The sequence below is a fragment of the Homo sapiens genome, chromosome 2 (genome assembly GCF_000001405.40).
Source record: "Homo sapiens chromosome 2, GRCh38.p14 Primary Assembly".
In the NCBI taxonomy this organism is placed as follows: domain Eukaryota; kingdom Metazoa; phylum Chordata; class Mammalia; order Primates; family Hominidae; genus Homo; species Homo sapiens.
Genome location: NC_000002.12, coordinates 145,574,953 through 145,719,131, shown reverse-complemented (window position 1 = coordinate 145,719,131; position 144,179 = coordinate 145,574,953). Strand labels below are relative to the sequence as shown.

The window sequence follows — 144,179 nt, the reverse complement described above, 5'->3', positions numbered from 1 at the left end:
TCAATTGATTGTCAGCACCTGACGGGCCTTCCAGTAAACTGCTATGAAAGTACTAAAGGACTTAGCTTTTTGAGATTTTAGATTTACAACACTTGCTTCAGCAATAATATCTCTTTAGCTCTGGTCACTGAAATAACTTTTATCCAGAATTTCAGTAACTTACCTGAAATATTTACCTCAAATATAGTGTAGAAAGTAGAAAGCAGTGTATCACATAAAATCAATAATACAGGAACTTAGGTTTAATAATTAGTTCTGACGGCCAGGCACAGTGGCTCACGCCTGTAATCCCAGCACTTTGGGAGGCTGAGGTGGGCGGATCACGAGGTCAGGAGATCGAGACCATCCTGGCTAACACGGTGAAACCCTATCTCTACTAAAAATACAGAAACAAATATTAGTTGGGTGTGGTGGCGGGTGCCTGTAATCCCAGCTACTCAGGAGGCTGAGGCAGAGATCTTCAAGAACTTCTTAATACCAAGGGCAAAATCTGTTAACTGGGATGTTTGAGATGCTATGTAACATAGTGGGACCAGAACATGCATATTTGCTTCCTCCTGACTAGATAGATGTGTGATCTTGGGAAATGCCTTTCTAACTCTGATCCGCAGTTTCCTCAACTGTAAAATGAAAGTAATCCCTCTCTCAACAAAACTGCTGTCAGCATTAAATAATGGAGTGCTTAGCATAAAATCAGGTAATGCCAAACTATTTCATAAATGGTGATAATCATTATCAAAATGAATGATGTGCTCTCAGTACAAATTGATCCCTAGTTATAGCAGTATCGTAAATCAGGCTTTTTTTAAATATTATTTCACAAATACTATCTCATTTTATACATACAGTAACTTCAAGAATTTGCATGAAGGAAATCTTTTTTTTTTTTTTTTTTTTTTTTTTTGGAGACGGAGTCTAGCTGTATTGCCAGGCTGGAGTGCAGTGGCTCCATCTAGGCTCACTGCAACTTCTGCCTCCTGGGTTCATGTGATTCTCCTGCCTCAGCCTCCTTAGCAGCTGGGACTACAGGCGCCCACCACCACGCCTGGCTAATTTTTTTTTTTTTTTTTTTGTATTTTAGTAGAGACGGGGTTTCACCATGTTGCCCAGGCTGGTCTCGAACTCTTGAGCTCAGGCAATCCGCCCGCCTCTGCCTCCCAAAGTGCTACGACTACAGGCATGAGCCACCGCGCCTGGCCAATAAATCATTCTTTAGTTTGTAGATGAGAAATCTAAGGTTATGAGAGACTTATATTTCCTCAAATCATTCCACACAGTCACTGCAGCAAAAGATCCCAAAATCAGATGTTCTAACTCTCCATTCTTGGATACTTGTTATGACATCATATTGCATTCCAGTTTTAGAATTACTAAGTTACGTATTTTGGTTCATTGAAGGACTTTAATGCTACAATTCTCCTGAATTAAAACAGAAAGAAAAACCATGAATCTTTTAGCTATTTTCCCTCAAAACTTCATTTCATATTTTGATTTAAATGATTCTTAAGTCTTGTTAATAAATTTCAGAAAGATTGATCTAGAAAATTATTAAACCTGATTTTGTTCTTCAATGAATAAAATGGCCTTCAAGAGAGCTATAGTATGATTTGCAAACTGTACTTTATGTTTTGACAAAAGAAACTTTAATATTCCTGTATTTTTCCACTGCAGGTGAATTTGATATTCAAAAGATGAGAAGACTAATGGTTCTGATTAGAGTGAAGCAGAAAGTGAGGAGGATGTGAGAACTTTCCCACACAGACATTTAGCCAGATAATTTAAGCTTGGGTGTCTGTTACTTTATTTTATTTAAAACAAAATTGGCTCTATTTCTGGAAATTCCTGACTTAACCATGTATTTCAATCTTTACCTGAACGAATACAATCCTTATATACCTAAAATCAAAGTAGTCAGGTAGGAAACTCACAAAGCATGCATATTCAACAACATTGTGCTTTTAAATCTCTCACATTTTCTGATCTTTGAGTATGTCTCCATATTAATGACTTTGTATTTGCACAAATAGACATTTCATGGCATTGTTTGCTTGTATTTCATTTATCATTTTCCAAAATATGGTCTATTTAACAAGTTTTATGTGGAAAAGAAATATTTGTCAATCAAAGATATTTGTATGATGCCAGGCTTAATTATCTAAGTCTCTAGGGAGAAATAATGTGACTAAAGTTTCTTCAGTTTATTTGACCAGAAATCAATCATTTTATAAAGTGTATCTTTTTTGTAGTTTTCCATGAAGTATATACTTTGTTAGGACTTATGCGTACTTTAACTGTGAGGACTTTAATACTTCTCTACCTCACGTTCCCATTTTTAGTGTTATCAGAATAATTGTAGCATAGCCAACTCTCTGGAGTTTATCTAAGACTTTCCCAGTTTTAGTACTGAAATTCTAACATCCTAGGAAGCCCCTCCGTCCCAGGAAAACTGTTCTGGTTGGCCAACCTCTTGTTAAGCTTGATGACCATTACATAATTTTATACTGAAAATGTGCTTATCATTGTGGTGCTTGTACAACAGGTCTACAAATGATTTTACACATCTCCTATCAAGATGCAAAATCTAAGTTCCCTGCCCTAGAATATGGGCTGGTTTTAGCAACTTTCTGCATGATTTCAGAGGATAGAAAATATTTTTCTAGTTGCTTCATTCTCTTCATTTGGATTTTAAAACATTCATTCCTTCAAACGAAATGAATATTAGTTTTTTATCAGAAAAATTAATTGTTACCATGTCCTGCTAAGTTTCATCCTGTTGTAGTATCCATAAGAATTTTCCTGAAGTATGTCCGTTATTCCACGTACATAATTCCATTTGATGTTCTCTTTTTCTTCAAACGTGCGCCAATACAAAAGAAATTGGTAGTAAATTATTTTTCTCACATATCTTTTCACAAATATAAATGCTAATCCAGAGAGCATATTTAAATATAAAATATGGCAAGACATTTCTTAAGCACGAGATTTTCTGTCATATATGGCTTCTTTTCTAATGTTTCTTATCATATTTTTCAGACATGTTTTACCCTTTTTAGCTTCTTTGGTATCTGATACTTTTTGAATTTTGTCTTGTAATTTATTTTTCTATTGATTAGCTGATCTTTTTATATTTTAATTTTTTCCACACCCTTCTTGTTCATAGTTTTATTTTACTCTTAAGTGCTCTGTCTGTAAGTTTCTTCTTGCCAGTTTTAGTGGTCCATAATTTCCAATGGAAAGTCTGCTGCCAGAACCTTTCTCCTCCAGTGTTAATGGCTGCTCTTGAGAACCTGCCCCGCCCTCCATCATCTAATTTGAGTCAATGAGGGGGCAGACAAAACAGATGGTTGGCAAGGGGTGGGATGATTCACTGTTTGAAATCATGGTGAAACATTTTTGAAATTGGTGAGGGAGAGGGAAGCCTGACATTTGACAGAGCCATGTAAAAATTGCAGTATCCAGACGAAGTTCAGTTTAATTTTCACTGTTATTTTCCAGATGTACTGATCATATTATTACAATTTTAAGATTATATCGAGAATATACCTTTTCCAAAATGCACTGTAATCATTTCAACAAAATGAGTTTATTATTGAGTGTCAATGTCGGGACAATTCCCAAAGTTACATTGTTGCCCTAACTTATTTGTTTTTCCTGAGTTATTGAATACCTCCTCTATTTCTACTTACGTTAAAACTTTCTTTTTTGCGTAATCTGTTTCCATGCTGTCTAATTAATTTCTTCACAAATTAGGACTGTAATGAAATCTCAAACTACTGTGTAAGGGAATAAGTAACTATATATATATATATATATATATATATATGTATATACATACATTTGTACACATTTGTGTATATATGTGTATATATACACATTTGTGTATATATACACATACGTGTATATATACACATTTGTGTATATATACACATACGTGTATATATGTGTGTATATACACATACATGTATATATGTGTGTATATACACATACGTGTATATATGTGTGTATATACACACTAACATATAATTGTATGTATATATAATCTAGTGTCACAGATTTATGGCACAAGATTATATAACTAAAAAAGTACTTATTATAGAACTAAATTATTATGACTATATAATGAGAATGATATAATAAAAAATTCAGACAAACTAAAATCTGAAGTAGTTTATTTTAAAAATTCATTTAATTTGTAACCAAAGCTTTCTTAATTGTTATAAATTTGATTTTCTGAATGAAATAGAACAAAAAATGTAGTACCATGGTCAACCATGATGAGTTGACCTTATAAGCCATGATTTCTCTATATGGGAATTATAACCCTCAAGGGGCCAAAAATGAACTCTTGGGCTATAAAAAAAAGTATGGATATTTCAAAGCTTTGTGGCCCTCCAAAGGGCCACACTACACAAAAAGATATGTAGTATTTTCTGATATTAAATTTGTATGAGATGGGGATTGGGAAAAAATATTTTAAAGAGTTTCTTTGGGGGATATAATAAAAAATAAGTTTAAGAAACACTTTTATAGACAGGTCAAGTCCTTATTTTTCCCAATACAAAGACAAATGTTAGTTTTATAATCAAATTTCCAAGTTATATCATGTAACTACAATTATACATGTATATTATATAGCATGTCAACCTAAGGCATGGAACTTTAAATAATAACCTACAAAGTATTAACCTTTTTGTACAATCTTCTTGGTAAAGAAAATATTTTTAAGGAAATTATACTAAAACTTCATAGATAGATAAAAGGATGTAATAGTTTTAAGGATGCATCTAATGGGCAGTATTTAAGCATATATGTACATACAATGTTATATATATATAAGATTTATAAAAGTCATAATATAGTCATAAGATTATAGCTCTATACATCTCCCTGAAGTCATTTCTTAGTACTGAAGGCAGTTGTAAAAGAGAGCTATGCTTCCTGCTTTTTCTGCATTGCTAATAGTTAATAGCAAAATTAATTAATGTAATGGCAAAAATAAACAGAATGAGAAAAAAAGGAATAATAGAAATAAAGGGCTGAGTTCAGCAATTGTGTAAGTAAAAAGCATATATGTGTGCACAAACATGAGTAAACACTTTTGTATATTGATTAAATATTTGTATCATGCATGCTACGTGTATTTTAATCATAAACTAATGAATTATTTGAAGGCTTCAGGAACAGTTCAATAATAAAAAGATGATGAAAACAATTAAATACTGTGAGTGCCATAACAAAATCAAGGTAAAATGTTTAAACACATTGGTTTACTTAGAGGGCGATTGTTGATGATCTACTGAAAAACACCTTTACCAAAGTTGTGAGCCAAGCCCAGATTAGAGTGGTGGAGGTATACATACTTAGCTACATCTATTATGGCTCCTATCAGCAATACGCTAAATTTTGCTGGGTTTCTTTTTTGTTGTTGTTTATTTCTGGACCATAACAACATGATGATAAGACCTTCTTCTGTTTTGCTCATCAATATAGAACCTACAAGCATATCTAGAAAATATGCATTTGTGTGTGTGTATGCATGTGTGCTAAACAGATAGCTTTAAAAATTAAAAAAATGCATTGAAATGAAGAACTAAATATAGCCTACTCTTTTAATAAATTGATAATATGGGAAGAAACACAATGGATGTTTCAGGAAATAGTAGGATGTGAGAAACTTAATTTTGGAATTGTCCATGCCTAGAATCTCTCCACAGAGTAGTAGACAGATTGAATATGAACTATAACCTGTCTAATTTACCTCACATGGCTATGAAGTTTATTGTACACTTCAAAACAATAGAAAGCTATAAGGAATTAGTGAATTAGTCACGGTGAAGGTGTTAAATTTACTGCTGAACCAGCTAAGATAGAGTCCAACTAAATGTTCATCTTTTCTTTCTTTGGACATCATTTCTATTGTAAGACATATTCTTCATATTCGTTATGTCTTTCTATTGATTGTGCTACATTGGGGCACATTATTGTTTCTTAAACTATATTTTAAAACACTAGAAACAACTTTGCTTATTCAGCTTTACACATTTAATTTTTAATTGCATGCCATGTTTATGAAAGATCACCTAGTTGTCTTTTCAAATTATGTTAACCATAAGATATGGCCAAGGTAATTTAAAATAACTATGATTACTATATTAAACACTCTAAAAGTTAAATAAAAGGCAAAATTTGAAGGGTAATCTCAATAGAAACATGAAGACTCTGGTAGATAATTACATGGAAATGCTCTAAATAAAAATACAGAAAAAGAGATATAAAATTTACCCAATCAGCTAATAAATAGAATTAAAATATCTAAGTAAAGAATAAGTGAACTTGAACATAGTTCAATAGAAATTACTCAAACAAAAATAAAAAGAGAAGAATGAGAAAAAGGTGAAAATAAAATTGAAACACAATATCCAAGATCAGTGGGATGTTATCATATACTTTAATATGTAAGCAATTGATTCCAGAAAGATAAAAAAGAAGGAGAAAGAGGTAAGAAATATTTTAAATGGGCTGGGATATTCAAAATTTAATTACAGAAACAAAACCACACATCAAAGAAGCTCGGGGAATACCTATGATGATGATTCCCAAAACATAACCACTCCTCAACTTGTCATATCGAAATTACTGAATACACCAAACAAACAAAAATATTAAAGTCAGCTATTATGGGAGAGGGTTATTACACATAGAAGAAAAAAATAATAATTACAACAGTTTTATCTTTAGAAACACACAAGCCAGAAGACAATATATTGACATAATTAAAGTGCTGAACATTATCAAGTCAAAGGAATACAAGTTTTCTGTTCTTATCCTCCCACAGAGGAAATAATTTTGACAACCACTCTCAGAGGAGAACACCTTTGTAGAAGACTGGGAATCTAATGAAGAAGCCCCACCACCTGTTGGAGTAAAAACAAATGCAGGAATAGATGTATTGAAAAGGATAAGAAGAAAAGTTTTACTTTACCCACATCCCCTCTTTACCAGTATGGCACAGCTCAGTGAGACCCCTTTGGCTCTTGACTTCCTCCATGGGAGAAGTGAGAACACAGTGAACACCCAACTTCCCCAGAAATGTGGTATGGCTAGGAGCAGGGAAGAGGGTTGGGGAATCACAGCACTGGGGTGCAGAACTCAGTAAAGGGCCATAGTTTCTATAAACCTCCTCACGAACTACACCAAGAAGTGTGCCCATAGATCTTGCAGAATATAACAGCTTTATACCCTCTACCCACCAACTAGCCCATTCATGCTGTTAGCACTAGCACTCCATGTACCTTTCCCTGGCCCCTGTAGCTGGTGCCCAGTGTGCCACCCTGCATATAGTGTATGTGACCGCCTGAAGATTGTGCACAAGCACATGCAGATAGCTGATTTATCTCTGCAAGATTGAGAGATGGTGTTTATCCTTCAACATTTCAGGGCACAGTGGCCCTAGGAAACATATAGTGTTCTCACACACTGCCTGGCTTTGCAGAATTGAGAGAATACATACAGCCCTAAGACTGTTTCTTCCCCCAAAAAGGGAAATAAGAGAAGTGAAGCAGATGCATCCATAGAACAGGTCTAGGAGTCCTAATAATACCTAGCCTGGATGAATGGTGAAGGTCTTTTTTTCCTGAAGCTAATCAGTAAGACTGAAAAAAGGTGTCTGATCCTTTAAATGTGAAGACAGCAATAGAAGACTTCAAAGAACATGAAAAATTAAGGAAACACAACACCACTGAAAAAAAAACTATAAATTTTGTAACCAATCTCAAAGAAATGGAGATTTACAAATTGCCCAACAAAGAATTCAAAACAATTGTTTTAAGAGAGCTCAGTGAACTACACTAGACAAAAATAGTGACTTCAACAATATTAGTATTACAATTCACAAACAATACAAAAAGTTTTAAAAAGAGACAGGAATCATAAAACAGAACCAGCAGAAATTGTGGTGCTGAAATAAATAAAAAGTGCAATAGAGTATAAAACACACTCAAACAAACTGAAAAAAGAACCTATGATCTTAAAGATGGAAATTATCTAATCATAATAGTAAGAAGGAAAAATAAATTAAAAGGAGTAGAGAAAGCCCAAGAGATTTACAGGACATCACCAAGTATACCACTACAGGTTGAACATCCCAAATCTGAAAATCGAAATTTGAAATGCTCCAAATTCTGAAACTTTTCGAACACCATCATGACACTGAAAGAAAATGCTCTTTAAAGCATTTCAGATCTTGAATTTTCAGATTTGGCATGCTCGATCAGTTAATATAATGAAAATATTTCAAAATATGAAAAGAAAAAGTAATTTCAAACATTCTGGTCCCAATCATTTCAGATAAGAGACATCAAACCTCTATGTACATTGTAAATTCCCAGAAGGAGAAAGTCGGTTAAGAGAATGGAAAGCATTTTTCAAAAAAATGTCTGAAGACATCCCAAATCTTGGAAAGGATGTGGACATATAAGTTCATGAAGTACAAAATATCTCTCATGGGATCAAGATTATAAAGATTACACTGAGATATATTATAACCAAATTATAAAATGTCAAAGACAAAGAGAATTTTTAAAACAGCAGGAGAAAAACGTGTAACATACAAGAGCATCTCCATAAGGCTATATGCATTTTTCTCCGCCAAAACCTTGTATGCCAGGAAAGCATAGTCAAAGAACTAAAAGAATAGGGGGAAAAAATTTTCCAGCTAAGAATATTTTGCTTAACAAGGCTGTTCTTCAGAATTTAAGGAGAGAGAAAGATTTTCCCAGACAAATAAAAGCTAAAAAAGTTCACCACCAGACCTTTCATAAGAAATGCTAAAGGGAGTTCTTCAAGTTTAAATAAACAAATGTTAAGTACAATATGAAAACATGTCAATGAAATAAACTCACCATAAAGGTAAGAATGTTGTCAAATGCAAAATAATATTATAATGGTGATGTGTAAAATACTTTTGAACTTGATGTAAGAGTTTAAAAACAAAACATTAACAGTAAGTACAGCTACAATAATTTGTTAAAGGATATACAGTATAAAAATTTGTAAAATGTGACATCAACAACATGAAATGTAAGGGTAAGACAAGTTAAAGTGCTGAGTTTTGTGTGTGAAACTATAAGATGTTCTATGTGTAAGCCCCATATTACTACGGGGCTTACACAAAGAAAATCCTGACGTAGATACACAAAGATAAAGTAAAATGAATCAAAGCATATTATTACAAAAAAATTATCAAGCCACAAAGGAAGACAGAAAGGAGAAAAAGTAACAGAAAACTATAAAACATTCAAAAAGAATTAAAGAACCAGAGTAAGTCCTTACATTCAATAATTACTGTAAATGGAAATAGTTTGAATTTTTTGACCAAAAAACATACAGCGGCTAAATAGATTAAACAAAAGAAAACATTCAACAATATGCTGCCTATAAAAGACTTACATTAGTTTTAAGGACACACAAAGGCTAAAAGGAAAAGGAAAGAAAAAAAAATGGGAAAAGGTATTCCAGACAAATTGTAACCAAAAGAGAGGGAAGATATGGGGGGCTATACCTAGACAAAAATAGATGTCAGGTCAAAAACCAAAAAGAAATGAAGAAAGTCATTAAATAATGATAAAGGCATCAGTTCACCAAGCAGATATAGCCATTGTAAATATATATGCACCTCACATCAAATCACTTAAATATGTAAAGATAATATTAATAGAACTGAAGGAAAAAATAGACAATAATGCAATACAGTAGGGGACTTCAATAACCCACTTAGACAATATATAGATCATCTGACACAAAAGCAATAAGGAAACAATAATTAACAATTCCACAGGCCAAATGGGCTTGTCAGACATATACTGAATATTTTATCCAACAGCCGCAGAATGCACATTTTTTTTCAAATGCACACAGAACATTCTCCAAGGTAGATCATATGTTGAGACACGAAACAATTATCAACATATTTAAGAATATTTAAATAATATCAATTATCTTTTATGACAATTTGTAAGCTAGAAATCAAAAACAAAAACAATATTGGAAAATTCACAAATTTGTAGAAATTAAACAGCACATTTTTGAATAACCAATGAATTAAAGGAGAACTCAAAGCAAAACAAAACAAAACAAAAAATCCTGAGAGAAATGAAAATAGAAAAACAACAAACAAAATTTATGAGGCCAGGCATGGTGGCTCCCGCCTGTAATCCCAGCACTTTGAGAGGCTGAGGTGAGCAGATCACTTGAGGTCAGGAATTCAAGACCAGACTGCCCAACATGGTGAAACCTCACCTCTCCTAAAAATACAAAAATTAGGGGGGGCTTGGTGGTATGTGCCTCTAATTCTAGCTACTCGGAGGCTGAGGCATGAGAGTTGCTTGAACCCAGCAGGTGGAGGTTGCAGTGAGCCAAGATTGCGCCACTGCACTCCAGCCTGGGTGACAAAGTAAGTTTCTATCTCAGAAAAAGAAAAAGGAAAAAAAAAAACTTATGGAATGCAGCAAAAACAGTTTTGAGAGTTGAGTTCATAATAATAAACACCTTTTTTTTAAAGACCTTAAATAAGCAACCTAACATTACATCTCAAGGAAGCTGAGAAAGAACAAATTGAGCCCCAAGTTAGCTGAAAGAAGAAAATCATAAATATTAGAACAGAAATAAATGGAATAGATGTGAGCAAAACAATAGAAAAGATCAACAAACTAACAGTTGGTATTTTGGAATATAAAATTGAGAAGACTTTAGTTACACTAATTTTTTAAAAGGAGGGAAGACACATGTAAACAAAATCAAAACTGAAAGAGATGACATTACAAGTGATACCACAGAATTACAAAGATCGCAAGAGACTACTATGAATGCTTAGATGTCAATAAATTGGAAATCTTAGAAAAAATTGATAAATTTCCAGAAGCATACAACCTACCAAAACTGAATCAGTAAAAAAAAAACTAGAAAATCTGAAGAGACAAATGACAAATAAGAAGATTGAATCAGTAATCAAAAAACCTCCTAATAAAGAAAAGCCAGGACCAGATGGCTTCACTGGTGTATTCTACCAAACATTTAAAGAAGAATTAATTCCAATCTTTCTCAAAGTTGCCCTAAAAATTGAATAGGAAGAAACACTTCAATTTTCTTACAAGGCCATCATTATCCTGATACCAAAGCCAAACACTGCAAGTAAAGAAAATTACATGCCAATATTTTTGAAGAAAATAGTTGCAAAAGTTCTCATCAAAATAATAGTAAGCTGAATTAAACAGCACATCAAAAGAGTCACACACCAGATCAAGTGGGATTTTTCCTTGAATTTCAAGGATGAGTCAACAAAAGAAAATCAACAAATATGATATATCACTTTAGTAAAATTAAGGCTAAAAATCATATGATTATCTTTATAAATGCAGAATTGTTTGACAAAATCCAGCATTTTTTTCAAGATAAAGACTCTTAAAATGTTATATGTAAAAGGAATGTACTTCAACATGATAAAGGCCATATATGACAGGCTCACAGCTGACATCACACTCAATAGTGTAAAGCTGAGAGCTCTTTCTCTAAGATCAGCAATAATGCAAGAATGTTCACTGTCACAATTTCTATTTAACATTGTACTGGAAGTCCTAGTGGAGCAAATAGGCAAGAAACAAAATGAAAAGTATGAAAAGGAAAAAACAGTAAAATTTTCTCTGTTTGCAGGTGATGAGATCTTACATATAGAAAACCTTAAATGTTTCACTACAAAAATATTAGAATTAATAAACAAATTCAATAAATTTGCAGGATACAATATTAACATGCATAGACCAGTTGTGCTTCTACACACTAACAATATGATGTCCAAAAATTAAATCCAGAAAACGTTCTTACAATAACATCAAAATGGAAAAATACTTACAAATAAATTTAACTAAGGAAGTAAAATACCTATACACGAAAAACTATAAACCACTGATGAAAGAAATTTAAGAAGACCAAAATAAATGTAAAGATATCCCACGTTGATAGATTAGAAGAATTAATATTGTTTAAATGCCCATACTGCTCAAACCAATCTACATATTCAATGCCAACTCTGTCAAAATCCCAATGGCATTTTTCACAAGAATAGAAAAAAAAACTATTTTAAACTTCATATGTAACTCCTAAAGAGAAAGCAAAGCAATCTTAAACAAAAGAAAAAAAGATAGAAGCATCATATTTCCTGGTTTCAAAATATATTAGAAAGCTATAGTAATCAAAATTACGTGGTACTGCTATAAAAAAAAAAACACATAAAAAATTGGAACAGAATGGAGAGCACAGAAATCCATTACAGCCTAATGATCTTTGCTAAGGGTGCCAGGAACACAAAATGGGGAAGGTTAATGGTGTTCAGTAAATGGTGTTGGTAAAACTGAATATCCACCTGCGGAAAAGTGAAATTGTACTATTTTTTCACACCATATAAAATATCAACTCAAAATAGATTAAAGGCTTAAATATAAAATTTCAAACTGTAAAACAACTAGAAGAAAACATACAGAAAAAGCTTCTGACATTTATCTGAGCAATGAAATTTTGGATAAAATCCAAAAATACAGGCAACAAAAGCAAAAATAAACAAATAGAGTTGCATCAAATTAAAAATCTCCTGAACATCAATGGAAACAATCAACAGAGTGAAGAGAAAATATATGCAGTAGGAGATAATATATGCAAACATACTACTGGTAAAAGGTTGATATACAAAATATACAAGAAATTCAAACAATTTTATAACAAATATATCTTAAATAATTAAATTTAAAATTATACAAAACACCTGAATAGACATTTCTTCAAAGAAGATGCTCAAATATCAAATACCTATATGAAAACGTCCTCAACATCACTGATCATCAGAAGAAAACACAAATTAAAACCATATTGTCACTCTTGTTAGAATGGCTGTTATCACTCTTATAAAAAAAATGAAAGATAACTAATGGCAAGGAAGTGGAGTAAAGGTGACCCTTGTACACTGTTGGTGGAAGTATAAATTGGTAAAACCAATTTATGAACCACTATGAAAAAAGGAAGTTCCACAGAAAGTTAAAAGTAGAACTGCCATATGATCCAGCAATCCTACTTCTGGGTATATATTCAAAGGAAATGGAATCATTATGCCAAAGAGATATCTGCACTCCCTTGTTCATTATAGCATTATTCACAATAGCCAACATATGTAAACAACCTAAGCTGATGAATGAATGGATAAAGAAAAATCGAATTATATAAAAATAATATTTTATCATTATATCTATCTATCTGTCTATCAATCTATCTATCTAAAATGAAATGATATTCAGCCTTGGAAAGCAAATAAAATAAAATAAAATAAAAAACTTCCACTTGTGACAACACGGATAAACCTGGAGGACATTATGCTGAGTGAAATAAGTAATAAGCCAGACACAGAAGAACAAATACTGCAAAATCTCATTGATATGTGGAATCTTAAATTTGCATTCATAAGAGCATAAAGTAGAATAGTGGTTTTCAGAGGCCTGGGGTGTGAGGTAAATGGGAAGATGCTGGTCAAGGGTTCTAAGTTTTAATTATGCAGGATAAATTAGTTCTGAAGATGTAATTTACAGCATGGTAAACATAGTTAATAATAACCATATTAGATAATTGAAATTTACTAAAAGAGTAAATCTTAAGTGTTCTCAAAAACAAAGTAATTATGTGAGGTGCACTTTTTAATTAGCTTGATTGTAGTAATAATTTCACATTGTATACATATATAAAAACATGTTGTACATCTTAAATATATGCAATATAAACTATACCTCAATAAAGCAGGGGGAAAAAGGAGAGAAATTCAACCCAGAATTCTATACCCAGCAAAACTATGTTTTAAAACTGAAGAATTAATACTCTCAGACCAATGAAAGTTAAAGTAGTTAATTGCCAGAAATCTTGTATAAGATTTTTTAAAGGAAGCTAGTTGGAGAGAAAAACTATGAGATTGAAAACATGGATCTAGATAAGGAAATAAAAAGTAGGTAACATAAGATGAATGAAGGCAATATTAAATTAAATTTTTCTAAATTTTACTTGCCTTGAAATACATCTGACCATGCAAAATAAAGCAGTAGCAATTTATTGAGCTTTTATAGCATAATTAAAATAGAAGATGTAATAAAAATAGCACAAAGATGGGAGAGAGACTTTGATTAATTTAAAACATATATCATAAGCACAAGGGAAACAACTGGAAAAATGCAAAAAAGTGAATAAACAATATGTTAATAAAAGAGGCAAAAAGAAATCTTTGAAAATGTAAAATTGTCTCAAAAGAATTCAGAAACACATGAAAAGACACAAAAATAAAATGAAGAAAATGTAAACAATTAACAATATGGCAAATTTTATGCCAACCAGATCAATAATCTCATTAAATATGAATGATTTAAACACACAAGCTAATATATCAAGATAGTCAGTTTGGAGAAAAAGCAAGACGCATCTATATGCTGTCTACAATACACCACTTAAAATGGAAATATATAGACAAGTTAAAGCTAAAAGGATGTAAATAGATATACTATGAACACAGTAACCAAAATACACCTGAAGTAACCATATTACTTTCAGAGAAAGATAACTTCGCAACAAGGAAGGTTATCAGGATAGGAGGAGACATTCTTTAATTAAAAAGATAAAATCTTCAAGAAGTCATAAAAATTGTAAATATTAATATTTCTAACAAGAGAGCTTGAAAATATATAAAGGAAAAACTGGGTAAGCCGAAGTTATAACTAGACAAATTAATAATGATGATTAGAGACTTCAATATTTCTTATCAGTAATTGATATAACACATAGTAATTGCTTATAGAAAAATCAGCAAATGCATAGCAAAACTGAAAATATCATAAAACAGTTAGTCTAAATTGATATGTATTGAAAACATCATCCAACAACAAAAAAGCACACACACATTTTTTTTTTTAAATACAGAAGGAGAATTTACCAAGGGAGGCAATAATCTGGACCATAAATAATCTGAACACATTTATAAGAATAGAAGACATATGGACCATGGTGCAATTAACCTAGGATTCAGTAACAGAAATTTATCTGGAATATCTTCAAAATTTTGAAATTAAACGTATTTCTGAATAACCCACAAATCAAAGAGAAAGCCTCAAAGGAAATTTAACTTTGAATTGAATGAAAAAATAGACCACATTAAAATTTGATAGCTGCAGCTTTGCTTATAGGATATATATAGCGTTAAATAATTTTATTAGAAACAAAGAAAGATGAATATTAATAATCTAAGCTTCCACTTTTAAATTAAAAGTCAAACAAGCAGAAGGAAGGAAATAAAGCATTAGAGTAGAAATCATGATATTTAAAATATAAATATAATAATAAATTTAAAATCTTATTACTTGAAAATATCAATGGGCTTGATAGATATCTAAGAACATCAATCAAAAAGGAAAATATGGGCGGGGTGCAGTGGCTCATGCCTGTAATCTCAACACTTTGAGAGTCTGAGGCAGGAGGATTGCTTGAGCTCAGGGGTTAGAGGACAGCCTGGGCAACATAGTGAGACCCTATCTCTACCAAAAACAAAGAATTAGCCAGGCATGGTGGTGTGTGCCTATAGTCCCAGCTACTCTGTAGGCTGAAGCTGGAGGACAGATTGAGCCAACGCAGTTGAGGCTGCAGTGAACCATGACTGTGCCGCTGCACTCCAGCCTGGATGACTGAGCAAGACCCTTTCTAAAAATAAAATAAAATGCCAGGTGCTATGGCTCATACCTGTAATCCCAAAACTTTGGGAGGTCAAGGTGTGAGAATTGCTTGAGCCCAGGATTTCAAGAGCAGCCTAGACAACATGGCAAAACCCTGATTATACAAAAAAAAAAAAAAAAAAAAAAAAAAGGAAGTAGCCCGGTGTGGTGGCACATGCCACCATTAGTCAGGTATGGTGGTCCCAGCTACTCTAGAGGCTGAGGTGGAAAGATCACTTAAGCCCAGGAGGTTATGGATGCAGTGATGCAAGATGGTGCCATTTCATGCCAGCCTAGGCAACGGAGTAGGGAAAAAAAAGAAAGAAAATATGGGAGATTCAAGTTATCCATATGAGGAGTAGAAAAGGAGGCCTCAACAGTGAGACAAAATATTAAAAGGACAATAAAGAAATACTATGAATAAGTTCATGCCCATGAATTCAACAACTTAGATAAAACTGACAAATTCCCTGAGAGCCAGAAACTACAGAAACTCACACAAGAAGATATAGATAAAATGAATAGCTCTATGTCTATTTTATAAATAGAATTACAGTTTAAAATCTTACAAAAAATAAAGCTCTTGGCCCAGAATGTAAATTCTATCACACAGTTAATCAGGTAATAATACCAATTCTGTATAAAAGTTTGCAGAAAATAGAAAAAGGATGAAACTTTTTCCAGCTCATTTTATGCATCCTGAATTACTCTGATGCCAAAACCACTAGAGTGTGAACATGAAAAATAGTAACTTTATAATGGAGGAATCTGGTAAATATCACCTTAACCAAGTGATCAAGTGTGACGTCACCATTGATAAATCATGTTGTTCTTATGTACCACTTGATATGATGCAATTATTTCCCAGTATTTCTAATCTCAGTTTGATCATGAGAAAACATCAGAAAAGTTCAAATGGAGGGATATTCTACAAAACACCTGACAACTACTCTAAATTAGCAACAAGGTCTGAGATAAAAACTAACAAACTTGGACAGGCTTGAGAAGATTACAGAGACATGACAACTAAGTGCAGTGTTTGATCCTCGTTGGATATGGGAAAATTACACCATGGAAAAATTGTGGAGATCTGAATAGAGTCAATAGTTTTGCTAACAGTATTGTTTCAATGTCCATATCAAAGTTTTGATGAATGTACTCTGTTTATGTAAGATCATAACACTAAGAAGCTGAGGGAAAGGTATATGAGAACTCTCTACCGTTTCCAGAACTCATCTTTAAATCTAAAATCATTTCAAAACAAAGAAATTTTTAAAAATTCATTAAAAAATTAAAAGTCAGAATTCAAGATGCAACTATTAAGTAATTTTGATCACTTATTTTGTTAAGTAAACATTCAAAATGTATTTGTCCAAAGAAGTGCTAGCTTTCAAAAAATAAGTTTGTAGGCATATAATGTCATTGCTCAAAGTTTGGAACCTTTTTCTTTTTGTGTGTGTGTAACCTTAGAATATAGAAACATAATAAGAATACTAAATTGTAAAGTTTATCTAATTCAACACCATATTTTGTATCAAAACCTGTGTTATATGTGACAGTCACTCATCACAAATTAGTTTCTAAAAAATAAATAAATTAAATAAAATAGTAAATTGCTCTCTACCAAGCAAGAACCAATGATCTGTTATCCAAAAGAAACACACTTCACTTATAAAGATACACGTAGACTGAAAATAATGGAACGGAAGAGCTTTTCCATGCCAATGGAAACCACACAAGAGCAAGAGTTGTTATACTTCTGTTAGACAAAATAGATTACAAGACAAAAGTATAAGAAGAGATAAAGAAGGTCATTATATAATGATAAAGGGTTCAATGCAGCATGTTCATGGATTTGAAGAATCAATATTGCTAAAATGTCCATACTACCCAAAGCAATCTACAGATTCAGTGCAATCCCTATCAAAGTACCAATGATATTCTTCATGGAAATAAAAAATTCCAAAATTTATATGGACTCACAAAAGACCCCGAATAGCCAATGCTATCCTGAGCAAAAAGAGCAAACTGGAGGAATCACTTTACCTGACTTCACATTTTACTACAGAAGTATGATAACCAAAATAACATGATACTGGCATAAAAACAGTACAGAATAGAGAACCCAGAAACAAATCCACATACCTATGGTGAACTCATTTTTGACCAAAGTGTCAAGAGCATACACTGGGGAAAAGACAGTCTCTTCAATAAATGGTACTGGGAAAACTGGATATCCATATGCAGAAGAATAAAACTTGATCCCTATCTCTCATCTTCTACAGGCAACCAAAGCATAAATGGATAAATGGGATCACATCAAGCTATAAAGTTTCTGCCCAGCAAAGGAAACAATCAGTGAAGTGAAGAGACAACCCACAGAATGGGAGAAAATATTTGCCAACTACTCATCTGACAAGGAAATAATAATCAGAATTTATGTGGAGCTCAAACAACTCTATAAGAAAAAAATCTAATAATCCTAATTAAAAAAGGGGAAAAGATTTAAAGAGACACTTCTCAAGAGAAGGCATACATATGGCAAACAATAGTATGAAAAAGTGGTCAGCATCATTGATCATCAGAGAAATGCAAACCAATACTACAATAAGATATTATCTCCTTCCAATTAAAATGACTTTTATTCAAAAGTCAGGCAATAACACAGGCTGGTGAGGATGTGGAGAAAAGATAACCCTCATATGCTGTTGTTGGGAATGTAAATTAGTACAACCATTATAGAGAACAGTTTGGAGGTTCCTCAAAAACTAAAAACAGAACTAGCGTATGATCCAGCAATCCCGCTGCTGAGTGTATACCCAAAAGAAAGGAAATAAGTGTAAAGAAGAAGCATCTGCACTCCCATGTTTGCTGCAGCACTGTTCACAATAGTCAATATTTGGAAGCAAACTACGTGACCATTAACAGATAAATGGATTTTAAAAAGTGGTACTTACATACAATGTTGTACTATTCTGAAATAAAAAGGAGATACTATCATTTGCAACGACATGGATGGAACTGCAGGTTATTACATTAAGTAAAATAAGTCAGGCACAGAAAGACAAACATTACATATTCTTACTTATTTGTGAGATCTAAAAATAAAAACAATTGAACTTATGGAGAAAGAGAAAAGAAGGATGGTTACCAAAGTCTGGGAAATGTAGTCGGGGGTAGACGGGAGCGGCAAGATGGGGATGGTTAAGGGGGAAAAAAAATAGTTAGAAAGAATGAATAAGACATAGTATGTGATAGCACAACGGGGGGACTATAGTCAATAACAATTTCATTGTGCACTTTAAAATAATTAATAGAGTATAATTGAATTGTTTGTAACACAAAGGACAAATGATTGAGTGGATGGATACCCAATTTTCCATGATGTGTTTGTTACGCATCTCATGCCTATAAAAAGAATCTCATATATCTCATAAATATATACACATACTATATACCCCAAAAAATTTAAAATAAATAAAAACTAGGTACTCCAGAAAAAACATTTTATTTATGACTTACTATGAAATGTCAATAAAAAGTGAATCAATCATAACCTACCAAAAGAAAGCAAAACAAGCAAGCAGAGAAATCCAGAAGTTGGAACATTCTGTGAGAAAATTAGCCAAACCTCATGAAAAACTGGGTTTTATTAGATTAAATGTGATTTAAGAGAACAACAATCAGAGGTATGACATATATTCTGTTTGTATAGAGATTTCAGAAAACGTTAATATCATCTATGTATTGGTAAGTTTCTGAAATGAAATAATGGAGATCAATTATTGAAAAATCAAGATTATAAAAAGATATCATTTCAGCTTTTTTTGTAAATCAACTATTACAAAATAGTTTATTAAAAGGTTAACTAATACATTTATTTTTAAAAGTCAGTAAAAATAATGGCACATGTTTGTTTTGTATCTGTGTAGTTTGCATATAAATGGTACAGAAATATAATCTAAAATATTAACAACAATAATTTATGGATAGTGACAATGTGACATTTTATCTTATTTTCTTTTTGCCAGTGTAAATGTCATTAATTTATACAATAAATATTTATGATTTCAGTAATAATAAAAGATTATGTTTAAAAAACCAAATGCCGGGCATATGTTGAAGTCCTAACACACAGTATCTCAGATTGTGACTTTATTTGGAAATTGGGTCCTTACAGATGTAACTATTTAAGTTAAGATAAAGTCATAGTGAAGTAGGATGAGCCATTAATCCAATATGACTGGTGCCTTTGTAAAAAGAGGAAAAGAGACAAAGAGACACAAGAGATAATATCATGTGACAATGGAGGTAGAGGTTGAAGTGTGGTAGCTACACGGCAAGGTATGCAAAGAATCGCCAATAAAACACCAGAAACTCAAAAGAAGCAGGAAAGGATTCTCTACTGCAGGTTTTAGAAGGAGCGTGGTCCTGCTGACACCTTGATTTCAAACTTTTAGATATCAAAATTGTGAAAGAAATAAATTTTGTTGTTTTAGGCAACTCAGTTTGTGGTACTGAGAGTGGCAGAAGGCAGCTAAATGCCTAGGTAGAGAGGGGTGGGCTCCCGGGGAAACCCCTCCAAGCCAAAGACAGTTTAAAGCCTGAAAGCCAAGCAACAATTGAGAACTTGTCTTCCCATTTGGCGCGTTTTCCTCTGATTGACCTCCACCCCTCACCTATTTTACATAAACCTACCCTTTCCTAATTGATTGTCCACACTGTCAAGCCATGCCCACCTATAAGTACTTTTTGGGAGACAATTTAATTCTTAACACTGGGCATAGCATTCTGATGGTCTGTTGTTTCTTCACCATACCTTGAAGATAAAGTCAACTGCTTCCTTTCACTATTGCTGTTAAAAAGTCAGCTCTTTGTTCTGCTTGCCATTAATTTTTAAATTATCTGTATTTTTTTCCTCTGGCTGCTTTTAAGATTTTTTTTTCCTTCATTACTGTTCTGCAGCTCAGTGATTTGTACTTGTATAGAGCCTTCATTTCTTTTCAACTCAGTATTTAATGACTTCCTAAACCCAAGAATGGCTAGATTTCATTGTCAGGATAATTCTTACCCGGCATTGTTTTAAATTCTTCCTCCCTCCAATTTCTCCTTAACATGTCTGGAAATCTGGTTAGATGTGTTTTGAAATTTCTCCCTCTTTTTTCCATTCTTATTTAACCTTGTGAACCAATATCCTCACACTCCAAGTCACCAGAGATTGTGATATGTTCCTATGGGCAAACTGTGACATCAATATTTACCTTTCCTAAAGATTGGTACTTTCTTAATTATTTTTGACCTATTACAAATAGCCTTAATTTTCTTTTTTTTTTTTATTATACTTTAAGTTCTAGGGTACATGTGCACAACATGCAGGTTTGTTACATATGTATACATGTGCCATGTTGGTTTGCTGCACCCATTAACTCGTCATTTACATTAGGTATTCCTCCTAATGCTATCCCTCCCCCATTCCCCCACCCCACGACAGGCCCCAGTGTGTGATGTTCCCCTTCCTGTGTCCCTGTGTTCTCATTGTTCAGTTCCCACCTATGAGTGAGAACATGCGGTGTTTGGTTTTCTGTCCTTGTGATAGTTTGCTCAGAATGATGGTTTCCAGCTTCATCCATGTCGCTCCAAAGGATATGAACTCAACTTTTTTTATGGCTGCATAATCTTCCATGGTGTTTATGTGCCACATTTTCTTAATCCAGTCATTGATGGACATTTGGGTTGGTTCCAAGTCTTCGCTATTGTGAACAGTGCAGCAATAAACATACATGTGCATGTGTCTTTGTAGTAGCATTATGAGCCTTAATTTTCTACCTGCAAAGGTTACATTAATAGCTATGTTAGTATCAGATTAAATTCACCAGAAAATTAAGACAATTCCAAATACATATACAGCCAAAACACAACTTGAAAATTGAAATGACTGCAAAAAATTGACAATTTTGCAAACATATTAGAAAATGTGAACATTTTGCTCTCATAAACATCACCCTGTTACATCCAGCAAGTTATAAAAGGCAGTAAAATTTTTAACATAACTATTATTTTGACTTATTGGTCATATGCCAAACATTGCCTAAAATACATTCTTTTCTGACCCACAGGAAAAATTTTAAAAATTAAAAATATTTTAAAAATTGAAGATGCATTAAAGATAATCAATTCTTTAAAGCAAAAACAACACCACTATATTATGGGGTGTATAAATATGTAAAAGTAAAATATACAAAAACAGGAAAATAACAAAGCAGCAGAGATGGTCATATATGCTTAAAGAATTCTTTTGTTCTACTTCAAGTGTTATCATATTGTTCTTAGGTGGATTGGGATAAGTTTAAGATGTGAATTGTTACTCTAGATCAATTAAAAGAGAACAGATACAAGGAAATCAAGCTAATAAGCCAAGAATGGAGATGAAACAGAGTAATAAAAAATACTCAAGTAATCCAAAATAAGGGAGAAAAAAGAGAAATGAAGTATAGGTAGGTCAATTAGAAACATATTTTCTAATATATATTTTCATGTTTCAAATTAGAAAGTAACAAAATGTAAATGGTCTCAGCATTGCAATTAAACACACAAATTAGAAAAATGTATTAAGAAAGAACAAATGACATGTTTTTTATTATACACACATTTCAATTATGCAAACACAGACATGTTAAATAAGAAACTATGAAAAGATATGTACTGTTAAAACTACTTTTATAAAAGCTGAAGTGACTATATTAATATCATGTAGGATAGGGTTCAGGACAAGGACGAGTACCAGAAATAAAAAGATATGTCATAATAATAAATGTCTGTACCCACCTATTAATAGACCTTCAAAATAAATGGTGCAAATGATGTAAATGAAAGAGGAAACAAAAGCTGTCATACTTAGAAATTTCAATACTCATGTCTCAGTAATTAGCAGTTTAAGTAGACCAAAAAAATTAGTATAAAGAAGACATGAATAATATTAAAAATCAATTTGACTTAATTGACACTTATGAAGCACCATTAATTTTACCATCAACAGCAGAATGAATATTCTTTTTAGGTGCACATGGAACATTCACCAAAATAGTGTATGTGATAGGCCAAAAAACAAATTTCAATAAATTTGACTGGATTTATGTTACACAAAGTGAGTATAAAGAATATATATTATTCTCTAATACTGTAAAAACTAAGAATGCCTTCTCTTACTGCTTTTGACTGTTGTACTAGCAGTCTTAGCCTCAGCATTAAGACAAGCAAAATAAATAAAAGGCATATACACTGGAGTTAGAAAAGTAAAGCTCTATTTATTATAAAAAGACATAATCTTGTGCATGTAAAATCTTAGAAATCTACAAAAATGCCACTAAAATTAATTACTTACAGAGTTCACAAGCTACAAGGTCAATGTGAAAAAAATCAGTTGTATTTCTGCAGCGTAGCAATAAATAATTTTTTTAAATATATTTTAAAAATTAAAATAATATCAAAAATATAAAAATAGAAATAAATATAACAAAATGTGTCAAAAACTTTACTCCTGAAGTTATTTAAATACATAAATAATCATGCACTGGAAGAATAAAGACTGTTAAGGTATCAACTCTCTCCAATCAATGCACTGAAAGAATAACTGTTGTTAAGATGCCAGCTGTCTCCAAGTTAGTCTACTGATTCAATGCAATCTCAATAAAAGTCCCCACAGAAATTTTGTGTCTTTGTCTGTTCTAAAGGCAAAGAACATAGAACAGCCCAAACAATTTCAAAAAGAAGAATGAATTTGGAGAACTTGTACATTCTGGTGTATAAACTTAACTGAAAAGCTAAGGTAATCAAGATAGCATAATATTGGCAATAGATATTAATCAGTTACAGAGTATCTGTAGGGTCTATTGATTTCTGACAATGATGCCAAGGTAGCTCAATGGAGGGAACATGGTCTTCTAAAAAACATGATGCTGGAACCTGGCTATTTATCCACATGGAATAAAGTATCTCTCAACAGACCCCGACCCAACCACACACACACACATACACACACACACACACACACACACACATACAAACCAAAATAGATCAAATAATAACGTAAAAGCTAAAATTATAAAACTTTGGTAGAAATGTGAAAAAATATTTTAACAACATTAGGATAAGCAAATATTTACTTAATAAATATTTATTTAATAGTAAAATCACTAACCATTAATGAAGAAATGATAATTTGTCGTAAACATACAGTGGAATACAATGGAATTCCTTGGAACTCGGGGAAAAGAAAGACAACAGTACAGATCATAACATGGATGAAACTTAAAACCTCTATGCTGAGTGAAATTAGCCAGACACTAAAAATTATATGTCGTATATGCTCAAGTCTAAATGAAACAAGAATCATATGGTGACAGAAAGCAAATTAGTGGTTTTCTGGGTCAGTTGGGAGAAAGGGGTTGTCTAGTTTAGGACACAAAGAAACTTTGGGGGATGTTGGAAAGATTCTATATGGATTGTGGTGTGGTTCTACGTGCACACGTTTTCAATAGTTTAAAATAGGTACATTTTGTTGAAGGCATATTATACTTCAATAGGGTTGATTTTAAAAATTAAGCACATACTGGGTTATAAAGAAAGTCTTTACTAAATTTGTGACTTAGTATCTTTCTGTCTGCCCTCAACAATTAAACAATTTCTCTGATCCTAAGTTTCCCAAGTCCTTATCAGTTTCATTAAGATGAAAAGCAATAATGTGTAATGCATGTGAAAAGGGCACAATAAATGTTTATTTGTTTTACTCATCCTATTTCCCACTTATAGAAATATTCTAGTAACTTATAGAAATATTATAATTGAAAAATTGTGGCTTCTTTACTTTTGTTATGCTTTTCTAATAAATTTTACCATTCATTTTGTTACAACTCTGCCCCTAGGTCATTAGACCACAGTGTGTGCTATCATTGTTAAAATATAGAGTTGCCGTCTTTCATTCAGAGAGTACCTACGTAATCTGCCAGTTCTATCAGCTAAACAATATTTTATATAAGAAGCAGACATTTGCTGAATTGATTTAAATTTTGGTACTCGTATTCTAAATTGTCTAGTCATTTTTTATTTTAAAACTTTTTATTAAATATATGCTATACATCATCGTAAATTTTCTGTAGTGATAGAAAAATGGAAAAGACAGATCACAGCATCATGTAACTAACATCTCAAAAAAAGTATTGAAGATATAACTAAGAAAACTGAGCAGGAGAATTTTCATGGGAGCATAGTTGTTTAAATATTTTCTGGATGGTAATTAACTTATCATCTGGTTGCTTCAGATATTTTTTATACCTTTGACTTAGTAAAAGCAGTGATCAATTTATTAGAGGAAAAAAATCTGTTGAATTTAGTAGTATTTTCCAAGTATATATATAAGAAGTAAAAATAAAATCTTGGAGATCATTGCATGCATTATCAGTTTTCTGACTTATTACAAATCCAAGTTAGTCTTGTTTGGTTCTACTTAAATCAGATATTGTTTCTAAAACTAATAAATATCAGAACTAGTGGCCAGATCTAGAAACTTCCTCCCTTAAACCTATTCAAGTTAGTCAAACATAGTCAAGCATAGTCTTCCCAAATCACCTTGAGAAAATCTGTTCACCAAAAATCAGATGTCTGGTCATATCAGATGTCAATTATTTTACTTACTTTCCAGGAGGAAATACATCATCAACGACAACGAAAGGATCTGTGATTGTAAAAGTTATTCCTTTTACAAATATTTAGATTTCTAGTTTTAATCTATTTAAATTTCATATTTTAAAAATTGATTTGTTTTACCATATTTCAAAAAAAAATTCAAAGTTGCTGCATGTGAATTTTAAAACCTGTGACTTCTCAGATGAGTTCATGTTTACCAGCAGGGCTCACCCATAAAGGCCGGCTGAATATCCAGTGTACTTTCCCTTCACTGTGGTCAGTGAATCAGCAAGTGTTACAGGAGTTCAGCGTGAAATGCCAGGTGCTATTTCAACAGTCCTTCTTTCACAATGCTTAGGGTGGGGTCACTCTGGTAGACCCTGATAAGGTTACTGGAACTGAGTTCCTGGGGTGGTCAAGTTAACATCCTCTAAGCTCATGCTCTCTGAATGTAGAAGGTAGTCACAGAGACCTGGTTCCCTTTTTTGGGCTAAAGGCTACTCAACCGCAAGCTGCTTATTAAACTCTGTCTGGAAAATATTATTCACTGAAATCATGTCTCAATAGCACAGAGTTTAATTTTGTAATTAACCAAACCATCTGTCATTGCAAGGCTCTCTTAAGGGCATCCAAATGGGAGAACTTATAGAACCTTGCATGGTGAGTGGTAGTGAATGGCTGTGAGAAGGAAATGGTATGAATTTCAAATGATAGCTACAAATAGATTGTCAACTTATGAACTCAGAACAAACTACTTTCCTAAAGAGATGCTCCTGCATCTTTCCATAAACAGATTATTGCCCTTTTCATAAAATATTTAGCTCTTTGCTTTATAAAGTAAAGTTCATATGAACATAAATGTTGCTGCAAAAGACCGTCCATCTGTGTTTTTGCTGTGTGTGAATAATAGCAACATTTCCTTGAAAACTTAAGAATACTTACTAAATAATCAACGAGTATTAATCAGTTATATAATTTATTCTTCCTTCTAGATTTCGAGGCTTTCTGTCTTGCTGCATTAAACATCCATAGATATTTACATTACATGCAAATCAAAGATATCAAGAAATAAGATCTCTAGAGGTGATAAAACATTATTTGTTGGGCATGCCTTGAATCAGGTTTGAATTAGGTTTACTTATTTAATGATACATATTTGGGTCTGGCATCATCCAAACAGCTCTGAACTAATAGCCCAGACAGGATCTTAATGACAATTTTTTACTTTGGTGGTTTTGTTTTTGCATGTACATTTAAAAAGTATCAGAAAATTTGTACAAATTTAAAAATTAAATATTTTGAAACCTTAAAATCAAATATAGATACAGCTATATCTTTATACTTGTAATATATTTACTAAATAAGGTGAAGTCACAAGGATGGGAAATTATTCTGAGTAATTCAATTTACACAATTCTTTTCACCTTTTAGTAGTTTATATGATTAAATTTTGATACTATGTAGTCCACAGGAGGAATGAATAAATGCCAGAAAAGTAATGGTGATAGATACAAATTGATTGTTAGACTTCCTCAATACCTTGGCCCATTGATATTTAAAGTTTTAATTAATAGCTGAATAGGTGCTTTAATGGTCAAGTAGGATATTTGGTTCTCAATAACCTATAACATCTCAAAGTTAATATTGAAATGCCACTTACACACGTCCTTTCCTCTAGTGGTGAGGATGGACAGGAAAAAGCAGTTCTAGACCCTGAAAAAGTTGGTTTGTATGGGTTAGCTATTTTCCGATGAGATCAGTCTAGCGCTGCCACCTGCACTCCAAAACATTGGTCCCAAAGGAGTCATGATGTCATTATGCCAACACCATCACATCTCAGTGTTGTTATATTGAGTCAGCCAAACTTGGCCCCATATTGGTCTGGTTCCTGTTCTTCTAACTTAAACCCACACCGTTTGGAAATGGTGTTCTTTGCGAAAAGATTAATGCCTTCAGTTCTAATTACCTTAATTATCAGCTACTTTCTAATGAGAATATTATCTAGATAATGACTAAAAATTATGAAAATCAACCTCAAATAGAACAGGTTTTACCCTTTAAAAGTAACATAGCTAATATCCTACTTATGACAACTTTTCCAGTATGTAATCTTACATGAGAACTATACTTGTATAGTTAATCAGTTGCCAGAAAATAATTGCCAGTAAAGGCAGAGGGAGAAAAGAAAGACATTAAGTTTTCCAAAATTTCAAGCTATTTTAACCAGTAAAGGAAAAGATAACTCAAGTAGGTAATTCCAGACTGGAAGGATATGTACAACTAATATTTCACAAACCTCACTAAAGATGTTAGAGGAAAGAGCTCACCAGGATGAGTGAAACTCCTGGATGTATAACTCCTAATTATATATCTATATTGATTTTTTATTAGTACATAACTGTTAAATAAAACACTAAGTGCATTTCCCATGTCATGTTTTCAGAATTCCTTTTGGTAAAAAATCTATTTTGTCCCTTTGAAGTACATCTATAATTGTTCACCTTAGATTTGGAACTTAGTTTTAAGTAGCACACAATTATCTTATGAAATTGAGCTAGGCAGTAAAACTCCTTACCTTTGAGGATTGCTTGATTATTTTCTTAAAAGATAAATAAAACAAGAACAAAAAGAAAGGGGATAATTCCATTCAGTACTAAAAATAAAACACTATATATAACCCACATTGGAATTTTTTGAAGTTATGGAGTATCTTAAAGGTACATACTTAACATTTCCATTAAAAATAATTAAATTAAAAGTAGAAACTCAATAGTAATGAAGAATTTTTGCCTATTATTGTTTATCTGAAAAGCACTAGTTTGAAAAGGGAAAATCTTTTCCAATCCCACCCTCCCTCCCCATCTTAGTAGAAATATAAGATGAGCAAGGTAGTAATCCATTATGACCTTAAGTCAATTATCTTTAAGTAAAAGATCTTGTTATAAGGACAAAAAATGTTAGTTCTACAACTTTTAAATTCTTCGTACTTTGTTACAACTAACATTTCCAAATTGTCCAGATTAAGCAATGTTTCCCCCTTATCAGTTAAACTACACCTTAAAATCTTATAAATGAAGTTGCAAGTCTGAGGAAGGATACGGAAACTCTATCCATTTGCACTGGAGTAAATAAACATTGGAAGAAAGCAAAGATAAGAAATTTCACAGGGAAGCTAAAATTATTGTTTTAAAATATCTCTTTTCATTGTTATTACCATTTATCAGCAGGCCTTACGTTGGTAAAATCAGTACAGATTGGGCTGGCTATATGCGGCTGAGTCATCCAGTTTGGAAATTTACCGGTTATACATCACTACAGTTCAACCTCTTTGCCACCTCCACACATATTTTTAAGTAGTTACAGTCAGAACAACAATGAGAAAAGAAACCTTACAATTCTAGGTTTGTTCAAGATTCAAACATCACTAATAACCTGGTTGCAAAAAAGCATATTACCTTTCCTAAATGATTTTCAACACATTTGACTTGTATAATTATAATATTCTATCAAAAATGGATATAATGTAAGTCAAATCCTGTTTACCAAAAAACAGCATTTCCAGATAAGTCAGACTAATTGTGAGTGCTGCCTTTCAAAACCTACCCATGAGTTTATTATTGAGTACACTGAGAAGAAAGAAATATTTTCACATTTAACTTGGTTTTGGTGCAAGTTATCATTTAACAAAAGTGGTTGATTGTTTTACAATTTTAACATCCTATTTGGGTCGTTAGTTGACTTCAGCTAGAAACTATTAAAAATGTTCTAGTGCTCAATTATTATTGTTTTAAAATTATTTTAAAATTTAATAAAACACAAAACATGAGTTTTTGTAATTAATTTCAGAAAATCACACATAATGGAAATTACCTTAAGTAATATGTATTCAAAGAGAAATAATAAATATTCAAGCATTCTATATTTTGAGATAATGTTTTGGAATTTAAAAAAAATTGTCAGAATTAAAATAACTGTGAGAATTAAAATGGTTAATTTCTGTCTGTTGTAGTTAATTCCTTTGCTATAATATTCAATTGCTTTGAATGTGTTTTTATAAAATATGCTTTCAGAGCTTTCAAAAGATTAAAGACTTGGAATGAACCCAAAAGCCCATCAATTATACACTGCATAAAGAAAATGTGTCACATATACACCATGGAATACTATGCAACCACAAAAAAGGATGAGTTCATGTCCTTTGCAGGGACATGGATGAAGCTGGAAACCATCATTCTAACACAGGAACAGAAAGCCAAATACCACATGTTCTCACTCAGAAGTGGGAGCCGAACAATGAGAACATATGGGCACGGTGGGGGGAACATCACATATCAGGACCTATTAGGGGATGGGGGGCTAGGGGAGGGATAGCATTAGGAGAAATACCAATGTATATGACAGGTTGATGGGTGCAGCAAACCACCATGGCACATGTATACCTATGTAACAAACCTGCACATTCTGCACTTGTATCCCAAAACTTAAAGTATAATTTTAAAAAATAATAAAATAAATAAAAGGTTACCTTTCCATCTTCATTAATTTTTGTTTCTGAAACGTTCCTGATTCGAAGACAGACTTAAGAGAGTTTAAACACATCCTAATTCATATGGACCAGTTGAGAGAGTCTCTCCTGAAATGAATCATTCTGATAACTTTTTAAAACCTACTTCTATAAGGTATATTATTGAATATTACTGAATTTACTGTTTCCATCAGGATGTTTGGCTGTCATATAGAACAAACTATCACAGTCTACATACTAGTCAGAACAGTTAATGTAATATCATAAAATCTGTGTAGTGGGCCTAATTCTGTCTAGTTAACACTTCTTTTTTTATTTGTTATTTTTTATATCCGAAAACAATATCTATGAAATGTCAAACTGTCTATCTTACTTTACAGACCTGGGTCAATTTTCAATGGCAATGTTTCATTATAGACTCCAGCTCAAAAACAATATTTTATATTTCCTTATAGAAATTATGATAGTGACGTCTTATATTTCAGGCAACAAGTATCTTCTCTATCAAGCATCTGTCAGTATGAGAAGAACTAAAATTAGTCTCAGTTTGCTCGTCTGTACCATGAGTGATAATTATTTCCTTTTGAATCTGTGAGTAGGAAAAAAACAATTATTAACCTAGCTTATGTATATAGTTTCCATATAGCAGGCATAAATAAATATACATACATATACATACATATATATACATATATAAAACACAAGCAAATTTGTATGTTAATTCTATTATTTCTCATTTCTCTTACAGGAGTGACTCATAAGCAAAGTAGTTGAGAAGTAAAGTCTGAATCTGACTGCGTAAATCAGGGTGGGTTTACACTTAGGTGGTAAATTCTAATTCTAACAACTCTACCTAGTTTGCAAATATGGCTAAAACACTTGTTTTTTCCTACTGCCTGTTCTTTCCACCCCGTCCCCACCGTCCCCACCAAGTATCACCTTCCCCAAATTAATACCTCCTACCCCAACCCCAAACATTCTGGCTCCTCTTGGTAGTTTATAAACCCTGTGTCAAACACCTGTGTGTGTAATTTGTTCCAAGGGAAAACATGATCTCTCATCAGAAGCAAATAAAGCATATGGCATTTGATTATCTAAGCACACCCTCAAATATTTTAAGCAACTTCTTGATTTTCATAATTCCGACTTCTGAAGTGCTTCCTTTTTTTACCTCAATTTCAAAATTACTAGGTATCATATGATTATTGTAAAGCTGTGCATTTTGCAAATCAACCTCAATTATTATTAGCCTTTGCTTTTTCAGCAGGAGAAATAAATTCCCCACAGTGGCCATTCATTTGCCTCTCAGCATGGTCTCGTTCCTAAAGAAACTTGAATCTGAATTTACTTCCTCTTTACTGGTTGGAAAACAAATGTTTGATTTGTGGTGAGCATGTAAGTGAGTTTTAAGCACACACACAGGTAACAACGTGTCCCCAGCACCACCTCAACCATTTAGGAAGTTTCAAATTCCCCGGCATAGAAGTTGTTTCACAGACCCAGCAAAGTGCTGGGGAAATAGTAGGTAAGCCATTTGGAGGACTTCAGAAATGCAAGTACTCCAAGTAACTTGCTGCACTCTGCCCTCATTCCTTCCTTCAAGCTAGAAAGACTTGGGGGAATGTTGCCAACCTATTAGCATTTCCAGAACTGAAATAATCTCTTCCCAAGATAGTACTACTGGAATGATAACAAGACATGTGGAGCCCAACTTGCCTGGCTCTCTTCAGGTTTGTAGAGAATAGAGTAGTTTCATAGATCTGCTTTCACCTATGATAAAAATCGGAAAGGTTAAAAACCTATAGTTCTAGTTCATGCCTTTTTTTTTTTTTTTTTTCTCTCTTTGACTTTCTTTTGCCAAGGAGTCTTTGTGCAGAGGCTGGTGAAAGTCGATCACATCTTACACCCTTCATGTCAAGTATTTCTTAAGGTATCTTATTTTTCATATTTCCAGGGATGTTAATCTCATTGCAGGACTAAAGTGGTTATGACTCTTAACAGTAAGGAAGGAAAGAAAAAAACAAAGAAAGTAGGAGAACATTACATTTAATTGCAAGTGTAGTAGAAAATTTTATGTAAGCAATAAAATAAAAAAAAAATACTTCCCTGCTCTGGAGAAAGGAAGATTAAATATTTAAATAAGATAGCTTATAAGAGATGTTTAAGTCAAGTAGTCTACCTTTTGTTTTTCTTTTAATCAACAACTTCCATTTCTCTCTACTCCCCCTATAAAGGCATTATGACTTTTAGTGAGTCCTGCCTTAATAAGCCATTCTAAAGATGAGTATGAGGTCAATTTATGTTTAAAAGCCTGCAGAGGGGCCCAATTATAGAGTAGACTGTTGGTATAAACTGTAATAGTTTATGTCAGGAAGTTCTTTTATTTTTTAGATAAAATTCAGTGTAACCATATGTCATATTTACAGTACAGAATACAATGTAAATAGTGCCCGCTGGAGTTGTGCAATATAGTAGCCCCCAAACTCTCATTATTTGAGCTGCTCACTTCTAAAAACATTAGTTCAACTCATCACACAGGCATAATTTTGGGGAATGAATACATTCAATTTCCAAACTCCTCAGTAAGAGAAAATTAAAGAACGGCGAACAAGTAAGGATAAATTTGAATACAGTTGTTAATAATATTATTCCCAGAATATAGGTTCTTAGAATTATCACCTAGTCTCCTTTTGTGTATTTTGTTTCACTCATCTAGAGTCATTCAACATGAATATGTGCTGCAAGTCTGTTGATTCCACCCAGTCTATTAAAATCACCTCTAAGTCAAGTGCAACGTAGACTGCTGCCCAAATCTTTAACTCAGAATTTTCTGTGTGACGTTTAATGCTGATTCTGTCTCTTTGCCTACTGTATTTTTAACTAAGGGCACTCTTTGAATATATTATTGTTGTTATTTACAACTATCTGGCAGCAGTTACACTAATTCAAGTTGATAATCAGCTATTTAAATTCCTTATGAACTCATGGTGGAATATGATGTAGCAGATCGCCTGAAGAACTTTATGTTTTGTGATATTATCACGACATAATGTAAAATGCCATGGAACAGGTCATATTGCCCAAGTGTCATTACACCTTGTGTCAAAAACCTGAAGCCTCTTTTGTCAGTTGGCTGACTGGCTTATTTCTCCAGAGATCCTCAGCTACATGATGTTGGAATTCACAATTCAGAGGGCAGTTGACACACCCATTTCTGTACTTAGACATTATTCCTACCTTCTAGTCTGTCAACCTCATCCTCATCAGTTTACCGAGAGTCTACAGAGGGTGTGGCCTTGTTTTACTCAAGCAATCAATAAGTGAAGGCAGTAAAGGAATGTAAAGTGAACAAGCATGCGGAAAAGAAATAGAAGACAGAAAATAACGCCTTGCAAATAGACTCTGAAAGGTCATTCAAAGTTGAAGAATTCAACTATTTCTTAAGTTGTATTTTGATAGGTTCATTGATACAACTAAATTGACTCAAGTTTCAACCAAAACTGTTTTTACAACCTACCTTCCTACTAGGTAATACTCATTACCAAAATTTTATCTTGGTTAATCTGGTCTATGGAGTAACTGTAAATGACTCATTAATAGTTACTCATGAAGTTTCCTTCTGGGAATTACTTTTAATAAGGCAATAGATAAATGTGGTGAAATACTTTCTGAGCTGAAGCTATTATCTTTGTACTGAATAGAAGTCTAGACATGAACACGTAGATGTGTGTCTGCTCAAATGCTGAAATCCAGGACCTATTCTATACCAGAGTATTTGGAATGTATTTTACTAATTGTCCCATTGACTATTAAAGGAAATTTGCAACCAGAGAGAAAGATAAATACAACAAACCTGACTCGAGATGGTTAAGAACTTGAAAGAAACCATTAATAGCAATGAAAATATTAGAAATCTCAAGAAAAATGGTTTTCCTTAGAAGATCATACTACCAGCCTATAGGTCATATCTGCAGAACATATTCTTTTGTTCTTACTGGTAGAACTACTGATCTGAATTAATACATGACATAAATACAAAATAATACTTTTCTGTGCCAAGTTTTTGGTCATAATTTATGTAATGAATTAGAATTTAACAAAATAATATGAAGATTAGAAGATAGGACACGCTTCATCTTGAATTTTGGGTGATCATGGCCAAATGGATAGTTGTTCCTTCGTATATAGGTGGAGGATTGTTTCCAGAAGCCCCTCATATTCCCAAACCCATGCATACTCAAGTCTTGCAATAAGTCCTGCCCAGCCTGTGTATATGAAGAGTCACCTCTCCATATATATGGATTTCACATCCAGGAATATTGTATTTTTGATTTGCAATAGGTTGAGAAACATCCACATATAAGTGGACCAGCCTAGTTCAAACCCATGTTGTTCAAGGGTCAACTGTCGTTATTTTCTTAAAATGTCTGCTTAATTGTATAGTGTGTTTCCTTTGTCTAATAATAGGCAAGGTAAGTTTCATTAAAAAGTATTTTTGAAACATGTATTGAGTTTTTCTATATTCAAAGCATATCCATGTATGTTGTTTGTATTGCACTGCATAATAAGACATAGAAGTAATGATTGTTTGTATTGCACTGCATAATAAGACATAGAAGTAAAAAATAATTGTTCATGAACCTTTATCCTTGAAGAGACTAAACATCCAAAGTCAAACACAGTTAGAAACTTATACAACTAAAGTTTAAACTCACTTGGCATGTATCATCAGGCCAGTACTCTTCCCATTACATGAAAAGGAAACTAATGAAAATCACAGAAGTCATTTAAAACACAGTTCTTCTTGGCTCCCGCAAGATCTAAGGCTTAAGAATTATTATTAATTATTATTAAAGTTATCTTATTATTTGCTATGGACTAAATATCTGTGTTATTACTGCCCTGTGAATTCACATTCTGGAGCCCTAACCCACAACGTGATAGTATCTAGAGATGGGTCCTTTGGAAAGTAAGAAGAGGTCATGAATATGAGGCACTCGTAATAGTATTAGTGCCCTTATAAGAAGAGATAAGAGGTCTCTCTCTCTCTCATTCTCATTCTTTCTCCACTCCATGCCCATATAAAGAAGGGGTCATGTGAGCACACAGCAAGGATGCAGCTTCCAAAAAGCCAAGAGAAAAGGCCTCAGAATGAAACCTGCCTTGCCAGCACTTTGATCTTGGACTTTCCAGCCTCCAGAACTTTGAGAAATAAATTTCTGTTGTTTAAACCATTCATTCTATGATATGTTTTTTATGGCAGACTGAGCTGACTAAGACACCATCTTACGTGAACTAAACTGACTATAATCTTATTTGAAGAAGTAATATGGAGGTGAGGAGGTTAGTGAAGAGGAAGATAATTTCTTTCTCCCTCATAGGAGATATTTTCACCAGTGGATTGGGAGGCACTACTACTTGCTAATACTACTACTTGGCAAATATACCAATTACTCTTCTATCAAGTCTCAAGTTTTCTCCCAGACTTAAGTCTATGGCTTATTTTTACAAAATAAAAATAGGGACTTGGGATCCATATGCCCAATAACATATTCAGTAAATGATATTTTCATACTTTTTTTACCGCATTCCAGATTTATAATCAAATATCAAAGTTATGTGTCAAAATAATTTCTAAGGATTTTGGTTGAATATCATCTCTTCTCAGATATTCTCTCTAGCTACTATCAATCTGAGAAGGAACAACTCATCAACATATGACATTGATGAAGAATTCAAACAAAGCCTGAGCTCTCTTCAGACAATGAGAGAAGATTTGCATGTAACAACTGGGGACATATAATTTTAACTTTTACAATGAAGATAGACTACAATATTCAGGATTATTTGTAGGAATTAAGTGATAATCACTCATTGTTTAAGGTAGACTCAGCTCTTTGTGGTCACAGGAGTTGAAAAAGATAACAAGCATTTGAAATGCAGTAAACAAAATCTAGAAAGTCAGTATTACATATTTTTAAAACTAAAATGGAAACAAACCAGAAATGAGCTAGAAACTAAGTTCTTGAATAATAAATAGCATGTTAAATGGAGGAGAGTAGGCACACTTTGATAACAATACTGTTCTCATCAGAACAAACATCAAGAATCTGCAAAGATAATCAACTGAAGTGACAGGAAGAGCTTTGCTGAGAGAGGAGGTGAGACTCACAACTGTAATATTGTGCAACTGTTTTTTGAGTCCCACTTCCACTTCTCTTTGTCACATTATTTAAGGGTTTCAAAGTAAAGGACAGACAATCCTCTGACACTCTCCAATTTGCTAGCAGCTCTTTAGAATAGACAACTTGTAGCACTTTCAATTAAGTATGCTTTAGCTCCTAAATATGCATTGAATTTATATTTAAAGGATCTGTTACTGCATGGTAATTACATGGAGCCATGAGATGGCACATTCCAGGTTCCCTAAACACAATAGTGCACTGTGAGGGGAAATTGGAAAGGCTTAACCAAGTTCCTCCCAATGACACATTCTTACTAATCTTTAAATCAACATAATCTTCTCTAATCATGGAAGTATATAGCTCTCATCATAGCAAATGTGGAACATCAAGCAAAATACAAAAAGAGAAAAAGTTATATTCATTTTTATATATTAATTTTTGTTCTATGCAATTTTGAATAGTGCTTTTATTATTAAAGCCACTCTGCTTTTCAAATGATGTTTTCTACATGTAAACCCCTCCATTTCCCAATGATCAGCTTTTTGTCCTCTTCAAAATAACAATTTCTGCAATAGAAAATGGCACATTTTTCCTTCTCAAAGGGTACTTATTTTCCCCTTCCTATATTATAATACTACAAATTGGTGTCTTATAAGATATATACTCTAGCTTCTATGAAGAGCTTCTTCATAAATGTGCCTCAAGATTATCATGTGCTGCACATGGGATGCAGGTGTGTGGAGCTGTGCATGGCTCCCCCTTAGGGAAAATGTGTGGGACCTGGGTCTTGTGGAGCCCCTGGAGTTAGATGCCTTTGGCCGTAGACACCCTTCTGCTTTACCCCAGTCTGTCACGCAAATCTCATTTGATTTTTAATGCTGTGAAGAGGACTGGGAAACTCTGCTTTTCTATTTGGAAAACTGTAGTCCATGCTCTTGTCCACATAAAGCATATGGCGTTCTGACCACAAGGCACAAGGCCACAAAGGCATTCTGACCAGATTTACCTTAATGGAAGGAAAATATCACAACTTTAAGTGTTTCGATATGGACATTATGCTGGGTTAGTCATAGGATAAAACACAAATTGAAACAACCATGCCTTTAAAACTTCTTAACATAATTTTTTTTATTATTTAACTTCTTTTGACAAACCCAAATGATCTACCAACTGGTCTTCTGAAAGTTTCATTTAGGCGTCATCCCATGTACAGACATCTTGATCTGTGTTATTTCTACCGCAAGTACCTGTAACAAATTTCATTCCATCAGGTCAGTACCCTAGTGGGTGACTAACTAGTAATTTGACAAACCGTTTGTGTTTAAGTGGATTGATGTGTTAGTTTATTTAGATAACATTTGTATTTTGATAGGGACTATCAGTTCTCCTGGATGGCAGGAAGTTCACTTGATGCTTGCTTGACTAACCTCTGGACAAAATGCCTGATTCATAGATTCATAGCCAGTGCTTAATTATTCTTTGTTTTGTTTTGTTTGTCTTGTTTTGAGACAGAGTTTCACTCTTGTTGTCCAGGCTGGAGTGCAATGGTGTGATCTTGGCTCACTGCAACCTCCACCCTGTGGGTTCAAGTGATTCTCATGCCTCAGCCTCCCAAATAGCTGAGATTACAGGCACGCGCCACCACGTCCAGCTAATTTTTGTTGATTCTCTTGCCTCAGCCTCCTGAGTAGCTGGGATTACAGGCATGTACCACCACACCTGGCTACTTTTGTATATATGTATTTTTTAAATGGAGACAGGGTTTCTCCATGTTGGTCAGGCTGGTCTCGAACTCCCGACCTCACGTGATCTGCCCACCTCAGCCTTCCAAAGTGCTGGGATTACAGGCGTGAGCCACCGCGCCAGCCTGTTTCCTTTTTAATGAATTAAAGAGTGGGTGTACTCCAGTAGAGATAGATAATTGCAACAGAAGTCACTATAAGTTCCTTTGAATCATAACTACTGGTTGTATATCTGTCCCATCTATAGGGTTATCAGTGCTGGTTTACAATAAGGCTAATGGAATGTTCTTCTTTTCATGGCAGAAGAAAAGAGAACTTACACGTGTTTGAGAGGTAAAGATGAGTAGTTGTTAAACTGTCATGTCTAGACTGGACTGTGTGAGGAAAATATTTCTTTGACATTTCTTCCTAAATGATTCAGATTCACAAGAATAAAAAGTGTGTTAATCTTTTTATTAAGAGCAATTTTGAAGGATTTATACTATGTATAGAACCACTAAAAGTAAGACATGCTGACTGATAATGAAATAAGGAATCTTTCCACTTTTTGTTTCTTTGCTATTGTGACACATTTTATTTTGAAATTAAACTTCTCACATTTGGATGGGAACAGAGTATGTTCTTTAAATCCTAGTAAGGAAAACATGCAGAATGGTTTTGGATTAGAGGACATAAGGTAATTCTCTCAGTGGCAAGCCAGTTTTCACGAGGGGGCGGTGTGCTCCCCTCCACCCATCTGCAAGCCTGTGAACAGACCTTCCACCAGGTGTCCACCCCAAGCACACACAGATACAGAACAAGAAGAAGGTGTCCCAGTGGAGAAGAGGGATGGCCCTGCAATAAATTAGCCAGACATGATGTTCTAGCTGGAGATTGCACCAAATTAATTGGAGAGGGAAAACAAATAACACCATGATTCATTATACACAAGGTGTCTCTGAACTATAGGTGTTTTTTTCAAATGAAAATGGATTCTTTAAGAAAGTAACTTTTTAATGCCACACATCACATCATTGTGTTTAGTAATAAGAGGCACATCAAGAGGTATAAAGCATAATTTCTGCCTTCAACGAGTCTGTAATCTACTTGGAGGTAAATATGGTGTAACATGAAAGGGAGGAAACAATTCATTTTGGTGAGCACTTGAGGTAAGTTTTAATATCTGGTGCCACAACACTGTGTATAAACATTTTCCTTTAGGTGATAGGAGCCACTAAATTCTGTTGTGAAGAAAAGTGAAGCACTAGATGAACAACAGTAGAATGAACAATTGAGTATGGTGTTTAGGACACAAGTCCTGGATTTAGACTTTGTGTACAAGTCCCAACTCTACCATTTATGGAAGGAATAAACATTATGGAAAGAGGAAAATTAAGGGAGGAGAATCAATGCAGGGGCCGGCAGTGGTAAGACATAAACTTAGAGAAGTAGGCAATGTTTGGGTCAGGGCTTTCAATTTGAATGCCATCTAAAGATTTTTTTCCAGTAGACGATGGGAGAGATTGTTCACTAAAGGTAGAGATTGTCTTACGGAAAATGGAATTCCTGCTTTAGATGACCTCGCATATCAGAAATATACAAAACAAGTGTTGTACATTACAGATGAGGTTATCCGGAATTCAGGATCTGGCACTCAGCAGTGGTCAATAAAATTAATAAAATTCATAACCCTGAAGGTTCACTTTGTTGTTCATCCCAATCTGTCCTCAGGAAAATACTCTCCACATCTCTTGTCCAAAGTCCTTACAAAAAAAAGAAAAAAAAAAAAAAAAAAGACAAGACACTTGCATCCACATTCCATGAAGATGTAAGAGTTGTACTCCTGCTGATACCAGAGGGAGACAATGCTTCAGAGAGCATGGGACATTTAAGCAGTGGAAGCACTTGGTAAGAGAAAAGACTTTTTTTTGGTCAAATTCTTCCCTTCAGAAAGCATGCATGCAATGTATTTTTATGAAATAGTACCATTTCCCAAGAATGTCAAGCTTCCATTTTATTTCCTCTCTTCCTGTTCTAATTTGAAGTTCCGGAGACACTCATGAATTAGCACAGTTTTTACAATAGTTGCTCTTATTGGCTACGGAATATTTTTCAATGTGAAAAATTTAATGGTTAACTTTTTTTCACTGTAGGTCTAGATGTAACATGGCGATGCAAGGTACCAATTTTTTTTTTTTTTCTTTTTGAGACAAAGTCTCTGTTGTCCTAGGTGGAGTGCAGTGGCATGATCATGGCTCACTGCAGCTTTGACCTTCCTGTGCTCAGCTGATCCTCTGGCCTTAGCCTCCTGAGTAGCTGGGCCTATAGGTGTGCACCACCACACCAGGCTCATTTTTGTACTTTTTGTAGAGATGGGTTTTACCATGTTTCCTAGGGTGGTCTCAAACTCCTGGGCTCAAGCAATCTTCCTGCCTTGGCCTCCCAAAGTTCTGGGATTACAGGCATGAACCAACACACCCAGCCAAGGGATCAATTCTTTACATCTGGGTTAGAACACATAAGAACTGCAATAGTTTTATTTTTAATAACAGAATTTATTAAAATTTTATAAATCTTTCAAAATATAATTTAAATTTTTATTTAATTTAAGTATTTGAATTTATAATTGATTTTTGACTCTTAATTTGTTTTTGAAGTGTAGTCTCATTCTGTTGCCCAGGCTGGAGTGCAGTGGCGTGATCTCCGCTCACTGCAGCCTCCTTGTTCTGGATTTGAGCAATTCTCGTGCCTCAGCCTCTGGAGTAGCTGGGATTCCAGGCATGTACCAACACACCAGGCTAATTCTTTAATTTTTAGTAGAGAGGGGGTTTCTCCATGTTTGCCAGGCTGGTCTCCAACTCCTTACTTACAGGTAAGTACCCTCCTTGGCCTCCCAAAGTGCTGGGATTATAGGCATGAGCCACCATACCAGACCTGACTCTTAAATTTAATATATATGTTTGCCTGCCTAATATAAAAATGTATTTGAAAACATAGAATATCATAATTTTTCTATTTTGCATCTTCTTTTTAAGAATTTTATGAAATAATATACGTTTAATACATTGTGATTATGATTGCATTTTATTTTAATCCTTTACGTCAGCCTTGCCATTAGAATTAAAATTATGTACAAATACAACTATAGTAACTTAGTAATTTTGCTAAAATTAGAAAACAAAAAGTAAATTATATTGAATAAAGAAATAATACTTTAGTAATTAATATATATCTTTTTTGTTAACTGTCCAAATTTCACCAGCCCATCAGAAGAATAGCCATACTTTTAAAATAATACTTAAATTCTGTCTGATATTTCAATTATTTTCGGTCATTTAAAAACAGCTTTATGTTTTTAATTTCATCTTTATGAAGGCATATTTGGCAAATATGGGGGGAAATTTTATTTGACAGCTTTTAGCTTGATTTGTAATTTTTAAGTACTTAGACAAACTGTGAGCCTACGTATGTATTTTTGCCTTAGATTCAGTGAATCTTCAGGTAGACTGAGAAGACGAGAAGCCATTAAGAACTATTCCAATTAAATGCATTTTAGGAAATAATAATTCAAAAATTACCTAATTTTAAAAAAGTAAATGCATTGTCTCTTTTAATAATATTGTAATGAAAATGAAAATGAAAATGCAATGTCATCAAGAAGCAATTTCTTCTCTCAGTTCTTCCTTGTCTATGCTGGCTTTGTTCTCAGGCTTATGGTGGCCAATGGCTGCCGCTTTCAGTCATACATTTTCCAGACTTAAATTCAGCAAGAAGAGGGAGCCTCTTTTCTGGTTTTCCTGCAAGAATCCAGCTATTCCTCTTAATGGACTTGCTTAGGTTATTTTTTCACCCCAGGAGAAAGGCACTAGACAGGAAACCTGCAATAAGGGTAGAACGTGGTAAATCCTCAAAAACAAATAAACAAAATCCCAAAGCCAAAACAAAAACAAACAAACAAACAAACAAACACAAGAAAACAAAGGCCTGCTGTAGGAGGAAGGGGAGAAAGGGCTGCAAGAGAGTCAAACAACTATTGCCCACTAATCAGCATTAGTTACAGATCACTGAGTGACCAGGAGAGAATGAACTAAGCTGGCTAGCGGAAGGTGAGGAAAGGAATTCAAGAGATATTCAGTACTTTCAATGTACTCGAATTGATGCAGAATAATTCTTTTTTTTTTCTTTTTTTTTTGAGACGGAGTTTTGCTCTTGTTCCCCAGGTTGGAGTGCAATAGTGTGATCTCGGCTCACTGCAACCTCTGCCTCCCGGGTTCAAGTGATTCTCCTGCCTCTGCCTCCCAAGTTGCTGGGATTACTGGTGCCCACCACCATGCCTGGCTAATTTTTTGGATTTTTAGTAGAGAGGGGGTTTCGCCATGTTGGCCAGGCTGGTCTCGAACTGCTAACCTCAGGTGATCCACCTGCCTTGGCCTCCCAAAGTGCTGGGATTACAGGCGTAAACCACCGCGCCCGGCCATATGCAGAATAATTCTAAAGTTGTGGGGGAGAACCCGCAAGATCTTCAGATTTCTGTTTTCAGTAACAATGCAGTTTGAAATAGGAAATACAAGAAGAGTAGCAAGTCTAAAGGAAAAGGTGATGAGATCAGTTTTAAAGATCTGGAGTATGAGGTGTTCCTAAGATTTCCAAGGGGAGATGGAAGATGGGCTTATTTTGGAGTTTAGTGGAAAGGTCTCCACTAGAGATATACAATGCAAATATGAGAACGGTGTTGGTTTCATAATTATTCTGATACCAAGGGGCCTTTCTAGGAGTAAGCATGATTGTTGTAGCCCAAGAAGGGGAAGAGCCAATGGTGTCAACAAATAAATTTGAACTTATTTATATATCAGTTGGGTAAGTTTTAGTTAGATAGCCTAATGAGGTAGATTACTTTAAGATGTAACCAAAGTTTTTAAGTCTATCAAAAAAAGCACAGTACCCTTACATGTGCTGACCCTACCCATAAGAACTTGCCCGAAAGTGAGGAAGCCTCCCACTCCCACAGTGCTGCAGTATCTTCCTCAAACTGCAGAACTGGCAATGTTGAGCAGGCAGAACTTCTACCTGCCCTCAGACTGCAGCAGATTTAACTTACCTAAGTCCCATATGCGTATGGTTTCTGAATATCAAAAAATTAAAACTGTCTTTTGTAACTGAGTGCTTCCACAATAAAATATTATAAATATATTTTTTAGAAATTTTATCTTAAAAAGAGACTAAAATACAACTTGCCACAATTCAGAAAATAACAGTTTTCTACATTGGGGAAAAAAGATATCTAACTTGTGGCCTATAATTCTTCTAAATTAACAAAAATCAGTCAGTGGTAAATTATCTTTATGTAAAAAGTAAATGACTTTGAGAAGAAAAGAATATCCAGTTTGACAATTTATGGCTTAGATTTTGTTGTAGATTGAGAGCAGGTTTTATATGGTTATCTACTTAGTTTTTATAGAAAAGTGACCTAAACAACTATAGAATGCTCATTATATAGTTAATAAATCTCAATAAATCATAGTTAATAAATGATTGAAGAATCAATTTGTTTTTAATTGAAAACAATAAATACACACTAAATGCATTAAATCTTTACTTGCAACATTAGTATGCAGCTGAAAATCTTTATTCTTTTTTTTTAGGTAAAGAATCCATGCAGAAACACCAGAACTATTAATATTTATGTTAACAATATATTTATATACACACACATATATACAGCTGTAGATAGCATATCTATATGTATCTATACCTTTATATACCTTTATATATAGGCATGCATTCTTTTTTCCACTTTATTATGCTTCACAGATATTGCATTTTTTATAAATTGAAGGATTGTAGCAAATCTGCATTAAGCAATTCTACTCCTACAATGTTTCTAATAGCATGTACTTCAGGTCTCTGTGTCATATTTTGGTAATTCTTATAATATTTCAATCTTTTAAATTTTTATCATATTTGTTATTATCTGTAATCATTTATCTTTTATGTTACTGTTGTAATTGTTTTGAGGTGCCACAAACCGTGCCCATTTAAGATGGCAAACTTAATTGATCAATGCTGTATGTGTTCTGACTGCTCCACTGACTGGGTTTTCCCCAGTCTGTCTCCCTCTTCGGGAGCCTCCCAATTCCGGGAGACTACAATAATGAAATTGGGTCAGTTAATAACAATGCAATGTATTTTTAATTGTTTAAGTGAAAGGAAGAGTTGCACATCTCTCATTTGAAATAAAAAGCTAGAAATGATTAAGCTTAGTAAGGAAGTCATGCCAAAAGCCAAGATAGTCCAAAAGCCAGGCCTTTGGGGTCAAATAGCTAGCCAAGTGGCCAATGCAAAAGAAAAGTTTTTGAAAAAAAGTAAACGTGCTACTCCAGTGAACACACAAATGATCAGAAAGCCAAACAGAAAGAAGATTAAACCAGCTACAACATTCCCTTAAACCAGAGCCTAATCCAGAGCAAGGGCCTAACTTTTTTCAATTCTACGAAGCTTGAGAGAGGTGAAGAAGCTGAAGAAGTAAAGGTTGAAGGTAGTAGAGCAGGTTGGTTAATGATGTTTAAGGAAAGAAGGCGTCTTCATAACATAAAAGCGCAAGGTGAAGCAACAAGCACTGAAGTAGAAGCTGCAGCAAGTTATCCAGAAGATCTAACTAAGATCACTGATGAAGGTGGCTACAATAAACAACGGATTTTCAACATAGGTGAGACAGCTTTGTATTGAAAGAAGACATCATCTGAGACTGTCATAGCTAGAAAGGGGAGTCAATGCATAGCTTCAAAGCATCAAAAGACAGCCCAGGCCTCTTGTTATTAGGGGCTAATGCAGCTGATGACTAAGTCGGAACTAACGCTAATTTACCATTCCAAAAATCCTAGGGTCCTAAAGAATCTGCTTACAGCATGATTTACTGAATATTTTAAGCCCCCTGGAGAGATCTGCTGCTCAGAAATAAAGATCCCTTTCAAAATGTTTGAAATCTTTGAAATCTTGACAATGCGCCTAGTCAACCAAGAGCTCCGATGGAAATGTACAAGGAGATTAATGTTGTTTTTTATGCCTGCTAACACAACATCCATTCTGCAGCCCATGCATCAAGGAATAATTCAAATATTCCTGTCCTATTATGTAAGACATACATTTTGTAAGGCTATAGCTGCCATGGATAATGATTTCCCTGATGGATCTGGGCACAGGAAGTTGAAAACCCTCTGGGAAGGATTCACCATTCTAGATACCATTAAGAACACTAGTGATTCATGGGAGAGGGTCCAAAAAACAACATTAACAGGAGTTTGGAAGAAGTTGATTCCAACCCTCATTGGTGACTTTGAGGGGGTCAGGACTCTAGTGAAGCAAGTAACTGTAGATGTGGTGAAAAGAGTAAGAGAACTAGAATGAGAAGTGGAGCCTGAAGATGCGACTGAATTGTTGCAATCTCATGATAAAATTTTGCTTCTTTGGAATGATCAAAGGAAGTAGTTTCTTGAGGTAGAATCCACTCCTGGTGAAGATGCTGTGAACACTGTTGAAATGACAACAAAGGATTTACAATAGAAGATAAGCTGGGTTGATAAAGCAGGGGCAGGGTTTAAGAGGACTGACTTCAATTTTGAAAGTTCTACTGTGGGTAAAATGCTATTAAGCAGCAACACATATACAGAAAAATATTTCCTGAAAGAAAGATTGATGTGGTAAACTTCATTGCTATCTTATTTTAAGAAATTTCCACAGCTACCCCAGCCTTCAGCAACCACCACTCCAATCAGTCAGCAGCTATCAACATCAAAGCAAGACCCTCCAATTGCAATAAGATTATGAGTTGCTGAAGGCTCTGATGATTGTTAGCATACTTTAGCAATAAATTATTTTTAAAATTAAGCTATATGCATTATTATTTTAGACAAAGAGCTATTGAACACTAAATAGACAATAGTATAGCATAAACATAATTATTATATGCTTGAGGAAACCAAAAACGTATGTGACTTGCTTTACTGTGATGTTTTTATTTCATTGGTCTGAAACCAAACCTGCAATATCTTCCAGTTACAGCTGTATATGTTGTATAGTACAAACTAAAACATAATGTGGTATGGTAGAAAGTTGAGTTGAGATCAAAATTTTACACACATATATGTACATATATGTGAAAAACAATTACTTTTTTTTCTCCTGGAAACATCTATTTTTGGAAAATTGTATCTCAAATTTTCACTTTGGTTTTATAAAAGCAATTTGTGTTAGCAGTTCTTAACCTTTTGAGAATAAAAGCCACTATATCTAATTATTAAATCATAGAAAGTAAAGGGATAATACTATCAGAAATCACAAATTGAATTACATCAGGACTTAAAAACAAAATTTCTAATTGAATTGAATATTCAGGAGGAGGAAAGTAAAAACTTGGAATGAAAGAGATGGATGGACATGGATTACAAAACTTGTAATCAAAAATGAACTTAAAAATGCTAACAGATTGTAAAACAATCTGAATCAACAAAATGTGAGTAAAGAAAGTGTCACTCCTCTGTAATGTTTCATAGAAATCAATATCAATCAAGGTCTTGATAGAATTAACCAAACTTAATAGGATGTCAGACATACAAAGTGAGAATAAGTATAAAATCAACTTTTCAAATACTTTCACTTCCCTAAATGTGACTGCCTAAAAATCAAGAAAACTGAAGCAAAGTTGTTCTAGTTTGATTCCTGATAATTGTTATATTAATATTCCTAAAATTAATATAAACTCCTAATAATTGTTATATTCTCCATGTTGTATTCTGTTTAAATCTACATTTTAATGAATTACCATGTTTGAAATCTGCCTTGATAACCCTGAAACAATAATAATAGTAGGAACAGCATTAAATAAACTTGTTTTATATGCAAAGCCTTGTGCTATGCTCTACAGATGTATCATATCAACTGCTTTACAGGATTACACTGAAGAAACAGAGGCAAAAAGGGAGTAAGTGATTTAGCCACCAGTTAGTTAATTTATTAAGTGGTGGAGCTACAGATGGTACCATACATGGCCGACTCCAGGGATAGTGACACACTTCACTACATTAGCAAGATGTAAAGAGCTGATCCTACAAATGATAGTTAAAGGGGAAATAGTATGTCATCTCCCCATCAACAACATTTGAACTTCCAATGAAGGTAACAATAGAGTCAAATAGAACTAAAACTAATATGGAAAATATTATTCTCCAGCATAGGACATTATACAGTCCAGTAATATTTCATGGTTAGCAGAGTTAAAGGCAGCTGAGATATCTAATAAGATGAGTACAGTCAAAGACCCTATTTCAGAGTTAATAGGCAGATCATTAGAAGGTTTGACCAAAGCAGTCAACATACTGACCTAATCAAAATCCAGAATGAAAATTATCATAAAGTGCATGATGAACCAATTAGCCTGGAGCTGGCTTGATTCTATCTGCTCAAGTATCTCAGCTGGGAATGGTAAATTAAAAACTAAAAGGAAATGAGGAGGAAAAAAGGAGTAGAAGACAGGAGCATTAGTTTAAGTTCTGGGTCCCTATGCAACAATTTCAGAGGGAGACCATTTTTCCTTTTTTATAGTTAAACAAGCAAACAAACATGTACCCAGATGTCTGGCAAAGAGCAGGTACTCCTGTGTGGGCCTCCACCCACCTTGGAGTAGCACATACAGTACTTGTTCCCCATCTAATCAGATAATAAGAAAGAAGTGCTTTGGTTTGCTCTTTTAACATTAAATTCTGCTTCTGGAAAATACCTTAAAATAATGTGAAGGTACAACATCAGAGCTGTAGCTGATGAAGATTTGGAATAGGAACAAGAGGCTCATTTGGAGCCAAGATAACGTAATAGAAATTTAACAAATAGCCTATCCAGAAATGATACCCTTACTACTTCCTGATTTTCTTGTGCTTTCATTATTTAGTGAAATATCTCTTTTTCTACATCAAATATGAAAGTATCTAGTCCTTTTTCTAGATCAAATATGGAGGGAAAAAATTGAAGAAGATTATGAGGAAAAACAAAAGAAAATAATTTTATAAGGTTGACGTGACACTTTTTCTGGAGACCTTAAATTTTAAGATACCAAATCTTAGAACTTTTAATAAGACTGAGGAATGTAGTAGAAAGAAAACGTGGAGAACCTATAGATCAGGAAACTACTTGTAACTATGTCATTCACTAATCATGTTGCAATTATCAATTCTGTTTTCATAACTTAGAGTCTGTTTTTTGTTTGTTTTGTTGTTGTTTTGTTGAATGAGAGGCTTGGACTTATACATTGTGCTAAATAATTTCTAATCCAAAAATGTTCTTTTTAATATTTCATATGGACTTTGGTAGGAAAATAATAACTTAAGAAATCAATACCAGGACAAGAGATTTTTTTTTTCAAATATGCTTTCATATTCTCTCAGAAACAGAATGTTCATCCATGCATTTTCTAGTCTTCTGGCAAATTCTCCCTGACTTATTTTCTTTCTTTCATTTTGTTATGAAAATACTCTCTATATCAAAGTGTATTACTACCTTCAAAGTAATTACCTAAGAAAATGATGTACTGGCTCTAAACATGCTTCCATTGCTCTAAACTTTTTAAAACTCCCTTCATGAAAATTTGGACAGCAGAAAGACATTACTTGTAAGTCACAAGTCAGGCCAAAAAAAGGTATATAATTATATTTGATAACCATATTTAACCTCAATTTACTTCAGGCTCTTTTAGAAAAAATAAAATAAAAATTATTTTCAGTGTTGGAAATGTGCTATCTAAAACTATTAATACTTAACAGAAAGTGTCACAGCCTGTAAAGAAAATTTAAAAAGAAAAAGAAAGTATTCCAAATGATTCACAACAAACAATTCTTTCTCCCTAAACATTATTATTTAGGATAGAATTGTTTTCCTAGGTAAATAGTCTATCTTGTTGGGGACATGCTCATCTCTGAATCTAGGACTGTTGTTCAGTATTATCAGTCATGTCTCATAGCTGGGTCCTTCAGTTTATCTCTAGATGGTAAATTTGAGTCAAAGTTACTATAATATGGCATGAGTATTAGTTTCAGACACAGTTAAGCTGAAAACACAGCTTCAATAGCTTGCTAATTATGAGATTTCAGACCACTGAGCCTCGGTTTGTCAACTTATAATTGTGGGAATATTATCTAATCTTGAGGCTATTTTAAGAATAAAAAAATGAAACTCATAGCACAATGTCTGGAAGACAGCAGCTGCCTGAGTACCACAGGAAACCGTATTGCATTTCCTAATCACCTTCATATGCATAATAGAGAATTGGTCTTTACTCGCACCTCAACTAAAAGACTCCGTATACTGGAGAGACCATGGTGATTTTTAGGAAACATAAAATTGGAAATTTTTATTAGTTAAATAGAAGAACAGATCAGGAAGAAGCTAAAGTAAAAATAGACTTCTTTGTGCCTGACAAGATGGTGAAATGGTAACTAGAGAGAGAATGGAGTTCCTACAGACGGCAGGTGGCCCAGATTCCTCACTCCTCTAGAAAGATGCAATTGGTTTCAATATCATATTTGATTTAAAGGAAAAGCCCTTTTTTCCTTAGAGTGGCAGCTCATTTGGGAGCCATTGGCAGGAATTAAGTACATCTGGCAGCTATATACTTTGTTTAGGAGTGATGGGTGGAGGCATTTGGGTGCTTAAGCTTCTCCACAAACCCAGGCAGCAGAGACCACAAGAAAATTGAAGCCAGGGAGAGAACTCCAGTCGTAAAATTTCAAGACATATGATAATGCAACTTTCCTTTGAACATCCTAGTGGATCTGGTTACTCTCAAACAATTCATGTGCTCACACAGAAACTCAAAGATGAAGCCATTCTAGGAGCAAAGTAATTGACAGATAAATATTATTGATTGCACTTATCCAAATACATTGAGAACATCAAGAATGCTGGTTGGACTAAGAGCACTGACTTGATCTATGGCTCTGTTATTGACATGCAGCTCTCCCCTCTCTCTTAGAGCTTTGCATAAAGTTTTTCTTTTTTTTTTTTTTGTCAGAAAAAATTATGAAAGTGTCACTTTCCCTTTGCAGTTAATTCAGGAGAGATCCTCAATTCGAGCAGGGCACATTTTCATGCAAATACAGCAGCACAGTTTCCAGCCCCCTAATAGCTTCTTACAAATGATGTGCCATTACAACGAGGTTTATTTAAACAAATTTAATACATCTTTAATCAAGCTGGAGAGCATTTTCAAAGGTCACGCTCCAAATCAGGATCACTGTACTGAGCTTATCAAAGTATTAGCTTAAGGGGGAGGGAGAATTATTTCTTGGACAAGTAATTTTAGGCAAATCTTTATTTACATTTTTATTCAGTTATTAAATTTTATTTCTTTCCCTCCTCCTTCTAGTCTCCATTTATGAACCTATAAGAAAGTCTGCAAATGGAGCTATAAGCATATCACTGCAGCCAGTCCTTCTAGAGGCAACGCCTTTGAACACAGAGAGTCTGAAAGGCAAGGACAAGAGACCAGGCATTTTCAATGTCAGAGATAATCTTTTACTGCCTTTAAAGCATCCTTCCCAAAGGTCTCACATTAGGCTCTGTATACATTGCTGAAATTCTAATGCACTGTTTCTTCAGTGGATAAATGAAATAGACATTGAGAGTTGCCCTAACCTAGACCCTCATACTTTCTCCTTCCCTATCTCTCTGTCTCTGTCTCTTTCTTTTATATGTATCACATGCAGTATATGCAAACAAATATTTATTGCCTACCTACCATGTACAAAACCCTGAGCTCTACTCAGGTCTTTAAACTCCCATTAATTATTCCTACAAACTTTAATATGGTTATCTGAGGCTCTCCCTGACTCTTGAGTCTTTTGCATGAATATTTATGGAACAAAAAAGATCAGCTTGATGCACCTAAGAAAAATAAGTTTATCTTGGTAGCAAATCTCTGGACAAATGTCAGTAACAGCAACCACCATATGCAGTCACAACGACAGATGAAATGTCATTGTTTTCGGAGTGCGAGCTCCCATTCCATAAAATTCAACCCTTTGTCCCAGTATAAAAGTAACTAATGAGGCCCCAAGATTAAAGGGGAAGTGAACTCTGCAAGAACATAAAAATAGCTGATGGGAAGAGGAGAGTTACTCCTGAGGATTTTAATCCTCATTAGACTTAGGAGCTTTCTAACTTCTCAACAACATAGAAATGAAACAGAGCCTCTGAAAAGACAACCCTGAGATAATGAAAAGATCATGCAGCACTGCTATTAAATCTATTTTGGGGTCTTAGCTCACTACCAGAAATTGCCTGTAGGGTGAAGAAAACTGGAGGACCTGGGAAAAACGGGAGAATCACAGAGATCATCATTATTGCAGGCCAATAAGGGACAAAGCACCGCCCCTCCACATAAATGATTTGCCTGTAGCACCACACAGAATGAAGCACCTAGCAGCTAAGGGCAAGGAAACAGTAGGTAAACTTGTTTTTCGCTTGGTATACTAGGAAATTCATATGTAATCAATAACAACACAACAAGGATCAGACAATGATGTGGGATTTGGGTTGATTCTCAAAGAAATTATTGAATGCCCTGTTATTAAGTCTTTGGGGGCAAAACAAAAACACAGCCAAAAAAATAAAAATAAAATAAACCCTCAGATCAAACAAATAAACAGATTGATATCCTGACTTTCTGTCTAAATATGATTCTCCCACTATCCTGAAGGCACAGAAAATTATTTTTAAGGGGTGAGTGGTAAAAGTTAAAAAATGAAGATGTAGTAGAGTTTTGGATGATTTTATATCCCTGGCCCAGTGAGATTATATGCCCTTTGAAAAAGGTGATGGGTGGAGAAGTATCAAAAGTTACCTCAACATAATTAAATGGCAGCTAATCTTATGTGTAATTTCTAGGCAAGTTTTTATTTATCTTGAAGTTTCTGCATCCTATATCAGCAACTCTACAATAAGCCAGTAGCCTTGCTTATTGCTTTTGTCACACCACAATGCAGTAGTCTAGCTTTCCTGCAAAGGGTGATTGGCCACAAGCTGTCTCCTCTTGGCAAGCTTGGTTTGAGTCTGCCTTCTCTTTTGTCGCATTTGCTGTTGTTCTCCCCACTCCAGTTCCACTCTCCTCTCCCTGCTCTTCCTCAACTAGGGTCTGGAATTCTAGAAATATAGGCACAGGACTTTGAGTGCCTTAGGTGCCAGCAACTATGTTTCCACACTCAGATGTAAGTGTGATGTGGCACAATTAAGAGTTCTCAGCTCTCACTGCTAAGACTAACCACGTGTGCAGGCTTAGAAATGTGTATCCCTTGTCACAGGACTCAGAGACTCTGATTTGTTGGATCTGGCCTGAGGCATGGCATCTATATTTTGAAAACGCTTCCCAAGTGATTGTATAGAAAGAATAGTGGAATTCTGAAACAGCTGTGTCATCTTCCTAGCTAACTCATTTTCTAGCTGTGTTAGCTAATCACTTATCCTCTCTAAGCCTCAGTTTGAAAGATGGAGATCCATTCATTTATCCTTTCATTCTTCCAGAAAGTATTTATCAGCTGTATACTATGCGCTTTGCATAAATGAATAATTCCTCTAGGAAATTCCAGTCTAGTGGAGTAGACTGACTTAAATTTGATAGGTATGTATAAAGACCTAGGAGAATTGGAGCTACCAATTCTCTTCAGTGATGTCAAAGTTGGTAAGACTTTACAGATCAAATGACATTAGCCACGTCTTAGGTGATGAATATACATTTATCAGGAGGAAGAGGAAGGAAATTTTAGCAAGAAGGGGGAGTATACATAAAACTTGGAAGCAATGAAATGCATAGTATTTTAAGTCTGATAAATTTTGTGGACTTGAAAATAAAGTTTATTGGTTAAGGAATGAAGATAATACTGGGAAATGTAAAAGGAAAAGAAGTTGAGACTAAATTTTGAAGGCTCTGAAAAACATGCTGAAGAATTTGGAATTTTTTCTTGTGGGGAAATAGGCTACCAGTTTTATCTTTGTCTGCTTTTAACATGGAAATGGTACACACACACACACACACACACACACACACAGAGAGAGAGAGAGACAGAGAGAGAGAGAGATCGAGATTCATTATTTCACAGGCAAATTTAGTATCAGGGATACAGGTAGTGACCAGGAAAGGAAAACTGGTTAACAAAGGAAAACAAAAAGGGAAAGGGTTGGGAGTCATTTCAATACACTTTGCTGACTAAGTGTATGTGATAAGAAAACATCGGTGGTCATTTCTACGTCACCAGATTGAAGGTGGATGGAATTGTGTACATAAAAATATTTTGGTAAATTGTTAATTTAAAAGGGTCACATTAAGGAAAGTCATAGTAGAGATTTCTAAAGAGGCTCACATTAATCCAAATATATGTCTCCATTTGGATTAACGTATATCTCTTCAAATTAATAGCTTGAAAGATGTTATCACTGGAATGTAGAGAGCTCCATATGCTATTCAACGAAATTTCAGGAAGAATGACTTGATTTTGCAAAACTGGATTTTTTTTCACATATTGAAAAAATCTGGAATTCTGAAGACTTATTCTATCTCTGGCTCAATTTTGCACATTAGTCTTCACAGCCTATATATATATATAGGCCCCGTAGCTCCTCCAACAGTGAAACTATAGTAAAACTGTTTATCAGCTTCCCATACACTATGGCCCAATGAATTCCTGGATCCAATGTGAGCTACTTGATATTATTCTACATATTTATGAGTTTAATTAACAGAAATAACAAACGCATGATGCTCAACTCCTGAGTTAGGGAGCTATGAGGTGGTGTAGGAGTGGGAATGGAGGGACAATCACTCTGCAAAACAGAAGATATCTCCTCCATAGTTCCTCGATTCATTTTATGTTTTTATGTGGATAAGGATGGAAATATAATTAAAACTAGGGATTTATTTTTGTTATTGTTCAAGTAGACTTTATTTTTAAGGCAGTTTTAGGTTTACAGAAAAATTGAACAGAAAGTACAGAAAATTTCCCTATGTTCCCTGCCCCAATCAGAATGGTATATTAGTTATAATCAACTAACATTTACACTAACTTGTGACACTAACATTGTGAACTAAACTTGACACAGCATTTATTATTACCCAAAATGTATAGCTTACGTCTGGATTTACTCTCAGTGTTGGAAAAGTCTCTGGGTTTTAACAAATGTGTTTTGCAAATATTTTCTTCTAGTCTGTGGCTTGTCTTACTTTTTCCTTGACAGTAACTTTTGTAGTGCAGATTTTTTTTTAATTTTAATGAAGTCCAGCTTATCGATAATTTCTTTCACATATCATGTCTTTGGCGTTGCATCTAAAAAATCATTGAGGTATACAAGATCACCTAGATTATTTTCCTACATTATCTTCTAGGACATTTACAGTTTGGCATTTTAAATGTAGGTGTACAATTCATTTTGAGTTAATTTTTATAAACACTGTGAGATGTGCTTCTAGACTTATGTTTTGGCCTGCAATGTTTAATTGCTTGAATTTACTTTTGCCCAAGGAAAAAAATAATGTATTAAGGGGTGGATATTATGTTGTTTAGAAAAGCAGTATGATGGATATTTCTTATGTCTTTTAGTCCTTTCAGCCCTGTCTGGAAACTGGAAGACGAGTGAAGGAGACGGACACCATTCTGGAAAATAGTATATAGAGCCGGATCTATGAAAAACGAGTTCTTTTGTCAATACTTCGTCTTCAAAAAGTTATTGATCTTCTTTTAAAAAAAATTTGATTATACTCTCTGAGAATCATTGTTTGCCCTTGAGAGATGCTGTTATGTTCAAAAATTAACCTAGAGATTCTAAAAGTTAGCAAAAGCAAAGGAGGACCATATTCTAGACTAAAGCAGCCATTCAGAAATATGCAACTGAGAATTACTGTGTGCTGTGGATCACCCAGGTTTGGAGGTAACTCAATTCTTTTGGTATCAATTCCTTGAAAGGAATTAAAAGTAAAAACTCCAGAAGGAAAACAAGGTCAGGGACAGGGAGTGGCTAATAAGAGAACTACTGAGTCAGGTTTCTGGCTTATCAGTGAGTCAGGTTTAATAAAAGGATTATTTTTAAGGTGGTGAGTAGGGACTAAGGAGAAAACAACAACAACACTAAGCACATTTATCTAAGATTAACAAAAGCAAGCAGGCATTACCACCATAGGTTCAAGGGGCAAGTGGTAGGAATGATTAGGGTACTCTGAGATTGTCACTCAGTGGAGAGAGCCAGCAAATAGCATCAGTGTACTTTGCGAGAGGGTTGACCTGCATTGGGATCCAGTGAAATAAATATCCCCACCTCACTTTCCTTCCACTTTTCCAACATATCTCATTGTCTCCCATTGGCTGAACTGAACCAGAAGTCAAAGGGCAAAGGATCTTGTAGAGACAGAGTCCTCACAACTCAGCCTCCCAGAGCAAAAAGCAGAGTAGGATGTAGAAAGGTAGAGAATGAACCTGGAAGGGCAGAAAATGTGTAACAAAGCAACTACGTGTGTGTGTGTGTGTTTGTGTGTATGTGTGTGAGTGTGAGAGAGAGAGAAAGAGAAAGATGAAGCAGTAGGTTTCCTTTTATCTTTGAGTCTTTAACACAAAGTTTTCAACATTGTCATTTCCTGTAGCTTCTCCTAATTGTTCAATACAGCATTTTTCTTTTCTTCTACTATTGGCCAAAATGAAAGGGGGCTTCAGTATAAAAAGGATAATTTTATCTAAATGATGAGTCTGCCGAGGCACACATAGCAGGGACCACCATGAATCAAGGAAGGCTATGAAACCTGGAATTCCAGATGGTAACCCACCACAGGGCAAAAATAAGTGAAGATGGAGATATATTAACAGCAAGGAGAAACAGTGCAGATTTGAAAGCAGTTTAGCATAGGTGAGGGTGAGGGTGGATATGAGTCAACCCTCCTTCCCTTTTAATTTTGTTCAAAATATAAAGAAAAGGTGGCCGGGTGTGGTGGCTCACACCTGTAATCCCAGCATTTTGGGAGGCCGAGGTAGGCAGATCACAAGGTCAGGAGATCAAGATCATCCTGGCCAACATGGTAAAACCCCATCTCTACTAAAAATACAAAAATTAGCCGAGTGTGGTGGTGTGTGCCTGTAATCCCAGCTATTTGGGAGGCTGAGGCAGGAGAATCACTTGAACCAGGGAGTCGGAGGTTGCAGTGAGCCAAGATCACACCACTGCACTCCAGCTTGGCGACAGAGCGAGACTCCGTCTGAAAAAAAAAAAAAAAAGTGACACAAGACACAATTTATGAATATTTTATTATAAAACATTATTTTGAAAACATCTGTAATCATCAACTAGTAAAATAGTCCCGTGTTCTTATTTGTATAGGTGATTGAAAAGAGATTCTGAAATTATTTTGACCTTTAATTGCTTAGAGCAATTCACCAAGAACATTTTGCAACTTTCAACCTTTCTACAGAAACACTCCCTTGAATGAGAGAGAATATTTTGCAAATTGACTACCAGGATGATTTCCCACTATCATTCAGAATGGATTTGCGCCAACTCATTCAGCCATTAGCTTTGTGATACAAATTGATTTTAATAATGCATTTCAAATACAAATAGAAATGATTATTATGTGGGCATATATTTTGAACTATCTGTTCTTCATTGTTAAGGCAGATAAGTGAAAATTTGTCCCATTTCTAATTTCTACTATTTAGTAATTAGATCCCTTTGACTTTTTGGTGCCAGTTAGAAAGTAATTAATAGAAAAGGCTAACTCTTTTTCTTAGAAGCAAAGAATAGTAAATACATTCTAAGAAAACTATATCGTGTGTAGAAAGTTGTGAGTTTGTCAGGAAGAGGTAATTTAATTCCTACATAATGAAAAGTAATATAAAAATAAGCAGAAGCATCTTTTAGAAAAATATTTGAATTTCTGTGAATATTAAAGGGATATACACATATTTCTAAAAGAGTTTTGTTTTTTTCATCTTTCTGTGTATTCGCACTAAATCTATTGTAGTCCTGGTAGTCTGAATAATTGCGTCCCAATTTATTGTTTTTTACTACTAAAAGTCAATGTTAGCTATATAATTTCTATATATCACATATATTTTTTAAAAATTTGTAACTTTTATGCTTTTAATCATTGGTTTTTATGTATTACTTGGTTAATATATATTATAAACAAAGTATTATACATTACTTGGTTTATAGAAATTTGAGTGGGAGCTCTAAGAAAATATGACAATTCTGGACACTAGATATCCCAGATTTATATTCTAGCCTTCTAAAGTATGAGATTATGACTCAAATTTCATGGAATCTTCACTAACATGGTATATGGACAATGTTAATGTAATCACACTATAATTTTAAGGATAAGCCTAACACTTTAATATGACCATTAGTGTAGCCCAAACAGAAAATGTTTAGTAAATTTTTTTTGGTAATTGTTCACCATATATCATCAATGCTCAAAATTTTATTTGAATTCATTTATATTAAAAATAAAGAGAAATTGGTACATATTAGTAGCTGCTTTTCTTTTGAAATGAAAATATTTTCAATTAACCACATATAATATTTTACGCTCACCAACCATTTCACTTGATAGTCGTATGTGAAAGGTAATCTAAACTTTACTAGGAGAATTCCACTAGGCTAAAATATGTTAATGCAGAAAATGTAAATAAACAGTTATTATTCAGTATTTATGCTTTTTATAGCACTCTTAATTTGCCTTAGTTTTTGGTTTGGAATATATAATGTATTATATATATTTACACACACACACACACACACACACACACCACGAAATGACAGTCACTCTTTATTTCAACCATTGGTTATGGTCCATTTTTATTTTCCTCAAATATACCACTTTCTTTCCATACCAAAGGGCCTCTTCATTGAAACAAATACTACATAGATGTTTGCCATGTTTTTACACATAGATATAGAAAATAAAAATGATATAGTGAGAACACTTTTGCAACTCACATTTGAAATAGTCAAGACAAATCCAAGATCATAACATATATTAATTTACTTAGTTCAATTCATTTTCATGACAGCTCAAAAATGCTATACGTAAAAGAACACTCCCATAAATTAGAACATTGTAGAGATTGTAATGGTTTATGGCCCAGAGCCCCAGAGCAAAATGATCCACTTTTCAAAATATAGGAGAATCAAGCCCTTTGGCTCCCTTTCTCCTTGAAGTAAGTTTTCTATCCTCCTGCTAAAAGACCTTGTGTAAAGAAATATCACAACTTCCTTCAATGTTCTTTTCTTTGCTTAAAATGTCTCTAAATCAAGAAGTGAAAAGTTACTATTTTTTTTCTTTACAACATATTCATATTCAAAAATTTTGGAACAGGACACCATGGAAAATGTTCAAACTTTATCTTCTTGATAGATACTAGATAGATACTTCAGAATGAGATCAATATGTCCTCACATTTAAATAGAACATCCCATTACATACAGCCAGGCTGTCAAGATTGGATTGCATGTATAATCTGCTTTAAAAAAATTAATGCTTCCAAATGAATAAGATGAAATAGAGTAGAAAATTATATTCTCATTGCCAATCTATCATTTTAAAGTAATACCTAAGCAGTCCATCAGCATCAAGCAGATAGGGACATCTGCTACACTTTTCTGAGACAGCCTAATTTACATATTTGTAAATATTAAATATAAATTTAGAAATTGATATTTTCTTTTTCTTCATAAATGGTCATAAATCATTGATGGAATCTGAATATGCTCAGGATGAATCAATTCTTTTTCTGGTTCTTTTAGAAGCATAGCTACTTTTGTTGTTCGTATTTGTAACATTCTGTACTATGACAGGGTACTCAGAAAAAACAAAGGTATAAACACTTTTTTAAAAATGTTTCCTCCTTTCTATAGTTACCAGATACGCACACTGTAATATTTCCTCCAGTTTTGTCTATGTGCATCAATGAGACACTGATTCATTTGCAGGTATCTAGCAGATAGGTGTCCTATCTATAATGTATTTTCTTAATTTCAAAGTTTATCTGAGATGAAGACAATGCAACAGAAAATATTCACTTATTTAAGTAATTTTTTACAGTATAAGCTATCGCTAACAAAATAAAACAGTAAAAGTCAAATAAATTATTCCTGGTCTCTTTGCTCACTGAGAACATTTGTTAACCACAATTTTGATCTATTTTAGACTCTTTTTTTTTACAGTATATGCTCCGATTCTTGTTTTCTTATTCCTTATTGATTCTCTAGCCCACAATTGAATACATATCAATAGAATTTAAAAATGTACTTGTTGAGTAAAATGACAAATAAAATATAATAAAATATGACAGCTAATTTAGAAATAAATATATTACAAATTTATTACAAATAACAAATGTTAATGTTTAGATCAGGTGTCTGAACTAGTAACATATTTTTCTTAGAAGTATGAATTTTTGGTTCCCAGGCTAGCCCAAATATAAATCACACCATTTAACTCAATGTTAATCATATTAGCCTCAGTTCTTGATAGCAGGGGCCCTGCCACTTTAGAAAAGAGAAGAAAGAAAAGGATAATAAAGATAAACACTTTTCTATCCTCCCTTCTCTTTCGGATTTAGGCCTCAGCACCCTTTTGAAATATTAAAATTTTAAAAATACACCCTTATGCGTCCCTTTCTGCATCTATCTTTGAATTCAAAATTACCCTGTCTAATGATTTCTAAACATTTAAAATATTTATTTTATTTTATTTTAATCTTTTACAGGCCGGGTCTTGCTCTGTCACCCAAGCTGGTGTGAAGTGGCACAATCATAGCTCACTGTAGCCTCAGACTCCTGAGCTCATTTCTTCCACCTCAGCTTCCTGAGTAGCTAGGACTACAGTATTTGCCACGATGCCAGGCAAATTTTTAAAAAAACTTTTGTAGAGACGAGGTCACACTATGCTGCTAGGCTAGTCTTTAACTCCTGGCCTCAAGCAATCCTCCCATCTCAGCCTCCCCAAAATACATTCCATAAATAAATTTTTTTTTAGCTCTTTCAATGTTCTTGTTATAAATGCATTATGTGTATTTTATTGTTTATTATTTTATTTTATTCTAGCCATAAACTCTGTGACATGGGTGCTAAAATTAACACTATTTTATAGGTAAGGAAACAGGAGAAGTAGGATTCACTGATTTCTTTCATAATGAAAAAATGGCTGTGCCAGGTTCCCATAGATTTATCCCATTTCCTATCCCAGTCCACTGTGACCCCACACTGAAGCCTACCCATCACAGTGTGCAGCCTTCTCTCCCTGTGATAGCCTCATCACCTAACTCCTCATTCATTCACTCGGCTGGGCTAAGCCAGGTCTCAGGAAGAAAGCAATACGTTTTTTAATCTAATTAATACTTTCTCTTCCAAACCATCTCGGAGAGATTTAAAAGGAAAACCCTTTCGGGCCAGGTGCAATGGCTCACGACTATAATCCCAGGCGAGAGAATTGCATGAGGGCAGGAGTTTGAGACCATCCTGGGCAACATAACAAGACCCACATCTCTGTAAATAATAATCTAAAATATTAGCCAGGTGTGGTGCTGCACACCTGTAATCCCAGCTCCTTGGGAGGCTGAGGTGGGAAGATTGCTTGAGCCTGGGAATTTGAGACCAGCCTGGGCAACGTAAGCCCCCATCTCTACACACACACACACACACACACACACACACACACACACACGCCCTTCTGAACTCAGATAAATACCTTATGGGGATAATTTCCACTGGAAAAAAAAAAGTGAAAGAAAAGATAACAACCTGGATGGGAGAGATTCTTGTCCCCCTTTAAGATGCTTTCCTCCTTCTCACAGGGGTTTACCTTCCTTAACTCATCCCATTAAAAAAAAAAAATTCTTGGCCTGGCATGGTGGCTCACGCCTCTAATCCCAGCACTTTGGGAGGCCGAGGCGGACGGATCACGAGGTCAAGAGCTAGAGACCATCCTGGCCAACATGGTGAAACCCCGTCTCTACTAAAAATACAAAAATTAGCTGAGAGTGGTGGCATGCGCCTGGAGTCCCAGCTACTCGGGAGGCTGAGGCAGGAGAATCGTTTGAACCCGGGAGGCGGAGGTTGCCAACGAGCTGAGATCACGCCACTGCACTCCAGCCTTGCAACAGAGTTAAACTCCGTCTCAAAAAAAAAAAAAAAAAAAAAAAAATCTTTCCACAATAAAAATACCCTCTAGTGTCTAGTCATTATATGAAATTTAGAAAATAAAAACATAGAAAGATCTAAAAATAATCCATTCTAAGTCTGACCCAGCAGAAAAATCTAATGTTAACTTTTTATGCACTTTTTTCTAATACTCTTTTCCCCATATTTCTTAGAGAGATACAGAGTTGAGAGACCGTAGTACCAGAATTTTTTCTATTTTAAACTGAATATGTAACATTGGCCCTTTGTCAAGTTTTCACCAAACTTTTGTAGATAAAGTATAAAATGATTGAGTTATATATATCTCATCATATACTCTGAATGGGGAACATGCCACAAAGATCTTAGACCTACTGGTCACTTGTAAAGAGGGGTTTATAATTTAGGGACTCGTTCTCAGACATGATCTTTAGCTCTTTGTCTTGGAACATTTGGAATCTGTTAACAATTTATATATTATATATAACTGAGGTTGACTAGATGTTTATTATATATATCATATATATGAAAAATGTGGAAGTGAGAAAGTTGATGTCTCAAGGTAAGTAACATTCAGTCAACTGTACGGAACATGACTAGAAGGGGTTACTGACAGGCAGTGTGGATTGCTGGAATAAATAAAACCAAAATAAACTCAAATTGATTGCTTTTGAACTTCAAAAGTAAAGCTTTATATATGTGTGTGCATAAGTATGTATTATTTTTTTAAGCCAAGCTTAAACGTTTTGAGAAATTAAAAGCAGTTTTTGAAAGCACAGTACTATTATTTTTTTTTTTCTCTCTCTCTCTCTCTATATATATATATCTTTCAATCCTTGGCACATTTTGTAAATGTCAGTATGTGAAAGCAAGCTAATGGTGGGCTAATTCTATGAGAAATGATATCAAAAAATAGCAACTTATTTTCTACCAGCCACTTATTAATTTTCTTTTTTATCAGACTTGAGGTAACAACATTTTTTCAACAATAAATAATTTTAATGATCACTTTGCAGAAATAATTCAGAATTTTTTTTTTTTTTTTTTTTGAGAGGGAGTCTCGCACTGTCACCCAGGCTGGAGTGCAGTGGTGTGATCTCAGCTCACTGCAGCCCAGATTTTGTTAATTCAGACGGTTGTACTGTTCCCAAGCTTTAAAATTTCAACATGTAGGACTTTAGGATTTGAATAAAAACTGTTTTATATTCACATTGTGATAGATACTGCACTTGAGGAGGTAAATACAATTTTGGTAACTGAGGTTGGCTAGATGTTTTGGTTTCATGTCTGATTGGTTTACAATAAATTGTTCAATTACAAGACCTTGCCTTGATCTATATGTTGCAGGCCTCATGAGCAATGACAGTATTGAGCCCAATGTTCTGATGCAGCTTCAGGATTATGATGCAGAAATTTTCTGCTGTGGCTCCATAGAAGTTGCAATCAGCTTTTAAAAGATAGCTGAAACCATCAGATCAGCTAGCTTTCAGATCTGCACATTTCACCAGTATTACAGATTCTATCTCCAAACAGAGGAAACAGATTTTTAAAAATCAAATGTAATAGAAAAAATGTACAGAGAGAAAAATCCACATTTTGAGCCTTTAACATTCATTTCCAAGAAATGACTTGGAAAGTCATTTCCAAGCAAAGACGGAGACTCCAAATGCTTTCACTCTCTATTCATTTCTTTTGTGATATTAAAAAGTGGACAGTCACTTCTACAAGATCTTAGCTATAATTTGAACTGACATCCTTATAGCCAAGTGCATTAAAATTTAGCAGAAATTCCCAAGAGGAACACTCACACGGGGTAATATAAATGTATATTTCTGTGTATACATATATGTATAAAGGAAAGTAGGTAGGTCAGCAAATATATTATGAAATATATTCATAATAATTAAATGCTTCTTCTCATACTAATTCGTTTTATTATGTAGCCAAAGTATTAGCTTAAGAACGCTGATTCAAAAAGGGGTAAATGAACCTTGTTCGTTTGGTAGCTGGACTAGTTTAGCTCATCTCGGTTAGAACTAGTAAATAATTTTCAGCAGCAGCATGAAGAAAACCTCGGTCAGTTTCCTGCATTTTAAATCAATCTCAGGTTTAAGAGAAGGTTCAGGCTTAAAAGTTATTACAACTCCACTGTTTTCTCTGATAAATTACATGAATAACATTTGAGACAATGCATTGTTAAATATTTATGTCTAGTACTATAGAACCAAGAAAAGCACAAGAACCCCTAGAAGAATAAATATATTTACCTAAATAAATTACTAAGACAAATATACTCCTATGTGCTCTGTACCAATAAACAGTAGGTATTCACTAAATTGTAGAATATAAATGGTTCATTTCCTCTAAATGTACACTGAAAGATCTATAACATGTTACACATTTCCTGTGCTTTGCATATATATTTCAATATTCATCATGAAAAGCCTTGCTTATGTGTCAATATACATTACTTTGCATATATTAAGAAAGGCTTTTTAAAAAAATTTCAACATTACGGATGCTTTTTACTATGGGGGAAAGCTTAGGTCTTATTTCATGATTAACCCTTTCACAGCGTATCCTTTTTTCTCTACATGACATTTGCACAAAATGAATTGCTTGCTTAGACACAGCTAACTAAATAAAAGCAGGCCAGAGCTGATAGTATGAAAAATGGATTTTCATTACTGTTTCATTGATTCTTGTAAATAAGGGCCTGAGGCCTGCTCCGAAAAGGCTGCAAACAGTAATAATTTAATCTGAGGTGACATAGACCAAAATGTATGTGGACAAAAATCATCCTTGAATATTAAACAACAGCCTCAAGACAGAGAAAAGTGTTGCAGGCGAATTTAAATGTATGCAGATCGGTGGGTAACATATTTAAAAACAGAAATTAAAGATTCCTGTCATAAATCACATTTGCTGCCATGGATATGCCTTGTTATGCTGGCGTTTAAGAAAACCTGAAAGGTTAAGGCAGTTGGTGCATTAAATCGTACAAGGATAATTAATACTTTTCTTGTGGCTATTTATAAGAAATGGAAAATATTGTCAGATCAGCTGTGGCACTGTAGTAATTTGAGGGGGAAGCCATGAAAGCATGAGTCAATAGTTTTAACTGGACAAATGTCAAATGCTTAATGATGCAGTATCCCAATTTGGAAGCTGTTTGAAAGTCGTATATATTTTAAAATGAGATAAAATAGTTTATTCTCATACTAGGATTATAATTTGCTTGTCTCCCATCCTCTTCATATTGCCCAAGAAAAAAAAAAACACATTTTTTTCCACATGGATTTTTTTTGAAAGTAATTATGCCTCAGTCACCTATACTGTAGATAGTACATGAAAATAAATACCATTTCTGGCATCAAGCATCATAAATTCTGCCTTTCACCATGTCTCAAAAAATAGTAATGACACTATTTTTTTTGAATGACTAATTTGTTTGTCTCCTCAGGAATTACATTGGTAACATCAGAGGACTCTCCAACCACTTCCCCAGAGGAAAATCTACCTTTGTTACTCGATGAACTTAGGTTTATGACAAATCAATTATTTAGAAATCCTCCTGTCATATCTTGTAGGTTTTCTATACTCTAAACTAAAATCAGTGCTGTTTATTAGTATCAGGCATTATGAAAAAGTCCCTCCACATGACAGAATGCTTATAGTCCTAAATCCTTGGGATTTGAAAGGGCCTTTTGTCTTTTACGGCACTGCTACTTGTATAGTATTCCTTTAAGCTCAGAGAAAGGAATGGGTGTCCTTTGGAAAGGAAACTATTCTTGTTATGAATAAAATAGTCTCACAAATATAAGTGCATCATTTGTGCAAAATATAATGTAATTTATGGGTTTTTCTTTTATAAGTTGGTTTCAAAATAACAGTGGGTTTAAAAGTATCGCAGGAGTAAACTATTGTATTTTAGCACAAAATAATATAAGTAAGAATAATTTCTTTTTGATGAAAGTATACAGACATGATTACACCCAGGTGCTTACTTTTCTGGTAATAAAATCTATTAATACATTTATAGTCAAATTCAGCCTGGGTATCATTAACTGAAAGTTCAAATAGTCATTTAATACAAAAGGCTTTTAAATATCTTTTACAAAATAAGTAACTTTAAGTCAGTTCTGAGTTTTTGCTAGACTATGCCATCATTGAATGTTCCCCATGGCCTGAGAAACAAATTTGTTGGGGCTCTCATGGTTCTTTAAATAGGGTGACTCAGGAAACCTTGTTCACTCATCATTGATAGCTAACACTGAAGGGAAGTGATAAAACCATTTTCACATTAACACCCCTGTTCCATATTGCAGTCATTGGGTAGAGCAATAGTTATATATACCATCTTTCATTACACTCACACAACCCAAGACTTACTTGCATCTCTATTTTTATTGATATTAACCCTTGTAACCAAATGCTCTATGATGAGTCTGAGTGGGTGAAAATTACTCTAGTGAAAGCTATGAGATTTATTTTAAAATTGTAGAATGTATTTTCAGAAAGTTAAAAAAAAAGAAAAAACATGTAAATGAAAGGAAAAAAAAATCCCAAACAGATGGGGTAAATGAAACCTCCCTTGCTAACATCTGCAGGTTTATAATTGCTGAAATTGTTCAACCCTCCCCTGTGACTCAGTATCCAGAGACATTGCCTCATAGGTAGAGGATGAACACCAATACATCTGGCCTGACAAATATTCTGTGAGTAATGCCCCCATTGGCCAACACTTCTTCCGGTTTGAACAAAAATGATGTGGCTTTGAGGGAATGAAAATGGTTTAATATTATGACAATCTTCCTGACTAAGTGTGTGAAGTGCAAAGCATGTAATCAGACAAGGCTGAAAGAGTAAAATTGACAAGGCCATAGGAAGAACAGAACTCCTGTCTTCACGGGCTGGCCCCAGAAAATTTGGATTAAATACTGTCTCTGCTTGAAGTAAATTGGCCCTAACCCAGAGGCTTCTCGAAACATAGAAAGTAAAGCTAGGGATTAAGCTGTAATTTAAACAAAAATGATTATCTTTGCTTACGTTTCCTGTGTTTCTGTAGACTGGAACTTAAGTTCATAATTATCTTTTTTAATGATTAATGTCATGATCACTAATTTGGTGATCAACTTAAAAATTCTTCAGCAGATTGTTTTAAACTTAAATGCAAAGCTATTTTCAGTTTTCAACGTTCTTTTTAGCTATTGGTATTAAACATACATAACACATTTCCCTGGAAGTAGATATAACCCAGCTGTTAAGGATAAGATAGGAAAAACAGACTAAACATGAATCGCAAGTGAGAATTTTTCTTGAAGAGAAAGCCTCTGTAAGTTATGTTGCAAGGCACTGGATCTAAGGCATAACATTTTATGCCTTGCTATCACTTACTATTTCAAGATAGCCAAATCCTTTGCTAGAAGTGAAATATTTTCTACGTAACAGTAGATTATTGTCTAGACCATTATCAAGGGTGAATTAGCAAGAATAGGGACACAACCTCAAAGTCAAAGAGCAAGTACTAGCAATTCTAGAAATAGATTTTGATTTACACACCAATAAAATATATTCTGAAATCTATAACAGACAGGTATAAGACTAATTTTACTATTAGAATGTATAAATTGTTTCAGTACGAGTGGAAATTTTTTTTTTAAAAAAAGCTCACCAGAGTAAGAAGTAAACAGAGTAAGAAGGAGATAGAATAAAATGGGAGAGATCATAGACACTAATCTCTTAAGAGCTCTAATGGCTCCTGTGGGTCTGTTATTGCTTGCGTAATAAACATATCTACTGTGCATAAACATTAAGCTCTGCAAAAATATCAAGAGGATATGTAGCACATGGGCTTGTAAACATTAGTGGCAGCTGTACTGATATATAAGTGTACAATGAAATGACTCCAAAGTAGCTATTATGTCCTATCATGGCAGGCTTGGTGAATACCAATGCATTTACATGCTCAAAGAGACAAATGAATTGGCTTTAAATGTATCATTCATTGTGAGCTTCACAGTTTTTCATAATTGACACAGGCCTTCAATGTCATGTAGAATGAAGCACATTAAAGTTATAGAGAAAACTATGGCTTCAAGGTTTCCACATAGGTCTGTGCATTGGGTGGAATCAACAGTACCATTTCACACGTGTTAGATCTGTACTCAAAGCAAACTTTAAAGAAAATGTACAATGTGAGCTGCATAAATACTCCATGATATCTACCTTAAACAGTAACTGACTACTGGAACCAGAGATAGTACAAATGTTACATTAGGTTTACTTTCTGAAATGTGATTTCTCAGCCATAACTCTAATAAATAATAAATTGTTCTTAAACATCCCTTAAGCATACCTTTTAATGAAATACTTTTACTTCTAAGGACACATGATTATTATACCACTTGTAAAGAAGGCCCTTTGAGTTTTTTGTAATGAATAAAAATTAGCACCTATATTATGTCCAACAACAGGGGAATGGATACACTTTTAAAGTATTGCCATCAATGATAATACTTGAAATTTTCAAAGAATATCTAATGACTTGGGGCAATATTTTAAAACAGAAAATAAACAGGAACAAGGTAAAAAATTGTGTTGTGAATTTTGTAGAAAATATATATGTCAATATTAAAAGAATTAGAAGAAAATACATGAAGTTATTAATAGCATCTTCATGTATTTTTTTTCTATAAACTTTCTAGTATTTTTCATATATTATGCAAGTATTATTGTATTTAGATTTATCCTAAATATTTTCTAAATAAAAAAATTGAAAGACACATCCAGTAAAGTAGTAATAAAAAACTCTTGAGCCTACTGGAATCGCTTTTCTATTCCTCTTCAAAAGAATTTAATTGATTTTCTTTCGTTTAAAGCAGAGTTTTATTAAGGAGTCCTCTTAGTGCTTCCCATTCCTCTGTAGTGATGATGAGAACTAAGGAAAGATTTTCCAACACTGGAATTATCCCTAGAATAGGTTTTGGAAGACAGGGATCTTCTCCTTTATTAAATCATCCCAATGAATATTCATTCAAATCCCCATTATTTTGTGTGGCACTGTCAGCTAGATAGACACCATATTAGCAACCTTTCCTGACCTTAAATCTGCTTCAGGTCAACTCAGGGCTATAGAGTTGACTAAGAACTGGCTCCATTTTGCCTTTACACTACCCTTTAGAGTGAAAAGACAAGGATACTTGCAGACCTGACCTGTGAACATTGGTACTCGAGTGCCTACTCATTCTCTCCATTTTGAAATCCACCACGTTACAAAATTGAATGACCAAAACTCTCTTCCCGAGCCACTTCAAATGCTGCCGCTCAGTATCTTCATCACAAACCTCGGTATTATTTGTGACACACCCTTTCTAGTCTTACAAATAACAATTCAGTCTTGTAAATTACTGACACCATTGATTGGTCTCAGTCATTTCCTCCATGATCCTAGTTCAGCCTACCATCCTTTCTCATCTAGATTGCTCCAACAGCTCCCTAATAGTTCTAATGTTCAGGGTCTCCAGACTTATTTGACAAGCTAGTCTCACATTGTAGACATAGTCATATTTGTAAGACACTAATTGTGTCATGTCACCTCCTACATATAACTCATGACCTTTGAAAAAAATCTAAAGGCCTCAGTGCAGTCTTGAATCCCTTCATGGTCTTGTCACTGCTTCCCTATCCAACCACATCTTTCTCCATATCCCTCTGTCCCTTCCCCTGATCCTGTTGCTCCAGTGATTCTTAAGATTCTACCATGTTTTTCTTCCCTCCTAGCCTCAGTATGTGCTTTTCCTTCTGTGTGGACTTCTATTCTCTTTCCTGTCTAGCCCCCATATCCACCCAGTTCAATTAGATAAGCCCCCCAACAACTCCCACTTATGACCAAAGCCTTTTCTTAGAGCCCTGGGTTCCTCAACATTTTGTTATGTGCCCAACTTACTTGCTTCCATTTCATTCTTATCTACTTTGAATATAAGACTTATCTTATTGTATTGTTATTGCAGAGCAATTTCTTGCTTTTTGTTTTCTCCATTAAATGACATGCTTTGTGAGGGCTGGAAAAATGTCTGCCATATTCAGTTTTATATCTGTAATTCATAGCTTATGCTTCATAAATAGTACGTATTTGGTATTTTAATGTGTAAATAAATAAAATAAGTATTAACATTTTTCATATGAAATAGGTCAAACATAGAAATTAATCTTTAATGTTTATTTGTGCAATGTAAGGCCATGCTTAGCAATTAAACATTATACATACTGAATTCTCATAATGGTAATGATAATAATGGCCAAGACTTCATAGTGCTTGTTGTGAATTTGGCTTTATTCAAAGTACTTAACATACATTACTTCATTTAATCCTTTCACCACCCTGTAATGAAGTGTTTATTATGGTCGTTTTATACATGAGAAGGCTGAGGCACTGAAGGTTTACATTTTTTAAGGTCACACCGCTAGTAAGTGCTTACATTAGGATTCTGTGGCAACTGTGATGTATAAACCCTAGATTTTGAAAGGATTTCTATAATAGATGAGTATTTTTATTTTTATAATATTCCATTGCAGTCTCAGGTTGGGAATGAATGGACAGTGGAGAAATTCACTTTCACACGATATTCATGGAACTAGGCTGATAAAAGTTCTGCGAAACTTAAAAACCTGGTTTTCACCATCATCATAAAAGGCACGTTAAGATGACAGAAGGAGAAGAGTTTATGCAACAGATAGTTGTCTCATATTACTTCTGCTCACATTTCATTGTCAAGAACTCAGACATATCCTCATCCTAATAGCAAAGAATGCAGACAAATATCCTTACGGAGAAAGAAAATACATATTTTTGTTACATAGTTTGCATTCTGTACCACAGGGACTAGGCTGGGTTTGAACCCAGTCTGAATGGCTCCAGAGCCTAATTCTTAGCACCCTATTAAACCTTCTGTAATAGGAAAGTGATTTACCTGTTTAATCCATCTCTTAATTAGATGTATTTAGCATGGCTTAAAGCTGTTTGCTCCCTGCTTAAGAAAATATAGATTGTATGCATTTTTAAAGTTTGGACAGCCTTCTGTTCCTTTTATGTTTACATAGAAAGTAGTTGGCATATGTTGTTCTGAAATCTAATGGAAAGGATTTGTAGCATCATTGCCAAAAGTTTGTCTGCACACCCAGGTTATTATAGTTATATTTGTAGCTATAACAATAATTATATATTTAATTATATACGAGGCATTTTCCTCACCTCTAAAGATGTTTAGCTAAATCCAAGATGAAAAACTGTTGGCCAAATTTAATAACATCATTATTTAACACCTATAAATTTTGGTTTAAGAGAGAAATCCGTGTGAAAATTTTATTAATTTCATAAAAGTTAACCAATATTAGTTGAAGAAAACATGAGGGATGTTTTCCCTGGGATACCATGGAGGGAAAAGAGTATCAAAAAGTAAGGGGAAAAAAAGCACAGCTGACAGATGTCTGACATGAAGGAGAATATCAAAGGAATTATCTGAAAATTAGAATTAATTAAACCTAGTCCCTTACAAGAAATTTCAAATTTGAAAAAAAAAAATGCCAGCCTAAAATATTCCTCTGAGAAGCTTTGTTGCTTAGAATAAACAATTGGATAAATTAATTCATGCCATAATTTTTGGTCAGAAAGGTTGCAGAAATATAGTTCTCTAATCTGTACCAGTTCATATAACAGCAAAATGAATTACCCCAAATTTCCTCTTAAAACAATAATCTTACTTTGCTCATGATTTTGTGAATATGGATTAGGAATTTGAGAGGCACTAACTGGGTCGTTCTTGTTTGGGTCTCTTCTGTGACTCTAGTCAGATGACGACTGAGCATGCCATCATTTGAAGGCTCAACTGGGTTTAACATCCATGATGGTTCACTCACTTGGCTGGCAATTAATTCTGGTTGTTGAGAGGGACCCCAGCTGAGCTGTTATCTGGAATACTTACATGGGTCTCTTGAGCATGGTGGTGTCAGAGTGGTCGGTTTTCTTGGAGAGACTTTCTCCAAATTTAACATCTCAAAATGGAGGAAGAAGCATGGCCTTTTATCACCTAGAGTTAGAAGTCACATAGGACAACATCTGTTGCATTTTATTTCTCACAAGTAAATCACCAAGGTCAGTCCTGATTAAAGGGAAGAGACATGGAACCTACCTCTCCATGGGAGAAGAGTTAAATAAGCTATGGATATGGCTTAAAACCACCACAAATTTTGATTATAATATCAAATTTATTATTACAAGTAATATTTGTACTAATATTATTTCAGGGGAGTATTGTAGAGGGCTGAGTGAATCAGGATAGACTTGTGACAATAGCTCTATACTCAAGAAATTTTTACTAAATACTGAACCTCTACATACCACTATTCATCATAAACTTTCATTTTATCAAAACTTACTTAATTTTTCCTTCATGTTATATAAAGTATGGGTAAAGATGAAATACTGAACAGATTATTTAAAGGGTTTTTTGTTTTCTAACAGTGAGCCCTGTTCTTTGCCAAATTAACTTTAACTGTTTCCTCAGAAATGATTCCTCTGTATGGATTCAAAGTACAGTTCATGCAATTATTTTTACATTTCTTACTCCTTGGAATTGTATGTGAATCACTTCTTGGCCTTTTGACTAAGGTGAAGTATAAATTGTGACTTTTTATTTCTTATTAACAAGTCGCAGATTTTGGTCTTTCAGTTCATCGTTTTATAAATGAAGCAAGCGATGTCAAGTTTTACTATTAACTATTCTGATATATGAATAAAATGGATACTTGCAGCATACCATGGAAAACAGAGATAATATAATAAGCACTGATAACACCATTTGGTTATCAAGAACTAAGAGTGAGTAGTTTTAGTGTAATAATACTGAATAATACTGATTGGTAGCCAATATAAAGAATCAGAGCTTATGGTAAACCACAGCAAAAACAACTCCTCTCCTTCAAAAGTATATTTTGTGTAATTGATAGATAATTTTCAACAATTATTTGATCAACACAAAATTATTTCATTCCATCTGTCCATTTAAAACATATTTCTATGGCTATAAGCTATGAATAAAATTAGGAATATTCTTATGACTAGTCCTATGAATATTCCTAAATCAACCAAATATTTGGGTGAGAGTGTATTAAAAGAAGATGCTAAAGAGTTCTTTCACCTTCCTTAATGTTTAGGTTAAAATCTGTCATGATATTCTAAAACACTATGAAGTAGCCTTTTAATAGAAAAATTTGGTCCATTTTGGAGCAGATTGAAAACTGATTCCTTATGCAAACCCTAGTCTTGCTAATATTGTCAATGAATATTAATCGACTGCATATTATACATCAGATGCTGTTCTAGAATGGAGCTATATCAGTGCACACACACATTCAAATGACTAAATATGTAATCAGTCAAGTGATGTTATGAAGAAAACTAAAACAGCTAAAGAATAAAGAAGAATAGAGAAAGGGTGAGGTATGTTAATTTAGATAGAACAATTAGGGTATGTCTTTCTGATGAAATCACATTTAGCAGATAGAAAAACTAGTGAAAGAGCCATGTGAGCCATCTCATAGAAGAAAAATACAGGTCAAGACTTCCTCTCTGACCTTGTTATTGTTTTTATCTGAAGATTAATTGGTTTAAGGAGATGTGTATGGATGCCAAGTTGGCAAGGGGTAAACTTGTGATGGTTAATTTTATGTCAACTTGACTAGGCTAAGGGATTCCCATATAGCTGATACAACATTCTTTCTGAGTGTGTGTATCTAGAGGGTGATTCTGGAAGAGATGTGTATTTGGATCAATAGACTGAGTAAAGAAGATCTGCTCTCACCAATATTGATGGACATCATACAATCTATTAAGAGCCTGAATAGAACAAACAGATAAGGAAGGGCTAATTCTCTCTTTCTGTTCTTGAGCTGTGACATCCATATTCTCCTGCCCTTGGACTTTGGAGCTCCTGGTTCTCTGGCCTTCCAACTCTGGGACTTATATTACTGTCCTTCTGCCCTCCCTGGTCACCAGGCTTTGGACTAGAATTGCGAATTGTACCCTCTGTTCCTCTGGTTCTCAGACCTTTGGACATGAACTACATTATATCAACAGCACTCCTAGTTATCTAACTTAAATAGTTCCAAAATTTGTTGATAAATCTGTCTTTTTTCGATCCAGTTGGGTAATTGTTAAATTATCATTTACAAAATGTAGTTCATTCACAAAAACTTAATCATTTTCCTGTTGTTTACTTATTCTGGCTCCTAGTAAAATTTTTATCATTAAGATTGAAAATTTTTATTAAAATATTTGATGGCAATGAGTTCTTCAGTTTTTTTGCTCTTGATATTTGTTAAGCTGTATCAATCTGTAACTGGATTTTCTGTCATCCCAATACAGTTTTTTCTTAAAAACAAAATATTTTTGATTATTTTTCCTTATATTTGTTATTGTTTTGGGCTTTTGTCTTGTATTTTCTTTCTTTTATCTGTACTTGACCTTTCTCCTTTTTTTTTCCTTTTCTTTCTTTTTTTTTGGACAGTTTTTCTCTGACTCCTACATGAATTTCTTGAGTTTAATTCCCACAAATCCCTTTTCTATTGTATCTTTTTTGTTGCTTTTGAGCCCTATCTTACGTTCAATTAAGCAATCACATTTTCCTTCTTATGCAATATTTTCTGATTTTACATTGTTTCTGTTTCATATTTTCTTCTTCCATGTAAATATATAAAATATTCTCTCAAATATTAATGAGATTATAAACCAGAAAGCTTCTAATTTTTTTTTGTTGTTTCAGTTCTGTTTTGTGGCTTTTGTCTTGTTTTGTTTTACAGTATATCTACTTTTTTGAATCAATTCTTCTAAGCATTCAGGAATGTCCTCTTGTTTTGACATAATGCATCTTTTTATACAGCTATTAGCTTTTTTATTTTTTATTATTTTTTTATTCTGATACTCACTTAAAAAGAAACTTTATTTGTTCTGGCTGCTAGAGAAGGGAGAAACCCTGCCATATTGGGTTTCTAAAATGATCATTGAGACCACATCCTGTCCTTTTTCCTCAGAGACTGTGAAAGGGGTTTTCTCATCATTAGCTCTACTCAGATCCTGGCCACATTGTTCCTGCAGGCAGTGGGGGAAGGTCAGAAATCCTACTTCTGACTCTGATTCCCTCTTGCATAGCAATGGAGAGGAAGATAGGGAGGTGACTACTGCTAACTTCCCACTGAACAGACACCTGGCTGAGGACTTGCCATGTTAATTAAATCTCACAAATCTAGGATATAGATACAAATGCATTCTCTTTACATTTTACATGTAAGAAAATTGAGGGATAGGGATTTTTAATTTTCCTGTAAGACCAAGCAGCTATTGAGTGAAGAATCCAGACCAAACTTAGGTTCTTACCAAATACATCATTTCCTTTGGTTTATTATTTAATTAAAATCCTTTGGGCCAGGTGTGGTGGCTCATGCTTGTAATCCCAGCACTTTGGGAGGCCAAGGTGGGTGGATCACCTGAGGTCAGGAGTCCCAGACCAGCCTGGCCAACCTGGTGAAACCCCGCCTGTACTAAAAAATACAAAAATTAGCTGGGTGTGGTGGCAGGCGGCTGTAAGCCCAGCTACTCGGGAGGCTGAGGCAGGAAAATCACTTGAACCCCAGAGGTGGAGGTTGCAGTGAGCCGAGATCGCGCCATTGCACTCCAGCCTGGGTGACAGAGCAAGACTCCATCTCAAAAAAAAAAAAAAATCCTTTGAAATTGAGGGCATGAGACTATTATTTTGCCTATTTTTATCACCAATGAGGGTTTCCCTCCATTTTATATTCTTCTAGCCACTCCCATGGGTCTCTCAAAAGAGGAAGGTAGAGGATCAAATTTACAAAAATCATATTTCTCAGAAAGAAAGGCTCTTTAAAGTGTACAAAAGAATGACCACTCAATGTGACCAGTTTATCTGACTTCTAAATCATAGGTCTCTGCCCTTTTTAAACAACATAAAAAGCTTGAAGTCTTCGCATTCTAAAAGATGTGGGTTCCAAAAGGATTTCCGCTTCTTTTCAAAAACGTTGGTGAGAAAATAACATTTAAGGAATACAATTTAAGATTGACTGCATAGACTTAAGGCTTTTTACCTTTACATTTCAAGGGTTTCGAAAAATTGACTATGAAGCTTTATTCCACAGGATTAACTACGATTTGATGACACCAGTGCCATTTTCAAAGGACTGTAAGTAGTTGCACATTGACCATCATGTAGCTAATATGACCTCAGTCCACCTCAGGTGAATGAGAGCATCGTAAAATTTATAAAGCAGCAGGTCATAAAAGCATTCATCAACCAGCGTACTCACGTACAGTGTCTTTATCAGGGTTTTTGGAATAAAAAAATAAAAATTAATTGTTAGCTAAGTGGAACATAAATCAAATAGATAAAAAGGTGGAAAGTACAACAGTATGAAACGTAGTAGACAAGTGGGGTATTTGTGAAAAGGATGACTTCTGAGATTTTGGAGCTCGAGTACTTATTTTATATATGGCCATCAGCACTTACTTGGATGCTTTGTCCATAGGAAATGCTCAGTAAATACCTCCCCAAGAGGTGATGAAATAGTCAGTGTCTAGAGAAGGATAATTAAAACAGAATGCTGCATTGATTTGTCAGTTATCATCTGAGGAGATACACGTAACAATGTCAACAAAACTGTATGTAGGCATTTGAACTCCATGACAATAGGGTTCTGACTGAAGTAAAACTTAAGCAACCTTTTCACATATGGTAAGATCACATCCTTCAAAAATTATATCTGAAAGTGTGTCAGAAATAACAGTGGTAAAAAAGAATAATGGATTATTATTATTCATAAACATATCCAAATTTGGCTATTTAAGTGTGAACTTTTGGCATTTCTTTGAAATCCGCATTTTAAATTTTTTCATTTAGCATTGTAATGACAACATTTTACTTATACAAAGTGTTTCCATCCCTTTTGTCCTACAAAGACATGCATATTTCATTTAAGTCCCATAATGTTAATTTTAGCATTTCATGTATTGGAAACACTAACTGTCATGTAGCAAAAATCAGGGGTTTTTGGACACGGTGGTTATTTCTCGTAAAATAAGAAGTAATTATTGTAGGAACATACTAGTCCTTGAGAAGAGGAAGGGGATGGTTACATGTATGGGTTTCAGGGCATAGCTACATGTAACTATTAGATAACATATTTCCAGTTGACAACTTTTGAATATTTCTATTTAGACATGAAGCACCTTCAAATACTTGTTCTAAACTCAACTAATGACTTTTCTACTAACCTATATTTATTTTTGGCCTTTTCTCTGAGACTGTGGTGCTACCATATCTACTCAGCAGTCTCTAAACCTCCATCTCATCCTCACCTCCTGGTTTATCCTCACCATATCCATCCACCTTAGAACTGAACAAGCTCTATTGGTCTCACTGAGGCAGTATCTCTGTCATCAGTCATTTTTTTTTTTTAGCTACAAATTTTTATTTGAATACAAGTGTGAAGGAGCAAATGCATATTTTTCTACTTTATTGGATAGTCTCATTTTTACAAATCAGTTCTTTCAATTACCAACTGTTTCTTATTATTCTTTTAAAAAAAATTATATCTGTCTTTTTTTTTCAGTTTCCACTATTGGTGTTTTTGGCCAGGATTTTATTCTGTTTTGGAAATACATATATTCTGTTTTGTAAATATATGTGTGTGTGTGTGTGTGTGTGTGTGTGTGTGTATGGTAAATATATGTATTGACTTAATAATAGCTTTCTGGTTATTTTATACCATTAGATTGTAGACAGTCTGAGACTCCAACATGGTTTAATAACATAGGAATGTCAATTTTACCTTCCTGCTTTATACTATCTACCAAATATCTCTTAATTTCTTATCCAAAATTTACAGCCTCCCCAAATATGACTTCCAACCCTATTCAATTGCAGAACCATTGAAATGCAAATATGAAAGGATATGCCTTCTTCATCTTTTTTTATCCCATCATAAAATAGAACATAGCTCTTGGGCTATGCTAAGTTCAACACAAGAAACAATTAATATTTATGGATATGAACTAGGACTTATTTAATGAACAAGTTTTATACAATATGCTCTATTATATAATAGTTTCTGAACACTGTAGTTGAAACCAACTTCACATAAAGCTATTAGAGGAGCATATAAAAATGAAAACCTTACATAGTCTTGAGCTTTAAATTAAATATTTCTACTAAAATATAACACCTGAAGGTATACAGAAAAACCAATTTGGCAGTTATATTGAAGATGTTCATTAATTTTCCAGATTTTATATACCTATACATGCTCCATAAATGATGGAAATAAAATTACTGAATAGTCATTGAGTATCATTTTATTAAACATATATATCTTGGTATAAAACAATCACATAGATATATTAATTCCCAAATTAAGGCTTTCCTCTGTCACACAGTGATGAAACACATACTGTCACTGTTCCTCAAATGCATGTTACCACGGAGTATCAATAGTGCATTAGAAGGGCTCAATGAATATATTGATTTTTTATTCTTTTTCCTTTTATTATTTTTTAATAATCTTAATTAAAGAAAGAATTTCAGGGTCTGATGGTCTGGTTTCAATTCCTTGGCTGCCAGTAGTGTGATCTTAAGGAAGTCATTCAAGTTCTCTAAATTTGAATTTCCTCTTCTCTAATGTGGGGATAATAACAATACCTACCTCATACTTACACTGTGAGGATCAATAAAATCATGTATGAAAGAGGCAAGCCAGAAAGAGCTACCCAAGTGTTGAATAGAGTATAGTTTTGCCAGTTATTTTCATATTTGATATGACAAAATACTTAAGTCAAAAATGAATGAGACCACGCACCTTAGACAGTCTCCTGTCCATCTCTGTCTCCTCCTGCACCCAAATTTGTTTCAGTTTAAAAGTAAGCAGTTATTGAATGTGTATTATGTGTCAAGCAATATGGTAGATATTAGAAATGAAAAGCAAACAATATTTTCCCACTACTGCACAAAGTCTAGTAGAAGAGAGACACATAAAAGGCCAACATGGTGAAACCTCATCTCTACTAAAAACTACAAAAATCAGCCGGTTGTGGTGGCGGGTGCCTGTAATCCCAGCTACTTGGGAGGCTGAGGCAGAAGAATAGCTTGAACCCGGGAGGTGGAGGTTGCAGTGAGCCGAGATGGCACCACTGCACTCCAGCTTGGGCAACAGAGGGAAACTCCGTTTCAAAAATAATAATAATAATAATAATCTCAATAAAGTACATGCTAAAATTGTTTATTGCACAGGGTGTTAAACATGTCAGACAGGGTAGGGTAGCATTTCACTTAGCTTTTGTGATTAGGAATGTTCCAAAAAAATGACAACTGTATTGAGTTGCTGACTAATACTTCCAGTTATCATAATGAAGACCTGTAGGGTTTTCTATACAGAACATGCAGCAATAACACAGCCATAAAAGTGCAGCTAAGTATTCAGTGGTAATGAACCTGCAAGCTGCTAATTGTGTATATATAAATAATATACATAAACCTGGCATATAGTAAACACACAATAAATTCTATTCTATCATTTTTAAGCCAGTAGAGAAGGTGTTCGTTCAGTCAGTTAAGAGGTGATCATAGCAGTTCAGATAAGAGATAAAGTCCTGAGAGTGCAATGATGGATGAAAATATCTGGCACTGGTATCTGGAACTTCATAGAAATTCCATTTATGTTGAATAATGTGTAATAGATATAGAATTAGGTATATAGAAATCTTACATCATAGATTTAAACATACAATTAGTGTTTCATTCTAATTAAAGAATAACTACACAATTGTCCTATAACTAGGCAAAGAAAAAAAATTATGAACTTTTTTTTCCTCTATAAGATTGACTGGTTGTGCTGGCATTTGAAAGTTGTGGTCCAACTCCGTTTAAGATAATTAGGCTAAGACTTAAAAGGTGCAGGAAACAGAGATTTAGAAAGAATATTTAAACTTTGTATGGTACCTCTAAGATATGCACTAGATTAATAGCATTAGCAAAAAACCTTACGCTTATTCGGTTAAACCCTTTCTTTGCTCTTTTTTTTTAAAAATTGTAAATTGACAATTTATAATTTTATAAAAATTATGGAGTACAAATTAATGTTATAATTAATGAACACAATGAAGAATAATTCAATAAAGTTAGTTTACATATCTGTCATCTCAAATACTAACATTTTCTGTGGTGAGTACATTTAACATTTATTTTGAGAAATTTCAAAATGTACAACAGTCTATTTTTAACTATATTCACTATCCAGTGCAATAGAACTAAAAAAAAAAAAAGGAAAGAAAGAAAGAAAAAAAGAAAAGAAACCGTATTTCTCCCGTCTAATTGAGATTTGGCACCTTTTGACCATCATCTCCCCATTCCAGCCACCCTCCAGTCTCTGTAATCACTATTCTACTCTTTGCTTCTATGAATTCATTTGTTTTAGATTCCCATATATATGTGAGAACATGGCGTGTTTGTCTTTCTGTGCCTGATGTATTTCACTTAGCATAATGCTCACCAATACAATCCATGTTGTTGCATATGACAAAATTTCATTCTTTGTAAAGTCTGACTAGTATTTCATTGTGTATATATAAATACCGCATTTTCTTTATCCATTTATTTGTTGAACACAGGTTGATTTCATAACTTAGCTATTATGAATGGAACTGCAATGAATATAGGCATGCAGACATCTCATAAATTAAATGGTTTCTAGTCTTTCGGGTAAATCACCAGAACTGGAATTGCTGGATCACATGATAATTCTCTTTTAAGGTTTTTAAAGATCTTCCATACTGTTTTCTAATTTACATTACCACCAACAATGTACTAGGGTTCCCTTTTTCTCACATCCTCTGCAGCACTTGTTATGTTTAATCTTTTCTATAAGAGCCATTCTGACAAATTGTGAAATGAAAGTTTATTGTATTTTTTATTCGTATTTCTTTAATGATTAGCAATATTGAGCATTTTTTAATATATCTGTTGACAAAGTTACTAACAATAGGAGGCTGCGATAGGAACTACAGCTACTGTGCAGCTGATGTCAAGGGGGAAGTTCCCCAAACACTCCAGCAGGGTATTTCCCTCTGTAAATTTCCTGTACCTTCAATTGTGCTGCAGGGAATTGCTCTTTTTAAAACTATATTTATATAAGTACTTCCCATCTTCTGGGTTCTTTTTGCTCTCATTTTTTCCACAAATCAAATTTTGAACAAATTAACTATGTTTCTTCATCATATAGAAAGCACTTGTAATTTAGTCAAAACATATTGTAACTATTTGCCATTTTAAAGCACTGATAAGAGTGATAAGCAGATAATCTCTGTTCTTTTAATTTTCTTTGTGATTGGATTGGGACAATTTCCCTCACTGTGAACTTTTAAAGGGCAAAAACTATGTCTAAAACTTTTGTATCTGTTTCTATTTGGCAATATTAGATAATAAATATTTGATAAGTGAATAATTATAAATGAATGAGTAAAATAATATCATAAAGGTACTGAAGATAAGAAAAAGCTCCAAATAGTAAGATTATGAAAGTTTTGCTAAAGAAGTGGCATGCTAGCTGAGTTTTGGTGGATAAAAATTTCAGTAGGCGAAGTGGGTAAGCAGAGAATGCCAGTCTTCCATAAGCAAAGACATCCAAATGGGTCAAAGATGGCATAATGTTCAGGTGACAGTAGCACAAAGATATGAAAGAAAGATACAGAAGAGTAACCTAGTAATGTAGACAGAGATCAATTGTGATTGGTCTTTAAAAACTATGCAGAAGAGACTGGGCTTTTTTCTCCTGTCAAAGCAGGGCTATGTTTTAAAGAAGAGCAGAGCCTAATGTGTACTATAGTTTGAGATGACTTTCCTCAGAAACCAGAAAACAGGAGCAATATAATATAGATGGTTGTGCAATGGAAAGTCCTCCAGCATGCAACACATACACACACACACACACACACACGCATGCGTGCACACACACACACACACACACACACACACACACATCACTGCATACCACACACCACACCTAACTTACTAAATTTTTTTAAAGCAGTTCCTTAGTAAATCAACTGGATAGAATAGAACAGAATTCATGGATTTGAAAACACAAGTCAATAACATTAGTAAAATGACATGCTTTCTATAACAAAGACAACTTTCCTATTTTTATTGTTGTTGTCATTGTTGTTTTAACATAGGAGAAAATTCTGCGGACAGCGTTGTAGTGAAGACTGTCTCATGGCTGGGTTATATACAATTTTTAATGTCCTTATTGTAATAATGTTATATAGCTGTTTGGGAAATATCATTGTTCCTTGCCTGAGAACCATTGCTTTATAGTACTAAATTTAAAAAAATATATATTTTTAGGGAAAATCCAACTTCTCTTTTTATTTGATTACTGAAAATTAAAAAAAAAAAATCTGTATTTCCTGAAAGCACTAGGCAACATTTTAGGAGTGGTCTCTCTGATCAGAGTGGAACTGGGTATCCCAGGTCACAAAAACAGTTAAGTTTCATTTTCAGGGTCTCTATCCAAACTCATGGATTCCTGAATAAGGTACAGTCAAGTTAAAGTAATATTTTTTATCTGAATGGGTAGAACCAAAAATAAAATACCTAGAATAAACATGATATTATCAGTAATTTCATTTCAAGTGTTATTCTGTATTTCTGAAAATAGGGACAGTGACTTTTTTCCAAGAGGGGAGAAGACCAAAAAAAAAAAAAAAAAAAAAGTGTGTATTGGAGCCAACAGCCTTATTTGCTGTGAAAATTGCAAATGTTTGCCTGGAGCAAATACGTGAAAATTTGCAATTTGTTGTAGGTGTGGAATTTTGCTATTTTTCACAGTGGAAGAACTGTTCTGTGTAGTTTGTTTTTCCCCCTAGATGTGTGAATACTCCAAGAAATTTTGAGATCTATGCATTTTGATGCCAAAGATGGCAAGGTGAACAATTACTTTCAACAATAACTCAAAGTTCTGCTATGTAAGTCAATGAAATATTTTTTTTTCATAGTTCAAATTAAGATAAACAGTAGTCCCAATTTTGTATTAAGCTTTCATCTGGTGAAAAGCTCTGTATTAATGTAGTATAATTCTTTTTTTAGGAGTATATTGATATGTAAAATTACAGATATGGAGAGTAGGTAGTTTAAAAATCATTCACGCTTTTATGACTTGTAATAAGATACCAAAAGTCCTGCTGTCTTATACATGCAATGATTATATTTGCAATCTTATATATGCAAAATTACATTAAGATACCATATAAAATCAAATCAATTTACTAAGTACAAATAAATAACAATAAAAACTCCAAGTTACTTAACTGAATAATATCTGAATAATATACTTTTTTAAACTTCAGAGTGAAGGTATACAAGGTATTCAGTTTTTTGTTTGTTTGTTTGTTTGTTTGTTTAGACAGGGTTTCATCCTGTCGCCCAGGCTGGAGTGCAGTGGTGCAATCTCAGCTCACTGTAATCATTGCTACCCAGGCTTAAGTAATCCTCCCACCTGTGCCTCTCAAGTAGCTTGAACCACAGGTGTGTGCCACCATGCTTGGCTAATTTATAAATTTTTTGTAATCCCAGTGCTCTGGGATTACAGGTGTGAGCCACTGCACTCAGCCTAAGTATACAGTCTTGAAGCTAGATAAGATTAATTAATTGTTCAGGAAAAAGGAAATAAAATAATTATGCTATTGTGAAATATAGTCATGTGTCACATAATGATGAGGACACATTCTGAGAAAGGCATTGGTAGGCAATTTTGTCCCATGTGAACATCATAGGGTGTTGCTTTTATGCTATAATCTTGTACAGCATGTTATGTACTGAATAATGTAGGCAACTGTAACACAATGGTAAGTATTCACCTAAACATATGTTAACATAGAACATATACAGTAAAAATATGATATAAAAGATTTAAAAAATGGTATACCTGTATAGGGCACTTACCATGAATGGAGCTTGCAGGATTCAAGTTGCTCTGACTGAGTCAGTGAATGAGTGGTGAGCGATTGTGAAGGCCTGAGACATTACTGTACACTTTATAAACACTGTAAATTTAGGCTACACTTCATTTATTTTAAAAAAGTAATCACACTATGACCTTACAATGGCTATGGTTTCACTAGATGACAGAAATTTTTTAGCTGCATTATAATCTTATGAGACCACCATCATATATGTCATCTGCTGTTGACTGAAACGTTGTTATGCGGCTCATGACTATATATACTGTTTATCCTTGAACACTGTGAGGGTTAAGGGGGCCAACCCCCATGCAGGAAAAAAAATCCAGGTGTAACTTTTGACTCTTCCAAAATATAACTACAAATAGCCTTCTGTTGACTGGAAGCCATATTGATTGATTAACACATATTTTGTAAGTTTTATGTATTCTATACTATAGTCTTCCAATAAAGTAAGCTATAGGAAAGAAAATGTTATTAGAAAATTTATAAGAAAGAGAATATATATTCATTAAATCCAGGTGAATCATCATAAAGCCTTTATCATTGTCTTCACATTGATTAGGCTGAGAAGGAAGAGGAAGAGAAGGGGTTGGTCTTGCTGTCTCAAGGGTGGCACAGGTGGAAAAAATCTGCATATAGGCTGGACACAGTGGCTCACACCTGTAATCCCAGCATGTTGGGAGGCCGAGGCATGTTGGGAGGCCGAGGCAGGTGGATCACCTGAGGTCAGTAGTTCAAGACCAGCCTGGCCAACGTGATAAAACCTGGTCTCTACTAAAAATACAAAAATTAGCCAGGAGTGATGGCAGGAGCCTGTAATCCCAGCTACTTGGGAGGCTGAGGCAGGAGAATCACTTGAACCCAGGAGACAGAGGTTGCAGTGAGCTGAGATCCGCCACTGCACTGCAGCCTGGGCAACAGGGTGAGAATCCATCTCAAAAAAAAAAAAAAAAAAAAAGTGCATATAAGTGGATCCTTGAAGTTCAAACCTGTGTTGTTCAAGGGTCAGTTGTATTTGGTCTTTAGCCTGGTTTCCTGACATACAGCTCCTGAAAGCCTTGGAATCTCTGAGGTGATTAGTGTCCCTTGTGAGCTAAGAGATGACTGGTAGCTGGAAGGTTCTAAATAGTTTCAATATGGGGGCTGATCACAGGAAACACAAAGGCATGTTTAGAGGTGTGGGACTTTCAGCCCCACCCTCTAACCTCCAGGGAGGGGAGATGGGCTGAAGGTTGAGTTGATCACTAAGGGTCAGTGATTTAATCAGTTGTGCTTAGGTAATAAAGCTTACATAAAACTCAAAAGGACTGAGTCCAGACAGCTTCTGGATCGCTAAACATGTAGAGGTTCCTGGAGGGTGGTGCACAAGAGAGGAGATCCCATGCTCCTTCTTCCATGCCTTGCCCTGTATAACTCTTTCATCTGGCTGTTCATCTGTATCTTTTATAATATCCTTCATAATAAATGGGTAAATGTAAGTAAAGTATTTCTCTGAGTTCTATAAGCTGCTCTAGCAAATTAATCAAACCCAAGGAGTAGGGTGTGGGAACCTGGATTTATATCTGGTTAATGAGAAGTACAGTTCACAACCTGGGGCTTGCAATTCGCATGTGAATTAGAGGGCAGTCTTGGGACTGAGTCCTCAGCCTGTGAGATCTGATGCTATCTTCAGGCAGATAGAGTCAGAATTGCGGACACGTCTGGTGGGGAAAATACTCACTCATTTCTTAGTGATCAGAGGTCACAGAAGTATTGAGTGGTAAACAGAGAATAGGAAGACCTGTTTGCTTTTTCTATATTCTTGTGGTAGTACTCTGTTTCTTTCTAGTCAATGTGATACTGTAACTGCCATGTTCCTTCTCTTTATGGTCTCTTCTGAAAAGCATAAAATGTTTGGATTGTCTTTGCTGTCCTTCCCAAGGTGATGCCTGCCCAGATTAGCTACTGTGAAGGAATGCTGATTGCTTCATCCTGGTCCTGCTTCTTTATATTGAGACGTTGTCTCCCTCTCACTCTGTCGCCCAGGCTGAAGTGCAGTGGTGCGATCTCAGCTCACTTCAACTTCCGCCTCCTGGGTTCAAGCAATTCTCCTTTCTCAGCCTTCTGAGTAGCTGGGATTACGGACGTGCACCACCACACCCAGCTAATTTTGTTTGTTTGTTTGTTTTTTCTTTTGTATTTTTTAATAGAGACAGGGTTTCACCATGTTGGCCATCCTGGTCTCTAACTTCAAGTGATGTGCCCACCTCAGCCTCCCAAAATGTTAGCATGACAGGCGTGAGCCACCATGCACGACCCCCTCTCCTCTTTCACATGCAATTTTCTGTCCCATTTCTTATACCCTCAGAGACACCTTTCCTTTTAAGCTCTAAAATCATAATTAGCTTCTTTCATTAAGTAACCTGTGTTTTAACAGATTTCCCAGACCACTCCCTTTTTTTCTCCCCCAGGTAAGATGTGCCTTTTAGAGTTCTTCCAAAGGACATGTAGGACAATATACTTCTTTGGGTTAACGAAATTTTCTAATATGCATAAAGCAAGCCTAGATGGTTTGTGTTACAGTTATCCAATTAATCTACTCAATTAAAGTATGTTTTAATTAACAATATAGTATATGTATAAGATTCTAAAAGGCTAGCTTATCATTTGAATTAGTGCATAGGTTCCCTTTCACTTTTCAAGTATCAAAATCACTGGAATCTGAGAAAACTTTGCAGACTATTTCTGCATCTCTCCAATCTTTCTTGGAATGCTGCATAAAGCTATTTTTGGTTTGTGTTCGTTTCAGTAAGATTCAGTAACTTCAAAGCTTTTCTTAATATCAAATAACCTTAACACGGGTACCTGGTTTTCTTCATGCATTTCTGAAACTTGGAATATATATTTATCTTTCCATAGGACTAAGGAGAAAATCCACTACTAAATGATTCTTGCCATATGCACATAGGGTAAAAAATGGTGGAGAAATGATCCAGGGAAATCATCTATTTAGAAGTATGCTACAGTTTTATTCCCCTTAAAATAGTAGTCTAATTGAAAATAATAATTGAAAATATTTTTGTAAAAATCAATTTTAAGAGATTGCTTATGAAGCTAAACACCACTTATAATAAAATGATTTGCAATTGATACATACAAGAAAATAGTCTTCCCCTTAGAAAGAAACAAAAATCACAATTGTAAGGTTTATTGCTGTATTTTTCATTGTGGAGAATGCCTCTTGAAGTTTAATTCTTTAGTGAATTTCATTTACAGATCACCCTTCCAGCTCAGCCATCTACTCGCCAATAAGCACCGAGGAATGTCTCCTTTCTATGTCCTGACCATATTGCTACCCCTTTTTCTTATCTGCCCAATTAGCTTTAGAGGCCTTAGCTACCACCAGCCTAACTACCTTGGAGCTCCTAGATGAAAGTTTCTTATCCTAGGCTATTCTATTCATCAGAAATCTAGCAAAACTTAGGTTTGAATAGTTTCCTATGAAACACCTCCCACTCAACTGATTTGTGGTTCCTAATGAACCATAAGCTGATGGACAATTACTCATTTGGCTGAGCCCCATGGAACATTTAAAGGATACTAGGGATCTCACAAAGCTACATATGTGACTTCCATTTAAGTTTAGATACAAGCTTTTTGATAAGAGCAAGAAATATAACAAGACTTTAAATGGAATTACCGTGAAAGAGCAACTTTGACTTGAAATCTCAAGTTATCTGCGATTGGTGTTCAGATAAACCAAAAAATAATAAGGGTAACAATTTCTAACATTTAGAAAAGCAACATTGGGTTACATTAAATGGAAACTTTCTAGTTTTAAACCACCACCATGGTGTATTATAACTAGGAAGAGACTGCATTTTTTACATCCTTAATCAACATGATTTTTTTCTATATTTGCAAAAGTTTGGACTTATATTTTACTTAAACCAAACATCCAGAAATAAAATAGAGTGGAAATTTTTTTTTGTTAAAACAAAACAGAACAAGGATATAGATGGCTAAATTTGTGATTTGTTTAAAAAGTGCTATTTAGGCTTAATAGGCATATCTAGGCACACTTCATGGTGAACACTTCTTAAATACTTCTGTACAATACATTTTCAGGTAACTAGATAATCAGAAATCCTAAGACAAGAGGATGCATGTTTAGTAATTGAAGACATCACTTGAAAGAATGTATTCCCTGGTGAGCATCATCTGACTCAGCATCTACAGTTAGAATATGAAGGACAAAGATGAACACACAGCAAAACCAGACACAGCACTTGGTAAATATATAGTGCACACCCTTAGAGCATCCCTTTTCATCCCAGGCTGGCCATAGGAAGAGTTTGTAGGTGCAACCACACACTAAGGCCTTCAAACCGGTGTTTGGTCTCATCAGCTGAGAATAAGCCTTGTTTCGTTGTTAGGTGTTGTTTTTGTTTTCTTTTATTTAGTTTTGAGGATGAGGGCACTACTATTATTTAAGGCTATGTGGCCAGGCCACTATTGTTAATTTAGGCTTATTGCCAGTGAATTTACTAATTAAAACAATGTTTATACTGACGGATACATTAAGAAACATAAAGCTTACTTTAGGGAGATCTCTCTCATCTCCACCCTGTGCCACAATAAAATGCCAATAGTAATAGTGCATGTCACAGACAGCACCAGCTTTAAAAATATAGCGGAGAACAAAAAGAAGAAAGGAAGTGGGGACTGAGACAATGAAAAATGGCAATATTATTTTATTCTAATTCAGATTCTTGACAGGTAACAGGCCTTAATCTATGGAATAAAATCTATGGTACACAAAAGTAATATATGATATAAATATTCTGTTTTAGGACACAGTGAAGCAGTTTAATTAGTTAGAGGAAACTTTAAAGGGAGAATAAAGAGATCTGGGCTTGGGTCCAGAATCTCATTGACTAACCTTTCCCAAATTCCTATTTTAAAATTTCTATCAGGTATAATGGGCTGCCTTAGTGAACAATTATAATATGCATAGTTGTAATACATTTTACCTACATATTGAATTTACTCTGGCTGTTTTTTTAAATATTGTAATAATCCATTTCCACTATGAGATTGTGGCAATTTTCTCTAAGTATTGCTTTTAATTTTGAAATTTCCAGTCTTGGAGATATTCTCTTAGAATTTTATCAATATTCCATATCTCAAAATGTTTTGATAACAAATGATACGATGAAAGAATTATATTGATATTACTGATCATTAAAACATGTCTATTTTCATACCAGCTTGTGTGAGATTGATTCAAGCCTTTTTTCTTATCTATTTCTGATGAATGAACAAACTGCAGAATCCTATAAGAGCTATATTGTAAGCATTAGCACTATGTACCGTAATCAGTGTCCAGAAGACTTCTCGTGTCATAAGAAATTGTTCTTGCACTATTTTAATGGTGCAATTGGAAGAAGTTTATATAATAAATTGCAAATTGGAGGCGGTTATTATAGTAAAGCTCATTCTTGTTAACACCCTATGAAACAAAAAATGGTCTATCATTTATTGAATTGAGAAAATTGTTTGAACTATGAATAAGCTTACCTATCTATTTGAATTTGTCTGTGCCTTGGAATTTTTTTCTTTTTGTTTTTATTTGAGGAAGAATGTGCTTTTTGCTAGACTTGGTAATACTAATTTGACTGTCTTCTGACATGTAACTGATTCAATGTTTAATGGAACTGTAAGAAATGCTCATTCCTTTCCAGATAAAAAATGGTTAAACCTTTGCAATTTCATATAGATCAACTAACTTCTAGGTGGCACGGTTTTCTGGTAACAGGGAAGAATTGGATAATGAGCAAAATGAGAGCTGGCTGACAACTATTTGGAGCTGTAGTACCTTGTAATAGCATGGCTACACAGCTTTCTTCAACTGGCAACATTATTCACTTGATGAAGATTCTTTTATTTTCTTGCAACACATGTATATTGTGTAGCTTGTAGCAGTAGGAGATTCATAAAAATAAGTCAAATAAAAAAGAATCTTATGAAAATTATTCACTTATTGTGTCCTTACAATTCCAAAGTTGTGATATCAATAAGTATGCCTAGACACATTTTAAAAAGCATTTCAGCCATTGGAGAAGCATAACACAATTAATTTTGGTTTAAAAATATGACAATAATTTAGACCCTTCCATTTTATGTAGAAACGCATTGTTTCCCTTTAATAGCACTTTAATGCTATCTTATACTATTAATATAAAAAAGAGATTTTGTACTTGAAAATTGGAAAATATTTAATATGCAAGAAGAAAAATATGTTCAAAAATAGACCTGTGATTGTGAATCTCCATAAGCTAGCCACTTATTATGATGTAAATATTTGGGGTTTCTATGTTGTGTCAAGTCAAGGTGTCCAGAGAATCAACCAATCAAAACAAAAACAATAACACAGATTTAAGGCCCTGTATTACATTTCACTCATTTAGTGAAAAAAAACAAAAGTCAATGAATAAAAACACAAAAGCTCTATTTATATATTCAAAGATTATTTTTTAGTAATTCAACTTTGAAACTTTGTTAGTATTAACAAGAATTTGCTTTAAGAAACTATTTCTGGCTGGGCACGGTAGCTCTCTCCCAGCACTTTGGGAGATTGTGGTGGGCAGATGACCTGAAGTCAGTTGTTCAAGACCAGCCTGGCCAACATGATGAAACCCCATCTCTACTAAAAAGACAAAAATTAGCCAGGCATGGTGGCTTGTCTGTGATTCCAGCTATTTGAGTGGCTAAGGCAGGAGAACTGCTTGAACTCGGGAGGTAGGGGTTGCAGTCAGCCGAGATCATACCACTGCACTACAGCCTGGGTGACAGAGCAAAACTCTGCCTCAAAGCAAAACAAAATTATTTCTTTCCCAGGCTCAAGCAATCCTGTCACCTCAGCCTCCCAAGTAGCAGGGACCACAGGCACATGCCACCATGCCTAGCTAATTTTTTTTTTTTTTTTTTTTTTTGTTAAGATGTGGTCTCACTCTGCTGCAAGAAACTGTTTCTTAAGACTGCACCCTAAACTCTGGAAATAGATCATATGAATCCCCTTTTTGGTCAGTATCATATTTTAGAAGTGGTATACTCAGATAACAGTGTCATCAAGAATGGGGATTCTCCTTTGAGCCTAGTCTGGTCTGCTTTTTCATAGACGCGACTTTATTTAAAGCCACAATAGCTGCCAACAAGAAAGGCTCAAGTAAGCCGAATCTGATCCAGACTCAGTCATGACGACACCTCTGGGGCCAAAGTGTCCTTCAGTTTCATTCTGATGAAAAAGACCCAGGGAAGAAGCACAAATATGGAAAGGCCAAGGAGAAACGCGGGAGGCCCCTATTCCTGGCTGTGTCCTTTTCTTTTCTGTATCAGCCTGTCTTTTTCAATGCTGAAACAGTGTCTTAATTCTTCCATGTGGCACCAGGAATAAAACTGTACTCTTAAGAAAGAAGATGAAACAACAAGTATATAGCATACAAAAAGCTCTTTGCCGTCATTATATATTTTAATAATAATAACAATATTTGAGAAATATTAGTATCCCCATTATAAAATGAATACATTTAAGTCAAAAAGGGACGATTTATTTTGTCCAGCCTCTTATAGAGATTAAGTGGTGAAACTGAGATTTCAATTCAAATCCTGTGACTCCAAATTTACAGTTCTGTACTGTTTTAATGTCTCTCTAATTAGTCCATTCACACTGAGAAGGGAAAAGATTGATAGAGATTTAAGTAATAATTACTAAAATTACCTGGGAACTTCAAAATATTAATAAAGATTTCTCAACTCCAGCTTTAGCTACTATGTTTGAAAAGATCTAGGGTTTTGTAAGGTGTCTATATATTTTTAAAGTTTTTTCTAAGTAATTGCTGCTGCTCAGCCAGATTTGGGAACTTCTTTAAAGTATTGAGACAGTGTTAAAGAATTTGCAAGAATATTTGCATTTTTCAGAGGAGAAAATAAATCTTTTAAAAGAAGCATTTCTACTCAGAAGTTTTGCATTATGTAGATGGTTTGAGAAGGCATTTTGAGGAGGGGGGCAGGTTTCCTGGCACCTCTAAAATCATGACGTAAAGAGAAATACTCTCCTTTCTCAAAACTGTACTCTTACTTGCATAGCGCATGCATGGATGCTGATTTGAAAAATAAGTCAGTAGGCTGCTTATCATTTCTGGTAGAACATAGTCTACAGAACACATTATTTCAAGATTTAGCTTCATCTTTGTTAGCCGCATGGACTTGAGAAAAAATATTTAGCCTTCTTGGGTCTTAGCTTGTTTGTTCATTAAAGGCAGATATTCACATGTATCTCATGGGGTTATCCCAAGGACAAAACAAGCTGTTGTACAGTGTTTGGCCTAGTAGATATGCAACTAGCATTCATTTTAAAAGGATGTAGACTTTGAACAATAACTGTTTGAACCACAGTGACCTTCTATTTGTCAATGTATCTCATCTTATGTTTTATTTTTCTTAGAAGATGCTGCGAAAATAACTTTCCATGAACAAATTTGTTTGGCCAATATAGAATAACTCTCATTGAGAGATTCATAATAAATAAGTTAAAAATCTTGAAGTTTTTCATGAAAAAGATGAGTTTAAACCATAATTTCTATAAACACATGTAGCTATGGAGACCTTTTCCTTATGGGACACCTATTAATATCATAGAAATGATATCCAAAAATAAAAACTTTGGGAAAAGATTCTCCTTTTATTACAAATGTCTTCACAAACACATACAATTTTGCACTTAGGCAAATTGAGAGAGTGTAAAATGAAACTTCAGAGTGTAGAATTTAATTGTAAGTAGGTATTATACTCACATTGTAATAGAGTAGCAGAAGTGAAATCCATCTATAATATGAGATTCCATGTACAGCTGATTTTTTCCTGTTTGCATGTAAGTGTGAATATCTATGTGTATATGTTTATATGAGTATGTCTTCACGTGCGTGAGTTCGTTTGTATGTGTATGTAGAATCAGGAATATTTTTGTAATTACTATATCAATTTGTGAATGATGTATGAAATGTAATTCCCCGTTCAATAAAAAATGATTTATAATCAGTGCTATGCTGTTATACTCTTTATCTTATATGATAAATCTAGACTTACTACTCTTAGAAAGCCTATTAATTTAAATATCAAATCTAAGAACAAATTTAAAATAAAATACTTTAATTTATTTTCCCACATTCTCTCCTACTCTTCAGAGTTCACCTCTACTGGCTGGTATTTTCTCAGATAACCAGTTTATTTACAAAAATCCAAATAACTGAAAATTATGTTGTACACAAAGCTGTATTTAAGTTCTTTCAACATTTGAGGCAAAGCAACAAGAGATTTGACTTCCTCCAAGACCAACTTAGGGTCACTGCTTGTTTGTTTTCCTTCACATGGGCACTCCAGCCTTCCTTAACATCCAATTTGCTTTCAATCAGTGGGTAGTTAAGCTTCAGAAGGAATCCAGCCAAAATAAGCCATCCTTCTGCCAGGCCCAAAGTCTCCTTTCCTACTACTCTCTCTGGGTTTCCTCTTATAACTTACCCTTCACTTAGTTCCATGGAATTTGCCTGGGCTTTCTGAGGGACAATTAACTTCAGGGAGTCATTTGTATATTTCAAACAAAGTGGCAGAATCACTATTCCTGGAGAAAGTAATTGGCAGAAAAACAAAAAATCAACATGAGGACAAGCCCCTCTTCTTACCTTGGCCTTGTTCATAATGACTTTCTACTGATTCTGAAAATGTGGGTTGCTAGGGATAACCTCTTGACTATGACTGCCTCTCTCTGTCTCCCTCTCTCTGTCTCTGTCTCACTCTCTCTCTCTCTATATATATATACATAAATAATATATGCAATATATTATATATATCTAAAGTGAATGAATTATATACATCATATATAAAATGAATTATATATCTATATATATATATAGAGAGAGAGAATGCACATAATAAAGAGGTGGTCAAATTCATAGTGTAAGAAAATTATTTCACATAAGTTCAGGCTTGTCTAAAGCTGTGGAAGCAAGTGCATCTACCACTGAAGGATACACTGCTCTATGCTTCTTCATTTTTTGTCATTTTCTAAGCAATATATCCAGGTTTATCCACACCCCTACCAGTCTCCAAAACTCAAGTCCTGTACTTTCTCTTTTCTGAACACAAACTTTAATAAAAAAGGACCGTAACACATGCAGCCTACTAAACAACACTGCAGAGACTTTAGCTCACCTGATCTGAAGCATCTACCTGAAGGTACCTTGGTTTTACTTTCTGATTTCTCCCCTTGGGCGCCCCTTTCACTTAACAGGCATCCAACTCACCCATAGCAATCATGAACTACAGAATTTAGGAGTGAGAAACCTTCCCTAAAGATACATCCAAAAATGATTTTTTCTCATATCAAGAGCCCTTTAAAATTCTTTTTTAAAATAACACTTTGAAAAAAATAACATCTGTTTAAATCCTTTTATCATGATTTAAACACATTTTCAGTTATCACATTTTTTTCTTATTTTTTTCTTTTTTTTTAAGTTCTTTTTATACCTGTTACCATGGACACAATGTTGCTTGCCTCAGAGTCTAATTAAAATGGTTCCTTGCTCAGCCAGGGATTTAGAGAAGAATCACGTGTTGGGGGAGTGGCATGAAAATCTGAGGAAACTACTGTTTAGGTTCTCTTGATAGAAATGTTTCTCCTCTACTAAAATCTTCTTTCCATTTTACAAAAAATGTTTTGACCAATAAATTTCCAAAAAGACCCAACACATACTGTTTAGAAAATTATGCCCCAGATTTTAATCTCATATGCCTCTGATCTTTGGGTAGGTTTCCATGGGTTATAAAGCAAGGATCTGGTATCTGTATACCAAATATACAGAAGAGGAGGGGAGAGAGGAAATATACACAGTGGAGGGGAGGGAGGAAATTCCCTTCTTGCTAAAATATTGAATATGTGATAGTGGGTCCAAAGTAGAATTTTTAAAATATATTGACAAAGGAATTTTCTACATTGAAATCCTTCTTCCTGTAAAATCATGCTTTATCTCTTTTTATACAGTTGATTTCCTTATTTTGGACTAAATCTCTTTATTATTTTTGTTAAGAGAAAAATCAAACATTTTAGGTGGTCACAAGCTTTGCTTTAACTTAATTGTGATAATGGCTTTGTGTAATACATCATCATGCAAGCGTGCATTTGAAATGAGATAAGTCAGAAATAATTTCTTTTTTTCCCCTTCAATTATAGTGCACACCATTGACAATGTTGACTACCGGGCTGATCAGAATAGATGATGATAATGGAGAAAGTTTTCATGGTTTTCTAGCAAGAGTATAAGCACAGTACTTAAAATCTTCAGGAGTAGAGAGACTTTACTATTTTATTTATTTTCCAAAGCCCATTCACTTTTGTGATTTTAAAAAATTACATACGATCTTAACATAGTTCTCATATCATCCAGCTTCTTATTAGAGAGAGCTGAAAGGTGTTCCAATGATTATTTAATATGAGCTCCTAATAGTTTGGGCCTGGGAGGTCGAGGCGGCATTGAGCCAATATAATGTCACTGCACTCCAGCCTGTGTGGCAGAGGGAGACCCTGACTCTAATAATAATGATAATAATAATAATGATGATGTGAGCCCCTATCTCTTGAAATCTGTCATGACTTTACAATAAGCTTTACCTGATGGTACATTTAGATGATTCTATGTTGTGTGGTTATTAAACAAACCACATAGAAATGAAATTCTATTGAGCAGCAATGCAGTAACAAGTAGTGGCCCAAGCAGCATCCAGCTAATGAGAAGTTGACTAGATGCTGTGGCAAGACATGAGAATTCAAGCAGAATCTGAGTTAGTTGCTAATAAACTACAAGACATTTTGTTGAACCGTCACACACCCTCTCTAATACCAAAGGGTGGGCCCATAGTCTCTAATTTTCTTCCACTTCCAACATTCTGCTATTCAATTTTCTAGCAACAGCTAAATCAGTACCTCTCAAACTACCAATGACTTAGGCTAGCAATTAAGGATTACATTTCCCTGAAGCATAATCTTACTCATAGATTGGGAGAATTAGTTATGTGAGAGTGAAGAAGGAAATTTTCTGGTAGATGAAACAGACTCTCCATGAATTTTATGATGAACTGTGGAATTTTACAGAACTTGTTTGATTATGGTAGGTCGTTTTGGGTTTTAACCACAAATCCCCAAATGTCCAATTTCTTTGTCGTTAAGGTAACTGTACGATATTAGTTGGTAAATATTGTTTGGTTAACTTCATTTGATTTGTTTGTCTCATTCATATTTCGCATTAAAACTGGTGGTTTTTCATTAAAACACATTGCCTAGGTTTTTAGACATATCCTCTACTGTTGCTGAAAACAAGAAACTTAGTAATTTATTATGTTTTTCCCAAGCAGAGAAAACCGCAGTTTTTACATTGAGCCTATAGGAAAAAAGCGGGGAAAAAATACAACTTACTTCTCATTTAACCCCTAAATTGTTTCTCCTTTGACCATTCTGCTGACTGTTTCATCAAACAATATACCAACGCCTGAGTAAATAATAACTGGTCTGTCCCACACATAGTTTATAACCCACAGAAGCAGGAAAGGTCCTTGTAAGGATGCCAGATGACTCTGGCTTGACTAAGGGACAAAAAAAAAGGCAAATATTTCCAGAAAATCAAGTTTGACCTTACCCTTGGTACTTTGAGAATGAAATTTAAAATGTGAATGGAATTCAATTCACTTATATCTATAGCTATTCTTTCATGGTTAAGAAGGCTATAGGAGTAAGGAAAAGTAATGCATTACCTATATTGTCTTGGTTATACTAAATATATACTTTCTTTTTATTTAATTAGTCACTTTGGTGTGTTTAGTTTCGCATTCAAATTAAGATGAAATCCAAAGTTTGAAAATTAAATTTAACAAAGTTCCAAAGCAAAAGGCCACACTGATTCGAAAAGGTGCTATAATTCACTTAGGGATTCTCCTAATCTAAACAGTATTCATTAATTGAAGAAGTATTTAGTAAGCTTCTTCTATGTGACAGTGCCGCATGAGGTGATTTAGATATAGGGAGGAACAAAAGACAGAAGGATTATTCTCTTACGGAGTTTATATTCTACTGAGAGAGGCAGGTGATCAACAACAACAACCACAACTACAAATATGCAATTTCAGAGAAAAATAAGATTTGTAAAAAAACATTAAAATTAGTTGGGCAAAGCTCTGTTTCTTTAGACTGGAATTTGTGAAGGTAAAATTTAAGCTAACAATGGAATGACAAAGGGAAGCACAGTATATGAAAGTCTGAAAGGGAGAATTTCCAGAAAAGGCCTTTAAGACCGTGGTCAGGAGTTTGAATTTCACTTTAAGAAGGGGGAAGCTTCTGGAGTATTTCAGGCAGTGGAGTGACATACATGATCAGGTTTATACTAGCTAACTCCTACTCATCAGTCAGATCTCAGTCCCAATATCACTTCCTCCAGGAAGCATTCTTTAGTCAACTAGGATCCTTTGTTAGATCCCTTCATGACACTGAGATACTTTTCTCAATTGCATTTTGCCAAAAGTTACAACATTTACTTTCTTTGTCTGCTTGTTTTATTAAATCTCTCTTCTCTATTGGACTCTGAGCTTCGTGAAGTTAGGAACTTTGCTATTGTTTGTCTTGTATATCCCTGTTTCTAGCACAACATCTCAATAAAATTCTTTTAAGCATATGCATAAACAAATGAACTATAAATTAATAAATGAGTAAAACATTATGTGTAAGAATGGAAAAATTTAAAAGTCTAGGAATTACAAATACTAAATATTTGACAGACATTGAGGAAGACAAAAAAGTTAGATAAACTCACTTCTTCTCTAATCCACCTGACTTAGGAAGAAGGAGAGTTGCAGAGTGAAAGTCAAATCAGCCTTGTCCTGAAGCCAAGGGCACAGACATAGATGGATTGATATTCTGACTTTTATTTCTGTTCTTTGCTGATGACCAGATTTATCATACAATAATTATTATAGAACATACATTTAACTGCAAAAGTATGTCCCATATCTGCCTGGAATAATTTTACTCTTTGCTTGGATTAAAGGTTTTCTCTGATATTTCCCAGTGGATTCAGAGAAGACTGGGAAACATATTATCCTTGTTTTTGCTTTCTTCCCGGTTGATGAGTCTATATTCTCCAGGAACACGTCTGCCCATTGTTTTCCTGTCTTTTCAAAGGTGTTAAATATCCACTTATTTAGTGGACAAAAATATCTGTTCTTAGTTCCATTCATAACTAGAAAAAAAGACTTTAGCCAGACTAAGATACAGAAGCAAAAGCCCCTGTAGCAAGAGAGAACATTATAAGAACCAGAATGCGTAGTTGCAGCATAGAGGGGGAGAGAGAGTGTGTCTTCAGGTGTCACAGATATTAGTCCTATAGACAATATAAGAGATTTTATCTGTAAACTAAGAAAAATGGAATATTAAAGAGGAAGAAAATGGGAGAGGTAATGGCATTGTCAATAATTTATTTTTAAATTGCAACTCTGGATTCTCTATGAAAGTGATGGCAGGCAGAACAACAGGTGAGTACCTAATGGCCAAGGTAAGAGATGATGGCACCTTTGACTAGGAAAGTCCCAGTGATGAAAAATAAAGGTAAATACATTAAGAAGATATTAAAGAGGTAAAAGCTACTGTTCTTAGTAATATGTTGTGCAGGAGTAAGGACAGTGTCAAGGATAACCCCTAGATGATGGTGCCATTGACTGAGATAAGGACACTTGGAGGAAAACAAGTTTGAGTTTGTTTTTGTACATAATAAAATTGAGTTCCTTCTGGGACTCAATTGAAAATTTAAAATAGGCAATAAGATATAAGAATCAAGAACTCAGGTGAGAGTAATAGAAATGCACATTTGAAAGTCATCAGCTTATGAATGATAATTGAACTATGTTCAATAAAATTCCCCAGGAAAAACAATATGGTGAGAAGAGGGCCTGGCATTGAGCCTTGAGGAACTTCAGAAAGAAAGAGATAAGGCTACCAAGGACACCCAGAAGAAGGTAAACTTCTGCTTATGTGTTACCTTATACAGGAAAGGGGAAGAGAGTGAGACAGTTTTGATATTCAAATTTATTTATTTAATCAATATATACTAAGCACTGTATTATGATATTACTATAGGTTCTAGAGATTCAAAGAAAAGTAAAACACAATCTGTGACAACACAGCCTTGGTAAAAATCTAAGCAGTTCTCCTAGGACAATCAATTTTAAAAACAGGAAAGTTGACATCAATGTAATCAAATAAAATATTCATTACATTTTTTATTCTCAGATATGTTGCGTTTCACATGACTTCTCTATTTTCTTATGAGAATGCATATATTTGACCAGGAAAGAGAAGACTGTAGTTTAAAAAAACATTATACTACTCTGACCTTTTTGATATTCTATTTTTTGATTGGCTAGATTGGAATATCTTATCATGTCCATCCAAGTAAGGGCAAGACTGTAAACACTATCAACTTGACTAGTCAGCCAATCAAATTATAGGGTGTTATAAAGGTCAAAGCAATACAAAGTGCTACGATAATTTACATAACATATGTGCAGCATTACAAGTCCAATATTTCCTTCAGACAAGGATTGAACAAGAACATAAAGGCCTGTGACTGTTTTCTCCTGACAATGGTAGTAGAAGTGGAAAAAACTTTTGGCAAAATTTTTCGTTGAGATTTCTAGAAATTGCTACTGAAGTTAAAAAGTACGTGTGTGTGTGTTTATGTGTGTATGTATGTATATATATATGTATGTATTAGTTGCATAGCTGACTCCAGGTCTCCTGACTTATAGACTGATTTATTCCTTGCCTCTGTCACTTTCTTGGAACTTGTCTATAAACTTCCTACATTCTACCTAATAAATAATAAATATATATATGTGTGTATACACATATATTCATTATAAGTATATACATATACATATGAATATACATACATTATATATATTCATACATATATTATATATGTATATACATATATTATATGTGTATATACATACATTATATGTGTATATACATATATATAATAAATATATACACATATGTTTATTGCATATGTATGTGTGTATATACATATATTCATCAGTTATTAGAATTATATTTTATATATACACACACATATATATATTCATTAGTTATTAATTGAAGTGGATTCAAGGCAAGAGAAAGGATGTAGGAAGTTCATAGAGAAGTTTCAGGAAAGTAAAAAGAGAGCCAAGGAATAAATCAGTCTGTAAGTCAGGAGACCTAGAGTCTGCTATGCTACTAATTACTTGTGAGACTTAGAAAGGTTATCTGATTTCTTGGACCTTATTTTCTTATTCTTTGAAGGGAGAAATATCTTCATAATTATTGATTTCAATAATAGGTGAAATGATTTTGTTAAGTATTCAACAGTCAGTATGAAATTATCTCTGCCTTCAAAGTACATACAATCTTACAGGACAAAAGATAAGAAAATAAGCACTACTGAGATTAGTTTATGTAGTGAACATCTTACAGTAGATGGCCCCTGCCCTTGTGGAATGATCTACATTTATATTGATGATGATACAAGGTATGTGTAAAATTCTCATGATCTTAATGTTTGTGGGCCATTAAGTTCTAGATTAGAGAAATAGTTCAAGATTCAACAATGAGGCAATAAGAGGCTCAACATATTAGTGATAGAAATGCCATGATTCATCCACATTAAAATTTTTTTGAATTAGCCCCTAAAACCTTCCTACCATTATAGGAAAATAGTGGCTGCTATTCTTCCATTCCCCTGCCATTAACATATTCTAGGCATAATGTGATCTGCTGTGGATTATTTTTTCTTTCTTTGCAATGATACTATTGATGTTGAAATAAACATATATTAAAATGTTAAGAAGGCAGGGAATGGCAGTGGATTGAGTATGATTTTTAAGGACTTTTGCTTTCTAGATCAATCACAGAAATATCAAAGACTAAAAATTCAAAAGTAAAAAGTAACTTGTAATATAGTAAGTTATGCTAATACTAAGTTAAGGTTTGGAGGAATAATACATTTTCTTCGAAAAGTTGCTTTACTTTATGTACTCACAATTTCTCAAGCCAAGTAAAGAGTGAACATATAGAGTAATAAATGACAGTATCCAACTGGCTGTTTTTTACCAAACAAAATTGTAGAAAAAAGACATTTAAAATTAAACACTTATTTCCAATTGCTGAAAAATGACTAGCTGGTAAACAATGAATACTTTACAAATGTTTAATACACATAAAACAAAATAGATTTGTGAGAGCATATTCAGAATCTCTTCTTTGTCTTTTTGTTTTGTAGTAAATATTTTATGTATTAAAAGTAGGTAAGTAAATATGATCATTTTAAAGTCTGAGATTGTTGCTCATGCAATATCTAATCTACCGTGCTAGAGAAAAATCTTGGTACCTCTATACAACTGAAATGTTTTCTTTAAAAAATGGTAGCAAATATCCAGTTCTAAAATATAAAAATTAAAATCATTGAAACAAAGGAAGTTTACCTACAATGATATCTATCCATCTATATATGTATATATCTATATCTATATGTATACATGTGTATATCTATATCTATCTATCTATATATATATACATAGAGAGAGAGAGAGAGAGAAGTGCATTTAAAAGAGAGTAAAAAATAATCTACAGGGAATGAATTTTTAAGAATTGCTTGGCATAAAAGTATTCTGTGATGTAAGAAAAGAAAACATCCTTGACTCACCCAGATAATAAAGAACTGAAATAACCAATGTAAAAATGACTAACACACTGAATACTTTTCAAAATACTGAGGACCTTTGAAATGATTCAAGTGTGCAATTATCTTATTTACAGATGAATACATTGAAACAGAGAGAGCTATATGACTTGTTCAAAGTCACACATATAATTAGTCGCAGAGCTCAAAATATTCTCAAGTCTTCACATCTAACTCAAGATAAAAACACGTTTACAATGGCCTCCAATGCAGTGCCAGTCAGGGCCCTAGCAGGAAATTGATGGTGCGCCAGAAATTTAACTAAGGATCATTTAATAATGGATTTACTAACAGAGGTGTGGGTAGGGTTAAAAAAGCCAATGATGGAAGGAAAGCATCTTGGGAATAACAGTAATGAGAAGCTACTGTGCCTCCTAGATGTGAAAAGGAAAAAAGAATGAAACTTCTTGCTAGAGTTTATAGAGAGCTTGGGGCCGTGGGTGAAGGGCCATCTAACAGAAGAGGTAACTGGAACACAATCACTGATAGAATCAAGGCAAAGCAGGGAAGAAGCAGAGGTGGGGTTGGGGATACTTTTCTTTTCTTTCTCTTTCTTTCTTTTTTCTTTGTTTCTTTCTTTCTTTTCTTTTCTTTCTTTCTTTCTTTCTTTCTTTCTTTCTTCTCTCTCTTTCTCTCTCTCCTTCCCTCCCTCCCTCCTTTCTTTCTTTCTTTCTTTCTTTCTTTCTTTCTTTCTTTCTTTCTTTCTTTCTTTCTTTCTTCTCTCACTGTCTCTCCTTCCCTCCCTCCCTCCTTTCTTTCTTTCTTTCTTTCTTTCTTTCTTTCTTTCTTTCTTTCTTTCTTTCTTTTTTTCTCTTATGGTGCCTTCATTTGGGAAACTCAAATCAAGGTTATGGGAGCCTACATAAGGCAGTCCATAGACATCAACCTCCTGAGGCTCAGAGCATTGCAGAGAAAGCTGGAAAATGTTCTGGAATGGGTAAATAGCACATGGCTCATCAGCTTAGTAATTCTTATGCCAAACATTATGTTTTGTCATTTTACAATCCATTAAAACCTATAAAGAAAAACCCCGGTGCCATCTCTGACCAAACTGCTCTCCATCTCACCAACAAATGTTTTTACCACTTCAGAGAAAAATTGAAAGTTATCAGATGTAATAGACTATTTCTAAACTTTCTAACACTGCAACTTTAAGAGTTACCCTCATTTACACTTAATTTTTTCTTGCTTCCCCTACCAGAGTATTCCCATTGCTTGTGCTATAGATCCTAGCTCTACTATTAGGTTGGTGCAAAAGTAACTGCGGTTTTTGCCATTACTTTTAATACTTTACTGCCTTCTCCTTCTCACTCACTCCTGTCTTTATTTTGAATGTTGCCCTTTTCACTGGCTTCATTTAATTAGCATTCAAATGTAGCAAATCTTACTAATCATTTTAAAAGTACAAAGATTGTATTATTCAGAGGCATAATACCTATTGTAAAAATATCCCCCAAATTTCACCATATGGGTGCTTAATACAATAAAGTTTAATTTTTCATTATGACAGAGTTCAGCTCAAGAAAGTTCTACACAGAGATCTTTCCATCCTGTGATTATGTCACTTCCTAGGTCTGGGAAGAACACCATTTAATTCTCCGCAACTGGAAGCAAGCGAGGAAAAAGAAAGACTGTGAAGAAGCTCATGAGATATTTTAGGGACCAGTCCTGAGGTACTGATTTCACTTTTTCCTTTTTTTGAGACGGAGTCTCGCTCTGTCGCCTAGGCTGGACTGCAGTGGCGCGATCTCAGCTCACTGCAAGCTCCGCCTCCTGGGTTCACGCCATTCTCCTGCCTCAGCCTCCCAAGTAGCTGGGACTACGGGCACCCGCCACAAGGCCCAGCTAATTTTTATTTTTTTTTAGTAGAGACAGGGTTTCACCATATTTGTCAGGCTGGTCCCAAACTTCTTACCTTAGGTGATCTGCCCACCTTGGCCTCCAAGGTGCTGGGATTACAGGCGTAAACCACCGCGCCCCACCCTGATCTCACTTTTTTATGGATTTGCTAGAATTTAATCACATGGAACCACCTAACTAGAAGAGATGCTGTGAGCCAAGAGGCAAAGATAGATTGTGGACTAGTTTTCTCTGGTTGCCATAACACATTACTACAGGTTTAGTGGCTTAAAACAACACAAATTTAATTATATACCTGCTTTGTAAGTCAGACGTCCAACATGAGTCTTACTAGTCTAAAATCAGCGTGTCGGCAGGGTTGAGTTATTTTCTGGATGCTTTAGGTAAGAATCCATGACCTTTCCTTTTCCAGCCTCTAGAGGCAACCTGTATTCCTTTGTTTATGGTTCCCTTTCTCCATCTTCAAAGTGAGACACTGAATCTCTCTGAGCCTTCTCTTGCTGACCACAGCTAGGGAAAGTCGGCTTTCAAGAACTCATGTAATTAGAATGTATCCACTTGGATAATCCAGGATAATCTCCCCTTTCAAGGCCTGTAACTTTAATCACACCTGTGAAATCCCTTTCTTCCTGTAAGGTAAGATATTTACAGGTTCCAGGAGATTAGGGCGTGGACCTCCTTGATGGTCTGTTTTGCTGCTTACCACAGGTTTGGAGCACACATTGCATTGTGTAGGCCACAAATCACTTCAACTTTCTCTCCAAACATGGATTGTTTTCCTCCTTTCCTTTATGGCCAAACTTTTGAAATGTTTTCTCTATTCATTATCTTCAATTCATTTTTTTCCTATCCATTTCTAAAAACAAAGCAATGCAGACTATCACCTCACCACTCCACTCCAACAGCTTCTGTCAAAGTTTACTATGATCCTGTTCTTGTCAGTGTACCAAAGGGACATCATTCAGTTCTTATATGATAGCATTGGCCATTATTAACGTATCTCGCTTACAATGCTTTTTTTTCTTGACTTTCTTAATGTTTCTACTATCTTTTCTTTCAGCTCCTTCTCAGTCTTCATTATGGATGTCTCTTCTTTTCATCCATAAATATTTTTAGTCTCTTGATTCGCTTGGGTGCCCATATATGAAATGACATACTCCACAAACTTGGCATACAAAAGATATACATTTTATTTTCTATTTAAGACTGACCTGCCCAACTCAACTGTATGTTTGCTCTTACTCTATTGACTTCTTCCTACACCCCCATGGCCTGCCCAATCCAGAACTGCCTAGAGACTAATATTCATTGACTATATATGTGATATGATATTTTCATACAGACCATCTTATTTAATATTTCTAATAGTCCTATGAGGTAGGTACTTATATTATCCTTATTGTATAGCTGAATAAATTGAGTTCCAGAAAGGTTGACTAACTTGCATATCCTATAATCTTCATCTGTATCACTCTAAACAGCACAGCCCCAGAGGTATGCTTAGTATGGAAAGATGAAATGGCTCTAGATTGATTCGTGAAGAGGAACTAAATAATGTTCCTGAGGAGAAGGGTGATACTGTTGTTTGTCAAACCACATTATAAAGCAGTTTCATTTGTTATTTTGTTTGTTTGTTCATTTATTTATTTATTCACTTTTGACCAGAGGAAAGAAGAATCAAAATGAGATTTTTGGTAAAATCCCAGCCACTGTCAATGAACACAGTAGATGTGGAGGTGACTATAGTTAAAATTCTAGACCCTATCTTCAGTTTAGTCGATCACTCAAGGGCGCGGATTGAGTGTGCACTCTACAAAGAACATTGTGACTTTAACCTGCCCTTAAGTATGGCTTTGTTGGTAAAAGTCCCTGACTTGAGTTATAAATAATCACAAAAGAATGTTTTTCCTCCATTTTGCATGAAGCATGATAATACAAGTAGAGGGAGTAAGGTCCTGAAACCTTTGGGCAATCATGCTGAGAAGAAGCACCTGTCCTCCCTGGGCAGTAGCCCAACACACCTTCCATACTCCTCACAGCTAGCTGCCTCTCAAATGAGAGTGTACTCTCTCTCCTCTCTTTGTTCTTTCATTTGCTGTCTCTCTGTGTTCTCTCCTTTGTTCTCGCTCTCTGTTCTCTCATTGGCTTTTCTTCTCTCCTTTCTCTCTCTTGCTTTTCTCAATTATTTTTGCTCGTCTTCTGTCTCTTCTCCTCCCACTTTTTCTCTTTCCCCCTGCTCATTCTTTTTCACTCTCTCCTTTCTCGCAGAGAAAAGTTTCAATTTCAGTTAGCATTTAGAGTGAGTCTTACTTTCTCTGATCTAGTTAATCCATCCTGACTGTGAAGTTCATCCAGCAGTAGTATAATTCCTCAAAAATTGCAGCCTAATGAGAGGACCAAGTGACCCTGAAAGCTGCACTGTCAGGGGCTGACGAGCCAGCTAGATAGTCTAACTTAAACTTGACATTTTAGAAACATGTGCTCCTCATTGGGAAAACATATCACATTTCTAGTAAAAAGTTTTAATATTATTTTGTTATATGTTAGAGGATTTCATGCCTCTTACATATTTTGAATAGATAGCACTAAAACGCAAACCAAATAAAAATAATTAAAAACCTACACTGAACATTGAAATGCAAGTCTGGAGCTATGTTCTTTCAACAGAGGCAAGAAGAAGAAATTTCAGTACTGCACTTGTTATTTGACCCTAATCATTGTAATTATGGAAGTCATCCCCGCAAAGAAGTAAACCCTTGTTTTTATTATATTTTTATCTCCACAGCATTTTTATGGTTGGAAAGTATCTTTGTTGTTATTAACTTGTTTAAAGCCAGTTTCTGTCATCTTTAAAAACCACTTTTTGAAAACGAGGAAATCATTGTATTTTCTGCTATATCCCTGGCATCTAGCACAGTGCCCAGCCTATGGTAGACACATACAAGGTAAGATTGCCTTCTAATACTTAATCTGAAAGCTTCTGGCAGGAAACTAAATGAAATGGGTATTTGCTATGCCCTTAGTGAGGTCGTTATGAGTGGAAAAAGCGAATGGGAGTGAGTGAAAGGGAGAAACATTGAGAGTTCATCAGAAAAATATCATCTATTCAATAGAAGTCAACTCCAAAAATGCTCATTATGTACTTTCTAACCTACAACATTTCAGCATTTAAGAAAATTACAAATGGCAGGTGTTTTCTTTATGCTCCTGAAATCCATTGGGTTTGCCATGGAGAGAAAAGGGGGAAAAATGTCAACTCATTTGTACATTTCATATAATAAACTTCATAAATTTATCTCCTCATTTTCATGTGTAAAAATAGTTCTTATTAAGTGCAAGGCACCATTTTGGACTGAAGGATGACACATGACTTCACTCTTCAGAAAGTGTGATGTTATAGAAACACTACCCTAAGCTTGACCCTTTTATATTCTTGACTTGAATGGTTGACTTCACCGCTTTGAGAGGCCCAAAGAAGTACTATGGCCCTGAAGGCTCTTCTAACGTCCCATCCTTATTTCGCTTTTGTCAGTTTTTTAAACTCTGAACACTCCTAATCATCATAGAGCACATGCTGTTTCCCCAGACAGGATACTCTTTCTTAAATCTCTGCTTGTTAATGCTTGCTATTTCTTCAGATCTTAAATGTTTATAATTGCTTGAGGAAAATTTGACTTGTCCTCTCTCACTAGGTTAAATGTGTTCTGATATGCTCTCACTTTACTACATTTTTATTTTAAACATAGTAGCTCTTTTACATGTATTACTGTGATCATTTGGTTAATGTCTGTCTCCATGACTGGTTTGAAAGATCCATGTAGACATAGTGATCACTGAAGAAGTATGTGTTTAGAGAATATGTAGATGCAAAACCACCAGGTTGTATCTACAAACTGTAGATCTTATGAATGCTGCTGGGTTTTAAACTCTAGATTGAGTCAATTTAACAGCAATAATACAAAAGTAAACAAGCAAACCAAAAAATGAGAAGAAATAGATCTCTTATGATAGGCATTTTACGTAAAGTCAATGTCCAGAGAGTGGATTTTTATTTTTTAATTTTGTCATGAATGTTTGGACTTACATAAATATGACAATGGTCTATAACATATATCTCTTATTCAGTTCATCTTTTTTTTAACTGTTTCTTAACTTGTCCATTCTTTACCTCAGCTATGAGCTAACACCTAAAGAATGTAAATAGTAAAAATCAATAATAAGGCAAAATCTAGTTCTAATATTCATTTGAACTCCAGAATTCATTCATTCATTCATCCATAAACTTTCAAAATCAAATATTTATCTAGCACCTAGAATACAAAAGAACATATGTGATACAAAATACCTTGATATACCAAATGCATAAACGTTTTTATTCTCAAGCAGTCCTTGATTTAACATAGAACTTAAAATAATTCTATTAATACCTGCAGTAGAACGCCAATGGGATGAGTGCTGTTAGGTGCTAAAAGTAATAGCAGCAAATTTTAGAAGAGATCTCAATTACTAGTAGGGGCTATGGGTAAAGGAAAGATGTCAAGAAGGTAGCATTTGCATTGTGCATGAAAGAATTAGAGTTTTGTTTTGTTAAAAAAAATCAGGCAGAGAGAAAGACATTAATGAAAGTGAGAAGACCAATGATCTCCATTGGGGAGCCCAAGGAATCCAGTTTAACTGATGTGGAAGAATGTTGTATAGAAGAATGAAAGGCAAAGTTGATAGGAAGATTGAACTCATTTGTCAAAGGCCTTGAATTAATTTGACTAGATATTCCATCTCGCCCATGATTATCCCATTTTATACCTGCTTTCCCAGCATCCTATCTGATTTGCCATTTGAAAATATTATTCCCTTAATAGTTTTAAATAGAACCACGTATGTCTACCAAATATAGAAATTAATTTTAATGAATTAATATTTATAAAATTATAATTTTATACCTTTAGCACCCCATTTTGCTCATAAATAGATCTTAGCTTGAAAGATAAATTCCATAATAACCCCAGCAGCAAAGTAATTTACAGTTATTTATTAGAAGTAAGATAATGAGAAAATAATCTCCCTTATTTTAATGAGATAATATACTATAATATAGAGGGAATTAAGTGAAAAATGTATAGAATATTACTCAACATATGTTAGTTTTGTGCCTTTTTTCATAACTAAAGAAACTAAAGTTCCTATTATCAAGTATTTTTCAGATCTGTAAATATCATTTTATATAAAGCGTATTTTTCTAAATAGCTTATAGCTGCATTTATAAAAATGGAGTTCCATGGTCAAATACATTTGGATCAGAGAATATTTTATCATCCGCTTAAATAAAATATTGGATACAATTATTACACATTCATAATGAACATTGAAGACTTTTAGGTGTTTTGCAATGAACAAATTTGTTTAACTTTTTGTCACCCTATTTACCAAATCTATTAGAGCATAGAACTCTTTTAGCAAGTATAATAGAAAGGCATAATGCAGGAAGAAAAAATACGTATCCCAAATTACTATGGGAACTATTGTGGGACTTATTCCTCACAATAGTTCCCATAGTAATTTGGGATATATTTTTGTTGATAAATGTTGATTTCTCTTAGTATAAATAAACATTTAGTGATATTCGTAAGTAGTCATGAATGCAACCAATCAGCATTTTATTTCCCTAAATTCTAAGTAGCTGAGGGTTTTTGTTGGGGGTGGTGGTAGATGGGATATTTCACGTCGAGACTTTAGGGACCATAACACAATTAAGCTGAAGTGCATCCAAAGCATAGTTTACCATGCTCCTTACTCTCAGGGAAGTGAATATCTAAAAATCCTTCAGAGTTGATAGCTCTTTTTATTTCTCTCAGCTTTATAAGGAGGGAAACTTTCCAGTTGCCCATATCAGCCCATTCTGGTAGTATCCCTTTCCAGGGCAGCCCTCAATTGAGATGTTTTTGCTAAAGGTCCAACTCAACTCTCTACTGCTTTTATTCGAGTGTATTCCTTTGTGTTTGGTCTGTCACAGACACTCAGAACAACTGCTGAGCATCCTTCTCATAAATGTTTCATATACTTGACGACAGTATTTATCCCTTCATTTCCGCATATTTGGATTTTATTCAATATCTTTTTGGTTGGTGTGGAAGAAAGGGAGATGGCACTTATGTTTCATACTCCACATTGCTGCCAGCTCTATCTAAAACACAAATTGATAATGTCAGTCCCTGCTTACAATCTTCTCATGATTTCCCACTTCCTCCAAAGCCCAACCACCATAACATAGGCCAACTAAGACCCCTCATCTTCCTGCATTTGCCTCCCTTCTTGCCTGAATTCTTAATAATAACCAACTTTTACCACAGACACGCCAGAATAAAGTATGCAACACACCTTTTTGTTTTAAAACTCCATCCTTTTGTGTTTTGCTGTTTTCCGTGCCAAGAATGCCCTTTCCTGCCTTTTTCAGGTTAATGATACTCATGCTGTAAGGCTTTGTTTAAATGACAATTAAGTTACATGTTTTTTCATGCCCACCAGGCACAGTTGTTCACTCCTTCTGTGCTATTTCATGTTTGTGCTGACTTCTTTTATTCATATTATAACCTTGAAGCATAATTACATATTCACCTGCATTTTCCCCCACTACATTGTGACAGTGCTTGGGACAGAATATGCTTAAATCATTAAATCTAGTAAATGAAAACTGATACAGGTAAAGGGTTTATTTTTCTCAGGAAACCAGAATTCCAGGAGTAGGGAGTCCAGGGGGAGTACTACATCCCAACCCCAACAGGGAATTGACCCACTCCCCCTGTGTGTAGGTCCCCAGCCTCAACCTGATTGCTCAGCCAGCCACTTCTTCCCCTCCAGATCTCCCATCCACCTCCAGGTATCACATTGACAGACCTGACTTAAAAAAAAAAAAAAAAAGAAAGAAAGAAAGGAAGAAAAGGAAGAAGAAAGAAAGAAAGGAAGAAAAGGAAGAAGGTTTTGGGCTTGGCAACAGATTTCTCTAAAATACCTAGAAAACTTCACTTACATCTTACCTCCACTTACATTACCGTGAGAATTACATGGCATACCTCACCTTTATTGCAAGAGAGTTTGGAATGGTGAGTATTGCGGACTGGACATATTTTCCCCCTTAAGAAATTAAAGGTTTTTGTAGCAAGGAAGAACAGCAGATGATACAGGCAACTTGTAGACTTTGCTACTGAGACTTTGCCTTTGATATCCTGAATTATACTTTTCACATCCTAGGTGCTCAATGATTATTAAATAAATGAAAGACAGAATGACCAAGTCTGGTTTTTAAAACTACAAGCTTTCTAATTTAATCTTCCTCTAAGCATATGTGTGCTTTACACCAAGAGTTCATAGTATTTAAGTAATAATTTCTGGATATTCTTCGTTTTTACAGAATTTGAGTAAGATAACAGGCATTTTCCTCTTTTTAGCCTTCTTTCTTTTTTAACATTGCAAAGTGAAGACTTTGAATAAATAAATTACCTGTGCAACCATAACTACAAATATTAGTTTCAAACTTTTTATTGAAGGAATCCATTTTTATCATTTAATGACAAATGATCAAAGCATTGACATTGTCATATATCTAAAAAACAGTCACTCAAGAATTTTGCATAGTAATGTTAGTTTCTAGGATTCTATGACTTCCCATAGAACATATTTTTCTTTTTCTGGAAAATCAATTATTATTTCTATAAAAATGAAAAAGCAGAGTATATATGTATACTGTAAAGTACACCCATTTATTTAAAGCCAATACTGGCTTTATATAAAAACACAGTGAAGATAATTTTATTCTTTTCCCCACCTTTATTTTCTTTTACCAATTCTTCCTGATCTGATACATTAAAATTTAAAAAGCCAAATGTTTATTGAACATCTCCTATGTGCCAGACACTGATCTAAGTGCTCAGAATTTATTAGGAAATGTATAAATTATATACATAATCTATGTATTTATATTTCTTCCATATTTATATTATATGGAATAAATGCATTTTAGATACTCTTCCTGTAAACAAACTTCTAAGTAGTTTACTTTGACTTTCCATATTACTAAATCCAATGATTAGTTCTCTGTTCCTAACTTGAACAGAACTATCAGCAGTATTTTGACACATGGCCAATTATTGCCTCAATTTAACAATACCCTCCACACACGGCTTCCAGGACATTATGTCTTCTTGAGGTCATCTTGTCTGACATTTACATCTTCTCAGTCTCCTTTGCTAATTCTTTCTCATCTACTCAAACTCAACAAAGTCTCCAAGACTCAAACCTTAGACTCTTCTCTTTTTTTTTTTTTTTTTGCTTTTATCTACCCACTTTTTACACGTGATTTTATCTAATCCTATGGCTTTAAATACTTCATAAGGAGCTGAAAACTCCACTAGTAATAGCTGTTCTGAACTTCAGTCTTATATATTCAACTCTCTGCCTAACATGCTCATATGAGTTTTGATAAGGCATCTCAAATCTAACATAAATAAAGTCAGACTTCTTATCCCTGTTCACCTATCTCAAAGTTGCTCTCTCTATAGTGGTTCTCAACTTAGCAAAGGGCAATTCATTTTTATTTTTCAGTTGCTTAGGCTAAAATATATGCATGTTTTCCTAACCCTTTCTTTCTCTCACATTCAACACTCATCCAGCAGCAAATCCTATTCTCTTTAACTTTAAATAGTCAAAGGCCAACCATTTCTCATTATGTCCATTACTATACCACCTTGGTCTAACCCATCATTATTCTTTGCCTACATATTTGCGAAGGTCTTCTAAATTGAGCTTATTGCAACCATTGTTCCCTATAGCCTAGTTTGAAAGTAGGATGAAAATTAATCAGATAATGTTACTTATTGTTTTAAAACTTTTCAGTAGTGTACTTCTCAATCAGTGTAAAATCCAACACCCTTACAATGTCCTATGTGGTTTTATACTATTATAATTCTGATTTCACTTGCTATGTGGACTCTGAGCCTGCTCCAGAAACACTTGTCTCTTTCCTGTTCCTTGATCTTCCCAGAAATCTCCACTTCAATGCCCTTTTACTTATTGTTCTTTCTCCTGCCATTTTGCCCCCAGATATCTATCTGGTTCCCTCCCTTGTTTTCTACAGTTCTCTGTTTAAATGTCACCTCAATGAGGTCCTGCTTGATGATCCTTATAAAGTGGCCCAATGACTACCTGACCCTGAACCTGGAACTTCCTTTTCTTATTTCACTTTAGTTTTTCCCATTGGATTTATTAAAATCCACCCAACCAACCAAGTATATATTTATGATTTGTTGTTGTTTATTGCCTATCTAGCCATTCCAGAAGTTAAATTCATGATGTCAATAACTATCTGTTTTGTTTATGTCCCCAGCAGTTAAAATAGTGGTTGGCATATGAGAAACACAGTAAATATTTTTATTTAATAGAAATAAATAAATAAGCTAAAAAAATATATAGATAACATTATGTTTCTTTAACAAAAACAACAGAACAAACCCTCTTCTAAGTTCTGAGTAAGCGTTTGATTTATGCACATTAATGATTCAAATCAAAAGATATCAAAAAGTATTTGAATTCAAATCTTTCATACAGTTTATAGTCTACCTTTTTCTTTTATTAGTTGACTAGGACTTGGGTTTATAGCAATGTACAGAAACAGAATCTGTATCTATTAATAATCAAAAGAGGAAAATCAAAGAAACATGTGCTAATTAAACATGTCTTTCTTTATTATACGTGTCTATTGCAACTTAAGCACCACTTTAGTTTCTATGGTCTCATAGGTTATAATTTTCTTTTATCAGAATAAGAATGTTTTAAATGGCTTCTTTTAGATGATGAGAAGGTATTTGCTGATCATTTAGAATAGCTTACCAAGTAAAATATATGTTAGATGGTTTTCTACTTACAACTTACATAGAAGTAAACCTGAAAGACCAGAGAGCAATTTCTTCTAATAATAAATTAAACTATTACCTGCTTCTTTTTCATTTTTCAGCTTAAAGGTGGTCAAAATGGACTTAAAAAAAGAAAATCAGAGAAAGAAATAACTTCCAATTGCCTGTTTGCATGTATTAGTATGGAGATTTGTCTTTTAACATTTAGAGAAAAAATTACTTGGAAAAAAAAGAGGTGAAAGCCTTTAATGTTTCTAGACATTCTACTTCCATGCAACGTCCTCAGACAGATGATGGTGCTTCCCTTTTCCACACAGAAATTGTAAACTAAAGAGAAAACTATTTGGGTATAAAGATCTTCATGATGACCTCTTGCTCTTCTTCTCCTCAAAATGCTCTCCTCCTCAAAAAGTTCAACTTACACAGTATTGTGAAAATGGGGTGCCCACCCCTCTACTTTGTTCATTTTTATAATTTATTTAATTATGCTTTATTTTCTCATACCCTTCAGGTCTTCCTCATTCCATTATAACTCACCTTTGTAGCACCCACAAGTAGTGAAACGAATGTGACAAGGAATGAACAGATGTTTAGTCCAACTCCACAAATTCCATTTATGAATGGGGCCTATTATGCTGGTGATATGCAGTTACAAAATATTCTATAAAATTTCTTGATTTATTTACTCTCCAGTACAACTAGCAATTAGATGGATAGATAGACAGACAGATACATAGGAGACTCCAATATTTAATTTATTCTGGGTCCAAAGTTCAGACATTTTAATAATAAGTGTTTTGTTTCAGTTTCTTTTAATCTTCCTGAAATGTCACCTTGAGCTCAAATACACACACACACACACACGTGTATACATATATAGCACATCTATATATACATATACATACCAATAAACATATATAGAAAAGAATGAGTAATTCCAATATAATATGAAATACAAATAACTGTAAGGGATCCAACATCTGTCTAAAAAGATGCTTTTATGCACAAATATGGAAAGCCTCCTCATGATCGTTATTGCTTCAGAGGCGAGAGCAAACACATTCAAAAGCTAGCAGAAGGCAAGAAATCACTAATATCAGAGCAGAACTGAAGGAGATAGAGACACAAAAAACCCTTCAAAAAATCAATGAATCCAGAAGCTGGTTTTTTGAAAGGATCAACAAAATTGATAGACCGCTAGCAAGACTAATAAAGAAGAAAAGAGAGAAGAATCAAATAGATGCAATAAAAAATGATAAAGGGGATATCACCACTGATCCCACAGAAGTACAAACTACCATCAGAGAATACTATAAACACCTCTATGCGAATAAACTAGAAAATCTAGAAGAAGGGAATAAATTCCGAGACACATACACCCTCCCAAGACTAAAGCAGGAAGAAGTTGAATCTCTGAATAGACCAATAACAGGCTCTGAAATTGAGGCAATAATTAATAGCTTACCAACCAAAAAAAGTCCAGGACCAGATGGATTCACAGCCGAATTCTACCAGAGGTACAAAGAGGAGCTGATACCATTCCTTCTGAAACTATTCCAAACAATAGAAAAAGAGGGATTCCTCCCTAACTCATTTTATGAGGCCAGCATCATCCTGATGCCAAAACCTGGCAGAGAAACACACACACACAAAAAGAAAATTTCAGGCCAATGTCCCTGATGAACATCGATGTGAAAATCCTCAATAAAATACTGGCAAACCAAATCCAGCAGAACATCAAAAAGTTGATCCTCCTCTATCAAGTCAGCTTCATCCCTGGGATGCAAGGCTGGTTCAACATATGCAAATCAAGAAACATAATCCATCACATAAACAGAACCAATGGTAAAAACCACATGATTATCTCAATAGATGCAGAAAAGGCCTTCAATGAAATTCAAAACCGCTTCATGTTAAAAACTCTCAATAAACTAGGTATTGATGGAACATATCTCAAAATAATAAGAGCTATTTTTGACAAACCCACAGCCAATATCATACAGAATGGGCAAAAACTGGAAGCACTCCCTTTGAAAACTGGCACAGGACAAGGATGCCCTCTCTCACCACTCTTAATCAACATAATATTGGAAGTTCTGGCCAGGGCAATCAGGCAAGAGAAGGAAATAAAGGGTATTCAAATAGGGAGAGAGGAAGTCAAATTGTCTCTGTTTGCAGATGACGTGATTGTATATTTAGAAAACCCCATCATCTCAGCCCAAAACCTCCTTAAGTTGATAAGCAACTTCAGCAAAGTCTCAGGATACAAAATCAATGTACAAAAATCACAAGCATTCCTATGCACCGATAATAGACAAACAGAGAGTCAAATCTTGAGTAAACTCCCATCCACAATTGCTACAAAGAGAATAGCAAGAATCAATATTGTTTAAATGGCCATACTGCCCAAAGTCATTTACAGATTCAATGCTATGCCCATCAAGCTACCATTGACTTTCTTCACAGAATTAGAAAAAAATACTCTAAATTTCATGTGGAACCAAAAAGAGCCAATATAACCAAGACAATCCTAAGCAAAAAGAACAAAACTGGAGGCATCATGCTACCTGACTTCAAAGTATTCTACAAGGCTACAGTAACCAAAACAGCATGGTACTGTCTTCTAGTTTATAATCTTCCCACAACCTGTACAGCATGCTGCACACATTTTTGAAACATGTGATTGAAAGCTAATTGTTTCCTAGACAGCCACATAAAAGAAACTTCTTCTGGGACATCAAGATTACAGAGTCTGATTTAGAACATACCGGAATCCTGAATATACTGGCACAAATGAATCACATGCCAAAATAAAACAAAGCAAAATATCTTTCTCCTCCAGTAAGACCTGCCCTGCATAGCTAAGCTGGAATCAATGTCTGCAAGAGGTTGAAGTAGATACAGGAGAGTCTTGCTCTTGTTCAAATCTCTTAAATTTGGATTTCCAGGTTACCTACAGAAATGATGTCGAACTTGAGATGATTTCACGGACTCAAGGACACCTTCATTGGTCTTCCCAAATTTGGAGTGCACTCTTAACCCTTTCTTTGACCACTTTCTCACACCTAAAGCTGTTTAATAGGAGCAGCACTTTCAACTATCAGAGGTGAGACTTAAAATACAAACGCAACTGGGAGAAGTCTATTAACTTACAGCCATTCTACCCTACAAAAGATATTTCCCTTTCTTAGGTGAACATCCTGATGGAGGGCAACAAAAGTCAGGGGTGTGTGTTCTCCAAAAGGGGCATGACATGTACGTTTTTACACTTTTTCTTTGACTCAAATATTCTTGCTGTCTTGAACCCCCACTGTAGTCTACCACAAGAAAAGAGACCAAGGTCACTTTTTGTTTAAGGCTTATATTGTAACACAGGTAACAAAACAAACAAATAAGTTTTAAAAGTGTGGCTTTTTCCAGATAGTTTAGGTTAGACTCTCAAGAGTGACTCTCACTGGCTGGTTTGTGTCATGTGCCCAATACTGAGCTCATTAGAGTGGCCAGGTCATTGGCATATCCTAATTGCCTGGGCTAGGCTCAAATGTCCATTTTGGGAACCAGGAAGTGAGACTTTTCTACAATAAATACATAAACTGAGAAAAAGAGACTGGTTGTTCCCAATGATCTTCTTGTATTTTGTTATTTGCAAAACTGATCATCTAGCCCAACTGCTGCTTATATCCCTAAGTTTAGAGGATACTTCAGTTGAATTTTCATCCTAAAGAGAAAAAAAAACAATATTTGACCTGACAGTGCTGGGTTTATACTTTGCTCATCAATATCTTTTAAAGAATTCCTTAAGTAGGTCAACTCTAGATGAACAATCAACTCTAAAAATGTTACTTAGTGTATTTTAATTCCCTAAATATAAATATAAGTAATTTAGATGTAATGGATGTTGTTACCTATAATTTTGGGTTGATCTTTACAACCCTTGGAAACTCATCCTGAGTCCTATGCATAATAAGTACTCAATCAATATATGTCAAATTTAATGGAATTTATTTTTTTGAGCCACATTCCTGATGGGGATTATTAGAGTCATTGTGATGTGTCTGTAGGTAACTATGAAAAAAAGAAAGCCATCTGCCTGCCCCCCAAAAAATTATTAAGAAATGTAAGCAAAGTTTGAAAGATTAGGATGTTTATATCACTCTGAGCCATATATTTAAACTCATTGTCATGACTCATTAATGAATTGTAAGAAATTTCAGGGGTTGTTACAATAGCTAAACAATGTTAAAAATATAACATAGAATGTAAAAATGAAATAGAAAAGGAAGAATAAAACTGGGTGCATCACACATAGCAGGGATAAGTATTGATCCATGACATTTTATTTTATTTGTTCTTTGCATGTCTGCGTATGTACTAGGCTGCACCACAAAACATAGTTCTTTCAATCCATTGCAGTCAAAAAAGTTTAAAAAATATCACCCCTGGAGTGATGGTATGTGTTTTCTTTGTCAGTGTCCACGGTTTATGTTGTCAGCTGATAGCAGAATCAGACTGCAACATTGACACCTAACATGTAACCATACTTGGCAGATGAAGACCTTGGAGAGCATGTGCCATGTATGAATCCAGCTTAGGCAGGTTTTCAATTTGTCCAAAAGGTACTCATTGGTTTGGAACTCTGTGGATGTATGTGTCATTTGGTATGGATGGATTTGTCTGACTTCTTGTGAAATCAATGTTTATTGACAAAAATCTATTTTGTTGTTTTGTCCCAGAAATCTATATTGGCACCATTCCCTGTGGATATTTGGCTAGTCAGTGGCAACCAGAGATGCCAGCTAGAGTTTTTACTGTTTTTATGGTGCCAGCTGCTTTCTTGGCTTAGGTTTCTTTTGTTCAGATTGTAAATGAGGGCAAGACACCCAAATCCACCCCAGTGTGCTCAGTGGGAAATGACAGGAGCCCAATAGCTTAAGGCTAAGCACCAGGAGCTTTCATGAATGAAGGGTCATATACAGTGGTAGCTGTAACTGTGGAACTGTGCTAATAGATGTTATGCACAAAAGTGCTGGAGAACCGTATATGTGAGAGTGTATCTGTGTGTTTCGTATGTGTTTGGAAAAGAATTTTTTTATTGGAATGTCACTGTTTTTAACTAAATGAGATGATTGATTTTGTTTAAATGCGTAAGAAAGCACTCAAAGTGTAGGAAAAATTTCTCCTCACAGAGTTATAAATATGTGATAGATTTTTTTTACAGCATTCACCAATTACTCCATTGGTGGATTATCTAAGATTCTGTTCTTTTTCTTTTATTCCTAGCTTATGCATTTTGACCATTCCAAGATTCTTTAGGACTTTTGCCAGAGGTACAAAGAAGGAAACAGACAAACAGGAAATTTAAATCTCTCAAATGGTATTATTTGTTTGCCTCTTTTATAAAATTATGGAGATCAGAGATTGAAGATTATGCTTGCAATGAAGAGTTTGAATTATCTGTATATTTAATGATCTGGGCTTTTAGATCTGCTAATTATCATAAGTAATTGAGAGATAAATGAACTGCCCAGGATGTCCCTTAGACCCACCGTGGCAACCATGAGGGTTTCTAGCCGGGCATAAGAGATGGGGCCAGGGAGAGAAAGGGGCTACAGTATGCCAGCATGGAGGGCCAAAGAGAGCCTGATTTCTCTTGAATAACCAGTTTTCATTTGGGGAGATCAGTGATCCAGTTCCACTTACTGGGATGCACTGAAAAAGCAGTTTTAGGTTAAGGGACTATCTCAGATATCTGTTTAAGGCCTGAACCTCACAGTGGGATGAATCATAATTGTGCTACCTCTTAGGGAGAAACAATAAAGAATAGGAAGAGTACATAATGATAGTAATTAAATGAAGATAGTGTCTCCTTTTAGACTGATAAAAATATGACTTCCAAATAAATTTTGATCCTTGGCATAGAAAAAATTTCAATTTTATAATTTTTTATAGTGTTGCAATTTTGATATATATATATTATATATATATTATATATATATATTATATATATATAATATATATATATATATGACAGGCTGTAAATACCTCCAGATTTATTCCTCTGTAATAATAAGTTGTGGAAATTTATTATTTCCACAATATATTATGTGACAAAAATGAATTTATGATCACCCAGGAAAGAAAATCACAATACACTCATAATCTCCTCAGTACTTTTATCCTTTTCTATAGCTAATAAATAGACTTCCTCTGAAAAAAATTGACTCTACCAGAAACCAGAAGAGATAGAAAAGACACACCCTGGGCTCCACCCAATCCTCAAATCAGATGAGAACTTTCTATTTTTTAAAAGAAATACCCCAATAATTGCTTTTCTGCTGCTTTGCATGAAATCATAAGACATGGAACATTTGCCAAATAGTTCTAAGCCTCTTAACATGATCAACTATGTGTGAGTAATGAAAAGGGATTCAGAGGGATTTTTTCAGCAGTGAGATCAAATTTAGAGAAAACTGAAGAATCAACTCAATACCTTTAAAGAAAGCATTTCTAAGAAAATGCTTGGTGAAGAGTAACAGCATGAGCCCTTCTCACTTAAATATTTAGGAAAATGTTGTACTTGTATGCCCACAAAAACTTATGTCAAAGCATGAATGAGGTAACATTTAGACAGTAATTAGGAGAGGGACACTCGTAAAGTTTTTTTTTCCCCACCAAATGTCCTGTTTAGCTCACATACAAATTAAGTGAACCATTCAGAAAAATCTTACAAGAAGTGGTTAGGGCAAGAATCTATATCCAAGGTTGCAGCAAAGGGCAAGGAAATTCAGCAGTCATGTTATTTAATCTGGATACAGGCCTCAGTGTTTTCCAACAAGCATTACTTAAGGGTTTACTACCCTTCCAATTTATTTAAAGGCCAAAGCAATGCTCAGGTATATACAAACATTTACTTACTTTCTGTCTCAGAGTCTAGTAACATAGAGAATGTGGACCTAGCTACTAGGGTCCATTATTTACCCTTCAGCCTTCTCTCAATATCCTCCACATTTAGCATTAAACAGAGGTAGGGTTCATGTCACCATGAGATCCATGTATTATAATCCAAGGCCTCCAGGCTTCTGGTTATAGGCATGTAACATGGGAGTTATCACAATATTGTCATCTAAAGGGCAAGTTTCAGGGCTGTACTACTCTATTATGGCAAGCATGCCATTCCAGTTGAGCCCATAGCTGTTCCCAGGAGGCCTTTTAGGCTCATGTAAGACAAGAAGTCTGTATAACTTTTCTGGGTCATTCAAATGAGCCAGACAATTGTGGGGGTCTCAGCTCTCTGGAGTGAACAACTTTCCTGCTTGTTTATTATTTGGAGAATACATTTCTTTTAGCTAGAGCTAAGGATCTTTGATTTATCCTTGTTCTGGATCATTAATAGAGAGAAAATACATGCCAATATGGAAGGGAACAGTTGTCCTGCAAGCATTCAACCAAAGCGTTACAATGATGAGCTTTCTAGGAAGTTTAAGGACTCTCTAGTAAACCCCTAAATCAGGGCAGAGCATGTTAGCTATAAAGATTCTGAAGAAAAGACCTGGGAGATCTGAGTGCATTTTGCTTTTCTTGAGTGCGAAATTAATATTAATGGAGACAACGGAGTTCTGTTTAGGAAATAGTGCCACTGAGTTTGTCTAAGAAGAAACAGAATCACCGGGGTTACATAAATATACATAGATCCCAGTGATACAGCATTTGTAAGAGGGAATTTCCTCCAGCAAGGGGATGTGAGTAATGTAATATAAGAAAATGACTGAACAAGTAATTCAGAATGTGTAAAAAATACTTCCCTGGAAACTGTGTTTAAAGCAACCACATTTTCTGGATGAAAAAAAAAAAGCAATGAATTCAGAGGTGATACTGGTACATTTAATTTTTTTTATAATTCGTAAAACAGGTCAAGTGACTGATTTTTTTTTCTTCTTGATAAAAAGAAGAATTAAAAAATATGTACACATGCACATATATACATATTTCTTAATACTGGCAGAGACACATAAGGGAGTGTACCTGGATTTCAGTCCTAAATGATCTGTAATTTATACAATAAATTGCTCTTGTCGTCCTCTAGACTTGCATTTAGAGATTATTACTTCATTGTTAAATATTAACATTTCTCAATTTTTTGCTTCTTCCAGAAAACTGGCACTCTATTAAATACAAGCATTAGAAAGTGCTTTTGTATTCTACTATCCTCTTTGAGTTGAGGGTGATTGCATAATTAAAGCTGGCCTGAAATCAACCATATAAGAGTTGAATGAATACCAAGTCCAACTGGGGAGGATTTACCATATGAATGTTCCTTTCCTAAGACTAAAACACAGGTTAGATTTCCAAGTTTCAGAATGTTGCTCAATGAAAGAAATATGTTGCCCATGAGAAAAAAATAAATCAAATGGTGGTGCAATCTATAATCAAAGGCACCAATGGTCACAAAGCATTCAGAACAAAGGTTTGCTGAGCTAGCAAAGATGTGGAAAAAGTTTAATACATAATCCATTCTAAGTAAAAGGTCTTTATTACTAAAAGAATAGAAAAGCTTGTTGGTGGTGTATTTTCTTTTCGTTGTTGTTTTTGTTGTTATTTTTAAAAACCTCTAAACTAGTTTAAATAGATTAACTCTTTTTATAAAGGGAGACACTGTTTAGAATATGAAATATTTTGAGAAATTGAATAACATCCAGTATGCTATTTTTCACTCTAATTTCACAACCAAAAATACATTTCAAAAGAACTTTTCATTTTCTTTTCTTATTATATTTTTATTTAGGACTATTGCAAATTTTTGCCTCCTGGGTGCCTTGCAAGAAAAAGCAGAGATTCATCTCTGCTTGTTTAGTAGTTGGATTGCTTCTACAGAAAACATTTGATAAGCAGCATCAGTCCTGTAAAAGAATGCAGTGGTAGTATCTGCTTTCCCTAGACTTTAGACAGCAAGATAGAACAGTATCTGTGCATGGCAAGAAAAAAAGACATGCCTTATTTATTATTTTGTTCACAGGTAAAAGGAAATAAATGATATTTACATGAAAGCTGAATCCTTGTTTTCATTCCATGGCAAAATCCTTACTTGTTACTCAGCCTTAACACATTAAAAAAGAAGAAGCAAAACAAAAAGTGTGTCTGTACATGTGGCTTGCATATCAGCATTTGTGTGGGTGGTAAACAGTAAACCTGTGGGATGAGCAGAAGGAAGAAAATGGCCAGCATGCAATTTTAAGGAGGCATCTAAGAAACGTACAGATAAATAACTGATTGTTGTTGACCATGACAAGATAATGCATGCCATTTGCAAAAATTTTATTCTCCAAGTGACAGAAACAATTACGTTCCCCCTGAAGGAAAATAACAATATTTTAATATTATAAAATTTTAATGTTACATCTCATATAAGCCATATTTTGCTTTCTACAGAGGATATCTCAACAATAATAAAATATGTAATGATTTGGTCTGCAAATTGTGTTCCTATTCATGTTTTGCTCTGGCAAATAGGGACTGATATTCCTGAGGGCAAAGGGTGCTTTGCTGAATCTAAAGTGGTGCTTTCTTTGCTGAACCTGAAAGTTTTGCCACTGCGTAAATTTGCCTGGCCTAAGAAGAAAGGATTGAAATGCTCAGAGAATAAAGGGAGTCTGTAGGATTTGAATTCTGATGTTAATCTCCAAACACTTTTTCTTTCGGTTCCTTAAAATTCTCCGCAAAGTATCTTTCACTAGCTAGTTTATGCAGGAGTCTGTGTTCTAGACTGTGCCTGTTTTTAGCCAATCAGATGAATCAACTAGAACTGCTTCTTCTGTAAAATAAAGGGTGACAACAAGCTTTAATATTTCAGCAATGAGAGCAAACCATGGATGTACTTTACTATGGAAGTCTTCTGAAGAATTTAGAACCCTTCCCTAGCAAGTTTTCACCTTGACTGTTGTATGTACCATTATCAGGAGAATCAATTTCCTTGTGGTGCTGGTGTGATGTCGAGAGTAGAGCATGCGGGACATTAGGATGAGTGTATACTGGCCCTGGTGCTTTTTATAAATAGAGACATATCTACAGTAAATAAGAGAATACTTTCCTTCTAGAAGCATAATTACTTGAAGTAGAATGAATATGAGGTACAGGAACAGCAATCAGAATTTTAGAAAACTTGAGATTATGGCATGAAAAATATTTTTAATGTCCACTATGACCAAAATATCAGCAGAAGTGGGAGGGAATGAGAAAATCTTAATTTTGATGGGCTTAGCTCTGTTTATCTAACACATGAAAATCTCAAGTATGTGTTCAGAGGCCCTTTTGCAGACATGTGGCCAGGATCTGTAAATCCTGCTGAGAATGGTTTTGAGGAGCTGGGAGGCCAACATTAAAGCAGCTTCCCATGCTGCGTATTTTTAAAAAATTAGTATTATAAGAAAGGAGCACGGTGGATAGTATAATAGAAAGAACATTGTCTCGAGTCTCAGGAGGCCAAAGTCTAGTCCTGATTCAGTTTGTCAGTGAGTTTGTGGTGCTGGGCAATATAATTACACCTTTTGGAGTTTCAGTATCCTTGAGTAGAAAAAAGAATTTAGGGTGTCTAAGATCCTATTTCAGGAGCCCATATTTTTACACATCTAGGATTCATTCATCAAATGATCTTTATAAACCCCTAAGAACATTAACTTGTTCTCTTGGCATTTGCCTCTTCCACCAAGCCAATTGCCTTAGGGTAGTGAGATAGCAAGGAGGGATGGAGAGACTGGTTGTTCAAGGGTTCTAGGCCAGTGGTTTCCAGATATTGGAGATTTAATGTTCTGTATTCTAGCGGGCACACACTGGATGCTCTCCACATGATGCTGAGTCATTCTAGACTGTGGGAAGAAGCAAACTGAATGAAGGGTAAAAATACCAGACTGGGAAAAAGGAGTCCAGCCCTATAGTTCTTACGGCAGTAAGATTTACAGCAAGGAAACCAGGCATCAGAATGGGCACAGATAACAGTCACGATGTCCAGAACCTAGTGAATTAAATCCAGGTACAGAAGCAAAGGAAAATGAAGCCAGCAGTTGCCACAAGTCACAATAAAATGACTGAGAGGTATGATGGATCAAGAATAACTTAGCCTCGACTGGATACTGAGTTGAACTTGTCTCAGGTCTTACATTTTTATATATTTTCAGTTAGCATTCGAGGTTCAGACTAAATACTCAAGTCTCTTAGGCCAGTAATCTAAAGCAATGGCTAACTTTGCAGACTGTGCATAGGGAAACACAGCAGCTTTCAATAGGCTGGCCCTGACAAGCTATGTTTTACTGTATGTTCTTAGCCCTGTTTTGAGCCAAGCATGTCTTTAACTTAAGCAGAGAAAGTGTAGATTACATAACCACAGATTGTTGGAAAGACTCTTATACATCAAAATTTTTATCTTAAATCAAATTCCTTCATTTTCAGTGATTTCTTCATTTCTTAGGCTATGTTCCTTTCTAAAAACATGAATATACATGGGATAAGCAGTCATATCGTAGCACCTTAATATGACTGATTTGATTAGATTGCTCTCCTGGGAAGACAGCATGAGAGTGCCTGATGTTTGGGAAAAGAGTGTGATAACTAGGAAAAAAATGGAATGGAAGTGGGGTTCAAGGGAATGCATTTCCAAAAGCAAAATCTTCTCACTTCATACTTTTTTCAATCTGCATAAAAATAATCAAAAGTGATTTAGATTCTAAAATGTAAAATTGAACACCTAGGGACTTTAGATCTAATTTGATTCCAAGGTATATACAGAGCCTGCCTGTGAGGCCTTGGACTCTAGAGGGCCCAATAGTTCCTTTTACTAGTCAAGAGGAAAGCCAAACATATTCTTCCCTTAGTCTAATTCCTTTGTTCTGGAGCAGCTCTCTGGGATCCTTGGAAGAAAGGTGCTATGTAAACCATGAGGGTGTGGACTTGGATGGCTAGGGTGGGAGCCTGTGAGGTCTTGGATGGGGACATGCTTTCTCCATGTGCATTCAATTTATGATTTTTTTCACTTCTGGAACCCACTCAGGAAGCTGCTGGTGTATGTTATAAGTCTGGAAAAGCACATGCACGAAATAAATAAATAAATAAATAAATAGCCAGCATCTGCCATAGAAGCATACTGCTTCCTTAGAAATGAGTCAGTGTAAGCTGGGCTCATAGAAATAACTGATAGGCCCCAACTTTCTGGCATGATTCATCATCTCCCTTAGACTTGCTGTCAGCGGGATGAGCAGGAGAATATGAGAGAAGGAAGGAAAAGAACATTCACCCTCCTGGGTGGGACTTGTGTGATATGTTGAAAGCTCTCCTAGCTGAGGAGGGACAATTACTTCTTTATTTCACAGCATCAGGTTTGCTGGCCCCAAGATTGGATAGTTGTGGGTCACCCTTTTATTTACTTAGTACTTTGCTGAACTAAATATTCCTTAAATCTCTGGCTAGAGATTCTTATCTAGAACTGAAAATATTTACTCACTTATCCTGTAGAGTTGCTTGTGTGATTTAGATGAAATGAACATGAATTAGTTTGTATTTTTATTGTGGTGGTTACTAAAGAGTTCAGTCAACGATGAAAACAGAAAAAGCAGAATGCCACATGATATTATCAAACATCAGAAAAGGAGAGAATACTTTTATAAATGTCATTTCTTTCTACAATTAAATGATACACAAAGAGATAGATGTTGCATGTTGATTTATTTAATAGCAGGATTTCCACTAGATGGTATCTTGAAGTTTGAGTCATACTACTAATATTTGTAGAAAGTAAATATAATTAGAAATATAGAGAAGTGAGAAAAGAAGTATTTTAAGGCCTGTGCTTCTTTTTTAGGTTTATGTTTCTTTAATTTGCAATTTTCACTCTTCGTATGAAAGGCCTCATGCAGAAAGTACACAAAAAGTCCCTCTTCTACCAAATTTAGAGAAATAAGATATAAAATAGAAAAGAGTTAATGATGTTGACAGGGAAGAAAGCAATGTATGGTCCACTGGTTTTGGTCAAATTGTAGCTAACACCACAAATAAGTTGACTGATTTTTTTTTCTTTTGTGGAGAAACCTTAAATGCATTAAGAAGTAAAATACTAAAAATGGCTAAATTACAGAGAAATTGTAGATAGCGACACAAAATAAAAAGATGTACTGGGTATCTCACTGAGTTCAGAGAGACATCTCCACTTAGAGTGGTTAGAAATCTATCCTGCCTTAGATCACACTGTAATCCAAATGCGTTTTTACATTTTCCATACTTTTAGAACATTTCTTCCCTTGTACTTTCTAACCCCAAATCCCAGGCCTCAGTCTAAAAGCCAGTTTGTGCCTAATCATTGGCAATAGAGAACTAGTACAGAAGCCAGTTATTCTGAGTGAAGACTATGTGAGCTGCCATCAGCCTCTTCTCTAATACCAGCAATGTTTTCCTTGGAGCATTTCTGTAAGTTAGTGTTTCTGGAAAGTTTGTCCTTCAGACTACCAGACTCAGAATCTTCTCAGGTGCCTACAAAAATGCAGATTCCCAATGCCCAACTCAGAGCTTCCCATTCAGATTTGTCTCGGGGATCTACAACTTTTCAGGCGTCAGAGGCAGTTTTATGCACAGCCAAATTTGAGAACCTCTGCTAAACCAGCAGTAAGATATTTCCAGAGTATGTCTTCAACTATGTTTCCATTCTCAGAGAAGTAACTCTAATGATCACATCTAAGGTAGAGAAATCCCTTTGTTATAACATTTCCCTTGCTGTGAAGCAACCCTGATGAGGCTGCCTTTTGGGAATGAAAGGAGTCTGACTGAGAGGAAATGCCACTGGATTTCCAGACCTATAGAATAAAGCATCTGAAGGAGAAACACCACAAGGAAAAGCAAACTTTCAGAGCTTGTCACCAACATGTATTATTGATCCTAGAAAGCTTATGCCCTAGGAGTAGGGGACCAACTTTTTATGTAAAGATACAGATAGTAAACTACTTTAGGCTTTGTGGGCCATTTGATCACGGCCACAGTTATTCAGTTTTTGCAAAAGCAGCCATGTATGATATGTAAACATATGGGTATAGCTGTGTTCTAATGAAACTCTACTGACAGTAAAATTTGAATTTTGTAAAATGTTTACATACAACAAATTACTCATCCTTTTTTGATTTTTGAAGTAATTAAAAAATGTAAAGATCATTCTTAGCTTACCAGGCTGTACCAAAATAAACAGTGGGCAAAATTAGCATATCAGCAGCAGTTTCCCAATCATTGTCTTCAAACATTTCTCAAAATTTAAAATTCACCTGAAGAGTGTGTTACGATACAGATTACTGTTCCTCCCAGCCAGGGTTTCTGATACTGCAGGTCTCGGATAGGATTTGATGATTTGCTTGCCTAAGAAAATCCTGGGTGAGTTCAATGAACTCCAAGTGCCAGGAAAATATGTTGGTTGGTTTCAAACATTCACCTCATTTGACCAGTGTGAGAGCATTATATATTTTTTAAAATTCAGTCCTGTATTGGAAAGAACAAGAATGACCCCAAATCCGAGGAGATTGTGAGAGAATACTTTTGCTGGGAAGTTGTTGAGAGACTGATTTAGGCTTATCAACAGCAGAGGTGGAGATGTGGAAGATTTCTTGGCAAAGGAGACCTGGGAGGAGAAGAAAACAACAGAGAAACAGGGTGGAGAGTCCTAATTACCATTACATTAAGAACAGGTTCCTCTGATTCATGCTGACCTTAAAGTAATCTAATAGAGAGGCTGAAACTGTTCCATGTGAATCATTTTTCCTGAATTCCAAGTTGTTATTGTTATTTTTATTGTTGAGGAAACACAAATTATTGTGTGGTCATGTAATTGGTTGACAATTCAAAGCAACTACAAAAAAATTAAAAGGCCAGGCTTTTAGATTTAGCCTATTTGCTGCTCTGTTTTGGATAAAATGCAAGGAGCTTTGCTTCAGGGGCCTTCAGCGTGTGCTAGAGATTAAGCATTAAGGATGAGGAAGGAAAAAGATAACCCCCTTCATTTTCTTAGTACTATCCCCACTCTTCACTTCTACTTTCTAGCCTTGTCAAGCATTCTCTATTTCTAGCTGTCTCCCTCGCTCCCTATCAGTAGCCTATCTCACGGTATATATTCACAATTAGTAGTTCATCCAATCTTTTCTTCTTGACTTCTGCATCTTCTCAAACATACAAAGTCCTGAAAATTAACTATTTACCCAAACATGGGCTTATATTCTAAATAACTTATCTATTTTTAGTAAAAGGCAGATATGGAAATAAATGAAGAACTACCAAATGAAAAAAATCAAAGGCTATTTATTCAGAGCTTGCTATAGCAAGGGAGTCAGTCGCCCATCATCTGTGTTTTGGCAGAGACTCCAAAACAAGCAGAGGGTAGGGAAGCTTTTACAGTAGTGGAAAAAAGGGAAGGTTTTAGGCACACCCTGATTGGAGGCTGTTGGTGTGGGAAAGCTATAGGCGGTGAACTAGAATCGGGGCATGCCATGTGATTGGTTAAGGGTACATACTTGGCTTTCTCCCGTTGGTTCTAAGTTGGAAACTGGGACAAAAATTAGAAAAATTGTCACTTATTAATCAAGACCGAGCCATTTTGAGATGATTGTTACAAAAGTTATTGTTTAGCTTCCTGAATATATGCCTTGGGAAGAGGAAAGAGGAGTGAACCAAGCTGGGGCATGCATCTACTGAATCCCCGGCTACGCATTTAGAACCTTATTCCTACTATCATTGCCCAAAATATTTATATCCTCTTCTTGACTCTGAACACCACCTCCAACTGCCAGCACATTCCTCAAGTTCACCTCATCAGATTTGCTTAAACTAATTGTGTCATCTTTTTTCGCAAACTGGCTTCCAACGTTCAATATATTCACCTGCATATTTTTGTCAATTATAGCATTTTTCCTGGCCAAAGGGCTGCAAATGTTCCCATTAACTTGGTTCCTTTATCTTGTTACCCCTCCCTCTCCTACATTTGCCAACCACACTCATTTGGTTAGCTAACAAAGCATGCTGATTCTTTTTTAATAACATAATTGGATCCATTCTCTGCTCTTCATTGCAAACAGTGTTCAACCCAGTCCAGAACTAACACTTGAATTTGCATCATTATAAAAGCCTCAGAGAAGGCTCCTTGCCTCTAGCTGGCATAAGTGGAGAGATATAACTTCATACTGGAACTCCTTCCTGTGCCCAAGTAAAATATCCCAAATTAGTTAAAACTTTCTTTGCTATAGATCTGGATAGCAGTTACAGAACAATTTTCAATGTAATGCTCCAATCAGGCAACCAAGACCAATAATGTGGACGACAAAACTTGAAAAAGTAGAGAGCCCTTAACAGCAAAGTATGTAGAATTGGGGTTGGTGGGGGTGGGTGTCACAGAGAGTTGGTAAAGGAAAACCAAGAAGATCTGAGTGTGACACACATAGTGTTTGCTACAAAGGACTGTTTTTATTCCAGCATTACATATGAGGAAACTGAGACTTAGGGGGAGTAAGTATTAATAATTCTTCAAAAGTCAGCCAATAAGTGATGCTCCTTCTTGAGGGCAAGGACTTGTCTGCTTTGCTTGCTGCTATAACTCCAGCTTCCAAATGTGATAAGTATTCAAAAATAACTGTTGAATGACTGAATGAATGGTGGCCTCATCCCCATCATAAGATTGGCTTAGCTTATCTCAAAATTGAATGTCTACGTTCAAACTGATTTTCACCAAAACTCAGGTCTTTTTCTTTCTTTCTTTCTTTCTTTTTTTTTTTTTTTTTTTTTTTTGAGAAACAGCCTTACTCTGTCACCCAGGCTGGAGTGCAGTGCAGTGGTGCCATCTCAGCTCACTGAAGCCTCCACCTCCTGGGTTCAATCGATTCTCCTGCCTCAGCATCCCAAGTAGTTGAGATTATAGGCACCTGCCACCAGGCCCGGCTAAAGACTTTCTTGACCACTCCAGACCCCTATAATTTCTCATTCTCATTCTTTTGAACATTTACTATGGTAATCAGCGATATGCTATCTTGTAATACTGTTTTCAATTTGCACATGTCTATATTTTGTTTCACTCAGATCAGAGGTTCTTGAGACAGAATTTTACTTCTTTGATTATCCCACAGCTTTCAGTTATCCTTTAATTTTTAAAAATATTTCTTAATTATTGTTTATGTACCAGAGACTGTGATCACTTCTGGGCACAGAGTGGCCATGAAAAAAAGATCAGGTACTCATAGAGCTGCAGGATAGTGACAAAAGATGGCATTAAACCAGCAGGTGAACAAATAAGGATCAATTATATCCTGTGATCAGTGCTCTAAAGGCAACAGAAAGGGATGATGTTGGAGATAGTAACTACTTTAGATTGGGTTGTCAGAAGATACCTCAGAGGAGATGATATATAACTTTAATAAAGATGAAAAGGAGCTAGCCATAGAAAGAGCTTTCTGGGCAGAGGAAATGTCCCAGGCAAAGGTCCTGAGGTCGGAAAGAGCTTAACAGGTTTGAAGAAAGAAAAGAAAGCCAGTGTCGCTGAAGTACAGTCCAGGACAGGAGGAATCGTGTAAGATGCAAAGCTTCCTGAATAGATATAAATGACTGACACCTGATCCTCAAGGAAGATTACATATCAACTGTACCTGTGGACACTGATCTTTTCACAGTGGAATCTTCAAATGGTATCATTTTCGCTTCTATTTTATAATCTCTACTTTCTTGTCTCTTTGTAAACTCTTTTAACAATTAGAATTTTGGCTTTTAGCTTATATTTTTAGATACTTTTGAAATGACTCAAGCTTCTGGACAAAGGAAATTGGATTAGCAATCCAGTGACAATATAAATTTTGAAATAATCTCACTTTTTTTCTAGTCAAAGCAGGAAATTGAGAAATATGGATGAAGAAAATTATATAAAAAGACCATCATAATGGAAAAAATGGTCAGTTCTATGCAATATTCATCAAATTCTTTTTGCAAGGAGGTAGGGATATAAATTTTAAACAGATTAAATTGTATAGATTAAAGTTGCAAGTTAGTTATAACATCCAAAGCAAGAGGGCAAATCTAATTTCTCCACAGGGTTAGGGATATGGTTTGGCTGTGTCCCCACCCAGATCTCATCTTGAATACCCACATGTTGTGGGAGGGACCCAGTGGGAGGTAACTAAATCATGGGGGCAGGTCTCTCCCATGCTGTTCTCCTGATAGCGAGTAAGTCTTACAAGACCTGACGGTATTATAAGAGGGAGTTTTCCTGCCCAATCTCTCTTTGCCTGCTGCCATCCACATAAGACATGATTTACTCCTCCTTGCCTTCTGCCATGATTTTGAGGCCTCCCCAGCCATGTGGGACTGTAAGTACAATAAACCCCTTTCTTTGGTAAATTGTTCAGTCTCGGGTATGTCTTTATCAGCAGCATGAAAACGGACTAATACATTAGCTTAAAAGTTATGATACGGTTTAATTATTTCATTTAGACTGGAATGTCAAACATATATATATATTTAGGTGATATTACAGTTACACATTATTACTACAACTGGGGTCAATAAACTGTGCAAAGTTTAATTATATTAACATTAAACTAAGAAAAGAAAAATATTAACTTTTTCTTAACATTTTCACAATGTTATGCTATAAACTTTTTGATTAAAAACTATAAAGATAAAACTTACAGTGAAATATTTCAATTATAGATGAACACTAGGCCCCCAGTAATCCTTAAAGTTTTAGTCTACAAGCACTGTCAGGTCCATGGCAAGTAAATAAATAAAATCCAATAAGTTCTTGAAATCACTAAAACACTTAGATTAAAAATGCTTATTGAGTAATAATTGAAATCTGCTATATTTCAGAAAAAGAAATGATTTTAAACAAATTATTATTATTATTTTTTTTGAGATGGAGTCTCTCTCTGTTGCCCAGGTTGGCATGTAGTGGCACCGTCTCAGCTCACTGCAACCTCCTCCTCCCGGGTTCAAGCGATTCTCCTGCCTCAGCCTCCCAAGTAGCTGTGATTACAGGTGCCCGCCACCACACGCGGATAATTTTTGTGATTTTAGTATAAACAGGGTTTCACCATGTTGGCCAGGCTGGTTTCGAACTCCTGAGCTCAAGTGATCTACCCACCTTGGCCTCCCAAAGTGCTGGTATTACAGGTGTAAGCCACCATGCCCGGCCAACAAATTCTTATAATAAAAATATCAGGAAAAGTAATGAAACCCATAGTTTATTTCTCTTTGGTGCAAGGTAGTTTCAAGCCTCGTTTTTTAATACTCTATGTTAAAAATCTATCATTCTTATAATGATTTTTGCTGAATACATTTATGAGCATTTTAGCAAAAGTTATAGGCCTAAAGAAGGCTGGTCTTTAAATGGTTAAACATATGGACATTTGTTATTTTCTAAAGTAGATGGTTGGATATGAATAAAAGATAACACCTTCAACTGAATAGTCACTAAATTGTGATTAGCTAATTGCACTATGAAATTATTATGATCTACAGGATAAGAGACGTGTTACACATTGTAATTTCTAAACAAACACATCAATTTCATGGGGCACAGTCCCGCCTCCATATACAGTAATTTACACACACAATCTCATTAGTATAAGTAGGATTTACATACCAACTCCCTTTAGTAGTTAAAGGAGAACCTAACTCAATAAGATTATTTCAAGTTTTTAGGCAGAAATCAGGGATCAAACTACCCTGAGCTAGAGAAGTTCAATATTTCACTTGTCAAGAGACGATGGATATAGAACCTATTTGTATCATGATTTCCTATGTTAAATGCTTAGAAAAAAATAGAAGGAAAGAAATGAAATGAAATAGCTTTATTGAAAATACTTTGAGAAGGCCCTGGTGACCTCAGCTTACTGTAGGTAGAATTTTGCTCTTGGTTCATGCAGGGTATGCTCAGCCAAAGCTTCAGCTAAGGTCATTATTGCTACGGTTTCTATTCAAACATATTTTTAGTCTTTTTTACTTAGGAAAAAGACAGAAGGGATTTCTTAGAGGGAAACAACTTGGGAAATGAAGAGAGATCTATAATTTTAGTTTACACAGCTTACAGTAAAGCTTAAGGTTAAAGTAACAAAACAGAGCAAAGCCTGACTCACATCAACAGAGGCAATTGCTTTAAGGTTTTATAAATGGAGAAGAAGAAAAAGAAGAAATAACAGATCAGGGTTTTAAAGTGATCCCAGAACATGCCTGAATCTATTTGTTGGTAGACTGTGAAAAAGAAAAGTGTTTAAAGGAAAGATTAATTAAAGCCTTTCATTTTCTCTAAAATGTTTTTAAGTCCTTTGTGCACCAGGAACATCACACTTTAACCTGCAATTGGCATCCATACAGATTCATAAATAGGCTCCAGTTGGACAGACAGACTCATTAATTCTCTCTTTATCACAAACCCAGAACATCTGGGTATTGCCTTTTAAAACAACATCAGGTTAAGAAAACAAACCATTTCTCAGACCTGACAAAGGGTTTTGAGTTACAGGATGGACAATCTTAAGGTGAATAAACTAGTATAGTTGGATATCACATGCAGGTTATTTAGAAGTTTATTCACAACTTTATGGATTTCTGAATCCCATGCTCTGCACTTTGCCATTTTCAACCTTGTTCCTAGTTTTTGGCTAAAGGGAAAACAATTAGTACATTTCAGGGAACAAATACATTTGAATAAATTATACCTGTTCTCAGAATATTTAGGATAAGGGTTAAATACCTCAAATCTCTCATGCCAACTCATTCTTTGGACAACACTGATTTAACTTATTAAGAGAAAGGCTTGGTTTGTTCTTGCTGATCCTGAACAGCCTAGGAAATTCTTAAATTCTGAACTCATATATCTCCAAAGATTATCACAGAAGATTTTTTCTACTTCTCTGTTTAAAAGAAACATCATGCCTCCTCCTGAAATATGACTGTTGCAGAGCCAATGACACACTTTCAATGTCATAAACATGGACGAATTTGCTTCGAACATTGCATATAGGAAAGAGTGTGTTTCTTGCTTAATGTTTGCAGTAAAACAAACAGTAGATGCACAACCCTATTGGAGACTCCAGGCCCACTTTGGATTTCATATATAACTATCCTTGTCCATAAGAGGAAAAAGAATATTATCAGATCTAAATTGACCAGGCTAGGAATGTGTGTACATCTGTGTGTGTCTGTTTGTCTGTGTGGGTGTGTGTTGTGCACTCCATAAACGTGGATTTGAAACAGCCTTACAAAAGTATAATACATTTTTAAAAATTATTGTAAACAGACCTCCACATACTCCTTTGATGAGATTAAAAATTAAAGTTTTTTTCCTCAGATTAATGACAACAAAAATAATTTAATTGGGCATTTTCAGATTAGATTGGTACCTCAAGTCAATCCAAATTCCAAGCTTCTTGATTTCCTAAATGTAAATTATTTATAATAGGCCTTTATTAAAGCATATATGATCTAAAGCTCTACTTTATAAAGACCATATGCAAAAGGAAAACATTTAAAAAATAAAAAAATACATAAAATGAAACCCCAGAGTTGCTTTATCTTAAATTTGCTGTTGTTAGCACTTTCAAATGTAAAGGGGACATTAAATCACACACATATACCCACAAGCTTAATGTTTTCATGTCACCTCTTCCCATTTTATTCTTTTAATTGCAATGCTACAAAGAGGAACTTTAGATAATTCTTACCAGCAAAGCCCAGTGTTGCAACATAGCTAACTACCCCCGAGCTTCTATTTAAGGTTACCTGGCATAGATAGCTCTGCCAGATGTAGTTTTGCTATTGGATAATTTGATTTACTGACAATGTGCACTGCCTTAAAATAGGAAGTGCCTAGGTGACTGGTGTCCAAATCACACATATTCTTTTTGTTAAAATGAAATGTGAGTCTGAATTTAGCCTTTAATTACATTTCCTTCTCTACCTCCAACAAACAAATTTTTACAACCTCCCCAATAAAAAAAAAGTCATATTTTGTGAATTACTATTTTGGAAGCAGCCCAGGACAAAACATTATTTAGGAAATTTTCTATTATTTGTATTAATCAAAGATGTACATCCTCTGTGTTTTTAATAGTTTTATCAAATCGCTAACGCCTGACTTGGAGACCCAGTTGGCCACAGTATTTCAGGCCTTTATCTTAACTGTTAACTGGTAAATTGAAATTACCCTGGTAAGACCATAATGCAAAATAAAACAAGCTATTGTATGTGCAAAGTAACATAAGAGAGCTTCTGCAGTATTTCAGGCACTTGGACTGGCCCAAAATCATCTCAATAGAATATATCTAGATCATATAACAAATGAGCTCCCCATGGGTAAGGAAGAGGGATTCATATCAAAATAGAAATAAAATAATATTGCTTAAGAGAAACATTAAAACTAAGCATTCCTTCAATTATTTCCCCTAATAAGATGAGTCTGTCATTTCTTTCATTTTGGCTTTAGCCCTGTGGAGACTGCATTGTTCCATCAGGATTGTTCTGTCAAATGAAAAACCTGTCCGCATTTTACCATGTGTTTAAACAACCAAGACTAAGTATTAAATTTGAGGACTCTGTACTTTAAGAAACGTTTTTACAAGTGGAAAGTTATTCAGCTTAGATAGTTCATTCATTTTCGAGAGCCTTTTAAACCTGCATAATATATTGAATGTCAAAAAGCTATAAAATCTCTTTAACTATTGATATCTATTTGTAGATAGCAATATAAATCCTGCCATAAATCCAAACAAGTAAATGACTTCATCTAAACTGTTTTGGGGGATTGCTCTATTGTTATGGGGCATAGCCTACTTGTTATATTAGGTACAAGTGAGCTTAAATTTGTTTTTTGGGCGGGGGTCTCTCTCTTTTTTTTTTTTTTTTTTTTTTCTGAGACAGAGTCTCACTCTGTCACCCAGGCTGGAGTGCAGTGGCACAATCTTGGCTCACTGCAATCTCCACCTCCTTGGTTCAAGCAATTCTTCTGCCTCAACCTCCCGGGTAGCTGGGATTACAGGCACATGCCACCACGCCCCACTAATTTTTTGTGTTTTTAGTAGAGAGGGGGTTTCTCCATGTTGGCCAGGCTCGTCTCCAACGCCTGACCTCAGGTGATCTGCCCGCCTCGGCCTCCCAAAGTGCTAGGATTACAGGGGTGAGCCACCTCACCCAGCCCTATTGTCCTAGAAAGTCAGCGTTGAATGTTTTTAAATAAAAATTTGTAGTAACAATAATGTAAATGTATGTGTTGTATACTATATATATGTACTCTAGTTATGGGTATCTACAGTTATGGAGAGATACCATGATAAATACAGAAAAAAAAAAAACCCTCATTTTCATGGTGGACTTTCTTGAATTAAGGCCTTACATCAGTTAAGATATTGTTAGTTGCCCAAATAAACAAACCCCAAAGTTTATGTTTCATTGATGTAAAGTAAAAATTAAATGTTCTTGATTTGGGGCACCTTTTTTTCAAGCAGTAGTACTTCAGGGACATTGGATCTGTCCATCCTGTAAGTTTTATCCATCTTCAAAAGATGGCGTCCAATGCCACCATGATAGCCCTGCCCTGTGGAAGAGGAAACAACATGGGTCTGGTCTGGAAGAGATTTTCATTGCATTCCATTAGCCAGAACTCAGTTACATGGCCACCACATACCAAAAGGGAAGCTGTAATATTTAGTCTAATCCTATGCCCAGAAAGGGAGGAAATAGGTTTTGCAAACAGATAGTCTTTGCTACAGTTCTATTTTGCACGCCCTTACAGTGGCATAACACATTTATTTTCTTCATGTCTTTTCTAGATGATCACTTTATCCATCAAGTCCATTCATGATTGTGCCTCCATCCTAAGCGCCATTGCTTTTGTGCATGCCCTCTTCATATGTTTTCTGAGGTTTTACAACAGACTCCTAGCTAATTAAACTACATCTTATCTTCCTCCATTTTCCATGTATGCTTCACATAAAGGCTTGTATTTTAAAACACAAATATCATGAAATAATTCCCTGTTTCAACCGCTCTTAACTGACTACAAGGTAGACTTAAATCACTACCTTGGCATTGGGTGCCCGTCATGATCTGGCTCTTTTATACTTTTCCATATTTGTCTTCTGCCAATCTCTGTATTTCATTTCAATTACATCAAGCTACTTTAACTTTTCTAAACATGCTGCATACTCACCTGCCTCCAGATGTTTTCTTATTTCATCTAAAGCCTTTTCCTTTTTGTTCCATATTGGGAAGTACTACTCATACTTTAAGACAACTAAAATCTTAAATTTAAATAAACTTTTTATTCAAGTAGATTTAGTGTTTTTCTCCTTATAGCTTAAACATTTCTCTATTTATATCATTTACCTATACCTGTGATTCATAGCTTATTTTTTAATCCCTTCCCCAAGATTGGAAGGTTCTAAAGACTATGGATTTTGTGATATTCTCCATTGATTCAAAGCCTCTAGCATAGAATCTGCTATATACAAAGCTAAAAAGTGAATCGATCTCAATCTTTGTCTTGGTGGGCTAAATTATTTTCAATGAATTAATGATACAATGAAAGTACAATGAGGTAGGCTTGTGTGTGAATGTAAAATGTATTGTCATGTAGAAATTCAAATATAAACTTCATAGTTCAGAATTTGAGTTGTTTGGTCAAGCAGCACCATGCCAAAGAAGTTCTATCAGCCAAGTCAATCTAATTTCTTTAAACTCTCTTATACAGAACCTCTGTCATTTTCAGTCACATACTGTCACTTAAGAAGATGTTTCTTCTAGGTCATCCTAAGAAAGAGATGCTGCCATCCAATCAATAGCTATATCTTTTTCCAGACTCAACCTTTTCAAGGGATATTCTCCAGCAAAACCTGTTCTTGCTTTTCATTCTCATTTTGATTGTCATTAGGACTACATTTTAAGTGCTTGTTCTGCATTATCTTCAGCTCCAGTAGAGTCATGAATGGGAGACGAATTCAGACCTCCCCACCCCCAGAGGTACTGTCAGCTTTTTTCTCATAAGTCTTTACAAATAAAAACACAATGGAGCCTTGAACAATAAAACCAGTCCTCATCATCCTCCTTCTCAGCCTACTCAATGTGAAGATGATTTGAGATGAAGACCTTTACAATGATCCACTTCCACTTAATAAATGATAAATGTATTTTCTCTTCGTTATGATTTTCTTAACATTTTCTTTTCTCTAGTTTACTGTAGGATACAGTATATAATACATATAATGTACAAAATATATATTAATAAATTGTTTATTATTGGTAAGGCTTCCAGTCAACAGGAGGCTATTATTAGTTAAATTCTTGGGAGGTCAAATGTTATACAGGAATTTTTCAACCATGCAGGGGGTTGGTTCCCCTAATCCTTGAATTGTTCAAGGATCAATGTACAGTCCAACTTCAACAACAAAGACACTTTGCTTGCTATCAGTAATTTTATACTAAATCTTTTATTTATATCTATCAATAAAATCTTCATTCAAAAATTCCTGGCCAGGCATGGTGGCTCATGCCTGTAATCCTAGCACTCTGGGAGGCCGAGGTGGGTGGATTGCCTGAGCTCAGGAGTTCGAGACCAGCCTGGGCAACATGGTGAAACCCCGTTTCTACTAAAATACAAACAATTAGCTGGGCATGGGGGCGTGCGCCTGTAGTCCCAGCTACTCAGGAGGCTGAGGCAGGAGAATTGCTAGAACCCAGGAGGCAGAGGTTGCAGTGAGCCAAGGTCGCGCCTTTGTACTCCAGCTTAGGTGGCAGAGCAAGACTCCATCTCAAAAAACAAAAAACAACAAACAACAAACAAACAAACAAAAAAATCCTATATAGATATTTGGGGACCACCAGAGCCCAACTCACAGCCATTATTAACTATTTGATTAACTGGCACTTATTGTTTCCTTCAAAAATTTAACACTATTCAATGTAAGCAGATGGCAATCAATAATCAAAACTTGTTGAATGAATTGTTGAATGACAATATCATGTGTCATGATACTAGACATTGTCATTATTTAAACTGACTATGGTTACAATGTCAACTGGTAAACTTGAAGCATTCAATCAGAGAGAAAATAAGCAAAACAAATCTTGCAAATTAATTGATCAGTATTGTATATCACAAGGAAAACATTTTGGTTAAATGAACACTTGACATTTCCACCATTTGTGGTTGATTAGAGGGTCTCAACCTAAAATGAATTTACTTCCCATGAGACACTTGGCAATATCTAAGACGTTTTTGAATGCCACAACTGGAGGGAGTTTCTAGTGAGTAGAGATCTGAGATACTTCTAAACATGCCCCAGTGCACAGTAGGTTAGTCCCCTACAACAAAGAATTACCTGTTCCAACATGTCAATCATGCCAAACTGGAGAGACTCTAGTTAAACCATAGACTCATAGATAATTTGAAATACATTGCTTTATTTCTTCAGTATTTCTCTGGACTCTAATGTTTATTTCACCTACCTCCATTCACGTAAGCAATACACTTAAAAACCTTAAGTTTTTGGATGCGCACGGAATGATACCAAAGAACCTTGACTGTAATATTGTCATATATATCACTTATATTTTCACAATGAAAATGATTCAGTTTTAGTTTATCAAGTGAGAATGGTATAGGCTTTCCACAAAGCATCTCTAGCAATTTGTGGAGGGGTTTTCCAAGTTGTGTACTAGGAAAAAAGAAGCTGTTGGTTTGCTAGCTTATCATGAGGTAATTTAAACAAAACAACATTTGTCTTCTTTGGGTAAATCTTTATATTGGCTCACACAATCGGGGATACTAAGAGCTACTCATAAATTTTCCCTCTAGTCCTTGTCATATCTAAATCAAGAAATCATCTCTGACATTCATCACGTGTCCAAACACCAAATCCAACCAGGCAAAAAATACTGATTTCTAACCCCTAAGATCTTTACAATACGATTTTTCCACATAATTTCCACCAGCACTGCCTTGGTTCACGCTGTCAGCACATTTACCTGACCAACTTACTTTCTATTTGCCTTTAAATGTAACATCATCCTCATCACGGTCCCATGATCTATCATCCTTATTGTTACCAATAGTGACTCTTCCACCCCACAAAACCACAAAACTTATCATGTATCTCTCTGTACTGGTTGCCATGTGATCTCCACTACAGGTGATAGTTTATTTATTTATTTATCTATTTTTAGATGGAGTTTCACTCTTGTTGGTCAGGCTGGGGTGCAATGGCACGACCTCGGTTCACCGCAACCTCTGCCTCATGGGTTCAAGCGATTCTCCTGCCTCAGCCTCCCGAGTAGCTGGGATTACAGGCATGCACCACCAACCCCGGCTAATTTTGTGTTTTTAATAGAGATGGGGTTTCTCCATGTTGGTCAGGCTGGTCTCAAACTCCCGACCTCAGGTGATCCAGCTGCTTTGGCCTCCCAAAGTGCTGGGATCACAGGCATGAGCCACCACGCCCGGCCAATAGTTTAATATGTTTTCACATTCAGGCTTAGAAACAGAAATCAATCTAGACACTTGTGGTTCATATATGCTCCCTGCTTTTGCTGGGATTAACTCATGGACTAGGTGTATCTAAGTCTGAAAGTTGGAATTTTTATCATGAAAGTTCTCCATAGAGTAAAGTACAAGCTCTTTAATACATAGCATCCTTTGTGAGAAAGCAGCTGTGCTATTCCCTAGTGTTCCCTTACGCTTGCCCTTTGCTGCTGCTATGTCTGATAGTACATGCCCCCAAAAGTGGCATTTTGTCATGCCTTCTCATATTCCCTCATTCCTTCTACCTAGAATGTCCTTTCTGCATCTTCTTTACCTTATGGACTCCTAAATTAGGGATTTATCAAGGACATAGAATTACCATATGACTCAGCATGTCTTCTCCTAGGTATACACCCCCTAAAATTGAAAACAGGTACTCAAATACTCATCCACGTGTTCAAAGCAGTGCTATTTACAATAGTCAAAATGTTGAAACAACCCAAATGTCCATTAACGTATAAATGGTTAAATAAAATGTGGTGTATCTATACAATGGGATATTATTAAGCTATATAAAAAATGAAGTACTGACACATGCTACAACATGGATAAACCCCAATAACTTGCTAAGTGAAAGAAGGCAGGCACAAAAGGTCACATATAATATGTTTCCATTTATAAAAAATATCTAGAATTGCTAAATCCAAAGAGACAGAAAGCATATTAGTGGTTACCAGGGGCTGGAGGTGGGACGGGATAGGAAGTGTCTGCTTAATGGGTACCAGGTTTCCTTTGGGGGTGGCAAAAATGCTTTGGAACTACATGGAGGTCACTATCGCACTACATTGTGAATGTACTAATCCTGCTGAATTGTACATTTTAAATGGTGAATTTTATGTTACAACAATTTCACCTCAAAAAAAATTTTTTTTCCTCAAGACAGGGTCTCACTTTGTCACCCAGCCTGGAGTCTAGTAGTGTGATGATAGCTCACTGCAGCCTAGACCTGTCCAGGCTCAAGCAGTCCTCCCACCTCAGCCCCATGGAGTAGATGGGATTACAGGTATGTGCCACCACACCCAGCTAATTTTTTAACCTCTATTAAAAAAATAATTTATCTAGACAGTTCAGAAGGCACTTTGAATGTAAAACCATTACTGACATTAACTATCTGAAACACCCTTCCTCTTGGCTCTGAGAAAACCATGTCTTTATCTTTGAAGAGACCACACATTATACTCTAATTGCCGGTTTACTACCTGTCTCATCCAACCCCAGCCAAATTGCAAATTTGGTTCTCATATCCCTTATCTTTGTCTTCCTAAATTGTATGTGTTTGAGTTTATACAATAAAAAATAAAATTATATGCTTTCTAACTTGAGATAACAATGATAGATCTGAATCTGTTTTATTAATGAATGATAAATTTAATAATATTTAACTAATACATTTAATATATTTAAAACTTTAATTTTGTAAATACATGGCATATCAGCAGATGTTTAAATGTATATTAATTTTTATTTTTGGATGCAGATGGCGGATATATTTGATGTGGTAATTCAAAAACACAATAATAGTTTAATAAAAGCTACATACAGGCAGAGTGTTTATTGGGTGCTCACCATTGGGCTGTCCACTTTATCTAGGTATTCTACTGACTTATTTCCCTGCCACTTTTTGGTAGTGACTCCACAGAATTTAAATTTCTGCTCAAATGTAAACCTCAGAGAGGCCTTTTCCAAGACTCTTATCTCAAAGAGCTCCTAACTCCATCATGTAACACTGTGTTTGAACCACTTTTTTTAACCTGAATTTATGTTATTCACTGTTATTATATATGATCAGAGTTTTCTACCAGTATATAAACTACCTGAAGGTGAGACTTTACCTTTTTCTTTAACAGATGACTCTCTAAAACACCCATTTTAAAAAAATTTCTCATTGTTAGTTATATCAGTGAGTAAAAATCTGACTTAGGAACAGAGGACAGAATTAGCTCAACTGATTTAAAAAGAAGTATGTTGATAAGTTTTAGTTAAGCTAGTATTTCCTCAATGCCTTGGCCTTATTCTTTTTTGTTGTTGTCATGTAATACAGATAAAGATAATAATGTACTATTGGTTATTCAGAGAATCAAATAAGAAAATACTTGTGTAGAGATTAGAACCCATAGTAACTTGAGTTCCCATAGTCCGTTTCCAATTCCCTTATTTAGATAGTAAAAACATTCACTTTAAATGAGATCACATTGGCTGCCTAGATAATTTTCTTGGCCTCTGTAAACTCTGAAAGTAGTACTTGAAATAGATTTGAATGAATACTTCAATACAAGAACCGTTAAATTTCTCCTTCCAGTTAGCCAATCTAAAAGGACTTATTCAATGCTATGTGCCAGGGACTGTGAAAGGTACTGGCTGTTTAGAGTGAACAACAGAATATGCAGTTCCTACTTTTCAATTTTTCATATCCACAATCAGAACAATAGCCATTCACTTTTCAAAGTCACATAGGTAAACAAACACAATTTCCCTCATCAATAAGACATTAACATTTATTTTTATTTTGTTGGGGTTTTGCATTATCTTAATGAACTTTGTAAACATCTGGGAATGATTTGGTTTATAAAGTCCTACTGACACTTAATGCTTAGGACCCCAAACACCTTAATCTTCAATTTCTAACATACAATTGTCAAGTACAGCATGCAAATGGCAGCCCTCTTTCCTATGAGAAACACGGGAAGAAAGTTTGCTATTTGTCAATAACACTAAATTAAGCAGGGTGGCTAACAGCTTCAAAAGTTGGGGTCAACTACACAGCCAGAGTTGCAACCATTCACTCTACTTTATCAATATTTTCAAATTTATGTGACTGTGTTTCCTGATTTGGACTGTACCATCTCCACTAGAAAAGGAGTTTCACCTAGAACTCAAACTTTTTTGCCAATGATTTTAGCATCTCTGTATCTGTTTTCTATTGCAGTGATAGAAACGAATCCAAAATTCAGTGACTTAAAACAATACCTATTTATTTAACTTAGAATTTTACAGGTCTACAGTTTGGGCTGGGCTGAAAAAAGTTATTCTTGTCTCTGCTGTCTCCTTTGGTTACGGTTGGCCAGTGACTCTGTTTCTGGGATTGGTTGACTGTCATTTGGGCACCTCATATTTCCTCCATTTTTTCCTAAATCCTCATGCAGACTAACCTAGCCTTGTTTACATACGACTGGTAGAGGTCTCAGAGAGACCAATAAAGTGTCCTTTCTATTAGCCTAAACAAGTGGCAGTTCAACACAGATTCAAGAATAGAAACAACAGACTGTTTAGTGGAGGAAAAAAAAAAAAGCTATAGAGCTATATTATAATGAGCATGAATAAAGGGGAAAACGAAGAATTGTGGACATGTTTGTAATTGATCTACCAAAATTTTGTTGAGTTCTTCTGAATCCTTATCTAGTATGAGCTAAACCTGGGTTGTGCGCAATCCATCAGATAATAGTCAAGCTACTGAGTAGGTTTCATATTCCTGGGTTTTTCCATTTCCATTTTTTCTCTTTTTCTTTCAGCCTCTTTCTGGAAAGTCTTACAGTTGAACTCATCCATGCTATTACAACCTAAATTATATCTAAGTCATTAAGAAAATAATAAGAATTATGAAATAAGATCGATGAAAATACCTTGAAAATTCAAGGTTAATTATATTAAATTACAGTGGTAAGGATTTCAATTAGACACTTGGAAGTACTTCCTGATTATTATAGTTTGAGGTATTGGCAAGTGATTTAAAGGAAGGCAATGGTTTCTCTAGAGATTAAAAAAAATGATAGACCACTTTATTGGTGGAATGCCTTTAATGAAACGTTGCCAAGTTATATTGGGTTACATC

General features: G+C 34.7%; 1 long non-coding RNA gene across 3 annotated transcripts, besides 2 other annotated features; it reads left to right on the top strand.

Annotated features, from left to right (window-relative positions):
• Positions 31,098–31,599: an enhancer, noted in NCBI's record as "NANOG hESC enhancer chr2:146445101-146445602 (GRCh37/hg19 assembly coordinates)". NCBI's record gives its function as "activates a minimal SCP1, AML or CMV promoter by ChIP-STARR-seq in naive H9 embryonic stem cells {active_cell/tissue: H9 hESC(naive)}" and the evidence as "EXISTENCE:reporter gene assay evidence [ECO:0000049][PMID:30033119]".
• Positions 67,265–67,465: a silencer, noted in NCBI's record as "peak3896 fragment used in MPRA reporter construct". NCBI's record gives its function as "represses an SCP1 promoter by STARR-seq MPRAs in K562 erythroleukemia cells {active_cell/tissue: K562}" and the evidence as "EXISTENCE:reporter gene assay evidence [ECO:0000049][PMID:32103011]".
• On the top strand, positions 87,279–118,211 carry LOC105373664 (uncharacterized). Of its 3 annotated transcripts, none has more exons than XR_923414.2 (8): positions 87,279–87,442; positions 98,170–98,261; positions 102,537–102,699; positions 105,672–105,831; positions 109,742–109,983; positions 112,890–113,023; positions 115,737–115,894; positions 118,069–118,211. It is a non-coding gene; the product is annotated as an uncharacterized LOC105373664 (long non-coding RNA). The 3 variants fall into 3 exon arrangements; XR_923415.1 differs by having other exon boundaries at positions 87,285–87,442; positions 102,599–102,699; XR_923416.1 differs by lacking the exon at positions 102,537–102,699 and having other exon boundaries at positions 87,285–87,442.
• The last annotated feature ends 25,968 nt before the right edge of the window (positions 118,212–144,179 follow it).